The sequence below is a fragment of the Rhinopithecus roxellana genome, chromosome 6 (assembly GCF_007565055.1).
Source record: "Rhinopithecus roxellana isolate Shanxi Qingling chromosome 6, ASM756505v1, whole genome shotgun sequence".
NCBI lineage: Eukaryota > Metazoa > Chordata > Mammalia > Primates > Cercopithecidae > Rhinopithecus > Rhinopithecus roxellana.
This window is the reverse complement of record NC_044554.1, coordinates 77,391,426-77,527,942: the sequence shown is the minus strand read 5'-3', so window position 1 is coordinate 77,527,942 and position 136,517 is coordinate 77,391,426. Positions and strand designations below refer to the sequence as shown.

Sequence of the window (136,517 nt, the reverse complement as noted above, 5' to 3'; positions counted from 1 at the left end):
TCCTCCAACCAGCCCACAGGACAGCCGAGTTACCATGACGACCGGGCTCCTAGAAGCTGCAGTCAAGGACTTGGTTGCCATGGTTTCCGCTTCTCCGCCTCCAGCCCCGCCCGCGCTCCCCGCGGCGTCGGAGCCTGCGCAGTGTGTGGCGCGCCGGGAGTCAGAGCCTGGGCGGGATGGGGCGGGGCTTCGGCCGAGAGGGAGGGAAGCCGGAGAAAGGATAAGAAAGGGAGTGGGACTGGCGCCTACGGTGGCCGAAGTGGGACGCGCCGAGCCGGAGGCTGCAGGATGGTAGGCTGTGCGAAGAGGGAGGGGAGGGGGAAGCGAGGGGCGTGGGCTGCACCTGCGGGGGTCCTCGGGGGCCGCCCTCGGGGTGAGCCGCTCTGTCTTCCCTCTGGTCCTCAGAGGCCTCCCTTGCCTCGGCTGGTGGGCGAGCCGGGCTCGGGAGGAAGAGTGGGAGGTGGCATTCGGGAGAGGGGCGGGGAGGGGGTGCATTTGCAGGGCGAGGGGGCGCTGACGAAGGGGCGGCGGGGCCGTCCCGAGCTGGGAGGGGCGCTCGGGTCTTGGCTCCCGGGGGTCCCTCGATCCCCGCCGCAGGGAAGCAGCCTAAAGCAGAGGGTTGCGGGGGTCTCTTTGCGGAGGGAGGGAGTGGGGGTCACCGGTCACCGAGAACCCCTTCCCGGGCGGCACAGGCGAGAGCGGGGACCCGGGTGGGGAGAGGGGTGTAGGAGGGGAGTTTCCGGGTCGGAAAAGGGAGCGCCCTATTGGGTTCGTGGCGGTGCTTGCCTAGAGGTTGGGCCCAGGTAAGGAAGCGAGGTGGACTCGTGGTTTTGCTCCGGGGGACCCAGGCTTTGGGATCCCGGGCTCCAGGGCTCTCTGCCCCTAATCCCACTCTCTTTCCGGAACCCAGGCCTTCCATCTTCCTGCTCGCTCCCCACCCCCCTATCTGAGCGGCGCACGAGGCTCCCTGGCGCCCCTCTTTTCCCCTCCACCAAAAAAATCAATTCTCCTGAATTCTGATTTTTCACCTACTAAGCTATACAGTGCCAACCCTGGGCATGTCCATGAATAGGAGAGCTGCTGGGGGAAGGAGAAGACTCCAGGATGTGGCCCAGACCCCCTGGAACTGGGAAGCTGGGGTGCACTGGGCAGTGAGGGTTCTTTCTGTCTTCCATCCCACTTGACCCAGCTTGCTGTCTGTTCTGCAGACATTCTTTAGGGGAACCCCCTGGGTGGCGGGGCCCTGAGGGAGATTGGTCACCTGGTGTCTGGGGAGGAGTGGGCGCTTAGCAGGAGGCACCCTAAAAGGGAGAAAAGTTAAAGACAAATGTCAAAGACATCTGGGTGCCTGCAGAGAGGAAGGTGGGATTTGGGCATCTCCATACCCTGTGTGGTGTTGGAAATACATACTGCAAAGGAGAATACCCCTGGGCTTAGGCCTGGCACTGGAGAGTGGTGTGTTTGGGAGATCATTAAGATCTTATGGCTATGATGGGGTGGAAAATTGAGGTAGCTTCTCCAGGGACAAAATACCAGATTTCAGCATGGTGGTGGGTAGAGAGAGGGTGGAAGAGAACAGGCATTTATTTGGCATTGGTTACTGGTTTCTTGTCACTGTGCTAGGCATTCTACTTACCTTTAGAAAGCAGAACCAGTAAGCAAGAAGTCAGAGAATCATGGTAATAATAATAATAACTAACAGCCGGGCGCAGTGGCTCACACCTGTAATGCCAGCACTTTGGGAGGCCGAGGTGGACGGATCACCTGAGGTCAGGAGTTTGAGACCAGGGCCTGGCCAACATGGTGAAACCCTGCCTCTACTAAAAATACAAAAATTAGCCGGGTGTGGTGGCACATGACTGTAATCCCAGCTACTCAGGAGGCTGAGGCAGGAGAATCGCTGGAACTCAGAAGGTGGAGATTGCACTGAGCAGTGATTGTGCCACTGCACTCCAGCCTGGGTGACAGAGATGACAGAGAGAGACTGTTTCTCAAAAATATTAATAGTAATAGCTAACATGTTATACTGCCTGCCTGTGCTAGGGACTTACATATATCAACTCATTTAGTCTCAACAACTGTGCAAGGCAAGTACGATGTCCATTTTACAGATAAGGAAACTGAGGCCCAGAGACTTACAGTAGTAATTGGCCCAAGGCCCTGTGTAACTAGTAGAGCCAGGATTTGAACCCAAATGATGGACTCAGAAGCTCTACTTCCCCCTGCTGGTGGAAACTACCCAGTGTTGAGAGCAAGGGGCTGGATGTTGGAAGAAAGTAGAGAAGAATTAGCCAGAATGAGTTTGGGGAATGTGTGTTTACCCTTGGTTCTGCCCTCCCATCCCCCGCAGATGCGGTTCATGCTGCTATTCAGCCGGCAGGGAAAACTGCGGCTGCAAAAATGGTACCTGGCCACTTCGGACAAGGAACGGAAGAAGATGGTGCGGGAGCTTATGCAGGTTGTCCTGGCTCGCAAGCCCAAGATGTGCAGCTTCTTGGAGTGGAGGGACCTCAAAGTTGTCTATAAGAGGTGACTCTCCATCTACTTTCAGATCTGCCTAGATTCGAGTTGGGCAGTGGGTTAAAATGGCTGAGAAATGGTGGTCCCTTAGGTCAGGGAGACCTGGGAGCTGAGGACCTCTGGAGGACAGTGATGAATGTCAGCTTCCTTTTTTTTCCCCCCCAAACTCTTCTTAAAGAAGTTTTTGTTTACCACTTGGTTTTGCTCATGCGCAACACCTGCCTCACTCACGTGTCCCTTTGGGCCCTATCTTGCCCCACCATACATGTCCCTTGCAGTCAAAGTCCTGCCCTACTTTTCCTAACACACACGCGCACACACCCTTTCCAGTTCCTTCTCCTCTGAGCAGGTAAATTACTTGGCTCAGGTTTTTGCTGAGTCAGACTTAGGAGGTCAGAGGGCAGGAAGGAAAAAGCGTGCATTCTTTGCATGTTTTTAGGACAGCACAAAGAGGCAAGTGAGTTACTCTTTACATGCCCTGGGGCCACTCCACCTGTGGCCAGCCAGGGCACAGACCACCCCCAGGCTGGTGGGAGGTTTGAGCCCAGAATGCCTGGGTCCTGAAGCAAGCTTGTAGCATGTCTCATGCATTCCTCTCCGCAGATATGCCAGCCTCTACTTCTGCTGCGCCATCGAGGGCCAAGACAATGAGCTCATCACACTGGAGCTGATCCACCGATACGTGGAGCTCTTAGACAAATACTTTGGCAGTGTAAGTCTCCTCTGCCCACCAGTTTCCATTCCCAGCAATCCCCTTTGGTAATCTACCAAACTTTGAGGCCCCTCCAGTCTCTGCTCTGGAAGTCTCAGGGGAGAGGTGAAGTTGGAGCAGTAAGAACAGTAATTAATTTCCCTTTTTAAGCTTTAAGCCTATTAACCATGTCCTATAATCGTCCCTGAGTGGGGAGAGTGGGGGCAGGATCAGGCAGTTAATCTCCACTTAGAGCTTAGCTTGGACTTTTCACACAGAGACCAAGTTCAGATTTTTTGTTTAGTTTAAATTTTTATTTTTTTTAGAAACAGAGCCTCACCTGTCACCTGGAGGAATGCCTCCTATGGCTGGAGTGCAGTGGCACAATCATAGCTCACTGCAGCCTTAACCTCTGGGCTCAAGCCATCCTTCTGCCCCAGTACCCTGAGGAGCTGGGACTGCAAGTGCACACCACTACGCCCAGCTAATTTTTGTATTTTTTTTTTGTTTGTTTTTAGATATGGGGTCTCGCCATGTTGCCCAGGCTCGTCTCTGGGGCTCAAGTGATCCTCCCACCTCAGCCTCCCGAAGTCTGGGATTACAGGCGTGAGCCACTGTACCTGGCCCCATATTCAGATTTTTATCACCGGTTCCTTATCTTGGATTTGCATTGGAATTTTCTGGAGAATTTATTTGAATAGCAGTGTCCAGGTTCTACTATCAGAGATTCTGAATTAACTTATCTGAGGGACAGCTCAGATCTTAGATGGGGCGTAGTAATAACTCCATAATTTGTGTCCGACTTAACAATTTATAAAGTGCTTTTGGGTCCTCTTGTTTGCTCCTTATCCCATCCTAGCAGTAGGTGTTGGTATCTCCATTTTTGAGGCCAGAAAACTGAGACTTAGATGTTTAAGGACATGTTTAGCTAGATGGTTAGTGGCAGAGCCCTGCTTGGAACTCAAGTCTTCCACCCCATGGTCCAGAATTCTCTCCTTCCCTGCCCCATGGTGTCGAGGAAGCGGGGCTACCGCAACCTTTGGTGGGAACAACATCACAGATTTTGTGGGGAAGGCAAGGGGAACCACAGGCAAGGGTAGATAAAGCAACTAATGTTTCATGATCAGGAGGAAAGAGGCAAGAGGAAGAGGGAAAAAACTGATCCAAGGCAAGGTGCAGTGGCTCATGCCTGTGATCCCAGCACTTTGGGAAGCCGAGGCAGGTGGGTCACTTGAGGCCAGAAGTTTGAGACCAGCCTGGCCAACATGGCAAGACATTGTCTTTACAAAATATTTTAAAAATTAGCTGGGCATGATAGCGTGCACCTGTAGTCCCAGCTACTCAGGAAGCTGAGGCAGGAGGATCACTTGAGCCGAGGAGTTCGAGGCTGCAGTGAGCTATGATCATGCCACTGCACTCCAGCCTGGAAAACAGAGCAAGAGACCCTGTCTCTAACAAAATAACGAAACAAAACAAAAAAAGTGAAAAAGCTGAACCAACTACTAAGGCTTGGGGGTTGAGGGCAGAACCCAAGGTGGGAGGCATGGTCTAGAAAAGGAAGTGGCTCCAGTTGCCCCTCCATGCTCAACTCAGCCTCTCCTCGCCCTCCCAGGTGTGCGAGCTGGACATCATCTTCAACTTTGAGAAGGCCTACTTCATCCTGGATGAGTTTTTGATGGGGGGGGATGTCCAGGACACCTCCAAGAAGAGTGTGCTGAAAGCCATCGAGCAGGCTGACCTACTGCAGGAGGTACGGGCCAGGGACAGTGAGGAGAAGGAGGAATCTCACAGTGGTGGACAGGGCCTTCCCTCCCCTGGACGCCCTGCCTGCCCTGCCCATCATCGCCAAGGGCCCCCCCTCCCTGTGGTATCTGACCCCCACTACGCCCAGCTCTCCAGCTTACCCTCAAGCCCTGACCCCATGGGGTGGGAGGTAGGTAGGGTGGCAGATAGCCCACCGGTGCACCCCTCATTCCAAGCTCTGTCCTTCCCCCAAGCCCCCAGATGTCTCATGGCCACCCAGTCTCCTTTGTCCAATTCTCTGAGCAAGGCTTAACGCCAAGGGGTTAACGGTTTGCTTTGGAGTTAAGGGTTGCTTGGAGAATTGAAGAAGGGGAACCTGGTAGGTCATTCTTTTCTTCCCTGGTTTCTTCTCCCAGCCCTCTTTTTTTTTTTTCAACACACACATACTCCAAAGCCTCTGCGTCTCAGGAGGAAAAGGCTATGGGGATTTGGGGGCTGGGGCAGAGGGCACCTGGATGTTGGTTCTCCCTGCTCCCCGGCGCCCCCGCTCTCACCCCATTACTGCCTGCCCCCTCTCTGCTGTGCCATCACCGAGCCCTGGTGCAGGGAGATGAGTCACCGGAATCTGCAGTGATGAGCGAGCCCGGCCAGAGCTGGCTCTGAGGAGGGGGAGAGATGGGGGGCGAGGGGGGGGGGCTCATCTCTGCAGTGGGAGAGAGGGCAGAGCTGAACTTGCCACCTCACTGGTTGAGCTTCACCTTCCCACACACTCGCATATATGCACCCTGGCACACACACATATGGCCTGGCACACACACCCACCGTGTCACCAGTGTTGCACTCAGACCCTAATGACGCATCTCCCTGCAGCCTGGTTCACCTTCCCTCAGGGACCTGGCACTCACCTCCCACTGCCTCACCTGACTCTGAAAAACAGGACCCAGCCATCTGTACCCCCCAGGGCCCCAGAAAGATCCCCCACCTCCTTGTCCCGGTTTCACTCCCTTTACTCCCAGGTGTCAAGGCGGGGCCCCTGCTCACCAAGCTCCCAGCTTTGGGCTCTCTGGGTGGTGACGGACTCAACCTGGACCCCACCTGCTACCGTTGGCTGGCTCTGGGGCTGGCCCTGGGAGGCTGGTGGGTGCCCCCTGAAGGGCTCGCTGGTCCAGCCTGGAGCTCACATAGGCTTCTCTCCCCCTCCCCCGTGTCTGTGCCTCCCCCGTCTGACTCTTCCTCGTGACTGCTGTCTTGCCCACCCTGTCGGCCTCTCCTGGTGTCTCTGCGTCACCCTCTGTCTGTCTCTGCCTTAGGAGGATGAGTCGCCGCGGAGTGTGCTGGAGGAGATGGGTCTGGCATAGCCCCCGCTGGGCTGGGGCATGGCGATGGGGTCCTGGCAGCATGGCGGGAACGGCTGCTTCTCCTCTGCCGAGGGCCCTATTCTTGGTGGGACTCGGCTGCCCCTCCTCTGCTGCCTCACCTTCTTTCAGAGTGAGCTGTGGGCTCAGGCCCTTCAAACATTCCCTCCCTCCACCCCCTACCTCCACTTTCCCCTTTACCCACCGAAGGTTTTAGGAGCTAGGAGGCAGGAAAATGTGACCCAGATGGGGGTGCTATTTGGCTTTTATTCCCTGCCTTTGCAGAACTGATATCACCCCAGACGTCCTCCCCTCCCTAATAACTGTAAATATATAAATATGTCAGGTTAAAGGGAAAAGGTTTTCAGGGCACTTCTCTTCCTCTCTGCCCCATAACCTACCTCCACCCTCCCCCTAGCCAGCCAGGGCGGCTTCTCTGCCTGGGAGGGGAGCCTGGCCCCCCTCTTTCTCCTTGGCTGCAGTGGGGCCTCTATCCAGTGCCAGGGAGGAACAACATAGTTAATTTTTTTCTAACCTTGCCACTTTGAGGGAAGGAATGGTTGGGGGAAGGGCGAGCTTTATGGGACCCTGGTCCTGGCCCTGTCCCTCTTTCACTCCAGTTCTGGGTGAGGCAGGAGCTGGGAGGGGCGGGGAGGGGGAAGTGTCTGCCTTTATTTCCTTTCTTCTGAAATAAAAGGAAAAGCATTTCTGGACTTTGCTGGCCTCGGGCTCTATGAAGGAAGGCAGGGCTGCTGGCATCATCGGGAGGCCAAGGGGATCCTGCCAGCCTTGGGAAGAAAGGGAGAGCACGCAGTTAAATGAGAATTTCAGATACACAAATCATTTTGGGGATAAATGTGTCCCAGCAATGTTTGGGACACACTTAACTCTAAAACTTCATCCGTTGTCTATATGGAATTTCAAATTTCCATTTCCTGTGTTTTATCTGGCCACCCTACCTTAAACGGATTTTTATGCCCAATGAGTCTCCAAATAGGCTGCCCCCAACTCCCTGAGCTGCCTTTACGGAAGGAGGAACAACTCTTCAGGATGCGGGTCTGTTAAGGGCGATATCATTTGCCCAGTTTAGTTTTATTTGAATCAGTTCACAAGTACCTGTGATTAGAAAAGGCTTAAGATGGGAGGCCAAGGTGGGCAGGTCGCTTGAACCCAGGAGTTCCAGACCAGCTGAGCAACATGGCAAAACCCCACCCCTACAAAAAAATGCAAAAATTAGCTGGGCATGATGGTGCACACCTGTAGCCTCAGCTACTCAGGAGGCTGAGGTAGGAGGATTACCTGAGCCCAGGAAGTCGAGGTTGCAGTGAGCTGTGATTGCACCACTGCACTCCAGCCTGGGTGACAGAGTGAGCCCTGCCTCAAAAAAAAAAAAAAGTTAAGAAGTGGCTTTAGCCAGGGTGTCTCTGTGGCTGCCACCCCCTCCTCCCCGCATTTCTTGCAAAGTACCTAGGACCAGGCATTTAGGGAGCAGTGGAAGGAGGTGGGTGGGTGAAAACAGGAAACTCTGGCATTACTCGTGTGGCCCCAGGATCTTGGGAAGAAGGAGCCGAGTGGCGCCCAGAGCTGTGACACCTTGTGCGGGTCGCCTTTTTCTTTTGAATCAGAGGTGGCTGGACTCATCGCAGACAATTGGCTCTTTTATTGCATTCCGCTGGGCCTCTCTCTGTCAAGCCCTGGGGAAAGATGATTTTCCCACCATCCCCCAAGCTGGAAGTGGAATTTCGGGTTTTTTAATGGGTGCAAGCCATATCCTCCTCTAAAAACAGTTTCAGACTTTCCCCTCTTACCCCTCGCCTTAGTTTGGGGGCAGGAAGCAGGAGGACATGGGGACTGTGGCTGGCGCTTCCCTCACCGCCCCTTGGGAAGGACCACACAGGCCCAAGGGGACGGGTGAATAACCGAGAACAAAGTCCTAATAAAATAGTCACTTTTATTTCTTAGCAAAACTATTTCCTCCGTGAGGGGTATTTACAACAGAGAAAGGAAAGAAGGGGTCAATTCACAGCGACTTGGAGAGGTTGGAGGGGCCGTGGGAGGCCCGAAGGGCTGGAGACAGACACACTTCACACGATTAACTGGAACTGCTTTTTCCGGTTTCGGACGGGGACGTCCCCGAAGGGACTTGATGGGGCCGGGGCCCCGCGTGGGGAGGGAACTCGCACAAACCACCCGCCCTCCTGGGCTGGCCCCGGGTCACCCGCGGGTGAGCTCTGGGAGTTCGGGCTCTGGACCCGGGAAGTGGGTCTGGCAGGTCCCGGCGCAGCCCGGGGACGGGGGCGGGGCCGAGGGGCGGGGCCGGGTCGCATGCAAACACCGAGGGGGAGCGGGTGACACGGAGGGGGGCGGCGCGCGCGCGCGCGCGGCGGGGGCGCGCGGGGGCGGGGCCGGGGGAGCGGTCACGGGCGCCGGAGCAGCACGTGCTCGATGTAATTCTCCAGCTCTTCCTGCTCCTGCAGCCGGCGCTCCTCCGCCTCCGCCTCCTCCTGTGCGCGCCGCGCCTGGGCCTCCCGGCCGGGATAGTGGCGCGAAGGCGGCAAGGCGTGGTGGTAGTGGCGGCGGCGCAAGGCCGAGGGCGGCTGCAGTGTCCGCGGCCGGATGTAGTTGGGGAAAGGGTGATACGGCCCTGGCGGGTACACCTCGTCCTCCTCCCGATCCCAGGGCGGGAGCACCTCGTTCCAGTCCGGCAGCTCGTCTCTAGCGGGGGCGGGGGCCGGGGGCGGGGGCTGCGGGGAGCGGACGTGGGTGGGGACGGGGGCGGCACGGGGGGGCGGCACGGGCTCAGGAGGGGCGTTCTTCTTCCGCTTCCGCTTCTCCTCCACTTCCTCGATGATGCTGACCACGTCGTCCGCTGGCAGGTGGAGTTTGGTGGACAGCTCAATGAGGCTGTCGATCGTCTGCGGGTCCATCTCCTCGTCGTCGTCCTCCTCCCCGCCCTCCTCTGCCCCCTCGGCCTCCTTCCGCCGGTGGCCCGGCGTCTCCTCTTGGGAGCGCTTGTCCTCGGCGCCGGCTTCCCCGTCCTCCTCCTCCGCGAACAGGAGCGCGTTCTGCCGCGCCCTCTCCGCCTCCTCCGCCTCTGCCTCCGCCTCCGCCGCCTCCTCATCCTCTTCCCCCACCCTCTCCTCCCCGCCGCGTCTCTCCTGCTCCGCCTCCTCCTCCCTTGCACTCTCTCGCTCCTCTGCCGCCTCCTGCAGCCCCCGACCCCCGAGGCCGCGCTGCCGGGCCCCGCCCTGCAGCAAATACTGAAGCAGCAGGTCCGAGGCGAGGTCGGCCAGCCGCTCTTCTTGCGCCGCGGCTTGCCGCGTGGCCTCCGCCTGCCGCCGCCCGGCCTCCACCTGCGCCAGCCCTTGCTGGAGAAGGCGCTCGCCCGCCTCGGAGCCGCCAAGGAGTGCGCTCTCCGGCCGGCGCGCCTTGGGGAACGGGGCGGCCAGACCTTGGTACGCCTTGGACAAGGGTGCCAGTGCCTCGCCTAGGTGTGTTTTGGGGGAGGACACTCCTTCCCCGAACTTGTGGGTTTCGGGAAGGGGCCCGCTCTCGGGCATACGCGCCTGGAATTGCGAGGGGGCCGGGGGCGGCAGGGGCGCGCGCTCCGGGACACGCGCCTGGAACTCTCCCCAGGAAGCACGCCACACGCGCTCTGGCCCCGGGCTCTCCAGATTCACTCGGGTCAGCGTGTGCGTGCGGGTTTCCGTCTCTGCTGCCGCTGTCTCCTGCTGGCGCTTGGCGCTACTTGGACTGAAATCTCGCAGTTCCTGGAGCAGGGACGCTAGCGCCTCGAGCTCTTCGGAGGGATCGCTCGCCTCGGGCCCATTCTCCGGAGTCTGAGGGCGAGGCGGAGCCGCGGGCTCCGGGCTCTCCGGCGCCGGGAGGCTGTGGGTCTGGCTGCGCACGGTCTCGGTCAGCAGAGCTTCAGCTGCTTCTTCCGCCGGCCCCTGCTGGGAGCCGCTTGGTGCGGGGGGCGAGGCAGGGCGGTCGAGTGCCTGCAGCAGCACCGCGGCCAGCGCCCGGGGATCCACGCCCTGGAAAAGCTCTCCCTCGTCCTGCGGCTCGGAATTCCGAGCGGCTCGGACCTCTGGGGCGCTGCCATCCTTTGGCCCGGGCACTGCGTCCCCGGCTACCGGCTCTTTATGCTCAGAGCTGAGGGGAGGAGGCTGCGCCTCAGGGCGACCCGGGGGTGCTGCCCCTAACCCCTTGATCAGCAGAAGGCAGAAGAGGGCCGAAGCCGACAATCTGAGGGCTTTCATGACCAAGGGGCTGCCGGAGACTGAAAAATAGAAGGGACCAAAAAAAGAGGATTTCTGTAAGAATTCCCCTCTCTAGGTCAACGTTCCCTTCCCCCACCTTTCAGCAGGAAACCCGGGGCTTCCCTGATCCCCCAAACCTTACCCAGAAGAGTAACGTTTAGGAGCAAAGGAGGAAGATGTTGTGCCGATCTCTGGAGCCGTGTAAATGGGAAAATAACCCCCGAAGTCCTCGCTTACCCAGGGCCTCCTCGCCCCCTTCCCTGAGCCATCTCACTGCCATCGCCCACGTACTAAGCAGCAGCAATATGGGGGAAAAAAATCTCTGCTCCCTCCCCGTAGGACTCCCCGGATGGTGCGTGGGCGACTTCAGCAGCGAGAGAAAAAGCTGCGACTCCCCCGTTTACCGGGGACCCTTACCAGGGGGCTCCCTACTGTGTTTGCAACACCCGCATCGAGAGGAGAGAGAACCCTCCCTCACGCCCACGGCTGCCGAGGGTTGAGGGACGGACAGCGGAGTATTTACCAGCTGGTGTCACGACGCGAGAGGTGGAGAGGAGGGTCGGGGCGGGGTGGGGACAGGGGAAGATCGGGACACGTCCGCCTCGGCTTGGAGCGGTGGCCGGGATACGAGCGACGGTCGAGGTCTGGCGTCCCGTGGGCTGGGCTCAGCTGGGTCGGCGCGGCTTCGGGCGGCTTGTTCGCTCCGGCTTCAGCACGCTGGACAGCGCCCGCGCCTCCACCGCCTTATAAAGGGGAGCGCGCGGGGTCACGTGGGCGCGCCCCGCCCCATTGACGTCAATGTTCATTCATGGGGAAGCGGGCGGGCGCCCGGAGGAGGGAGGACGCCCTATGATTGGAGGGTGCCTGCCTCTCCCGGCCTGCGCCTGCGCGCTGGGGCCTTCGGCTGAAGGGGTGTGCGCTAGCGGAGCTCCGGGAAATGAATGAATGAATGAATGAATGAAATGCTGAAGCGGGCAGGGCGGGGGGCTATGAATGAATGAAGGAGGGACGAGGAGAAAAGGATGAATGAATGAATGGGAGAATGAATGGAAGGGTGGATGCAGAGGCGCTGGAAGGCGGGAGGGTGGGTTGCAGAGCAACTTGGAGCTGCTGGATGGAGCCCGCGTTGCTGAGTGGAATAGAAAAAGGGCAGCCCCAGCGTCTGACTGGGCACCAGTGGGAGATCAATACTGGGGAGGGGAAGGATAAAGATTCAAGAGCCGAAGAGGGGGCCGGGCTCCCTACCCCAAGACCACGCGCCCAAGGACGGCATGAACCTGAGCGCGGAGGGACAGATCTGCGCGCCTGCGGGCGCTGTCCGCGGATCAGCGGTGCGGGTGGCAGCCCCCTGGCAGGGTCAGATGGGTGGATCTTGCGGTTTTGGTAATCCCATCGGGAAGGGTCCGAGTTGGAAGAGAAGGGGGAAAGAATGAGCATGTGTGTGCCTCTGGGTCGTGTCTGTTTCACGACCCGTGCTGTGTCTGGAGAAAAAGGTGTGTCTGTCCTTCTGTCCCCTGACTGCCGCTTGTGTCAAGGCCCCCTTGGCCCATCTCTTCCCACCCTCCCCCGTCGCTTTCCCTCCTGCCGCTCCCCTCCCCCAAGGACGTTTGGAGGGCGAGACCAGACCAGGTGGGGAGGGGGTTGCGCAGGTGGGGGGGTGACTCAACTCTAGCTCTCTCCACCGCTTAAAGGGAAGGTTTGAACGCGATGGGAGGGGGGCCTGCAACGTCAGAGATAGCCCCTCTCTGCCACCAGCCCCTTCGACCGTATCTCCTGCCAGAGAGGTTGGGGCTGGGGGCTTGGACAGCTAGAGGTTCCGGGGGTGGGGGGCGATGACGCACAGATTTGCGCAAAGAGAATCCATCAGCGAGCTGGGTCCGGTGAAGGGAGACCAGCCGTGGGCGGGGGTGGGGGGGAGGACGGAAATGGGGAGGGGGCAGGGGAGAGGAGAGGGTGGCAAGGGGGGCAGCCACTGCAGGAATGAAGGGGAGGGAGGGAGGAAGCCTGGAGGGGGCTGCGGTGCTGGCAGAGAGCGGTGCGGGGGCGTGGGCAGGGAAGGGGGGAATGACAATGACACACGCCAGACACACACGAACTGCGGACACAGGGGTGCTCGTGGGCACACGCAGGGCACCCGCACCCTGAGACTCTGGAAACCGAGGTCAGGGCTGTCTGTCAGGGGCTTAGAGACTCTTTCAGAAACGGTCCTCGCCCCCCTCCTCACCTCTTCCTGGCACTGACCCTCCTTCTAACCTCCCCCTCCCTACACACACACTCACGTGCTTTCTCTCTATAACCAGCAGTGGCTTCTCGCTTCCATCAGTGGCTCGACTTTCCCAGAAGAAAGCCCATCAGCTCTGCGGGGAAAGAAATGGGGAGGAGTGGAGAGGGAGAAAAGAAAGAAGAGATGGCAGGGGAGGAGGAAGGAATGAAGGGATCTGGAACAGGTAGAAGGAGCAAGCTAAAGGAGAAAAAAAAAACTGAGAACCAAGGTGACAGTGGAAATTCCAAAGAAAGGAGGGAAAAGAGGGGATAGGAGACCCTGAGGCAATGCCTCCCATCCCCACACACAACTAGCCACAGCCTCCCCTCCTTCCTCTCCCCGCCCCCCATCTCCCCTTCATCTTCCCAGCCTGGATACGGAGAGCAGTGGGATGGGGAGGGGGTCACGTTACCTTCCTGAGGAGGATGAATCAGAGAGAGATGGCTCAGACATCTGGAGAGGGGGAGGGGAAGCCATCCAAGAGAGAAGGGAGAGGGGAGGGAGCCAGCCAAGGGGGCTGACTGAGTAGCTGATGGGGATTAGAGACCAAGTTGCAAGAGAAGAGGAGACAGGCACCTAGAGAAACTGTATTTGCCTGTGGGCTTGTGTGTGCACACACACCTGCGTGTACATGTACATGGCTTGTGCATGTGTGTTTATGTGTGTATGGAGATGAATGAGATACATGGCCAGGAGCGGGGAGAAAAATAAAGGGAATGGGGGGAAGCAATTGTGCATTTAATCAGATCAAGAGTGGATGGGCATGTTAGTGTTTCCAATTTAACTGTGATGTTCTATTCCGGTCTGTGTGGCTGTGTTTGTGTTTGCTTCCAGGTGTGTGTGCATGTGTGTGTGTGTTGGGGGGTTCTTATCTCTTCTGCATGCCTGTATGCCTGTGCAGTTTGGAGTCTTTGAGCACACCCAGTTCTGGGCATCCGCTGGTGTCCAAAAAGTGTACCTGGCTTGGTGGCACACAACAATGTGTGTGTAGCACACACATGCCCCCACTCCCCATCCCTCCCTTCCTCCACTTAAGTTCAAAAGCCCAGGAGAACTTCTCAGAAATCATCATCCTCAAGGCTTCAGTCATCCTGTGGTGAGGGACAGGGTGGATGTGAATGCCTGGGGCACCAAAGGCTTGGAGATTCCACAATCTGGGTCTTGACTCTGTCTGCATGGTCTCTGGACTCATTCTGTTTCTGCTTCTCTCCATCCCAGTTCCCTACTGGGTCAGCTCATTCACACATTCCCCCCTTCTACTGGGGGTGAGCTGTGCCCTTCATACCCTGCTGCCTCTAGGGGCTTCTGGACTGGGCACAGGTTCTTGGGATGGGGAAAGGAGGGAGACAGTAGAAAAAGAAAGAGAACTGAAGAGAGTGGGAGAGACAGAGTGCTGGAAAAGGCAGAGCCGATATGGGGACCTGGTTGGGGATGCCTGGTATTGGCTCTGACTTGTTTGTGTGAATCCATCATCTCTCTTTGTATTTGTTTCTGAATATCCCTCCAAGAGGGTAGCTGGAGAAGATGGGATCCAGCATCGTAGGAATCCAAGCTGAAGATTTGGAAAACCAGGAGAGTGAGGAAGAGCACTGGGTCTTTTCTCTGAGAAGGTCTGGGAGAGAAAGAGAGAGCAGGGGCTTGTGGACCCCGAAGCTCACCATTCCCCTCTTCTCCTCCCCCTCCCCCCAACCGGTGACTCACCTCTGCAGCCTTTAACTGCGTCAGCCATGGTGGAGGGGCAGGCAGGAAGGGGGCACTTTATGAGAGGGGAAGGGGTCTCCACTTTGAACTTACAGAAGATGTGAAGGCCCCCTGAAAATTGCCCCATTTAAAATCTTGCCCTATCCCCTCCCCATCCCAGAGCTGGGGAGTCCTGGGGAAGGGACTGAGGGGTGGGCTGGGGGCTATGGGAGGGTCTGGAATGATGAGTGATGGGAAGGGGGTGCCCACCCTGATTTTTAGTCCCGAGGTCCCACTCGCCCTCAGACCCCCACCCACTCCTGAGTGGGGGAGGGGAGACCCAGCAAGCGGGGGAGGGCAACGCCGCAGAGATGAGTCACCAAGAAAGAGAGAGAGAGAGAGACAGAGATGGGGAGAGACACGAGGAGAGAGCCACTGGAGAGAGAGACACACACACACTCAAATACACACAGAGACACACACACACCATCAAGGTGGTACCCACCAAGAGAAAGAAAACCACTTCAGTCATCCTGAACCAGCCTCTTGCAACTTCCACCTGTCACACACACAACACACTGTCCTACAGAATCACACTGAGATTCGGAGACACACCCACTTACACAAACACAATGTCACACCTAGCCTAGCAGTTACCCAGACCTAGGCTGGAGATGTGTGCAGGGCAATGGAGATGTGCTCTAAGTGTTCTCATTCATTCCTTTTACCAGGTGGAGGGAGGGGCGCCAAAACCCTCAAGGAATGCGACTTCAGAAATCCAAGACGCGGTTGCAGGGACTCACAGGCTGCGCTGTGCACACTCGACAAGACACACAAGTCGCCTGCCTCCCCGTCCACACGTACATAGTAACATATCAAGCATCGTCCTCATCAAAAAAACAAACAACAGCAAAAAACCACTTGAGGTACCTGATTCTGGGGTACACCAGGCACGTTGTCCCGAATCCATCCCACCCAGACACCCCCTGACTCGTGCACACATGTACAGAAACGCAGGCACACAAAGACGCCCACGAACACACTCACACGGACGAAAACCACCTTGTGCTGCCTCGCCCGCGTCCGCGCACGTCCTGGCGCCCCCGCGTGTTACTTTGGGGGATCGCAGTCTCCGCAGATCCAGAGCAGGCTCGCGGGGGCGGTGCCCAGGCTCTCTCCACCTCCTCCACCCACCACGGGTTGCCCACCTAGAAAAGGGGAAAGCAAGCCCGGCTGGCCACGGGCGAGTCTGGAACTGGGGGTTAGAGGCCTGGATCCTGGCTGATGGAAGCTGGTCTTGGATGCCAAGAGGGACTTGGATGCCACAGAATTTGGGTAGCAGCCGACTCCCAGGTCCAGGGAAAAGCCAGGCCCAGGGCAAGTCAGGATGCCGCGCCGCTGCCCACCTCAGTCCTGAGCAGCGGCTTCTTTCCCCGGCTTGGCAGGGGTAGGGTAGGGGCGCACAGCCCGCAGCCCTCCCCAGAACCCCTCCCCAGCTCCCCCCTCTCCCTGGGGAGTCATTAGCCCCATTGCCACAGGGCTTAGAGATCCTCTCTGATACAGGCTGCTGGGGAAAAGGGAAGATAATGTGTCTCATTCCTCTTCACTGGGAAGTGAAACAGACACAGAGGGTGGCCAAAAGGTCCATTTTATTGTCATACAGTCATGGTCACCTTGACAAGGAGGGTGGCAGCGTGGCCAGGCACAGGAGGCAGCCAAGCAGAGCAGCACAGTAGCAAAACCAGAGCTGGGGCAAGTGGCGAAGCAGCGGTTGCCCCTCCTCCCCCACCTTGTCTACATTCTTCCACCTGCTGGTGTCCACCTCTGCCCACATCTCGGATCCCATCCCCAGCGAACCCCGAACTCACTGCCAACATTCTCCTAGCACCTATGCATTGCTCAAGCTAACATCAGCACACAGAGTGAAGTTCTAGGTCATGCTCTAGGCTTGGGACACCTGGGTTCTTTTCGCTGGGAGGCTCCTAGCTACGACGAATGACTTAGAAGTCACTTTGATCTTTCCCAGCCTTCTGTTTTCTCCCTCTGCCTTTGATGTGGGGAACCAGTATTGGAGACAGCGCTGTGCAGATGCAGCTGTTACTACTTGCAATTAAATAGAAGACTCTCAAAGTTCTAAAAGCATAAATGATCCAGAGGAAGGGAGTGGTGTCCAGAAATACCAGGAGGTGGGGATTCCAGTTGCACTAGAAGGTGGCCTGGTTGGAACCAGGAGACAGCCCCTATGCCAGGCTGAGGGACCTGCCCTCCACTGTACCAAACTCTCCAGCCAGAACCACACCACCCCCGCGCCCGGGTGAGCTGGAGCACGGGGGAGCCTGCGAAATAGCAACGTTGTGCAAAGCTGGAGGGAACCCCAGTGAGAGAGAGGGAGGCTCAGAAAGTGCATCACCAGATGAACAAGGACTCAAATGGGGGAGCAATCTAAATACATTCCATTTTACAGGATCTCTCTCTCTCTCTCTCTCTCTCTCTCTCTCTCTCTCTCTCTCTCTCTCTCTCTCTCTCTCTCTCTCTCTGTCTCTCGATTGCACACTGGGCTGGTGATAGGAAGAGAAACAGGGACAGAAAAATGGGCACTGTGGTGTTAAGCGTCGTAGAGATCCAGAGAGGATGAGGATGGGAGGCTAGAGAGAAGTGGGGAGAGGGCACTGAGCTCTGGCACCAGAGCAGATCTCTGGCACTTGAGCAGGGGGAGGGGCTTGAGGTAGAGAGGGCAGTGCGGGGCCAGTTTTTAGGGCTTTAGAAAGGGCAGGAGGAAGAAAAGAAACGTGGATTGGCAACCCACACACTCCTGAGCACTTCCACCCAGGAGGGGGCAGAAGGGAGAAGCCAGGAAAGGGGGAATTCACGCCCGGGCTGAGGTGATGGAGAAGGAAGGAAGGACTCTGAAGTCTGTGCAGGAACCAGTGCTTTGGGAAAAGGGTGGATAATAGAAACTCAAGGCCCCCACCTCCACCCCACACCCAATAGTCCACAAGTTCAGGTCAGGGAATGGGCAATGGTGTTTGGGGGAGCTAGAGGCAAGATAGTAAGGGGAAAAGGGACAGAGTGGGGGGACCTGCGCCGGTAAGGGCAAGAGAGCAGGACTCAGAGGGGACTTCCCAGGGGACGCAGCGTCGGAAATGGCAGGGAAGAGGCTGGCGGGGGAAACTGTGGAAGGGGGCGGGTCCAAAGTACTTCTCTTTCCTATTCCCCGCCAGAGGAGAGGCCTCAGATGTCGGCCTCCAGCAGGTACTGTTCAGTATAACCCTTCACCAGCCTCCAGCCCCAGCCCGGCCTGGCAGAAGTCAGCCAGCTGCGACCACAGCTGGGGCTCCAGGAAGAGCTGGCACATGACATTAAGGCCGGCGAGGCGCGGGGCCTGGCGCTGCAGGTGCCACAGCAGCTGGCTCTGCACCTGCGCGCCATCGCTGCCGAAGGCATCGATGTTGAGATAGCGCCAAGTGCCGTCCCCTCCGTGCGGGATGGGGAAGGGGCGCGTGCACAGCGTGAGCACGCGCGGGCGCGCGCGGCTGTCCACGCGCCACTCCAGGCCCTTGGCCGCCAGCAGGCGCAGGTTGCTCTCGCTAGGCCGGTAGGGCTGCCAGTCCTGGATGATGGTCCCGCCCGGAAGCACGTCGCGCTGCACGGAGGGCGACAGCAGGAGGCGTGCCACGTCGCCGCCTGCCTCGGACACGGCCTCGGTGGGCAGCGGCGAGAAGGTGCCGGAGGTCCGCAGAGCCGCCAGCCGCGTGCCCAGCCCGGCCAGCAGCGCGGACGCGTTGAATCGGACCAAAAGGATGCCCTGCGGGGGGCATGAGTGAGCGCGGAGCGGGCGCGGGAGGGCTAGCGAGCCCGGCGCCTCTCGGCAGGCATCTTCACTCCCAAGTTCACGCCCACGGGCTCCCACCTGCGTCCCTCCGGAGGAGCGACGTGAGGGCTCCGGGCCGCGTGGGGTATGGGAAAGCCTGGGTTTCAAGGGTACCAGACAGGGACCAGGGGCACGGGCTCCCAATACGTGGATCCCCAAGAAGAGGTGGGATCAGTATGGAGTAGCCAGGGAACGGAGGGTGCGGGTCCCCGAGTCTCCAGGGACATGAAAGCCAGGGAGGCCGATCAGTCAGTAGGACTGGAGAGGCGCAGAGGGAGGACAAAGGCTGAGAGGAGGATGCTTGGGTCCCTGAACAGAGGCAGGATCCTAGGGGAGGCAGGGTGCCCGAAGTTGAGAAGCGAGGACTAGGGTTTCAGGCTGGGAGTCGGGAGTTTGGCTTCCGCTGGGTCAAAAGGTCTGGTGAGGACTGGGAGTCCCAGGGCAAGGCTCAGGGGCCGCGCCACTCGGTAGAGCCCAGAGAGAAAGCAAGCCCGTGTTCTGCTGGGGGCGGGGAGGGTCTCCTGGTGTGCCCCAGCAGAGAGGCCCAGCCATCCGAGCTCCCGGTCCTTCTCACCTGCTTGGTGATTAGGCGGTATTTCTTCAGCTCCCGGGGGCCCAGCTGGTCGTCCCGGGTGAGCCGTGCCACCTTGACCCCCGGGTGCTGTCGCTTGACCAGCTGCGAGCAGAAGCGCTGCAGCAGCCCGGCCACGCCCTTCCCGCGCTCCCAGGGCGCCACGCGCAGGCCCTCCACCAGCGCCGTCTCCCCGGCGTCGATCACGTTCACCGACTCCAGCGCGATCTGCGGACCGAGGCCGTTAGCAGGGGGCCCTCCCCGCCTCCGCCCCTGCCAGGGCTGTCGGCTCACTGGGCTCTCCACTTCCCACACGCTGAGCACTCCGTCGTCACCACTCGGGCACCAGGCCAGGCCTGGGTTGGCACGGCCCTTGGGCTTCAGATTACAGAGCCGGCAGAACAGTCATTCGCCGGGGCCTCGTCCACCATTTTTTTTTTTTTTTTTTTTTTAATTTAGGACAGGGTCTCCTCACCCAGGCTGGAGCGCAGTGGTGCGATCACAGGTCACTACAGCCTCAAACTCCTGGGCTCAAGCGATGCCCCCCACCCCCAAGCCTTTCTAGTAGCTGGGACCACAGACAGGCACCCCTACTCCCGGCTTTTTCTTTATTTTTATTTTTTAGAGCGGAGGTCTCCCATGTTGCCCAGGCTGGTTTGGAACTCCTAGCCTCAAGTGATCCTCCAGCCTCGGCCTCCCAAAGAGCTGGGGTTACAGGCATGAGCCGACGCGTCCGGCCCCTTCTACCTCGTGAGATGCTCCAGCTCCTAGTGTGTCAAGTCCTGGACCGCTAGCCACGCCCCTTCTCTGGCTCCTTCCCCGGGAGTTTGCCACGCCCCACTTCCTCTTAGCTTCTCCCCAAGCCCAACTCTAAGCTCTTCCTGCTCCCACCCCTAGCCTACCCTGTCTCTCCTGCTCCCCACCTCTTTTGCTTTTACCCCCAGAAAAATCCTCCAGTGGATCCTCAAACTTTCAAGCGCTCACCTGTCCCTCTGGTTCCTCTGCTTTAGGAGTCCTCCACCCCACCCTCACTGACATAGCCCCTGGATCCGCGCTGCAAGCCCTGCGCTTCCTCAGCATCCGGACGAAGGCTGGGGAGAAGCTCTCATCCTCCTCTTCCTAAGGTCCACGCACCCGCAGGTGGCTTCACCCCATGTCACCTGGGCCCTGCCCCCGGGCTCACCACGCCTCCGTTGCGCTTGGCCAGCACCACCGTGCGGTCGGGGTCCCGGAGCCAGCTGTGGTAGCGGCTGGGAAGGTAGTCCAGGCCGCCGTAGATGCCCCCCGAGATGGCCAGCACTTCCTCAAACTCCCGTTCCGTGGCTACCACGAAGTCCAATGGCTCGGCCTCAGCCTCAGGCCCCGATCCGGACCCAAGCTCGGCCCCTGACAACTCGGCCTTGGCCTCAGGCCCTGACTCGGCCCCCCGGGGCTCAGCCTCAGCCTCAGGCCCCGATCCGGACCTGGGCTCGGCCTCCACCTCCTGTGGCCGGGTTTCAGAGCTTGGCTCTGCATCTCGGGCAGCCTCCTTTTCCGGCTTAGTGACCTCTGAGGTGGCTGTGCCACAGCTGGCTTCCAGCTTCATGACCCTGCAGAAAAAAGATAATGCAGCACCTGGATCAGAGCCCTTCATTTCCACATCTGGGCCCCTGCACACAAACGATCCTAATGCCCCTTCCTACACAAATACCCTTTCTTTTTCTTTTATTTTCTTTCTTTCTTTTATTTTTATTTATTTATTTATTTTTTTGAGACGGAGTCTCTTTCTGTTGCTCAGGCTGGAGTGCAGTGTCGCGATCTCGGCTAACTGCAATCTCTGCCTGCCAGTTTCAGTAGGTGCCTTCACCTCCTGAGTTTCTGGGACTACAGGCACCGTGCCGCCATGCCTGGCTAATTTTTGTATTTTTAGTAGAGATGGAGTTTCACCATGTTGGCCAGGCTGGTCTTGAACCCCTGATTTCAGGTGATCCTCCCACCTCAGCTTCCCAAAGTGCTGGGATTACAGGCGTGAGCCACCGCACCGGCCCCTTTCTTCACTTCTTCTTATTTTTAAATATAGGTAGGGATCTCACTATGTTGCCCAGACTGGTCTCGAACTCCTGGGTTCAAGATCCTCCCACTTTGTCCTCCCACAGTGCTGGGATTACAGGTGTGAGCCACTGTACCTGGCCCACAAACACCCTTTCTTTTCTGCTGTCCACATAGACCCTGGGAGTGGAGGGCTCCCAGCTCCCTCCCTCTTCCCATCAGCTTCCAGAAATCTCAGCTCTACCCACTCCACTCTTACGGGATGGTCCCTAACAGTCAGAAACTTAGAACCCTGTGAGCTCCCCATAGACCAGCCCCAGATCTCCTCCAGGCCCAGCCAGCAACCAGGGACCCAGGCAAAAGAAAAAAGGCATTTGGGGGTAGTTAAAAAAAAACAAAAAACAAAACAGGAAGGCCGGGCCTGAAGACTCATACCTGTACTCCCAGCACTTTGGGAGGCCAAGGCAGGTGGATTGGTTGAGTCATGGAGTTTAAGAACAGCCTGGGCAATATAGTGAGACTCTGTCTCTACAAAAAATACAAAAAAATTAGCCGGGCATGGTGGTGCGGTGGGCCTGTAGTCCCAGCTGCTCTGGAGGCTGAAGTGGGAGGATCATTTGAGCCAAGGAGGCAAAGGTTGCAGTGAGCCATGATCATACCACTGCACTCCCGCCTGTGTGACAGAGACAAACCCGGTCTAAAAAAAAGAAAAAAAAAAAAAAAAAAAGAAAAAGAAGAAAAAAAAAAAAAGAGGCACACTCCTTCAAGGATCCCATAACCTCTCTAAGACCTCTGCAAGGACAACATGAGAAAGAAACTCCCCTCTGTACACAAGAAAGTTCCCAGAGAACAGTGGAGGATTCACCCCCACCCCCATTTCCTGCCACTGCCAGTTACAATCCCAGCCAGGGCAAAGGGAGGAGGGTGTAGATCCCAAATATCCTCCATATTGCTGCCCCAGTTCCCCGTCCCCCCACCTCCACCTCTTGACATACACATTCAAATATAAGCAAGATAGACAGCTCCACTAGAAAATGTCAAGGCAGCCTAGCACGGTGGCTCAGCCAAGGTGGGTAGAACTCCTGAGGTCAGAGTTCGAGACCAGCCTGGCCAGCATGATGAAACCCCATCTATTGAGGACCGCGCTGGGGGTGGTGAAAATGAACAGACACAAGAGACAAAGACAAACAGAGAACATGGCGGCCGTGCCTAGAGCCTCCGCCTCACTTTATTTATACTCCATAAACCCCACGTCAGCAAAAATAACACAATGCAAAACAAACTTTTTGCACCCAGATGTAACCTTCTGCTTAGTTCCTTGTCTCTAAGCTCTTTCTTATTTGTCTGCCTTCTTGGTGCCTACTAGAGTTTATTAAAAGTTCAACTAGAGATACTGTCCTTGACTACTGGAGTTCATTAAAAATGCAACTAGCTAGAGATACTGTTCTTGAGCCTTATCTATTCTTAGCATATTGTTTTCAATGGCCCCTGCACCCATCTCTACCAAAAATACAAAGATTAGCCGAGCATAGTGGTGGACGCCTGTAAGCCCAGCTACTAGGGAGGCTGAGGAACAAGAGTCACTTGAAGCCGGGAGGTGGAGATTGTAGTGAGCCCTAGCCGAGGTTGAGCCACTGCACTCCAGCCTGGACAATGGAGTGAGACTCTGTGTGGAAAGAAAGGAAGGAAGGAAGGGAGGGAGGGAGGGAGGGAGGGAGGGAGGGAGGAAGGAAGGAAACAAAGGTTGAGCCATTCCTTCTAAGCCAATCAACCCCCACCCCCCACCCTCCTTTCCTTCCTTCTGCCCCTCTTCCCCATAGGGAGACTTGGGCTCTGTCCACTCCAGGACTAGGAACCATTTGAAAAGGGTTCTGTCCGAGTTCCATCAAAATGAAAGAGAAAGCCCCCTATCCAAGTCCCAGCGACTTCTATTTCTGGGCCTGTCTCTTCCAGATCAGCCAAATCGACCAATCAAATCCCCCCTCTCTCTTTCAGCCAATGATAATGCTCACCTCAGATAACCTACATTAAGCCTCATTAACCAACATCCCAAGGGCAAACAGACCAGCTACTCTGTGGAGGTGATATTGACTTAACTGGAGTTTTTTTTTTTTTTTTTTTTTTTTTTTTTTTACAAAAGCCTGACCTAGGTTCCTAGGTTTGGGGAAGGTTGACCAGCAGTGGGACCAAGGAGTGGTTTGCACTTCCAAGTCATAAACAGAGCTTGCCTAAACGCGATATGCTTGCTATACAAACCAAGCTTCAAGAAAAGAGTTCCATCTCCCTCTTTGTTTTCTGATTCTTTCTCATCTGATTCCAATACCTGGAGGTCACCTGGATATGGAGCCAGAATTATCAGAGGAGAGGAGGAAGCCAAGCTCAGAGGATTTAGATCCCCTGCTGGGGCCATTAGAGACCATCAAGTTTCAACCCATTGTTTTCACAATCAAGGAGATTACCCTTGATTTCACAATCAAGGAGATTAGTCTTGCCTGAGGTGACTCAGTCTGGGTAAAGCCAGGCTAAAAGTTAAGTTTCCTTGGCTTCCAGGCCAGGGGAGAAGACCTCTTATTATTATTGTTGTTGCTTGTTTGTTTATTTTATTTTATTCTTTGAGTCAGAGCCTCGCTCTGTCGCCCAGGCTGGAATGCAATGGCATCATCATAGCTCACTGCAGCCTCAACCTCCTGGGCTCAAGTGATCCTCCCACCTTAGCCTCCCGAGTAGCTGAGACTACAGGCATGTGCCACTACACTTGGCTACTTTTTTAAATGTTTAATTCTTTTAGAGATGGGGTCCCACTATGTTGCCCAGGCTGGTCTTGAACTCCTGGGCTCAAGCAATCCTCCCACCTCCACTTCCCAAAGTGCTGGGATATTAGGTGTGAGCCACCATGCCCGGCCAAGATCTCTTTGTAGTGTATCTGGATCTCTGAACTCAGCCTGAAGAGCAAGGAGGGTAACTACTGGGTCCTTGAACAGGAGTTGAAGGGCCCAGGTGGGATAAGATGATGAAGAACCAGAGATGGGGTTGCTGGGAACTCCCTCACTGTCTGGCCCACACGGTCAGCAATCCCTATGCCAACACACAAGCCTCCATGCCTGAGACCAACCCAAGCCCCAGACCTCTTGCACCGCACTCTGGGGACGATGCGACCCAAAGAAGAGCAAGTTAGCTTCTGACTCCATCTGCAGCTCCAGGCAACATGAACCAGCTGTCCATGGCTCACAGGAAAATGCAAGCTGGTGGTTCAGTGGTGCCTCCAGCAATACCCTCGCTGCCTCCAAAGGTGATGAGGTGTGAGCAACGGGTAGACTGGAACCCACCTGACTCATTCAAGACATTCGGCTCCAGTCTCCTTCCCTTGCTTACAGTGGGGAGACCTTTTTCAAATGGTATGTCTACATCTCAGATAAGGTTGTTTGTGGCGGGAGGAAAGGGTAGGGGTGGATGTGGGGAGTTCCCAGAGTCACGGGGAAGGAAGAACTTTCCAACGCATCCCCCATCTTTCAACCTAGGCACCACCTCTACCCTGTTGCCTTTTTGGGGACATGAACAAAGCTTCCCAGGTCCTTAAACCTTGGAGGAAGTGGGTAATAAAACAGGTCAGGGATTCCAGACCAAGCCAAACCCGTGGGCTGGCCTGTAACCCTTGCTTCACACGCTGACCGCTTTCTACCCTCCAGTCCAGCACCCTCCAGCCTGGCTCCATGGAACTCTTAACTCTCATCAGATGTCTAGGCAGAGGTGGAGGCAGCTGGTGAGTCTAGGGCACTGTGGGGAATGTAGTCCAGGTATCTCCTGGACCAAGTGCCCTCCTAAAAGAGGAACAGCATTTCTTGGCCCAGCAAGGTGGCTCATGCCTTTAATCCCTGCACTTTGGGAGGCCGAGGGAGGCGGATCATCTGAGGTCAGGAGCTGGAGACCAGCCTGATCAATATGAAGAAATCCTGTCTCTACTAAAAAAAAAAAAAAAAAAAAAAAAAGTACAAAATTAGCCCAGCGGGCTGGCGCATTCCTGTAATCCCAGCCACTCAGGAGGCTGAGGCAGGAGAATCACTTGAACCCAGGAGGCAGAGATTGTGGTGACCCGAGATCGCGCCATTGCTCTCCAGCCTGAGCAACAAGAGTGAGATGCCCTCAAAAAAAAAAAAAAAAAAAAAAAAAAAAAAAGAGGGACAGCATTTCTTTCTTCATCCCTATCCCCACATCCTTGGGGGCATTCTTTAAATCTGATAAATATGAATGATTGCTTTGGGGAGGGGGTGATCCGAGTCATAGCTGGGCATCATCGGAGTCAGAGCTGGGAATGCCAGGAGCCCACCCACCCACACCCCACTCCCACCGCATCCCCACACACCTGAAATATCGATGCCCTTGAGGCCGATGGCTTCTTGACACTGGGGGAGGGAGGAGAGAGAGGGAAGGGAGAGCCCAGTCGCCGGGGAGGCGGAGACAAAGAAGGCGACTGCACAAAGCGCCCAAAGATGAGAGCGAAAAGAACGGGAATGGAGGCAGAGAGCAGACAAAAGCAGACAGGAGATGCGGCCGCAGGGGACAGACCGGGAAGCGGGAGGAGGCTTCGACACTGAATCAGACATGACACCTCGTGACTCCGGGCCCAGCAGATTAAAAAAAAAAAAAAAAATCCTAGCACGCACCCCCTCCCCTGGGGCACTGTAAATAGAAAGGAGCGTGACACACCCCCTTCGCCCTGGGGTGTGGAGGGCGGAGATCCGGGGGCGGAAGGGGTCAAGGGGAAAAGAAAGTCAGAAAAAAGGCTGGAAGAGAACAACCTTGGAAACAGAGACAAGGAAGAGGCGATGAAGTGGGGGCGGGAGGGAAGGCCTAGGGAGTGGACAGAGGCAGGGGCTGAGGAAGATGGCCCAGCGAATGGGGGTGGGGGCCCCAGAGGGCCACAGTCGTGGAGGACGGAGGCTGTCCTGGAGGGTCTTCCCGAGTGAGGGTCAGCCCTCTGCCTCTATCCCGGAGTGGGGGCTTGGGCCTGGGCGAGAGGAAGACTGCGAAGGGAGCGGTCTGTTTGGCGGGGGTTCCCCTGGGCACCGGACCCTGGGGACCGGTGGGAGCGACATGGCAACAGAGGGAGGCGGGGGAGCACTTCTGGACACCTGAAGCGCAGCCTCTGACTCAGTTTTCTGGGTCACCGGACTGGGAGGGGTGGGCAGAAGGAGGCGCAGCCCGTTGGTCCCCCTGGGGGGCGGTGGCCTTCCGCTGCCCCATTCCGCGGTGAAGGAGCACGCTAGCCCCCTCCCCACTCCCCAGGCCCGGCCGCCCCCCTACCTCACCGGAGCCGGAGCTGGAGCCAGGGCGGAGATGCCGCAAAGCCAATCGGGGCCGGCGGCGGGCGCAGACACCCCAGGTGCCAAGCGAGAGGTCCCTTTGGAGCCCCCAAGAGTCAAAGGAGGATGACGCTTGGGGACTCCGCCGCGCTGTCGGAGCCCGACTCGAACGTCGAAGGTCAGCGCCGGGGCTGTGCCGCAGCTCCGTTGGCGACGCGGGCCGGGGCGCCCAGCGGTTCAGGGGTTCGGGTGGCACGCGTGGCTCCCGCGGCGACGCTTCGGCGGCAGCTTAGAGGGGCGGAGACCCCGGCGACACGGGAGAAACCCGGGACGGATTCGGAGCGGACTCGTGCCCTGCTGGCGGGGCCGGGGGTCGGGGTGCGCCCTGGGCAGCTGGGTGGCCTCAAGCCCTACTGGCGAGACTCTGCCCCGTGTCCCGGCTGGGGAGTGGGACTGGGGATCGGGATGTCTCGGGTTTTGGTGGTGGTGATGCTGAAGTTGCTGGCTTAGTTATCTCCCCACCCCACGCCCAGCACCTCTGTTCTCTGTCCGGGGGTCCCCCATTGCCCCGAAGTCCCCCTCCTCCAGGAGCCACGCCTCAATGAAATCTCCTGTCTCCATTGTAAGAGCGGCTGGGAAGGGGACTCCGAGCCTTCGTCCCCGGAAACTGATCGAGGGAATCAGAAACCTTAGAACACCGGGAAGGCGAAGAGACATCAAGAGACAGAAGTTGAGAGGCTAAAAAGGGCAGAGCGAGGCCAAGACCTCTCCATCTTCTCACCACTGTGTGGGTGCCCGAGCACCCTGGTCCCCCAGGTGCACAAGGCCCCTCAGTCCACAAAGTACCCCGCGGGGCAGCAGGCAGAAAGTCCTCCAGGTACCCAGCGCACACCCAGGCACATTCACACAGACCTCTGCACGCAGGAGGCTCTACACCCCATGCTGATCCTGGTAGCTGGGGAGGAAGATGGAAGTGTGGAGTTGGTACCCGGGTGGGTGCCCCTCGCTCTAATAAGCTGGTGGCCCAGGCTCTTAACTCCTACAAGGTTCTCCATCCCACCTATAAAGTGAACTTAAGGCTGGGTGCGGTGGCTCACGCCTGTGATCCCAGCACTTTGGGAGGCCAAGGTGGGCGAATCACTTGAGGTCAGGAGTTCGAGACGAGCCTGGCCAACATGGTGGAACCCCGTCTCTACTAAAAATACAAAAATTAGCCTGGCCTGGCCGGGCGCAGGGGCTCACCCCTGTAATTCCAGCACTCTGACAGGCTGAGGTGGGCGGATCACCTAAGGTCAGGAGTTCAAGACCAGCATGGCCAACATGGCGAAACCCCGTTTCTACTAAAAATACAAAAATCAGCCTGGCACAGTGGCGTGCGCCTGTAATCCCAGCTAGGCGGGAGGCTGACGCAGGAGAATCGCTTGAACCCAGGAGGCAGAAGTTGCAGTGCGCCGCGATCGTGCCATTGTGCTCCAGCCTGGGCGGCAGAGCGAGAATCCAACTCAAAATAAAATAAAATAATAAGTAAATAAAGTGAGATCAGAACACCTTCAGTTCTACCCTGTAAGGAACCAAGAAAGTGATAGACAAAGTAACTGTAAACTGGATGATGGACATAGCAACTGATGGAAAGATGATGGAAAGTGATGGACGTAGTAACTGTAAACTGCTTTGGAGATGCAGGGAAAAATGTTAAGGACTTTCAGGGTCTGCTGGAGTCCTCTCTCCAGGGGCTGCCCAGCTCTCATGCTCCCCCTACCCTCTCCCCAACCCTGAAATTCATTGTTCACCCATCTTATTCCATTTTTTATTTTTATTTTTTTACTTTCCGAGGTGATAACTTCATAGCCAGGCAAACTGATCCCATTGGATGTGCCAATGTGATAAGAAGGAAGGTCATGTTCCTGGAATCCCACATACAGGAATTCCAACAGAGGGTTAAAGGGCTAAACAGGAATAACACCAAGGGTTAAAGGGATGAGAATCAGGACTTCTAGGCTGAGGCAGGGCGAAAGGCAACTGACAAGTTATTCAACCTTTTTATAATAGGACTTCCCCCATTTCTGATTTCTGAAAGGGCTAACACACTGCGTCTCACCAAACTGCAGATTGCAGTTAAGGTGCCATATGCTTCACAATGGGAAAGAACTTCAAAAAGTTACAGATTTCAAGGAAAAAATCACTAGTGGCCAAAGGGAGAGACCATCATGTGCTAATCCCGCCCCTTTCGCTAGAAGCCACACCTTCCACCAATAGAAACTCTTGGATTGGTCCAACACTCACACACTTCCAATTCCATCAGCCAATCAGAATCAAACGTTTCCCAACTTTCGGCCCCTCCCCTTAATCCTAGCCACTCAGAAGCAACTTGTCACTGTAAGTCCCGCCTCCAAACCGCTCACTGGGCCAATGGAAAGCCATCTTGTTCCAGGCTTCATTCTCAGACATCTAGGAGAGCCGGTTTCCCTCTCAGCAAGAGAACAAGTGGCTTTCGGCTTCTTAAGTGCTCAGAGGATGCAGGGAGGCGGCCTACTCTGGGATGGAGGAGAGATCTGGCTGAGAGGAGAGAGCCCTGGAGTGGCTGGCCTCGGTTCCAGGACTACCCTGTACCCAGTACTGGTGGTGATGTGGTGAATGTTTACTAAGCACTGTAGCTTAATCTTCATAACGCTGTAGGGGAGGGGGGACTGTTTAGCCATTTTACAGAAGGGCAAAGTAGCTTCTGAGAAAGCTGTGGACTAGATCCCATAGGATTTATTTTATTTTATTATATTTATTTATTTATTTATTTATTTATTTATTTTTTGAGACGGAGTCTCCCTCTGTCGCCCAGGCTGGAGTGCAGTGGCGCGATCTCGGCTCATTGCAGCCTCCGCCTCCCGGGTTCAAGCGATTTTCTGGCCTCAGCTTCCTGAGTAGCTGCACCACCACGCCCAGCTAATTTTTTTTTTTTTTTTTTTTTTTTTTTTTTTTTTTTTTTTTTGAGACGGAGTTTCACTCTTGTTGCCCAGGCTGGAGTGCAGTCTCTTGATCTTGGTTCACCGCAGCCTCCGCCTCCCGGGATCAAGAGATTCTCCTGCCTCAGCCTACCGAGTAGCTGAGATTACAGGTATGCGCCACCACGCCCGGCTAATTTTTGTATTTTTAGTAGAGACTGGGTTTCTCCATGTTGGTCAGGCTGGTCTCAAACTACTGACCACAAGTGATCCTCCTGGCTCAGGCCTGTAATGCCAACACTTTGGGAGGCCGAGGCAGGAGGATCTCTTGAGGCCAGGAGTTTGAGACCAGTCTGGGCAACATAGTGAGACCTTGTCTCTACCAAAAATAAAAAAATTAGCCGGGCACGGTGGCATGCACCTGTGGTCCCTGCTACTCAGGAGGCTGAGGCGGGAGGATCGCTAGAGCCCTGGAGTCTGGAGTTACAATGAGCTCTGAAGGTGCCACTATGCTCCAGCCTGGGTGACAGAGGGAGACCCGTCTCTCTCTCTCTCTCTCTTCCCCCCCCACACACACGTATATATGTATATACACGTGTATCTATATGTATATGTGTATATATATGTGTATCTACGTGTGTGTGTGTATATACATACATATATACATATATACACATACATATATACATATATATACATACATATATATATAGAGAGAGAGAGAGAATAAAGCACCAATCAAGTATTAGTGCCATTAATACTGGAGATAGGCTGCGTGCCGTGGCTCACGCCTGTAATCCCAACACTTTGAGAGGCCAAGGCGTGTGGATCACTTGAGGTCAGGAGATCAAGACCAGCCTGGGCAACATAGCAAAACTCCTTCTCTACTAAAAATACAAAAATTAGCTGGGTATGGTGGCATGTGCCTGTAATCCCAGCTACTCTGGAGGCTGAGGCAGGATAATCACTTGAACCCAGGACGTGGAGGTTGGAGTGAGCCGAAATGGTGCCACTGCACTCCAGCCTGGGCAACAGAGCGAGACCCAGTCTCAAAAAAAAAATTTTTTTTTTTTAAGAGACAGGATCTTGCTCTTTCGCCTGAAGTGGAGTGCAGTGGCACAATCATAGCTCGCTGCAACCTCAAACTCCTGGGCTCAAGAGATCTCCCACCTCAGCCCCCTGAGTAACTGAGACTACAGGCACATGTCACCATACCCAGCTAATTATTGTATTTTTTCTAGAGGCAGAGTCTTGCTATGTTGCCCAGGCTGGTCTTGAACTCCTGGCCTCAAGCCATCCTCCTGCCTTGGTCTCCCAAAGTGCTGGAATTACAGACATGAGCCATCTCTCCAGGCCATAATAAGCCACCTTGAATCTTCATACTCAGCAAGCTGAAAGCCTTGGCATCTCAGGATTCTGGTGAAGACTTCTTCCTCTGGATTTTTGCTTTTGAGTGTTTTCCTCTTAGACCCCGCTTCTCCCTGTCCCACTGTGAAATCAATGCTAAGTCTTCTGCCATCCCCCTTATCACACCCTATCCAGTGACCTCTCTCTCTTGACAATTCCCTAATCTACAAAACAAGTCTTGACCTCCCAGGCTGTCTCCAGCTATCTATGGAACATCTGTGCTGTGATGAGAGCAGTGAAATAAAAGATGTGAATGATTTACAGGAAATGACCTGAACCTGGATCCCTCATATGCTTTTTTCACTTTTTAGTTTATTTTTTAAATTTTTTGTAGACACGGGGTCTTGCTACATTGCCCAGGTTCGTCTCACACTCCTGGCTTCAAGTGATCCTCCCACCTTGGCCTCCCAAAGTTCTGGGATTACAGGCATGAGCCACCACCTCTGGCCAATACCTTGTATGCTTTACAACCCTCACAATCAGCTCCTCTTGCAGACAAAGGAAGGAGACCAGAGATGAAAGGGTTAAGTAATTGCCCCCCCCCCCCCCCCCCGCCCCAAGTCACAGAGCCAGTGAGCGCCTAAAAGGCTTACTCAGAATGATAGACTAAAAGGAATAATCTAGATCATCCCACAAGGCAAATATCAGAGATGCCACACTCTCCTGGTGAGTCATAAAGTCACGGCTTTCTCAGTCTCAAAGAGGACATAGCACCCAACTTCCAGTAAGGATTAAATAAAGTAATGTGTGTAAAGTGCCTGGCAGAGCATTCCTGGCACAACATTTCAATTGACGGTAGGTATTATTATCCAGCCAACTGGAGCAGCGATTCTCACATGGGGTGTATAACAGCCTGTACTTTGGAATTCAGGCATAACTGAAGCCTCTTGTTTATTCTGCAGGCAGGACTGTCAGGGCTCGAGGAACACCCACAGGAGCTTCAGGAATCAGACAAGAAGAGAAAGAGGGAAAATCACTACACGTGATTATGAACTGTTTGATTTTTGGAGACAAGGTCTTACTCTTTTGCCCACGTTGTAATGCAGTGGCACAAACACAGCTCACTGCAACCTCAAACTTCCGGGCTCAAGCGATCCTCCCATCTTAGCCTCCCGAGTAGTTGGCAGCACAGATGCACACCACCACGCCCGGCTAATTAAAAAAAAAAAAAAAATTTTGTAGGGCCGGGCGCGGTGGTGGCTCAAGCCTGTAATCCCAGCACTTTGGGAGGCCGAGACGGGCGGATCACGAGGTCAGGAGATCGAGACCATCCTGGCCAACACGGTGAAACCCCGTCTCTACTAAAAAATACAAAAAACTAGCCGGGCGAGGTGGCGGGCGCCTGTAGTCCCAGCTACTCGGGAGGCTGAGGCAGGAGAATGGCGTAAACCCGGGAGGCGGAGCTTGTAGTGAGCCGAGATGAGGCTACTGCACTTCAGCCTGGGCGACAGAGCGAGACTCTGTCTCAAAAAAAAAAAAATTTTGTAGAGGCAGAGTCACACCATGTTGCCCAGACTGGTCTTGAACTCCTGGCCTCAAGTGATCCTCTCGCCTCGGCCCAAAGTGCTGGGACTACAGATGTGAGCCACCACACCCAGCTATAAACTATTTATTTATTTATTTATTTATTTATTTATTTATTGAACAGAGTTTCGCTCTTGTTGCCCAGGCTGGAGTGCAATGGTGCTATCTTGACTCACTGCAACCTCTGCCTCCTGGGTTCAAGCAATTCTCCTGCCTCACCCTCCCAAGTAGCTTAAATTACAGGCATACACCACCACATCTGGCTAATTTTGTATTTTTAGTAGAGAAGGGGTTTTACCATGTTGGTCAGTCTGGTCTCGAACTCCTGACCTCAGGTCATCCATCCACCTGGACCTCCCAAAGTACTGGGATTGCAGGTGTGAGCCATCACGCCAGGCTATAAACATCTTTTAGAACAGGGATGATGTCATAGTTATTTTTATGCCGCTGGTACTTAGGTACTTAGTTCAGTTCTTGGCACATAGTAGATGCTTAATTCGTATTTATGAATGCATGAATGCCTCCAGCCTATGTCTGCAGTTGGGGACAGTGAGACCAGACAGATTACTTATGTCAGGTCACCCAGTTGACCTGAGGTAAAGACAAAACCTGACTCTGGTGTCCCTGTTTTTTGTTTGTTTTGGTTTTTGAGACGGAATCTCACTCTGTTGCCCAGACTGGAGTGCAGTGGTGACATCTTGGCTCACTGCAACCTTTGCCTCCTGGGTTCAAGCCATCCTCCTGCCTCAGCCTCCCGAGTAGCTGAGACCACACCCAGCTATTTTTTTTCTGTATTTTCAGTAGAGATGGGGTTTCACCATGTTGGCCAGGCTGGTCTCGAACTCCTGACCTAAAGTGATCTGCCCACCTTGGATTCCCGGCCTGTTTTTTTTTTCTTTCTTTCTTTTTGAGAATCTTCCTCTGTCCCTCTGTCCCTCTGTCGCCCAGGCTGGAGTGCCATGGTGGCAGGATCTCAGTTCATGGCAACCTTTGCCTCCCGGGTTCTCCTGCCTTAGCCTCTCAAGTAGCTGGGATTACAGGCACCTGCCACACACCGAGCTATTTTTTTTTTTAAGTAGGGACAGAGTTTCATTATATTGATCTCACATGTTTCATCACATTTAGTAAAGATAGAGTTTCATCATGTTAATCATCACCCGATCTCAAGTGATCCGCCTACCTGGGCCTCCCAAAATGCTGGTATTATAAGCATGAGCCACTGTGCACCCTGATTCTCAGTATCCTAATCCCAAACCAGTCCACAGCCCAGCCTCACACTACACTTCTGAAGGTTAGAAGTGTGACTATTGTGCTTGGATGTACGTGAAGTTTCACATCTGTGCTCCCCCAGTCGTCAGCTTCCTCTTTCCCATGCACATAAACCAATACTGGCTACAATGTCTGCTCATTTATTCAGCAAGCATTATTGTCATCTTCTAAGGGCCTGGTTAATTCCACTTCTTCTTACAAGTAGCTCACTTTAGCTGGCTATTAAACATACACTGTTTTGGGCCAGGTGCGGTGGCTCACGCCTATAATCCCAGCACTTTGGGAGCCCGAGGCAGGCGGATCACGACGTCAGGAGATCGAGACCATCCTGGCTAACATGGTGAAAACATGTCTAACTACAAAAAAATTATCCGGGTGTGGTGGTGGGCGCCTGTAGTCCCAGCTACTCAGGAGGCTGAGGCAGGAGAATGGCGAGAGCCCAGGAGGCGGAACTTGCAGTGAGCCAAACTCGTACCACGGCACTCCAGCCTGGATGACAGAGTAAGACTCTGTCTCAAAAAAAAAAAAAAAAAAAAAAAATACAGTTTGATTTTTTATTATTTAATTTAATTAAATTAATTATTATTATTTTTTTTTTGAGATAGAGTTTCACTCTTGTTGCCCGGGCTGGAGTGCAATGGCACCATCTTGGCTCACCGCAACCTCCGCATCCCGGATTCAAGTGATTCTCCTGCCTCAGCCTCCTGAGTAGCTAGGATTATAGGCATGCACCACCATGCCCGACTAATTTTGTATTTTTAGTAGAGACGGGGTTGTCTATGTTGGTAAGGCTGGTCTCAAACTCCAGACCTCAGGTGATCCACCCGCCTCAGCCTCCCAAAGTGCTGGGATTACAGGTGTGAGCCACCATGCCTGGCCTAGGCTAGACCAGCCTGGGCAACACAGCAAGACTCTGTCACTGCAAAAAATTTTTAAAATTAGCCGGGCGTGGTGGTGCACACCTGCAGTCCCAGTTACTCAGGAGGATGTTGTAGGAGGATCTCTTGAGCCCAAAAAGTCAAGGCTGCAGTGAGCCCTGGTCATGCCACTGCACACTGCAGCCTGGGTGACAGAGCAACATCCTATCTAAAAAAAAACAAAACAAAAACAAACAAACAAAAACACTTTTTTATCTAGAGAATATTTAACATACACAAAATCAGAGAGAATACATATTTCAAAGCATCACTTGGTATATGATAAATATATATAATTTTAGCCGGGTGTGGTGGCTCATGTCTGTAATCCCAGCACTTTGGGAGGCTGAGGCGGGTGGATCACTCGAGACTAGCCTGGCCAACACGGTGAAACCCTGGCTCTACTAAAAATACAAAAATCAGCTGGGCATGGTGAGGCACACCTGTAATCCCAGCTACTTGGGAAGCTGAGGCAGGAGAATACCTTGAACCTGGGAGGTAGAGGTTGCAGTGAAAATTTACAGGACAATCTCATTTCTTCCACAAATAAGTTGGAAGAACAGACAGAGAGAGATGGAGAGGAAACCTATGGATTAAAAGAAAATTAAGGCTGGGCACGGTGGCTTACACCTGTAATCCCAGTACTTTGGGAGGCCGAGGCAGGTGGATTGCTTGAGATCAGGAGTTCGAGACCAGCCTGGCCAACATGGTAAAAACCCATCTCTACTAAAATTTTAAAAATTAGCTGGGCCGGGAGCGGTGGCTCATGCCTGTAATCCCACCACTTTGGGAGGCCAAGGCGGGCAGATCATGAGGTCAGGAGTTCGAAACCATCCTGGCCAACATGGTGAAACCCCGTCTCTACTAAAAATACAAAAATTAGCCAGGCGTGGTGGTGCATGCCTGTAATCCCAGCTACTCAGGAGGCTGAGGCAGGAGAATGGCTTGAACCTGGGAGGCGGAGATTGCAGTGAGCCAAGATCAGGCCATTGCACTCCAGCCTGGGTAACAGAGTTAGATTCCATCTAAAAAAAAAAAAAAATTAGCCAGCCGTGGTGGCATACACCTGTAATCCCAGGTACTTGAGAAATTGAGACAGGAGAATTGCTTGAACTCGGCAGGTGGAGGTTGCAGTGAGCCGAGATCCCACCATTGCACTCCAAACTGGGTGACAGATCGAGATTCAGTGAAGAGAGAAAGGAAAAAAGAAAAGAAAGAAGGAGAGAAAGAGAGGGAGGGGAAGGCAGGGGTGGGGAAGAAGGGAAGGAAGGAAAAAGGAGGGAAAGGAAAATTTAAAAAAGAGACTCCTGTGGCCAAATGTGTGGGATTTTTTTCCCCACACACCAAGTAAGCAATCAATTCTGCAGCCTGATGTCTCAACCCAGTCCAATCTGGACACTACCTGGAGGTAGTGACAGATCCCACAGGTGGAGGCTCAGTCCTACAAGACTGTCCCTCACTACCAATGCCACTCACAAGCCTCAGGTCATTCTACCTGCACTTTTGACTGACTGGCTATATACTGGGGGTCCCATGACCCCCTGTTGGGTTCGATTAATTTGCTAGAGTGGCTCACAGAACTCAAGGAATCACTCACTTATATCACCTGTTTATTATAAAGGATATTACAAAGGATACAGATGTCCCAGGTGTGGTGACTCATGTTTGTAATCTCAGCACTTTGGGAGGCTGAGGTGGGAGGACTGCTTGAGGCCAGGAATTCGAGACCAGCCTGGGCAACATAGCAAGACCCCATCTCTAAAAATAAAACAAACAAACAAACAAACAAACAAAAACAAAGGATACAGATTGCCTGGAGGCAGTGGCTCAAGTCTGTAAGCCTAGCACTTTGAGAGGCCAAAGAGAAAGGATTACTTGGGCTCAGGAGTTCGAGACCAGCTTATGCAACATGATGAAACCCTGTCTGTACAAAAATTACAAAAAAAATTAGCCGGGCATGGTGGTGCAAGCCTACAGTCCCAGCTACTTGAGAGGCTGAAGCAGGGGGATCGTTTGGGCCAGGGAGGCGGAGGTTGCAGTGAGCTGTGATGGTGCCACTGCACTCCAGCCTGAGCGACAGAGTGAGAGCCTGTCTCAAAAACAAAAACAAACGAAAACAGAGCTGGGCTCATGCCTGTAATCCCAGCCCTTTGGGAGACCAAGACAGGAAGATCACTTGAGGCCAGGAGTTCAAGACCAGCCTGGCCAACATGGCCAAACCCCATCTCTATTAAAAATATAAAAATTGCCGGGCGCGGTGGCTCAAGCCTGTAATCCCAGCACTTTGGGAGGCCGAGACGGGCAGATCACGAGGTCAGAAGATCGAGACCATCCTGGCTAACACGGTGAAACCCCGTCTCTACTAAAAAATACAAAAAACTAGCCGGGCGAGGTGGCAGGCGCCTGTAGTCCCAGCTACTCCGGAAGCTGAGGCAGGAGAATGGCGTAAACCCGGGAGGCGGAGCTTACAGTGAGCTGAGATCTCGCCACTGCACTCCAGCCTGGGCGACAGAGCGAGACTCCGTCTCAAAAAAAAAAAAAAAAAAAAAAAAAAAAAAAAAAATATATATATATATATATATATATATATATATATATAAATTAACCAGGCGTGGTGGCACATGCCTGTAATCCCAGCTACTTGGGAGGCTGAGGCACGAGGATTACTTGAACCCGGGAAGCGGAGGCTGCATTTCAGCCTGGGTGATAGAGTGAGACCCTGTCTCAGAAAAAAGAAAACAAAACTATACAGTTGAAAATGTGCCTAAGGTGAGGAACGGGGAGTGGGGTTTGGAACTCCATGTCCTCCCAGAGTGCACCACCCTCCAAGAACCTCCACATTTTCACCTATCCAGAAGTTCACCAAACCCAGTCCTCTTGGGCCTTTTATGGGGCTTCCTTGAATAGGCATGATTGACACCTGTGTGGAAATGTGACTGAAAGCCGGGTGCGGTGGCTCACACCTGTAATCCCAGCACTTTGGGAGGCCGAGGTGGGCGGATCACTAGAGGTCGGGAGTTCAAGACCAGCCTGACCAACATGGCGAAACCCTGTCTCTACTAAAAATACAAAATTAGCCGGGTGTGGTGGCACATGCCTGTAATCCCAGCTACTCGGGAGGCTGGGGCAGAAGAATTGCTTGAACCTGGGAGGCGGAGGTAGCGGTGAGCTGAGATAACGCCATTGCACTCCAGCCTGGGCAACACAAGAGCAAAACTCTGTCTCAAAAAAAAAAAAGAAAGAAAGAAATGTGATTGGACAAAAGGGGTACGACCTAATACTAACAGACTGAGTGGGAAAACCCAGCCAGGCCTGTCTGTTCAGATTCTCCTCGGCCTCTCTCTGTGTAGTGCTCCTTCCTCCAGGGAATGGGGCAGGACCCCTTCTGAAATGAGGGTCTCATAACCCACAAGCGGACAAGGTAGGTCAGAGCATCTCTTAATAACCAGCTTCAGACAGAACGGCGGGGGAAGATTCCAGTATATTTTTAGTTTCTATGGCCTGCCTAGGTGAGAAAAAGGAGCAGGAGAGAGGAGGCCAGGAGGAGGTCAGAGACAGAGAGATTGTGTTTTCTGAAGCCTGCTTCTGAGGTCAAAAGTGCCCCCACGTTCTAACAAAAGACCGTCTTTCACTTTTATTGCTCTGAGGCTGTTCCGAAGTTGCTTCGGGAATTGAGGACATAGGCCAACTACTCTAACAAGAGAAGGGCTGATTGTTTTAGTTACTTAGGAAATAACAAGCGCTTTGGGAGTTATGAGCCAAGAACCTCAGACCCATATATAGGATCTATAAATGGATATATAGATAATAGCACAGTGCCCTTAAAAAAGAGACCTGAGAGAGACCCTCCTCCCTTCTCCGTGTGAGGTTAGGGCGAGAAGATGGCACCTGTGATGAAGTGAACCCTCTCCAGACGCCATTTCAGCTGGTGCTTTGATCTTGGACGTCCCAGATTCCAAAACTTTGAGAGAGAGAGAGAGATTTTTTGAGACGGAGTTTCGCTCTTGCCCAGGCTGGAGTGCAATGGCGCGATCTCGGCTCACCTGCAACTTCCGCCTCTCGGGTTCAAGTGATTCTCCTGCCTCAGCCTCCCAAGTAGCTGGCATTCCAGGCATGAGCCACCACACCCAGCTAATTTTGTATTTTTAGTAGAGATGGGGTTTTGCCATGTTGGTCAGCCTCTTCGCTCTTGTTGGCTGGGCACAGTAGCTCACTCTTGTAATCCCAGCACTTTGGGAGGCCAAGGCAGGTGGATCACTTGAGGCCAGGAATTCGAGACCAGCCTGGCCAACATGGTGAAACCCCGTCTCCACAAAAAACAACAACAAAAAAACAAAATTATCTGGGTGTGGTGGCACATCCCTGTAGTCCCAGCTACTCGGGAGGCTGAGGCAGGAGAATTGCTTGAACCCAGGAGGTGGAGGTTGCAGTGAGCCGACATTGTGCCACTGCACTCCAGCCTGGGCAACAGAGCCAGACTCCGTCTCAAAAAAAGAGAACCCATGGATTGAAGCATGTTTAATGTGTTTCAATCCAATGCAGTTGCCTTTCTTTCTTTCTTTTTTTTTTTTCAGATGGAGTCTTGTTCTGTCGCCAGGCTGGAGTGCAATGGCGCAATCTCGGCTCACTGCAACCTCCGCCTCCTAGGTTCAAGTGATTCTCCTGCCTCAGCCTTCTGAGTAGCTGAGACTACAGGCACACACCACCACACCCAGCTAATTTTTGTATTTTCAGTAGAGACGGGGTTTCACCATGTTGGCCAGGATGGTCTCGATCTCTTGACCTCATGATCCGCCCGCCTTGGCCTCACAAAGTGCTGGGATTACAAGCGTGAGCCACCGCGCCCAGCCTGAAATTGCCTTTCTTATTGATGCTCAAGTTATTTAATTTTTGGATAAATTGCTGCTTTAAAGCAACACAGAGGGCCAGGTGCGGTGGCTCACACCTGTAATCCCAGCACTTTGGGAGGCCAAGGCGGGAGGATTGCTCCAGCCCAGGAATTGAAGACCAGCCTGGGCAAAATGGTGGAACCACTGCACTCCAGCCTGGGTGACAGAGCTAGACTCTGTGTCAAAAAAACAAAATAGCAAAACAAACAACCAAAAAGCACAGAAAGTCGTGATAGATTTTTTTTTTTTTTTTTAAATGGAGTCTCACTCTGTCATCCAGGCTGGAGTGCAGTGGCACAATCTCTACTCACTGCAACCTTCGCCTCCTGGGTTCAAGTGGTTCTCCTGCCTCAGCCTTCCAAGTCGCTGGGATCACCGGCACCTGTTACCATGCCCAGCTAATTTTTGTATTTTTAGTATAGATGGGTTTTCGCCATGTTGGCCAGGCTGGAGAAGGTCGTGATAGATCTTTTTTTTTTTTTTTTTTGAGACGGAGTCTCGCTCTGTCGCCCAGGCTGGAGGGCAGTGGCGAGATCTCAGCTCACTGCAAGCTCTGCCTCCCGGGTTTATGCCATTCTCCTGCCTCAGCCTCCCGAGTAGCTGGGACTACAAGCGCCCGCTACCTCGCCCGGCTAGTTTTTTATATTTTTTAGTAGAGACGGGATTTCACCGTATTAGCCAGGATGGTCTCGATCTCCTGACCTCGTGATCTGCCCGTCTCGGCCTCCCAAAGTGCTGGGATTACAGGCTTGAGCCACAGCGCCCGGCCTGTGATAGATCTTTAAGCAGAGCTATGCGGATGGCGAGGAGGGCCCTGGACCAGCCCGGCAGGTTGGCAGGTTGGGGAAGGTGTCTTGGAAATGGAACCTAAACTGAGTCTTGAAAGTTCCCTTCCAGATAAGAGGGGCTGGGTCCCTCAGGTGGGAGGGGACAGCCTGAGTAACGCCCAGGGCTGAAACACAGCCAGCTTTGCAAGAACAAGCAGCTCCGGGTCGCCTGCTCTGGGTGGGGCCGCACCTTGGACCCAGCCTGTAGGCAGAGTCTGGCTAGCCCCTCCCAAGGACTTCAAGGAAGAGGGACAGATTTGCCTTCTGTGTAAAGACCGCCCTCTGGTGGCCACATGGAGGATGGCAGGAGAGAATAGCCCCGAAAGAAAGCGACAGGCTGAGCTCATAACACTGCGAACGCTGCTGCTTCTTCCTCTTTTTTAAAAGACAGGATTGTGCTCTGTTGTCCAGGCTGGAGTGCTGTGGTGCAGTCTTGACTCAGCCTGTAACTCCTGGCCTCAAGCGATCCTCCCACCTTGGCCTCTCAAACTCTGGGATGACAGATGAGTACTACCACACCCAGCCCATCCTCAGTGTCTGGAAAATGTGCCCACTAGAGAAATCTATTGGCCGGATTGTGACTGGTTGAATGCTCCCACAGCAGGAAAGAGGGAAGGACAAGTGGCCACGTCAAGGCCTGCCTGTACTCCAAGGGTATCCAGGCTGAGGTTACTCAAACCCAGAGCTGATTTATTTTTATTTTTTGACAGAGTCTCACTCTGTCACCCAGGCTGGAGTGCAATGGTGCTATCTTGGCTCACTGCAACCTCCGCCTCTGGGTTGAAGCGATTCTCCTGCCCCAGCCTCCAGAGTAACTGGGATTAGAGACACCCACCACTATGCCCAGCTAATTTTTGTATTTTTGGTAGAGACTGGGTTTCACTATGTTGTTGGCCAGGCTGGTCTTGAACTCCTGGTCTCAGGTGATCCTCCTGCCTCGGCCTCCTAAAGTGCTGGGCTTACAGGCATGAGCCACCGTGCCTGGCCTGAACGAAACATTTCTATGCTCCAACTTAAAATGAATGTAGAACTTATTATCTGAGAATGACCCAGGGAAGTCATGGGACTGCCCAGATTTTCATCCAATAAAGGGAAAATTCTTCCCACAAATAAATTTTATAGGATGGTAGAAGCAAATACAGGACATTCCAATTACATTCCAATGAGTTATTCTTGATGAAGTCCTGAATACACAAAGCCAGCCAGCAAATAGGATCGACCAAAGTCGGAGGATACTGTGACCACCCCAGGGCTCTTTTTGTTTGTTTGAGATGGGTCTCGCTTTGTTACCCAGGCTGGAGTACAGCGGCACGATCTCGGCTCACTGCAGCCTTGACCTCCTAGGCTCAAGAGAGTCTCCCATCTCTGCCTCCCAAGTAGCTGGGATGACAATCATAAGCCACCACACCTGGCTAATTTCTAGTGTTTTTCTTTTTTCTTTTCTTTCTTTCTTCGTTTTTTTTTTTTTTTTTTTAGCTGGAGTTTCGCTCTTGTTGCCCAGGCTGGAGTGCAATGGCGTGATCTCAGCTCATCACAACCTCCGCCTCCTGGGTTCAAGCAATTCTCCCGCCTTAGCATCGTGAGTAGCTGGGTCTACAGGCGTGTGCCACCATGCCCAGTTAATTTTGTATTTTTAGTAGAGACTGGGTTTCTCCATGTTAGTCAGGCTGGTGTGGAACTCCCGACCTCAGTTGATCCTCCCGCCTTGGCCTCCCAAAGTGCTGGGATTACAGGCATAAGCCACCGCACCTGGCCCTAATTTCTAGTATTTTTCATAGACACGGGGTTTCACTGTGTTGCTGAAGCTGATCTCAAACTCCTGAGCTCAAGTGATTCTCCCACCTCAGCCTCCCAACATGCTGGAATTACAGGCATGAGCCACCATGTCTGGCCATACCAGGGCTCTTAGACCATTTAGTCTCACCCCCTCACTTTACCAGTACCATGCCTATAAGGATGATAGTGGTGAGGATGATGATACAAATGCTGACTGGCTCCTATTTTGTGCCAGTCTTTGTTCTAAATCTTTAGATCTTAATTAAGATTTAATCTTCATTTAATCTTCAAAACCATCTGTAATTTTGAGCCAAATGCTAAACTCAAATACTGAGCAAAAAAGAAAGAAAAAAAAATGCTGTCTTTTTTTTTTTTTTTTTAGAGTCTCACTCTATTGGCTAGGCTAGAATGCAGTGATATGATCTTGGCTCACTGCAACTTCTGCCACCAGGGTTCAAGCGATTCTCCTGCCTCAGCCTCCTGAGTAGCTGAGACTACAGGAGAGCACCACCATGCCCAGCTAATTTTTGTATTTTTAGTAGAGACGGGGTGTCACCATGTTGTCCAGGATGATCTTGATCTCTTGACCTCATGATCCACCTGCCTCGGCCTCCCAAAGTGCTGGGATTATAGGCATGAGCCACAGCGCCTGGCCGTGAGCTGTGTTCTTAACTCTATCTTTCCTTCACTGGCGATGGTACCATTTCCCCATCCTGTTAAGTGTCCTTGACTGCTCTTACCTTTAGCTCTTGGAATTCCGCCATCTACCCTAACTTCACCTCCACCTAAATCCTGCCCACTCTTCAAAGCCTGCCCCTCCACAGATCCTCCCTCCTAACTCCACCTCAATGCCCAACAGCTCTTTGCTAAGCAGATGCCTTTATTTACAGACAAAGAAGTAAACAGGCAAAAGGAAGAGGCTTGTCCAAGGTCATGCTGCAGACTGAACTCTCACTGGGAGGACAGTTCAGCGTCCTGATACCCGATCTAAGGCAGCAGCTTTGCAGCACATCAGGATGGGGGCGAGTCATGCCTGGCCATGTTCACTTCCAGAACGATTATAGATTTAACAACTTTTTTTTTTTTTTTTTTTAGACGGAGTCTTGCTCTGTCGCCTGGGCTGGAGTGCAGTGGCCGGATCTCAGCTCACTGCAAGCTCCGCCCCCGGGTTTATGCCATTCTCCTGCCTCAGCCTTCCGAGTAGCTGGGACAACAGGCGCCCGCCACCTCGCCCGGCTAGTTTTTTGTATTTTTAGTAGAGACAGGGTTTCACCGTGTTAGCCAGGATGGTCTCGATCTCCCGACCTCATGATCCGCCCATCTCGGCCTCCCAAAGTGCTGGGATTACAGGCTTGAGCCACCGCGGCCGGCCTTTTTTTTTTTTTTTTTTGAGATGGAATCTCGCTCTGTTGCCCAGACTGGAGTGCAGTGGTGCGATCTCAGCTCACTGCAACCTCTGCTTCTTGGGTTCAAGCGATTCTCCTGCCTCAGCCTCCTGAGTAGCTGGGATTATAGGCATGAGCCACTATGCCCGGCTACTTTTTCGTATTTTTAGTAAAGAGGGGGTTTTGCCATGTTGGCCAGGATGGTCTTGCACTCCTGACCTCAGGTGATCCACCTGCCTCGGCTTCCCAAAGTGTTGGGATTACGGGCATGAGCCACCACACCCAGCCTACTATAGCTTTAACAACTCTTTTTTTTTTTCTTTCTTTCTTTTCTTTTTCTTTTTTTTTTTTTTTTTTTTGAGACAGAGTCTCGCTCTGCCGCCCAGGCTGGAGTGCTGTGGCCGGATCTCAGCTCACTGCAAGCTCCGCCTCCCGGGTTCACGCCATTCTCCCGGCTCAGCCTCCCGAGTAGCTGGGACTACAGGCGCCCGCCACCTCGCCCGGCTAATTTTTTTGTATTTTTTAGTAGAGACGGGGTTTCACCGTGTTAGCCAGGATGGTCTCAATCTCCTGACCTCGTGATCCGCCCATCTCAGCCTCCCAAAGTGCTGGGATTACAGGCTTGAGCCACCGCGCCCGGCCTTTTTTTTTTTCAAGATTGAGTCTTGCTGTGTTGCCCAGGCTGGAGTACAGTGGTGCGATCTCAGCTCACTGCAACCTCCACCTCCCGGGTTCAAGCAAGTCCGCCTCAGCCTCCCGAGTAGCTGGGATCACAGGCACATGCCACCATGGCTGGCTAATTAGCAATATTATTTTTTAATTTTTGTAGAAATGAAGTCTCACTATGTTGCCCAGGCTGATCTTCAACTCCTGGGCTCAAGCGATCCTCCCGCCTCGGCCTCCCAAAGTGCTGGGATTACAGGCGTGAGGCACTGCGCTGGGCCCAGAACTACCTTTTATTGGAGGCATGGAGTCCACAGTGGATGGAGATCTCAGTGCCTTAGGCTCAGGGGCTCAGCATAAGGCTGCGGCCAGGCCTAGATGAAGGTGAGGCAGGTGGAAGCGGGGACCCCACAGCTTTCCTTGTGCTCCTCAAGGAGCTGCTCCAGGGCCTTCATGTAGAGGGCATGATAGTGATTGACTTCCTCCTCGGTGGGGCGGAGGTGCTGGGGGACTGGGATGGGGCGGCCCACTGCAGGGAGAGGGAGACATAGGTGGGCGAGGGGTCCCTGATACCCACTCAGCGGCTGGTGGCTATCCCCCCGGAGGTGGGCACTCACCCACAGTGGTGATGGGCACAGCAAAGGGCAGCAGGCCCCAGGAGGTAGCTGAGAAGAGACCACGACCCCAGAAGATGCAAGGAGAGAAGCCCATGAGCTTCTTGAAGGTGAGCTGGCACCAATGCTGCCAGGAGCCTGTGGCAAAAGCCTTAAGTCTAAAGATGTCATTCTCCCCAAAGGAGTACACGGGCACCAGGGACGCCCTGGGAAGGAGCAAGAGAGAAGAGGGGGCTCAGGCTGCTGGACTGCTCCGAGATGGGCACCCCCAGGGGCTGCAAGTCCCTCCCACTACGTCCAGATGCTACCTTCCAGGGCCATTCAAAGCATATGACTATGGCTACAAAGAAAGATCTAGAAGATAGGACTCACATTTCTTTCTTGTTCTTTTTCTTTGTTTTAGAGAGAGGGTTTTGTGACTAACCACAACTGTTAATCCCAGCACTTTGGGAAGCCGAGGGGAGGATCATTTGAGGTCAGGAGTTGGAGACCAGCCTGGCCAACATAGTGAAACCCCTGTCTCTGCAAAAATATAAAACTTAGCCAGGTGTGGAGGGGCGTACCTGTAATTCCAGCTACTCCAGAGGCTGAGGTACAAGAATCGCTTGAACCTGGGAGGCAGAGGTTGCAGTGAGCCAAGATTGCACCACTGCACTTCAGTCTGGGTGACAGAGTGAGACTCTTTCTCAAAAAATAAATAGCTATAATCCCAGCACTTTGGGAGGCCGAGACAGGCGGATCACGAGGTCAGGAGATCGAGACCATCCTGGCTAACATGGTGAAACCCAGTCTCTACTAAAAAATACAAAACACTAGCCGGGCGAGGTGGTGGGCGCCTGTAGTCCCAGCTACTCAGGAGGCTGAGGCAGGAGAATAGCGTAAACCCGGGAGGCGGAGCTTGCAGTGAGCTGAGATCCGGCCACTGCACTTCAGCCCGGGCGACAGAGTGAGACTCCGTCTCAAAAAATAAAAAATAAATAAATAAATAAATAGCTAGACGCGGTGGCTCATGCCTGTAATCCCAACACTTTGGGAGACCCAGGTGGGTGTATCACCTGAGGTCAGGAGTTCAAGACCACCCTGACCAATATGGTGAAACCCCATCTCTACTCAAAATACAAAAATTAACCGACGTGGTGATGTGCACCTGTAGTCCCAGGTACTTGGGAGGCTGAGACAGAACTGCTTGAACTCAGGAGGTAGAGGTTGCAGTGAGCCAAGATCACATCATTGCACTCAAGCCTGGATAACAGAGTGAGACTCCATCTCCAAAAATTAAAAAAATTAAAAATTAGAAAATTTAAAATAAATACATAAATTAAATTTTTTAAAAAAGAGACAAGGCCTTGCTCTCTTGCCCAGGCTGGAGGGCAGTGGTACAATCATAGCTCGATGCAGCCTCAACCTGCTTGGCTTAAGTCATCTTCCCACCTCAGCCTCCCAAGTAGCTGAAACTTCAGGCGTGCACACCTGGCTAATTTTTTTTTTTTTTTTTTTTTTTTTTTTTTTTTTTTTTTTTAGAGAATGAGGTCTCCCTACATTGCCCAGGCTGGTCTTGAACTCCTGGCTTCAAGAGATCTTCCTGCCTTGGCCTCCCAAAGCACTGGGATTGCAGGTGTGAACCACCACACCCAGCCAGGACTCACTCTTCTTGAATTGTGTAGTGGGCCTTCTCATAGTCATTTTCTCTTTCAGTCTTTGCAATAACAACATTGTGGCAAGGTAGGTATCAGCCCTCTTCACAAGTAAAGAAACAAGTCTGGCCGGGCATGGTGGCTCATGCCTATAATCCCAGCACTTTGGGAGGCTGAGGTGGGCGGATCACTTGGGGTCAGGAGTTCGAGACCAGCCTGGCCAAAATGGTGAAACCCCATCTCTACTAAAAATATAAAAATTAGCTCGGTGTGGTGGTGGGCGCCTGTAGTCCCAGCTACTCTGGAGGCTGAGGCAGGAGAATCACTTGAACCCGGCAGGCGGAGGTTGAAGTGAGCCGAGACCAGCCATTGCACTCCAGCCTGGGCGACAGAGCCAGACTCCCTCTCAACAACAATAACAAAAAAAGAAACAAGCACAAGGTTTTGCTTTTGAGATGGGGTCACAGAGGGAAGACAGGGCTTCTGAGCCAGAGGACCCTGCTATTTGCATTATGGTTTTGTCTCCACGGAGGTGGAAGGGAGGCTGGGGTAAGCAGACCCCATGTTTGGCATTGAGTCATGCCCTGGAGAGCCCACGTGGGCCTCGGTGCAGGGCACGGCGCTGGTCTCTGGGCACCCAGATGTCCCCTGCAGGGACCTAGATGTCTGGGGACTGAGAGAGGGCATAAACCAGCAGAGAACTGACAGGTGGGGCCTGCCTGCGCACTCACCCGTGTCTCAGCGCCAGGCGCACGAAGCCTTTGCGCTTCTGGAGCGTGAGGCAGTGCTCCCCGGGGACTGAATACAGGGCCTCGTGCGCACCCCCCACCATGATGACCACGGCCTGCCCGAGCTGGGGCTGGGACAGGATGAAGTCCAGGCTCTGGCGGCTTACGGGACAGAGTCCTGTGGGCAGGAGGAGGTGGAAAGTAGTCCTCATCTGCCTCCAGGGCACCCCCGCCCCTCACCCAGCCTTTAGTTTAAAGCCCCCTATCCCCATCTCCAAGGCAGGGAACCTACCCAAATTCTCACTGCAAGTCTGGCCAATGCTCAGGCTGGCCCCTGTCCTGCGTGGGGAACTTATTATGGTGGCGGGGGGGGGGGGGGGGGGCGGGGGTGTTCCAGAGGGGCTGGGGAACATCTGGTTAGGAGTCGCCTCCTCCCATTTGGCTCACCAAAAGACATGATGTAGTCGCGATAGACCGGGAGGTAGAAGAGGCCAGCCAGCACGGCCAACCAGGGCCGGAGCCCTGGGAAGAGCTGGGAGAAGCCATTGCTCTCGGTGGAGAAATTACAGAGGAAGCCTGTACACATGATCCCATGAGGGTGGGCGCCTAGCACGTAGTTCTGATCCGGGGGCAGCTCTGCCGTTTTCACCAGCTTCGGGGTGTTGAGCAGGATGAAGGGAGGACGGAAGGCAAGACACCGGTTGAAAAGAGGGGCCCTCCACCCCAACAGAGTTCCGAGTTAAAGTTTCTTCGGATAGGGTCAAGGGCCCAGGTTTTTTGTTTTTGTTTTTGTTTTTCTTGAGACAGAGTCTCACTCTGTAGCCTAGGTTGGGGTGCAGTGGCGCGATTTCGGCTCACTGCAACCTCTGCCTCTGGGTCCCAGTTCAAGCTATTCTCCTGCCTCAGCCTCCTGAGGAGCTGCGATTGCAGGCACGTGTCACCATGCCCAGCTAATTTTTGTATTTTTAGTAGAGACGCGGTTTCACCATGTTGGCCAGGTTGGTCTTGAACTCCTGACCTTGTGATCTGCCCACCTTGGCCTCCCAAAGTGCTGGGATTATAGGCTTGAGCCACCGCACCCAGTCTCTTTTTATTTTTATTTTTTATTTTTAGAGACAGGGTCTCACTCTGTTGCTCAGGCTGGAGTACAGTGGTGCAGTCATGGCTCACTGCAGCCTCTAACTCCTGGGCTCAAGCCATCCTCCCACCTCAGCCTCCTAAAGTGCTGGGATTATAGGTATGAGCCATGGTGCCCCACCAAGGGCCCACTCTTGAACATCATCCACTCCCAGGCCAGGCGCGGTGGCTCATGGCTGTAATCCCAGCACTTTGGGAGGCCAAGGCAGCTGGATCACTTGAGGCCAGGAGTTTGGGACCAGCCTGGCCAACATGTTGAAACCCTGTCTCTACTAAAACTACAAAAATTAGCCAGGCATGGTGGCGGGCGCCTATAATCCCAGCTACTAGGGAGGCTGAGGCATGAGAATAGCTTGAACCCAGGAGGTGGAGGTTGGAATAAGCTGAGATTGCACCACTACTCTCCAGCCTCGGCAACAGAAGGAGACTCGGTCTTAAAACAAGGCTGGGTGTGGTGGCTTATGCCTGTAATCCCAGCACTTTGGGAGGCCAAGGCAGGCGGATCACGAGGTCAGGAGATCGAGACCATCCTGGCTACCATGGTGAAACCCCGTCTCTACTAAAAATGCAAAAAAATTAGCAGGGCATGGTGGCGGGCGCCTGTAGTCCCAGCTACTCGGGAGGCTGAGGCAGGAGAATGGCATGAACCCGGGAGGTGGAGCTTGCAGTGAGTCGCGATCACGCCACTGGACTCCAGCCTGGGTGACAGAGCGAGACTTCCTCTCAAAAACAAAACAAAACAAACAAACAAACAAAAAACCACCATCCATTCCCTGTCCCCTGCCTGAGCTTAGGCAGTGGGGAGCTTAGGCCCCAGCACAGGGAAGGGCTCCTAGGTGTGGGAAATGGGGAGAGGGAGGAAGCAGTGTTTCTTCAGGGTGACCCATCACCTTGACAGGATAATAATCCCTTAGTTGTCTCCAAATTGCCTGGTTCCTTATCCACTCCGAACGCCTTCCACCTGCAGACAATGAGATACTGGTGGAAGAACCCCTGGAGCCACTTCCCCTTACCCTCCATGTCCCCACCATCTCTGGCTACCTGGGCCCCTGTCCGGAGCTCACCTTGGTTGGGTGTGTCCCAGTCCATGTAGAGCCACACCAAGTAAACAACAGAGAAGGTCCAGAGTGATGTGAAGAGGAGGACGAAGACAAGAAGGAAGAAGAAAGGGCCTGGGTGAAGGGTGAGGAAGAAAAGAGTTCACTTCTGAAACTCCATCATTCTCTCCAGCTGCTCCCTTCCCTTCCTCCCCTTCAGAACAACAAGCTATCTCCTCTGGCCCTCTCCCAGACCAGTCACCTGGTCATTGTTCTTAGGCATGCAAGCCAGCAGCCCAGCCACTCTCCCTCCAAGGCCTACTCCCCTGGCAGACCCCAGGCACCTGTGCCTCCCCTGCTCTCACCCATGAAGAGGAAAGTGAGCACATATTGGTAGGCGCCCACTGCTTCTAGATGCTGCTTCTGTAGGGTTTTGGAGGTGGTGGGGGGCGATGGGGCTGTGGCAACTCCCATTGCAGAAGCTCCCCTCTTCCAGCAGGACCCCAGAACCCGGAGGACAAACGATGAAGGCTCGGATGTGGACCTGGGCAGACTTTCTCCATACAGTAGCCCAACCTTGGGGTCCTGGCTAAGTCGCAAATCACCTCCCGGAGTAGCGTGTGTCCCCAGGTATGTGAGTGGGGAGACCTTTGGATTCAGAGCCCCAGATGTCTCTGGGTTTTTTCTCAGCCTGATCTTTGAACTTCCTGTCAGTCACCAGCCTGGGCTGGCTGCTGGGTGGGGCTGGGAGGCGTAAAGGGTGTGCAAGGGAGAGGTGACACCTGAGTGTCCCAGGAATTGCTGTTGGAGTGGACAAGAGTGATCTGGCTAGCCCACCCATTGGGTCCCAGGCGCTGGCAGGGGCCAGGAGCCCTGCTGAGACTATTTGACCTCTAGTTGGGGGGCAGGGCCTGGTCCCCATCTCCAGGAATTTCAAGGTCACCACCCCTGCCTGGACCTCCCCCGCTGTGCAAATACACACACATAGGCTGTAGGTCTGTTTCCCACCTTTAATTTTTTTCTTTTTTCTTCTTTTTTTTCTTTTTTTGAGATGGAGTCTCACTCTGTCATCCAGGCTGGAGTGCAGTGGCTCGATCTCGGCTCACTGCAACCTCTGTCTCCTGGGTTCAAACGATTCTCCTGCCTCAGCCTCCCGAGTAGCTGGGATTACAGGCGCCCCACCACGTCTGGCTACTTTTTTTTTTTTTTTTTTTGTATTTTTAATAGAGACGGGGTTTCACCATGATGGCCAGGCAAGTCTCGAACTCCTGACCTCGTGATCCACCCGCCTCGGCCTCCCAAAGTGCTGGGATTACAGGGGTGAGCCACCGCGCCCCGCGGCCAGTCTTTAATTTCACTCCCCCACCCGCAGTCACCCAGGGTACAGGCGAGGCCAGGCGGTGGGGCGCGCCTAGGTGAGGACCAGGTGCCTGTCGGCGGGGACACCATAGCGCGCCTTGTGCGCCTCGAAGAGCTGCGTGAGTCGCTCCACGTAGCGAGCTTGCAGCGAGTCCACCTGGGCCGGGCTGGGCTGGGGGCTCTGCTGCACCGGAATCGCCGCCCTCACAGCGGGCGGGACCGGAGACGATCGGGGCTGGGATCCCCGGTCCGCCCCCTCCCCTCCCTTCCTCCTCTCCCTTCCGCCCGCGGGGATCGGCGGGGACAGAGTTCAGGGCTGGCGCGGTGGCCAAAGGCCAGTGTGGGTGGCGAGGCACCAACGCGGGACGGGGTGGGAGCGGGCACAGGGTAGGAATCGCGGGACCGAGGCTGGGGCTCACCGACAGTGCGGGTGGGCGCGCGGAAGGACAGCTGGAGGCCCCGGCGGCCGGGGAACAGCGGCAGGGCCACGCTTAGCAGCAGATGCAGCGCCTCCTACGCCCTCCGCACCCACCAGTCCGGAGGGTTCGGGAACTGCTGGAAGAGCTCGTTCTCCCTGGAGAAGACAGGCACCAGGGAGGCCGCGGGGGAGCAGGGCGCGGCTGACTCCTGGCCCCGGGGTCCGCGGGTGGCACCCCTCTCCTCCTCCCCGGCCCGGCATCCCTGGCGTCCCCACCGGGCCACGCTCGGGTCCTCACCCGAGTTCCAGAACTGACGTAACGAAGCCCTTCTGATTCCGAATCGGAAAGCTCAGTGCTCCGAGTTTTGCCACCAGCGCCTCCAGGGGCCCTGGACGGACACCTGGCGACCCCTGAGGCAGTACTGTCCTTGTCAGAGGAGACCAGACCTGGGGGGAGGGCAGAAGCTGGGGGACTCAACGCCTGGGTCTTATTTATTTATTTATTTATTTGGGGATGGAGTCTTGCTCTGTTGCTCAAGCTGCAGTGCAGTGGCCTGATCTTGGTTCTCTGCACCCTTGACCTTCAGGGCTCAAGTGATCCTCCCACCTCAAGCCTCCCAGTAGCTGGGACCACAGGTGTGTACCACCACACCTGGCTAAATTTTTGTTTTTGTTTTTTGTTGTGTAGAGATAGGGTTTCCCTGTGTTGCCCAGGCTGGTCTTGAACTCCTGGCCTTAAGTGATCCTCTCACCTGGGCCTCCCAAAGTGCTGGGATTACAGGTGTGAACCACCACACCCAGCCAAAGCCTGGGACTTGGAAAGAAGAGCGGAGAGGACATGGGGAAGAGAGAACTGGGCCCCAGAGCCCCCCAGGAGGAGGATGGTGGGGCGGGAGACAGCAGCAAGGTCCCCCTCTTCTCACATGATGTAGTCCCAGAAGAAGGGGAGATGGAACCAACAAGGCAGCATGAGCGGGTGTGGCCGGAGCTCCGGGAAGAGGCAGGAGAAGCCCGTGGGCTCTGTGCAGAAGTTGGCGAAGGCTCTCACGACCAGGACCCCGTGAGGGTAGAAGCCAAAGAGGTAGTTCCAGGAGGGGTCCAACTCTGCAGTTCTAACCAGCTGGGGAGCAGAGGGGAGCACCCCACCCCAACAGTGAGATTGCAGTTTGGGAGATGGTGGTCCCAAGAGTCTATTCTGAAGCTCCAACTGCACCCAGTACCCCACTGCCCGAGGTCCTCACCAAAAGGGGAAGTAGTTACAGAAATGTCTTCAAACTGCCCAGTTGCAAACCCAGGCAGATCTTCGGCCTCCAGCCCTGGGTGTGTTTCTATCCCGATAGAGCCAGACCAGGTAGAGGACCACCAGCATCCAAGCCCGGCCGAGGAATGCAAGGAGCCAGGCTGCCGGGCGCACCTGGGCTGGAAGACGGGGCAGGGGGAGCTCACAGTACAGGTGTGTAAACCTAGGTCTTCCCTCTGCCCCCTTCCATCCCACCTGCTCCCCAAACTCCCTCCCTACACCTCCTCCCTCGGGGTAAACGAAAACAGACCACCAGCTGCTGGGGCCCTGCCCAGATTCCCAGGCCTTGGGGACTCACGCAGCCCTAAGAAGGAGAAGACCCATTGCAGGACAGCAAACACTTGGAGACCCCTTTGGAGAAGGCTGGAGGAGGCCGCCATATTCTGGAGGAATGTCACACAGGGGCCACCCCCATCTCTTAAGCACACCTCCTTTTGGCCCAACACACTGGCCCTGACCCTTGACCTTGGTCCCGCCCCCATTTTCCGCCCCCTTTCCTGCTCTGCACACTGGAGCCCATGCTCCCAGGGAAGGAAGGGCTAATCATTACCTGGGCTCACAAGGCTATGATCAATGGGACCAACAGAGATGACCAGGGGTGTGGCCCGGAGCCTGGGGGAGGTGTTTGAACTCTGCAGAGGTCAGGGGGCTGGTCAGTTTCGGTGGCTCAGACCTATTGTTTTTTGTTGTGTAGAGATGGGGTTTCACTGTGTTGCCCAGGCTGGTCTTGAACTCCTGGCCTTAAGTGATCCTCTTGCCTGGGCCTCCCAAAGTGCTGGGATTACAGGTGTGAATCACTACACCCAGCCAAAGCCTGGGACTTGGAAAGAAGAGCGGAGAGGACATGGGGAAGAGAGAACTGGGCCCCAGAGCCCCTCAGGAGGAGGATGGTGGGGCGGGAGACAGCAGCAAGGTCCCCCTCTTCTCACATGATGTAGTCCCAGAAGAAGGGGAGATGGAACCAACAAGGCACACTTTGAGAAGCCAAGGATAACTTGAGCCCGGGAGTTCAACCAGCTGGGGCAACAAAGCAAGACCCCATCTCTACCAAAAAAAAAAACAAACAAACTCAAAAAACATTAGCCAAGTGTGGTGGCACATGCCTGTAGTCTCAGCTACTTGGGAGGCTGAGACAGGAGGATTGCTTGAGCCCAGAAGGTTGAGACTGCAGGAAGTAAGCCATGATTGTACCACTGCACTCCAGCCTGGGCAATAGAGGCTGTCTCAAAAAACAAAAACAAAACAAAATAAAACCAAAACACACACACACACACACACACACACACACACACACACACACACACACACACACACCAGGACCCTCTGGGAAGGAGAGAGGTGGTCTGAATGGGGTGTCCTACAAAAGGCAGGGCTCCTGCATGAATCGAAACAGCCTGAAAACCTGCTAATCACCAAGGCTGGTCCCTGAGGCCCAGGACATGCAAGAGCAGCATAGGCGTCTGTGGGAAAACACTTGCCAAGAGGTGTTTTCTCCTGTCCCTACTCGGCTCACCGCCATCCACAGGACATGGGACAAGGGTAGTGGGGCCCAGGGTGAGATGGGTTCCAAACTCTGGCCAGAACGATGCTCAATCCCATGGAAAGGTAACCAACCAGATAATCAGCTCCACCTAGCAGGAAGGAAGGCTCCTTAAAGGAGGTTTTCCCTGAAGACTAGAGAGGAGGAAGAAAAGGGATTCCAAGTCAGCCATGGAGGCTCACATCTGTAATTCCAGCACTTTGGGAGGCCTAGATGGGAGGATCACTTGAGGCCAGGTGTTCGACACCAGCCTGGTCAACATAGTGAGAACCTCCCATCTCAAAAAAGTCAAGGTAAGGCCAGGCGCGGTGGCTCACACTGGTAATCCCACCACTTTGGGAAGCTGAGGCGGGCAGATCACTTGAGGTCAGGAGTTCAAGACCAGCTTGACCAACATGGTGAAACCCTGTCTCTACTAAAAATACTACAATTAGCTGGGTATGGTGGCAGGCGCCTGTAGTCTCAGCTACTCGGGAGGCTGAGGCAGGAGAATGGCATAAACCCGGGAGGCGGAGCTTGCAGTGAGCTGAGATCCGGCCACTGCACTCCAGCCTGGGTGACAGAGCGAGACTCCCTCTCAAAAAAAAAAAAAAAAGAAACTGATGTTTGGCCGGGCGCGGTGGCTCAAGCCTGTAATCCCAGCACTTTGGGAGGCCGAGACGGGTGGATCACGAAGTCAGGAGATTGAGACCATCCTGGCTAACACAGTGAAACCCCGTCTCTACTAAAAAATACAAAAAAACTACCCAGGCGAGGTGGTCGGCACCTGTAGTCCCAGCTACTCGGGAGGCTGAGGCAGGAGAATGGCGTAAACCCGGGAGGCGGAGCTTGCAGTGAGCTGAGATCCGGCCACTGCACTCCAGCCTGGGTGACAGAGCGAGACTCCCTCTCAAAAAAAAAAAAAAAAAAAGAAAGTGATGTTTATTTTCCACCAACTTTATTTCCATGTTGCTTAAGAACCCATGCAAGGGCCGGGCACAGTGGCTCACGCCTGTAATCCCAGCACTTTGGGAGGCCAAGGTGGGTGGATCACCTGAGGTCAGGAGTTCCAGACCAGCCTGGCCAACATGGTGAAACCCCATCTCTACTAAAAATACAAAAATCAGTCAGGTGTGCTGGCACACGCCTGTAATCCCAGCTACTCAGGAGGCTGAGGCAGGAGAATCGGCTTGAACCTGGTAGGCGGAGGTTACGGTGAGCCAAGATTGCGGCACTGCACTCCAGCCTGGGCGACAGAGGGAGACTCCATCACACACAAAAAAAGAGCTCTTGCAAGAACAGCTTAAGACCATTCAGTGGTTGCTCCTACCCATCCAGTGGCCTTAGCAGTAGGAGCTGTAGACCAGTCTTCCGTGGCAGGCTGAGTGCTCCAGTCTTCAGTAGGGAACTGCTGGATAGTCACAGAGGGCACGTGCACATCTTCAGACCAGTCTGCAACCTCAGGATGAGTAGCAGTGAACTCAGGAGCTGGAGCAGTCCATTCACCCTGAAATTCCTCCTTGTCACAGCCTTTTCAGCAGCAGCCTGCTCTTCTTTTTCAATCTCTTCAGGATCTCTGTAGAAGTAGAGATCCGGCATGACCTCCCATGGGTGTTCACGGGAAATGGTGCCACGCATGCACAGAACTTCCTGAGCCAGCATCCACCACGTCAAACCCACCGAGTGAGCTCCCTTGTTGTTGCTTGGGATGGCAATGTCCACATGGCGCAGAGGAGCATCCGTGTGACACAGAGCAAGGTAGGTAGGTTAACATAAGATGCCTCTGTGAGAGGCTGCCGATCAGCCCTGGGGTGAATAAACATAAGCCGTGGTTCCCGGAAGGCTGCCTGGATCTGGTTAGTGAAGGTTCCAGGAGAGAAGCGGCCAGCAATTGGAGTGGCTCCAGTGGCAGCAGCAAACTTCAGCACGGCCCTCTGGCCACTATTCCTGGAGGACGTGACACTGACATCAGCGGGGTTTTCAGTGGCAACAATGCCACAAGCTGCCAGAAGCAGCTTCTCCCAGGTCCTCTTCAGAGTTAGGATGTAGGTGCCATCACTTTCCCTTTTATACATGTACTGTTCCATCTGTAAGTCAAGATTGGTGCCACCTAAGTGGGTTCCTGCTGCAAGGAAATTAAGGACATCTTCCTCCTTCATTTGCAGGAGGGACATCAAGGGCTCCAGATGCTGTGAAACTTTAAGTTACAACAGGAATCCAGAACAACGCCAGATGGACCCCTCTGTGGGTAGCGTGGAAAGCTTTTTTTTGTTTGTTTTGAGACGAAGTCTTGCTCTGTCGTCCAGGCTGGAGTACCGTGGCACAATCTCGGCTCACTGCAGCCTCCACCTCCTGGGTTCAAGCAATTCTCCTGCCTCAGCTTCCCAAGTAGCTGGGATTACAGGCATGTGCCACCATGCCCGGCTAATTTTTGCATTTTTTTTTTTTTTTTGAGGCAGAGTCTCGCTCTGTCGCCCGGACTGGAGTGCAGTGGCCAGATCTCAGCTCACTGCAAGCTCCGCCTCCCGGGTTTACGCCATTCTCCTGCCTCAGCCTCCCGAGTAGCTGGGACTACAGGCGCCCGCCACCTCGCCCAGCTAGTTTTTGTATTTTTAGTAGAGACGGGGTTTCACCGTGTTAGCCAGGATGGTCTCCATCTCCTGACCTCGTAATCCGCCCGTCTCGGCCTCCCAAAGTGCTGGGATTACAGGCTTGAGCCACCGCGCCCGGCCTAATTTTTGCATTTTTAATAGAGATGGGGTTTCATCATATTGGCCAGGCTGGTCTCAAACTCCTGACCTCAAGTGATCTGCCTGCCTTGGCCTCCCAAAGTGCTGGGATTACACGCATGAGCCACCATGCCTGGTGTATTTTTTTGAAATGGAGTTTCGTTCTTGCTGCCCAGGCTGGAGTGCAATGGCACGATCTCAGCTCACTGCAACCTCCGCCTCCCAAGTTCAAACGATTCTCCTGCCTCAGCCTCCCAAGTAGCTAGGATTACAGGCATATGCCACACCTGGTTTTTTTTTTTTTTTTTTTTTTTTTTTTTTTTTTTTGAGACAAGAGTCTTGCCTTGTCACCCAGGCTGGAGTGCAATGGTGCGATCTCAGCTCACTGCAACCTCTGCCTCCTGGGTTCAAATGATTCTCCTGCCTCAGCCTCCCAAGTAGCTGGGATTACAGGTGCCCGCCACCATGCCCAACTAATTTTTGTATTTTTTAGTAGAGATGCGGTTTCACCATGTTGGCCAGGCTGGTCTTGAACTCCTGACCTTGTGATTCACCCGCCTTGGCCTCCCAAAGTGCTGGGATTACAGGCATGAGCCACTGTGCCCAGCTTAATTATGTACTTTTTTTAGTAGAGAAAGGGTTTCACCATGTTGGCCAGGGTGGTCTCAAACTCCCAACTTCAGGTGATCCATCCACCTCAGCCTCCCAAAGTGCTGGGATTACAGGTGTGAGTCACCGCGCCCAGCTAATTTATTTTTTGTAGAGATGGAGGTCTTGCTATGCTGTCCAGGCTGGTCTTGAACTCCTGGCCTCCAGTGATCCCCCGCCTGCCTCGACCTCCGAAAGTACTGGGATTACAGGTGTGAGCCACTGTGCCCAGCCTGGGAAGTCCTTCTTTTGGTCTGTGCCCTCTCACACTCTCTCCAGCTCAGGCAATACAGGGGAAGGGGAAAGTGGGAGCCAGGGAAGCTTCCAGGTTCCCACGAGGGTCTAACATTCTGCCTCTCCCTTTTCCTCTCATCTTCCCTTTTCAGGGTCTCTCCCCTCTATGCTGGTGGCAGGAGGGGAGATGGGGTTAATGGGCAGACAAATGGACTCAAGACTTACAAACTGTCCTTTAATGACAGTGAGGCTGAGGAACATTAATAATTTATCACGCGGGGAGTCCCCAGAAGCCCTGTTCCCATGAACCCCTGTGGGCGGAGGAGAGAGGCGGGGACTCTGGGTGCTTCCTGAGAAGGCCGTGTTGGGAGCAAGATGACATATTCAGTCCAGGCACATAGAACGTGCACTCAGGAAGCAGGGAGTGAGAGAGACCCATCCCCCGACTCCCAGGATGGGGGCCAACCCCCCTAAAAAGGCACAGTGGCAGGGCAGGTTTGGCAGAGTGGTTGAGTGTCAGGGGTCGACAAAGGACACCATGATGTAGCGTGTGCCCCGGGTCGTGGGCAGCCCCTCGTGGTAGTGGGTGAGGCGGCCGGGGTGCAGGAGTGCCCAGCCCTTCCTCGGGGACGAGATCACGCAGTCGTAGCGCAGGAAGCGGCAGCCGCCTCCCTGAAAAGAGGAGAAGGGAAAGGAAACATGGAGTGAGCAGACATGGGGCCTGGGGAGCAGGCAGATACAGGGGGCAGGGCAGCCAGGCGAGGGGGCACGGTGCGGTGACAGACCAGTGTGACAAGGGAGATGGCAGATATGGGGGGCTGGGGTGCCCGTAGACAGGAAGATCCAGGGGAAGGCTGAGGCCGCCTGCCCAGAAGAGATCTAGGAGCTGACACCCACAAAATCACTGGGAAATGGGCAGGGCGGGGAGCTGGGGGTGCACGCAAGGGCTCTAGGTGGGGACCCGAGGGTCCTGAGGTGAAGCATGGGTGGGTGGTGTGGCTGGGGCGCACCTCATAGTCCAGGCCCTTGTGGTTGAGGGCCACGTTGAGGGTGAAGGTGGATGAGTCATGGTGTGGCCGCAGAGATGGCTGCTCATCTGGTCGGTAGCGAACCACAAAGTTCATCACCGCCCGCGCCTGGGAGAGAGGAGGGAAGACGCTGCGGGGACGGCTGCAAGTGCAGGATTTTTTTTTTCTTTTGTATTATTATTACTATTATTTTTGAGACAGTCTCGCTCTGTCACTCAGGCTGGAATGCAGTGGTGTGACCTCGGCTCACTGCAACCTCTGCCTCCTGGTTTCAAGCAATTCTCATGCCTCAGCCTCCCGAGTAGCTGGGATTAGAGGCATCTGCCACCACACCCAGCTAATTTTTGTATTCTTACTAGAGACGAGGTTTCACTATCTTGGCCACGCTGGTCTTGAACTCCTGACCTTAGGTTATCCGCCCACCTCGGCCTCCCAAAGTGCTGGGATTACAGGCGTGAGCCACCAACACCTGGCCATTGCAGGGGGTCTTCAGGGAGATGATGGTCCCTGTCCAGGGAGGGGAGGGGCGGCAGGATTCCTGCGTGGGAGGGTCTTGCTGCTCACTGGCATTAGATTAGGGCCAAGCCTTGCCCCGGGTCTCAGCCTGGCTCCCTCCCTCCCCTGGGCTGCCTCCTGCAGCATCTCATTCCCCTGGGAAGTAAAGTGCACGGAGCCCAAATGCTGTGGGGGCCAAAAGGGGTCTCTGTGGAGACTTCCAGCCTGGCACTGGGGTGGGAAAGGTGGGGAGGCAGCAGGCAGATGGGCGGCGCACCTTGGTGTGGTAGCCGGGAAACAGGCTCTCGGTCATGGGGCCCACATACGTCCGCAGCAGCTGCAGCCATTGGTCCTCGTACCCCACCTGCTTCATGTGGATGTCCACAGTGGGCACATTCTCGTAGCCTCCAGCCAGCCTCGAATCCTGGGGGTGGCGGGCACTGAGCCACCCGCCCCTCCAGCCATGGTGCCCGCCAAGGGCAGTCCAGCCTCCTTCCTCCTGTGCCCCAGCCTTTACACCTGTGTTCCTCTGTGTGGAGCAGTCTTCTTTGCTACTTCTCACCCTGACTCACTGCTCCTGGCCCTTCAAGTCTCAGCTAAGATGTTACCTGTCCTGTGAAGCCCCTTAGTCCTCCCAAGTCTGGGTCAAGGCTTCCCCGTGGCTTCCACTGCACCCAGGCTGCTCATCGCAGCCTTAGAAGCTGTGTGGCGGCTGCTGCTCACAGCAGGGGAGAGCTTGGCTGGCACGAGGCATTCCTGCAGTGCAAGCTAGGGCAGTGACCCAGAAACTATTTCCTCTTTTCTTTTTTTAGAGACAGAGTCTTGCTCTGTCACCCAGGCTGGAGTGCTGCAGCATGATCATAGCTCACTGCAGCCTCTAACTCTGAGGCTCAAGTGATCCTTCTGCCTCAGCCTCCTGAATAGCTGGGACCACAGGCACACGCCACCATGCCTGGCTAATTTTGTGTTTTTAGTAGAGATGGGGGTTTCTCCATGTTGATGAGGCTGGTCTCGAACTCTCGACCTCAGGAGATCCACCTGCCTCAGCGGCCTCCCAAAATGCTGGGATTACAGGCGTGAGCCACCATGCCTGGCCCAAACCCAGCTAATTTTTAAATTTCTTATAGAGACAGGTACTTGCTATGTTGCCCAGGCTGGCCTCAAACTCCCTGGCTCGAGCAATCCTCCTGCCTCAGCCTCCCAAAGTGCTAAGATTACAAGCATGAGCCACTGCGCCCAGCAGTAAATATTTCTTGAATACATGAATGAATGCAGTTGTGACCCCAGGGTCTGTCTCCCCCTTGGGGTTTTAGTAGAGAAAAAGAGGGAGTTCCCCCTCTTTGCTCCCATTTTCCTGATTCCATTGTTCCTTTACCAGATCCCGCACCTCCTCCTCTGGGGAGCCCTCTGCCTTCCTCACCCAGGCCCTTACCTCATGCCGGCCGCCTGACCACTGGCCATAGTGCTCCATCTCTGCCACCAGCTCATCACACATTTGTTCTGACAGCAGTGGGAACCAGTACACGTCCGGGCATGGCTGAGGACAGGGTGGGGGAGAACAGGACTAGCTGACAGCACAGAACGGGGAAGGGGACAGGCAGTGGACAGAATGGGAAGGTTCAGGAAGGAGGAGGGAAGGCTCTGTGAGAGCAGCCAGGGACCTGCCAGGTAGGGCCTGGGGGAGTGGCAAGGCTGAGAGCCGGTATCTGGCACAGCAGAGGTGGCAGAGGGTCCTGGAGCCCCTTGTGCTGGGACAGGGGTTTCCAAACTTCCATAACAGTGCATCCCTCTTTTTTTTTTTTTTTTTTTTTTGAGATAGGGTATTACTCTGTCACCCAGGCTAGAGTGCAGTGGCACAATCATAGCTCACTGCAGCCTCAACCTTCTGGGCTCAAGCGATCCTCCTGCCTCAGCCTCCCAAGTAGCTGGAACTACAGGCACATGTCACCATGCCAAGCTAATTTTTTCTTTTCTTTTTTTTTGAGACAGGGTCTCGCTGTGTCACCCAGGATGGAGTGCAGTGGCATGATCTTTGCTCACTGCAACCTCCGCCTCCCAGGTTCAAGCAATTCTCCCACCTCAGCCTCCAGAGTAGCTGGGACTACAGGTGCGTGCCATCACATCTGGCTAATTTTTGTATTTTTTTTTTTTTTTAGTAGAGACAGGGTTTTGCTATGTTCGCCGGGCTGGTCTCAAACTCCTGACCTCAAGTGATCCGCTTGCCTCGGTCTCTTGAAGTACTGGGATTACAGGCATAAGCACCACTCCTGGCCTAATTTTTTATTAAAAAATTTTTTTTTTGTAGAGACAGATTCTCGCTATGTTGCCCAGGCTGGTCTTGGACTCTTGGCCTCAACCGATCTACCCACCTCGGCCTCCCAAAGTGCTGAGATTACAGGCACGAGCCACCACGCCCGGCCCCATTCTTCTTTAAAGACGTGATTTCAGCCAGGCGCGGTGGCTCACGCCTGTAATCCCAGCACTTTGGGAGGCTGAGGTGGGCGGATCACCTGAGGTCAGGAGTTGGAGACCAGCCTGACCAACATGGTGAAACCCCATCTCTACTAAAATACAAAAATTAGCTGGGCATAGTGGCAGGCGCCTGTAATCTCAGCTACTTGGGAGGCTGAGGCTGGAGAGTCGCTTGAACCTGGGAGGCGGAGGTTGCAGTGAGCCGAGATCATGCCATTGCACTCCAGCCTGGCAACAGAGCGAGACTGTCTCAAAAAAAAAAAAAAGAAAAGAAAAAAAAGATGTGATTACATTCGTAACACCAATATACCCAATACACAGGAGAGGAGAGGCCATCTGATCAATGCCAGGTTTGGGATCAAGAGTCCTATCTGCTCGGCCTTTGCCTTCATCTTGGCTGAACAGAAAACCCTCAGACCCCTGGGGAACTCAGTGTGAAAACTTTGAATCCAGGTGGGGGCCCCCAAGAGGCAATGGCCATGAGGGCGGTGGGGGCTGCACGGGCTCACCTGCTCCACGATTCCCTCCCCTTCCAGGGCCCGGCTGTAGTTCTCATGGATGTACTGCTCCTTCCAGTCCTGCGGGAGGGTGGAGGGTACATCAGATCTGTGACCCCCTTGCTCCCAGCCCTCAGGGGACTGCCCCCTCCTGCTCAGCGTCCTGCGCTGGCAGCAGCCACCATGTTTGGCGTCTTCCTTAGCACAGGGTGGGGAACCTGTGTGCTCTGGGTGAGGGGGTCCCACTCACAACAGGGTTGTCAAAGATCTGCCAGAGGTCGGGGTGCAGGTGCTCCGTGTCATATCGGGAAGTGGCCAGGAGCCGGCCAAATTCATGCTGATTGCTCAGATGGAGGAAGATGCCCTGTAGTGGGGTGGGGGTGTCCATGATGCAGGCCATGCCCGGAGTCCGGGGGGCTGCCCCCAGGCCACGCCGCGCACCCGCGCTCACCTTGTCTCGAAAGCTCTTACAGAAGGCCATGTCCGGGTCCGTGTCACTGCCCGAGAACACGTCCCTCTGGGGCAGCTCCGTCCGCAGGGTATCCCCCCTGATCACATAGGCCTGCGAGATGTATGGCACGTTCCACACGCCCCTGGAGGCACCGACACCGTGGTCAGCTGGGAGGGCGGCCCCCAAATTCTGCCCAGCTCATCCTGGGAAGTCCTTCTTCCCTTAGAGTATTGCAGTCCCTGAATATAAGGCTCCTGCAAGTCCCTTGTCACGCATTGCTTGTCACAACCGCCCCATCTCCCAAAACGCAATCAGTCCCTACCCCACTTCTTTTTTGTTTCTTGTTTTTGGTTTTTGAGATGGAGTCTTGCTCTGTCACCCAGGCTGCAGTGTAGTGGTGTGATCTTGGCTCACTGCAACCTCCGCCTCCCAGGTTCAAGCAATTCTCCCACCTTAGCCTCCCAAATAGCTGGGATTGCAGGTGCCCGCCACCATGCCCAGCTAATTTTTGTATTTTTGGTAGAGATGGGGTTTCACCATGTTGGCCAGACTGGTCTTGAACTCCTGACCTCAAGTGATCCGCCTGCCTTGGCCTCCCAAAGTGCTGGGATTACAGGCGTTGAGCCACCATGGCCAGCCCTTGTTTTTTATTTTCTTGAGACAGGGTCTCCCTCTGTTTCTAGGCTGGAGTGCAGTGGTGCAAACATGGCTCACTGCAGCCTCAACCTCCCAAGTTCAAGTGATCCTCCCACCTCAGCCTCTGTAGTAGCTGGGACTACAGGCACGCACCACCGTGCCCATCTAATATTTTAAGTTTTTTGTAGAGACAGGATCTTGCTATGTTGCTCAGGCTGATGTTAAACTCCCAGGCTCAAGCAGTCCTCCTACCTCGGACTCCCAAAGTGGTGGCATCAAAGGTGTGAGCCACTGCACCCGGCCTCGTGGCACCTCTGACTGGTGACCACTCCCAACCCCTGAGAGTGGGGGCCTTGGGTCTATCCGGGCCCTGGGTCGGAGGAGGTGGGGGGCTGTAGGCTGGCGGGACTCACACTCGCTTTCGCTGCACCAGCTCCACGTAGTCCTCGGAGCGGGCATAGTACTCATCGGGGCTCAGGGCGCCCCAGAAGTTGGACCACAGCTTGCCATGGCGGGACAGCATGGGGGCGATCACCTTCCTACAGACAGGCAGGGGTGAGGGCTGGGCAGACGGGAGCAGGCCTGGGGAGCCCGGTGCCCAAGGCAGAAGTGGGGTTCCCGGGGCCTGTTGGGGTGCCCTCCGGCTGCGGGGAGAGGAGGTAAGCCACCTGTTCTCCTCAATGAGGATGCGCAGGGTCTGTAGGTTGGTGAGGACAGCATCAGCGTCCAGGCTGAAGTAGAACTCACACTCGGGGTCCTGCCGACACATGTCCCTGGAAGTGAGAGGTGAGCTGAGACAGTGGCGGGTGGGGAGGCAGTGTGGATGGGGGAACTGGTCCACGCCCCCAGGAGAAAAGGAGGGAGGCAGTGTCTATCCTTCCTTCCCCAGGCTCTCTGCTGTCTGGGTGAGCTGGCAAGGGCAGGGGTGACAGCGTGGGGGCTGCAAGGACGCGAATGGGGAGGCCCAGGAGGGGTTGGACGGGTGACAGGTGAGGTGAGGGCCAGGCATCAGGTGGCAGCAACCCCCACCCTGCACCCTCATCCCACCCCCTCCTTCCCCCAAGCACCCGCTCACATGGCCATGTCCCTGGCCTCGCCTGGGCTCAGAGCCTCCTCCGGCCCTACCAGCTTCACGGCTGCGAAGTGGTCCTGGAGCTGTGGCCAGGAGTCAGCGATGTGGGGCTCATGGAAGACCTCCTGGGAGGGGATGACATAGGGGGATGGGCTCAGAGGGCAGGGAGGCGGCACCTGAGGTATGGGGGGTGCAGGAAGGAGATGGGGGTAGGGGCACGGGAGTTCTGATCAGGACAGGGGAAGGGTCCCTCGGGAGAGGCTCCAAGATGGGGGCAGCCGGTCTCACGTTGTTGTGCAGAAAAAGGGTGACCCTGTCAGGGGGATAGTCCAGGAGCAGCAGCCGCTGCAGGAAGCGGGGCAGAAACGGAGTAGGCTGTTCCACAAACACGGCCAGAAACACCCGGGGGGGAGGCTGGAAGATGCAACAAACATGGGCTCAGAGGGAAGCCTGGACTTCTCCGTTGCCCCCACCCACCCTCCACCCTGACAGGTGCGGGGACCCAGAAGCGATGGCCCCACCACCACCCAGCCCACTCCTTGCACCTCCTGCTCAGCACGCTGCCCTCTCGTGCCCCTCCCCGGCACCCCCACCTCACCTGCCCCCCCGGGAGTGTCCTCCGGTCCCGGTTGCAGAAACCACAGCCTCCCTCAGGAGTCCAGCCGTTGGGGACGTAGTTTCCCAGGTAGTTGAGCTGCAGCTGTTGGGGAGAGACTGAGGCTGAGTGGCTGAGGCCTCCAGGGGTGGAGGTGGGGATCAGGCACCTCTGGTATGGGGGCTGGGAAGGGCTGGCTTCTCAGAAAGGTTGGAGGTGCCCAGGGGTTGGGGCAGGGCAGGGCGGCGGTTGAGACCACTGGTGGCACCTTAGTGGGACCGTTTCCATGGACGACAACGGGGAGCGTGTCATAGGCCACATTCCGGATACGCACACGGTTCCGATCAAACTTTAAAACCACTTCATCTGGGGAAGAAAAAGGCCAGGCTTCAGACTCCCTTTCTCTGGGAGCTGCCAAGCAACATATTTTTCTAAATATGGGGTCCCACATTCTCCAGGGAATAAAGGGACACCAGGGCCATCCTAGAGTGTCCCTCGTTGTGGGGCAGGAACCTTTGGGTTCTGACCAGGCTGCTGGCCCAGAGAGCTCCACTGCCTACTACCTGCGTGATCACATCGCAGCTGGGTGAGGGAGGATGAGCTGAGCTGGGGTCCACTAGGAGCCTCAGCATCCCTACCCCTCCTCATATTCTCCCTCTCTCCCCCACTTTTTTTTTTTTTTTTTTTTTTTTTGCACATTAATTTTGTATCCTGAGACTTTGCTGAACACTTTTTTTTTTTTTTTTTTTTTTTTGAGATGGAGTCTCACTCTGTCACCCAGGCTGGAGTGCAATGGTGCGGTCTTTGGCTCACTGCAACCTCCGCCTCCTGGGTTCAAATGATTCTCTTGCCTCAGCATCCTGGCTAGCTGAGACTATAGGCACATACCACCATACTTGGCTAATTTTTGTATTTGTATTTTTTGTTTTTTATTCTGAGATGGAGTCTCACTCCTATCACGCAGGCTGGAGTGCAGTGGCGCGATCTTGGCTCATTGCAACCTCCACCTCCTGGGTTCAAGCGATTCTCCCTCCTTAGCCTCCCAGGTAGCTGGGATTACAGGCACACACCACCACGCCCGGCTAATTTTTATATTTTTAGTAGAGACAGGGTTTCGCCATGTCGACCAGGCTGGCCTCGAACTCCTGACCTCAGGTGATCCACCTGTCCTGACCTCAGGTGATCAGTCCTGCCAAAGTGCTAGGATTACAGGCATGAGCCACCACACCCGGCCTAATTTTTGTATTTTTAGTAGAGATGGGGTTTCACTATGTTGGCCAGACTGGTCTCAAACTTCTGACGTCATGATCTGCCCGCCTCAGCCTTCCAAAGTGCTGGGATTACAGACATGAGCCACCACACCTAGCCTCCTTTTTCTTGTTTTTTTTTTGAGGGAGTCTCACTCTGTCGCCCAGGCAGGAGTGCAGTGGCGCAATCTTGGCTCACTGCAACTTCCGCCTCCTGGGTTCCAGTGATTCTCCGGCCTCAGCCTTCTGAATAGCTGGGATTACAGGTGCCCGCCACCACGCCCGGCTCATTTTTGTACTTTTTTGTAGTAGAGACGGGTTTCTGCTATGTTGGCTAGGCTGGTCTCGAACTCCTGACCTCAAGTGATCCTCCTGCCTTGGCTTCCCAAAATGCTGGGATTATAGGCATGAGGTACCGTGCCTGGCCTCTCTCTCTCCATTCTCCCCATCCCGAGGCAAGTCACCAACCCCTCCACAAGCTGCTTTCCTCACCTGTACAAGAAGGATAACCAGGGACCTTCCCTTTGTTAAACGAAATCACAGAAGTAGGCCAGGCACAGTGGCTCACGCCTGTAATCCCAGCACTTTGGGAGGCCGAGGCAGGAGGATCACCTGAGGTTGGGAGTTCGAGACTAGCCTGGCCAACATGGTTGGAACCCTGTCTCTACTAAAAATACAAAATTAGCTGGGCGTGGTGGTGCATGCCTGTAATCCCAGCTACTCGGGAGGCTGAGGCAGGAGAATCACTTGAACCCGGGAGGCGGAGATTGCGGTGAGCTGAGATTGGACTATTGCACTCCAGCGCAGGCAACAAAGCGAAACTCCATTTAAAAAAAAAAAAAAAAAAGCCCCTGGCCTGGTGCCTAGGCGCAGCATGTATGCAACAGATGCCAGACACATTTTTGCCTCCCTTGCTTCTAGTACCATCGGCACAGTGCAACTCACACAACCCGCCACTCAGACACCCAATAAAACCACATAGAGGTGGACTTAGATCAGCCCAGCTCCTCCAGAAGCCTCTCCCAGCTCAAGACCCCTAGCTGCAGAGGCTGCGCACTGCCCACCTGCAGCTGTCTTCCTCCTCACCTAAAGCCCCGTTGAGGTTCTGAAAGATCCGAGATTTATGATCCAGATTAAGGCTGAGTTTCTCCTAAATGAAATGGGATGCGATAAAGTGGTTAAAACGGAAGGAGCGGGAAGGACATCATTTCTCTTTTCTCTCTCTCTCTCTTTTTTTCTCTCGCTTTTGTTGCTTAGGCTGGAGTGCAATGGCATGATCTCAGCTCACTGCAATCTCTGCCTCCCAGTTCAAGCGATTCTCCTGCTTCAGCCTCCCAAGTAACTGGGACTACAGAAGAGTGCCACCATGCCTGGCTACTTTTTATATTTTTAGTAGAGACAGGGTTTCACCATGTTGGCCAGGCTGGTCTCAAACTCCCGACCTCAGGTGACCCACGAGCCTCGGCCTCCCAAAGTGCTGGCATTACAGGCGTGAGCCACTGTGCTTTTTCTTTTTTGTGAGAGACAGAGTCTCATTCTGTCACTGACGCTGGAGTGCAGTGGTGCAAAACATCCTCAAACTCCTGGGCTCAAGTGATCGTCCCACCTCAGCCTCCCAAGTAGCTGGGATTACAGGCGTACACCATGAAGTCTGGCTAATTTTTTTTTTTTTTTTTTTTTTGTAGAGATGAGGTCTCAACTATGTTGTCCAGGCTGGTCTTGAATTCCTGGGCTCAAGCAATCCTCCTGCCTAAGCCTCCCAAAGCACTTAGACGTGGGATGTGGGATGCGCCCACTCCTCTGTCTTCCCTACCCTCAGTCCTGGGTCCAGGTAGAGCCGCGTGTAGAACAGCTGGTCATCGTCATCATCCTTGTACTTCCACTGGCGCACGATCTGGTGGATGGTGGTGGCAAAGCCGATGAATCCTGGTGGGGAGGGGAAGTGTTGACCCCGAGACTCCCAGGGTCCCAGGGCCTGTCCCCCAGGCCCTCTCCAGCCCTCAGGCACCTTTAACACTCTGTCCCACCGCTCTTGGCCCCTCTGCCTTGGGCACCTTGCCACTCACCACCAGAGTTGAGGAAGCGCTTCCCCGTGCCCACCTCAGGGTACTGCTCCGCCAGCCCCCACTCGGGCCAGCAGAAGCTCTCCGCAGAGAAGAGCAGGCGGCTGCCACTCTGGACGAACTTCTTCAGCAGCTCTGAGGGGCTGCCGGCCAGAATCACATCATAGCTGGGTGAGGAAGGGGAGGATGAGCAGGGGTCCACTGGGAACCTCAGCATCCTTACCTTGCTCCCTATCTCCAGCCCTGTTACCTGTCCACAAACATGATGATCATATCCTCCCGGTCAGCGTATTTCTCCATTTCCTTCTTGAGCCACCGGACCTTCTGTCCTCCACCGACTGTTCGGGCCACATCACCCCCTCGCCACTCCTCTCCCAGGCCCAGGGTCTGTGGAGAAGACGCCTCATGCCAGGCAAGGGGTGGGGAGTTGTTGGGGGGGAGCTCCTGACCAGGCTCACCGTGGGGACCTGGGCATCCAGACTTCAGCCCACCCCTCCCGCTGGGACCCCCTCCCAGGGGCGTTTCCCTCTCCTCACCCGCACGGTGTAGTTGAAGAATTCTGCAGAGCGCAGGAAACGCAGGTAACCCTCGGTTTCAGCTGTGGCCACAGTCATCACCAGCAGCTTCTCTGTTACCAGAGGGAATTGGCACTTGGGATCCACCGCCCAGCTCCGGGCCCCACGTGCTTTGCTGTCCTCCCTCTCACTCGACTTCCCTCCCTTTCTTCCTTCCCATTCTTAAACTCTTCTCACCCAGGAACACTCTGACCCCAGGGAGGACAGGGTGGGAGTGGCGCCCAGGAATTCCGAGTCCGTTCGCACAGGGAGGCTGGAAACCTCAGTTCAGGGTGGTAATGGGCAAGGAGCTTGGCGCGACTCAGCCCCAAGAGCACGCTGGGCGGCGGACGGGCCAGACACCTCCTCGAGCCCCCGACCCTCTCCGGGCCAGGCTGGCAGGCACGTCAGCCTCTGCCCCCTCGGCCGCGCGGGGCCTCCCCGGGCTCTCACCTGGGTTGACCGGGTCTCGGCCCCGGGGCCGGTCGGAGGCTGAGGCCGCAGGGGGCAGCAGCAGCAGCAGCAGGAGCCGGAGTCCTGGCCCCGAGGAGGTCATGGTGGGGAGCGGGCCCAGACAGCACCCAGGATCCTGGGACCTCAGCTACGCGCCTGAATCCCAGCTCCGGAGGGGAGCTCCTGGAAGGGGGCGCTCGGGCTGCTGTGCAGCCGCCGCGGGGAGCAGCTGGGCTGGGGCCACGCCCTGGAAAAAAGGCGTATCCGGAGGCTGCAGAAAGCTCCAGATGCCGGCGCCGCAGACAAGGCGAGGATTGTCCCGGGCGCACGGGAGGAGGGGGAGGGGCGGCAGCTCGGGCCGGCGGGCGGGAGACAGGGACTCTGGGCCGAGCCCCCTGCTTTACACATGTGGAAGCTGAAACCTGGACAGGGGAAGTGACCCCTGGCGGTGGGTCCGGAGGGACGCGGGGGCGGGTCCTGGCAGCAGCCCTGCCGGGAGAGTGCGGGCGGAAGACAGGGAGAGCGAGGGGGTGGCGGCGATAGGGAGGGAGGAAGCCCAGGAGTCCGCCGCGGGACGGAGGCCTCGGGGAACTGGGAGCTGAGCTTTCTGCAGAGGGCCACTAGGAACCTCGGATTGCCCACGGAAGCCAGTCCGCTGGGATCAAAGCCACTTTCTTTGACAGTCCAGCCCACTTCCTTTTCTGCCCGGGGAGAAGCTCCAGGGTCTGCCTTTGTGATCAGAGCATCTTCACAAGGACCAAAGGAAAATAAGGTTTCTCGTAAGAACACCGTGAGCACATCTTTAAAATGACCCATTCCGTGGCTCCTACAAGATTTTACACCGCCACACTGAGGCCGGAAGTAGTTTTGCCCCTATAAAACATGGCGAAAAGCTTTCTTGTCTCCAAGGAAACGCCACGTAATGAGTCAAAGCGGTGGCGCACGCGCAGAAGTACAAGCCACCGGAAGTGATGGTGCCCCTACCAAAGTCGTGGGTTTAGTACGCGTGCGCAGCAGTCTCTTCCGAGAGTTGTGTCGTGCAAATGGTGGAGAAGAAAACTTCGGGTATGTGAGCCCCCGCGGTTCGCCCCCTTCCCCATCCCAAGTCCAAATCAGTCCTAGAATTTTCTTACCTAGTCATTCCTCTTTTTTTTTTTCTTTTGAGACGTGATCTCGCTCTTTCACCTAGGCTGGAGTGCAGTGGCGTAGTCATAACTCACTATAGCCTCGAACTACTGGGATCAAACCATCCTCCCATCTCAGCCTCCCGAGTGGCTGGAGCTGAAGGCATGAGGCACCACGCCTGGCTAATTTTTAATTTGTTATGTGGTAACGGGCTCTCTTTATGTTGCCCAGGTTGGTCTCCAACTGTTGGCCTCAAAGCGATCCTGCCGCGTGGGCCTTCCAAAGTGCTGGGATTACAGGCGTGAGCTGTCGCGCCCGGCCCCAGCTATTCCTCTTAAATCCGTTCCTTAGCCCTCGGGTCCTGGCGTTGACCCTTCATTCACGTTTTATTGATGCCTGCTCCAAACCGGGCGCTGGGGATGAAGAGGAGAAAGATCCCTGTTATCCAAGCATTGGCTTTTTCTGGAAGGGGGACAGAAACGCAGACCTACCACTGTATTTCACTGTGATTTGTGCTATGGCAGAGGGAGGCACAGCGCCTGCGAACAGGGAGGCGTGGCATCTAGCCCAGGGAGGCAGGGGACTGTGAAAGCTTGAAGGAAAAACGAAAAAGCTTGAATTGAGTCTTGAAAGTCTAGTTAGGATTTCTCTCAGTGGGAACCTCACGTGCAAAGGCAGTAAAACAAGAAAAAACCTAGTCCCTTAGGAAACCAAGTCCACAGTTTGGATCTTACAGAGTGATAAGAAAGGATGGAAAACTGAGGAAAGGTTACATTTTGAAAGGCGTTATACACACTGCCCAGGAGTTTGAACTCTGTGGGGAAGCATTGGAGAGCTAGCAAAGGCTTTTTTTTTTTTTTTTTTGAGACGGAGTCTTGCTCTGTCGCCCAGGCTGGAATGCAGTGGCCGGATCTCAGCTCACTGCAAGCTCCGCCTCCCGGGTTTACGCCATTCTCCTGCCTCAGCCTCCCGAGTAGCTGGGACTACAGGCGCCCGCCACCTCGCCCGGCTAGTTTTTTGTATATTTTTTAGTAGAGACGGGGTTTCACGGTGTTAGCCAGGATGGTATCGATCTCCTGACCTCGTGATCCGCCCGTCTCGGCCTCCCAAAGTGCTGGGATTACAGGCTTGAGCCACCGCGCCCGGCCAATGCTGGGCTAGTTTTTACATTTTTTGTTGAGATGGGTGTCTCACTATGTTGCCTAGGCTGGTCTTGAACTCCTGAGCTCAGATGATCCTTCTGCCTCGGCCTTCCAAAATGCTAGGATTACAGGCATGAGCCACTGCGCTTGGCCCTTTCGGTTTTTCTTTTTTTTTTTTTTTTGAGATGGAGTCTCGTTCTGTCCCCCAGACTGGAGTGCAGTGGTGCAACCTGGGTTCACTGCAAGCTCCGCCTCCTGGGTTCACAGCATTCTCCGGCCTCAGCCTCACAAGTAACTGGGACTACAGGCGCCCGCCACCACACCCAGCTTATTTTTTGTATTTTTAGTAAGGACGGGTTTTCACCGTGTTAGCCAGGATGGTCTTGATCTCCTGACCTCGTGATCCGCCTGCCTCGGCCCCCCAAAATGCCAGGATTACAGGCATGAGCCACTGCACTTGGCCCTCAGTTTTTCAAAGGCATCACAGTCTCCCAGCCATTACTTTTTTCATGTTGGCCTCAAGGCCTGAAACACCCTGCTGTCTCCCCTAGCCAGGCCATTCACCAGTTAGGCCTTAACCTAGACTTACCTTCTTCTGGGAGGTCTTCCCTGACTACTCCAAGGCCAGATTGGGTGTTTCTGTCCTGGGCTCCGCAGCACTTTATACTTCCGTATTCTAGCCTACCCCATGGTGTACTTTCTTTGTTTGTTTGATTAATCATTTGTGTTGGCCACTGGACTGTAAGCTTTTGCATCCCTAGAACGTAGAGCACTGCCTGGCATTTGGAAGGGAGATTAGTACGGTGATCACAATCATGGTTTTTTTGTTTGTTTGGTTTTGGGTTTTTTGTTTTTTTTTTTTTTTTTTTGAAACAGGGTCTTGCTCTGTCGCCCAGGCTGGAGTGCAGTGGCACAAACACAGCTCACTGCAGCCTTGAGCTCCTGGGCTCAGTCAATCCTCCCGCCTCAGCCTCCTGAATAGCTGGGACTACAAGTGTGTGCCACCACGCCCGGCTAATTTTTGTATTTTTTTGTAGAAACAGGATTTTGCCATGTTGCCCAGGCTGGCCTCAAACTCCTGGGCTCAAGCCATCTACCCACCTTGGCCTCCCAAAGTGCTGAGATAACAGGCATGAGCCGCTGCACCTGGCAAGGTCATGCTTTTTGATGCTGGGCAGTTCTTTGACTTCTGACCTGGCCACTTGCTAGCTGTGTGAACTTTGGACACATTTCTTAATCTTTGAATGTTGGTAAGTTGGGGATGGAATGATACTGTCCCATACAGCTGTTATAAGGGTTAAACGGTTCAAGCGATGCAAAGAGCTGAGCACGGTGCCTGGCTCATAGTAAGTGTCCAACAAGTGATAGCTACTGGGGCTGCTGCTGTTATTATTATGGTTAACATGTGGTTAACGAATAAAGAGATATATTATGTAAAATTATCAGAATCTGGCAAACAGCTGATAAGGCAATGAGGAAGAGGTTTTTTTTTGTTTTTTTTTTTTTTTTTTTTTTTTTTGAGACGAAGTCTCACTCTGTCGCCCAGGCTGGAGTGCAGTGGCCGGATCTCAGCTCACTGCAAGCTCCGCCTCCCGGGTTTACGCCATTCTCCTGCCTCAGCCTCCTGAGTAGCTGGGACTACAGGCGCCCGCCACCTCGCCCGGCTAGTTTTTTGTATTTTTACTAGAAACGGGGTTTCACCATGTTAGCCAGGATGTTCTCGAACTCCTGACCTCGTGATCCGCCCGTCTCGGCCTCCCAAAGTGCTGGGATTACAGGCTTGAGCCACCGCGCCCGGCCTTGTTTTTTGTTTTTGAGCCAGGGTCTCGCTCTGTCACCCAGGCTGGAGTGCAGTGGCGCGATCTCAGCTCACTGCAACCTCCACCTCCCAGGTTCAAGCGATTCTTGTGCCTCAGCCTCCTGAGTAGCTGGGGTTACAGGCATGTGCCACCACGCGCCGCTAATTTTTGTATTTTTAGTAGAGACCAGGTTTCACCACACCGGCCAGGTTGGTCTCGAACTCCTGACCTGAAGTGATCTGCCTACTTCAGCCTCCGAAAGTGCTGGGATTGCATGGGTGAGCCACTATGTCCAGCCGAGGAAAGAGGTTTAAAATAACTTCTAGGTTTCTAGTTTGGATGTCTGCATAGACGGTTCTATTCGCTTAGAGAGAATCTGCAGGAGAAGCAGATTTGGATGGGAAATTTTTTTTTTATTTTGAGTTGCAGTGTCCACAGGGCCAGTCGGTGACTTTTTTCTTTTTTTACCTTTTTTTGTTTTGTTTTGTTTTGGGGACAGTCTTGCTCTGCGACTCAGGCTGGAGTGCAGCGGTGTGATTACGGCTTGCTGCACACTGCAGCCTCAACCTCCCGGACCCATGCAATCCTCCCACCACAGCCGCCCAAGTAGCTGGGACTGTAGGCGTGTGCAGCCATGCCCAGCTTATTTTTCAATTTTTTGTAGAGATGGGGTTTGTCTATGCTGCCCAGGCTGGTTTCTAACTCTTGGCATCAAGTGATCCTTTAGCCTCCCAAAGTGCTGAGATTACAGGCGTGTGCCATCATGCCTGGCCTCACCAGGCACTGGCTGCATGGCCAGTTCTGGAGCCCGGGAGCAGGTTCTGGGTTGAGGGAGTCACCCTGGGAGTTATTTGCTTGTGGGTGATCATCAGAGCCCTTTGTTTGGGTTCGAAATCCCAGGAAGAGTGCGTAGACTGAGCAGAGAAGAGGGCCAGCCACCTCCATAGAGGCAGGGAGAGCAGCCGAGCTGGAGCCGGAGGATTGCTAGACATGGAGAAGGCCTGCAGTCTTGTCAAGGAAGCAAGCAAAGGGTCTCTTTCTACTCGATGAAGGTAGTCAGCACCGCCACAGGGTGGACAGGGCTCAGGTCCTAGGAGGAGGAGGAGGAGGAGGAGGAGGAGGAGGAAGGCAAGCTGGAGCCCCGAGTGTGGGTGGTCCCCCCATGGATGGCCAGGCAGGTGTCAGATTTTGGGGGTTGAGGAGAGGATGGGAGGTGAAGAAGCAACATTGTCACATGAGTTATTCTGAAGGAGAAGGAGCTGTGAAGCCGAGTAGACATACGAGTGTTACCAGCTTTTTGATGGAAAGGAAAGTGCCGGTTGAGGAGGAGGGGTTGAAGATGGAAGAGGGAAGGGATGGGCTACAGGTGAAGGCTCAGGTTCAGTGGTGGGACTTAGGGGGCCCCGGGGTAGGGGTGTGCCCACTTGGCATCATGTTTGCGGGTGGGTGGCCTGGAAGAGGAGCGTGTCCAAGTGTGGGTGGCCCCTGGTTCCTTTGAGGTAGGAGGTGAGATGCTGAGCGTGAGAGCCATGTGCATTGAGGGCTCAGGACAACCTGGAAGCCCCAGGGTGCCGTGACCTCCCCAGTCTGCAGTGAGCTGTCTCCAGGAGGGGGCTCCTGGAGAAAAGAGGCGGGAGAGACTGAAAGGGTCTCAGCTGGCGGGACAGGAAGCATGGGCCCGGGGGCTGGCCTGGAAGAAGACGAGAGCTGCAGCTTCCACCCTGGGTGCCTTCCTTGCCCTGCCCAGAGCGGCAGCCACACTGCTGTTTCTCAGAAGCCCTGTAACTTTGTGTGCCCTGCCCCATCCAGTTCGCTCCCAGGATCCCGGGCAGCGGCGGGTGCTGGACCGGGCAGCCCGGCAGCGGCGCATCAACCGGCAGCTGGAGGCCCTGGAGAATGACAACTTCCAGGATGACCCCCACGCAGGACTCCCTCAGCTCGGCAAGAGGCTGCCTCAGTTTGATGATGACGCGGACACTGGTGAGGCGGATGGAGGAGGAAGCGGGGGATGGGACTGAGAGGAGGGCAGGAGAGTCCACCCAGCTCAGGCTGCAGGAGGACCCAAGAGCTCCTGGTGCCTCTGCCGGTGACTGGCTCCCATGGCTGTGGGCAACCACACCCCCTTTCTGTGCCTCAGTTTCCTCTCGTGTATGTGAAATAAACAAGAGAGACTGGATGAGCTCTGACATGAAGCCTTAGGCTTGGGGGCATGGAGGTGACGGTCGGCTGGGATTGGAGAATTGGGGTGGAGGGCAGAGGCTGGTAGTGAGGGACTGACTTAGAGCCGGGAGGGCAGGGCCAGGTGTGGTGGCTCATGCCTCTAATCCCAGCACTTTGGGAGGCTAAGGTAGGCAGATCACTTGAGGTCAGGAGTTCAAGACCAGCCTGGCCAACATGGTGAAACCACATCTCTACTGAAAATACAAAAACAAAATTAGCCAGGCATGGTGGTGGACACCTGTAATCCCAGCTACTCAGGAGGCCAAGGCAAGAGAATCACTTGAACCCGGGAGATGGAGGTTGCAGTGAGCCAAGATTGCACCACTGCACTCCAGCCTGGGTGACAGAGTGAGACTGTCTAAAAAAAAGAACCAGGAGGGCACATGGGCACGGGGAGTGATGAACCAGAGAAAGCTGCTGTCTTTCTGGGCAAGTGCCAAGCAACTGATCGCCTTTGACCCCTAGGAAAGAAAAAGAAGAAAACCCGAGGTGATCATTTTAAACTTCGCTTCCGAAAAAACTTTCAGGCCCTGCTGGAGGAGCAGGTGAGAGGAGGGTCGGCCTGGGAGGACCTCACAGGGAAGGGGTGAGCCTGGCCCCAGCAGGTATTTGCTGCGCGGGTGGGTGGAGGAGTCTTAGAGCCAGCCCCTTGTCTCTGCAGAACTTGAGTGTGGCTGAGGGCCCCAATTACCTGACGGCCTGTGCGGGACCCCCATCGCGGCCCCAGCGCCCCTTCTGTGCTGTCTGCGGCTTCCCTTCCCCCTACACCTGTGTCAGCTGCGGTGCCCGGTACTGCACTGTGCGCTGTCTGGGGACCCACCAGGAGACCAGGTGAGCATGAGACCTGCTGTCCACATCCACTCCCTCCTTCCCACAGCCTCCCCAGACCTCTCTCCCCTCATCCTGGCTTCCTCTCTGTCTGCAGGTGTCTGAAGTGGACTGTGTGAGTCTGGGCATTCCCAGAGAGGAAGCGCCGCTGTACACTGCCCAGCCTTCAGAAAGACAGTTTCATCACCCAATGGAGGGGGAGCTCTTCCTGGACCAAGGGAGGAGCCGCTCATTCACCCAACGAAACTGTGTCTTACCTGTCAGGAAAGACGAACCTCACTCCTGGGAACTGTCTGGCAGGTAGGCTGGGCCCCCAGTGCTGTTAGAATAAAGAGCCTCATGCTGGAATCCTGCCTGTGTGGTCGTGGTGTGTTTGAGGTGATGGCAATGGGTCACCTGTCTCTCCTGCTCACGGCTCCATCTCTCTTCTTCCTGCCTCCCACTCACCCCTGCCACTGTCCACCCCTCTGTGTCCCTGATCATGAGAGATTCTGTCCCATTCTCCTGCCACCCCCGAGCCCCTGCCCTCCTTGGCTACTTCTCTAAGTCTTTTTGGTTATTGATTTAGTTGTTAAAACTATTTTATTTATTTATTAGAGACAGGGTCTCACGCTGTAACCCAGGCTGGAGTGCAGTGGTGCGGTCTCGGCTCACTGCAACCTTCGCCTCCCAGGTTCAAGGGATTCTCCTGCCTCAGCCTCCCAAGTAACTGGGATTACAGGTGCACACCACCATGCCCAACTAATGTTTTTGTATTTTTAGTAGAGTTGGGGTTTTGACGTGTTGGCCAGGCTGGTCTCAAACTCCCAACCTCAGGTGATCCACCCGCCTCAGCCTCCCAAAGTGCTGAGATTATAGGCGTGGGCCACCTCGCCCGGCCATGATTTTCCTTTGTATTTCTCCAATTGCTATATTTTCAAAGTACAGCTAGGTTTCAGGGATGGGTGACAGGGAGGTGGTGGGAGGACTGTGGAACAGGTGCAGAATGGTACCCCGGAGGGAGCTGGGCCTGTTTTTGTCTTAAGGTACTTAAGCAAAGGGGAGTGGTCGGGTCCTTATCCTTGGTGCTGCCAGACCGAGGGAGCAGTTGTCCTTAGGAAGCCCCTGTTACCAGGAGCTGCAGTGTGTGAAGTTATTAGCAGTACGGAGAACCCAGAAGTTTCTGGGAAACATGGCAAAATTCATGGTGTAGATCTAATGTGTCCAACCTGCAGCCCACATGTGGCCCAGGATGATTTTAGTGCAGCCCAACACAAATTCGTAAACTTTCTTAAAATATTATGAGATTCTTTTGCGATTTTTTTTTATCTTTTAGCTCATCAGCTATTGTTAATGTTAGTATATTTTATGTGTCTCCCAAGACAATTCTTCTTTTTCCAGTGTGACCCAGGGAAGCCAAAAGAGGGGACAGCCCTGGATTAGAGGCCCCTGGTCTTGGTGGCCCTGGGTGCTGTGACACATGTGAACTTCTTATACCCATACCTTGTCTAAATGAATTGCAAGCTGTAATCTTGTAAGGTCCTTTTGGTTGCTGTACCCTGTTAACCTCATAGCAAAGCAAGTGCTTAGTAAGTATCCGTCGAACAGATGGCCTCATTAAGATATTAGAGAGATCCAGCAAAGTCAACGTTAGGCACCATCTTTCTTTTTTTCTTTTTTCTTTTTTTTGTCTGAGATGGAGTCTCGCTGTGTCGCCCAGGCTGGAGTGTAGTGGCACCAGTCTCAGCTCACTGCAACCTCCACCTCCCAGGTTCAAGTGACCTCATGCCTCAGCTTTCTGAGTAGCTGGGATTACAGGCGCCCACCACTATGCCCAGCTAATTTTTGTATTTTTTTGTAGAGATGAGGTTTCACCTTGTTGGCCAGACTGGTTTTGAACTTTTGACCTCAGATGATCCACCCGCCTCAGCCTCCAAAGTGGTGGGATTACAGGTGAGAGCCACCGTGCCTGGCCAGTCACCATCTTAGGCCTTCACTTTTGGGTTCTTTCCTGGGGGTCGGCTCAAGTATTTGCCAGGGTTTTTCTGAGGAACTGCCTCCCTTGCAGCTGGGCACACAGTACTGGTTTTGGTGTCAGCTTCATGTTGCGGGGCTGATGTCAGGATTCAGAGACAATCCAGGTGAGGTGGTTTTTCAAGATGGCTCAAAATTCTTTGTCCTCCCATTAAAAAGTGGAGTGTTATGGCTGGGCGCGGTGGCTCACGCCTATAATCCCAGCACTTTGGGAGGCTGAGGTAGGCAGATCACTTGAGGTCAGGAGTTTGAGACCAGCCTGGCCAATATGGTGAAACTCTGTCTGTACTAAAAATACAAAAATTAGCTGGGCATGGTGGCGTGTGCGTGTAGTCCGAACTACTCTAGAGGCTGAGGCAGCAGAATCGCTTGAACCTGGGAGGTGGAGGTTGCAGTGAGCCGAGATCGCACCACTGCACTCCAGCCTGGGCAACAGAATGAGAACCTGGCTAAGAAAAAAAAAAGACCAGGTGCAGTGGCTCATGCCTGTAATCCTAACACTTTGGGAGGCCAAGGCAGCTGGATCACCTGAGGTCAGGAGTTTGAGACCAGCCTGGCCAACATGGCGAAACCCCATGTATACTAAAAGTACAAAAATTAGCTGGGCGTGGTGGTGGGCGCCTGTAATCCCAGTTACTTGGGAGGCCGAGGCAGGAGAATCGCTTGAACCTGGGAGGTGGAGGTTGAGCTGATATCTCGCCATTGTACTCCAGCCTGGGCGACAGAGTAAGACTCTGTCTCAAACAAAAAGAAAAAAAAAGTAGCCAGGCATGATGGCATGTGCCTATAATCCTAGCTACTCAGGAGGCTGAGGCAGGAGAATAGCTTGAACCCGGGAGGCGGAGGTTGCAGTGAGCTGAGATCGCACCATTGCATTCCAGCCTGGGCAACAGAGTGAGACTCCGTCTCCAAAAAGAAAAGAAAAGACTATTTCAGGGCTGAACAACACCATCTGTGCTTCTCCGTGGCGTCCTAGGCCGGGATTCCCGTCCAGCTTGCACTGTCAGCACAATCTCTTTGGATTCTTTCCTAACTTAGCTGACTGTTTCATATTTTGTGGTTATAAAAAGAGGCACACTGGTTCTGCTCAATGTAAGATTTCTCTTCCCAGTGACGTACTCCGCCTTCTAAAATGACCTTGAGAGGACAGGGCTGGACCCTGAGGGCCTCTGGTTGCTCTCTGATGCCGTCCATGACATTCTCTAGGAAGCTGAGTCCAGGGTCTTTGTACCCCCATTGAAAAATCATTATTTGGTCAGGCATGGTGGCTCACGCCTGTAATCCCAATACTTTGGGAGCCTGAAGCAGGTGGATCACTTGAGGTCAGGAGTTCGAGACTAACCTGGTCAACATGATGAAACTCAGTCTATACTAAAATTACAAAAATTAGCCAGGTGTGGTGGCTCACGCCTGTAATCCCAGCTATTCGGGAGGCTGAGGCAGGAGAATTGCTGGAATCCAGAAGGCAGAGGTTGCAGTGAGCTGAGATCGTGCCACTGCACTCCAGCCTGGGCGACAGAGCAAGACTCCGTCTCAAAAAAAAAGAAAAGAAAAAAGAAAGAAAACCATAATTCCCCAAGGAAAGCCTGAAACAATTTTGCCAGCTTCCTTCGTGAAGGAAGATTTTTTCCCACCTTGGGAGACACTTGGTCTTTGGGAAATCTGTACTATGCTAGAAGGTTCTAGAAGGTAAACCTTGTGTCATGAGATAGGGGCAGCACCACCCTTTTCTGGGAGCACAGAGGAGGAAGAGGTTGGTGCCAGGATTTGGAAGTCTGGACACGGGGGCGGTTACTCCTAAGAACCTCAATGAGGCTGGGTGCTGTGGCTCAGGCCTGTAATCCCAACACTTTGGGAGGCTGAGCCAGGAGGGTCTCTTGATCCCAGTAGTTCGAGATCAGCTTTGGGCAACATACAGTGAACCCCGTCTCTACAAAAAATTTAAAAATTAGCCAGGTATGGTGGTGTATGCCTATAGTCCCAGCTACTCAGGGGAGGATGGCTTGGGCCTGGGAGGTTGAGGCTGCGGTGGGCAGTGATCACTTTACTGCAGTCCAACCTGGGCAACAGAGCAAGACCCTGTCTCAAAAAAAAAAAAAAAAAAGATTGTAATTGTTGTGAGTTAGGAGAGCCAAGAATTCTGGGAAGCAGGGTAGTTTTGTCTTCAGTCTTGGAGAAATCCTGGTTTGAGTACTTACTAGTGGTATAGCTTGGACAGGTCACTTCACCTCTCTGATTCTGTTGGAGCCATGCTGAAGCTATTGCAAGGATTCAATACACCTAGTCCGAGGCCTGGCTTCCAGTGAGTACGCAGCAAATGAGAGCTCTTGATGATACTGCCAAGACCTAAAGCATATTGTTGAGTTTTTCACAGCCAGCTCCCTGGGTACTAACCCCAGCACCTGGCCCAATTGTCAGGTAGTCAGCAGCTTACATTTCTTTTTTTGAGACAGTGTCACTCTGTCGCTCAGGCTGGAGTGCAGTGGCGTGATCTCGGCTCCCTGCAACCTTCACCTCCCAGGTTCGAGTGATTTCTCGTGCCTCAGCCTCCTGAGTAGCTAGAATTACAGGTGCCTGCCCCATGCCCCACTAGTTTTCGGATGTTTTTTATTTATTTTTTGTTTGTTTTTTTGAGACGGAGTCTCGCTGTCTCCCAGGCTGGAGTGCAGTGGCGCGATCTCCGCTCACTGCAAGCTCTGCCTTCTGGGTTCACGCCATTCTCCTGCCTCAACCTCCCGAGTAGCTGGGACTACAGGCGCCCGCCAGCATGCCCGGCTAATTTTTGTGTGTGTGTGTGTGTGTGTTTTTAGTAGAGACGGGGTTTCACTGTGTTAGCCAGGATGGTCTCAATCTCCTGACCTCGTGATCTCTGCCTGCCTCGGCCTCCCAAAGTGCTGGGATTACAGGTGTGAGCCATGGCGCCTGGCCAGTTTATTTATTTATTTATTTTTGAGACAGAGTCTCACTCTGTCACCCAAGCTGGAGTGTAGTGGTGCAATATCAGCTCACTGCAACCTCTGCCTCCCTGGTTCAAGTGATTCTCCTGCCCCAGCCTCCTGAGTAGCTGGGATTAAAGGCACCCGCCACCACACCCGGCTAATTTTGTATTTTAGGTAGAGATGGGGTTTCATTATGTTGGCCAGGCTGGTCTTGAACTCCTGACCTCTGGTGATCCACCTGCCCCGGCCTCCCAAAGTGCTGGGATTACAGGTGTGAGCCACTGCGCCCGGCCAGTGGTTTACATTTGTGTTTGCTCCTAGGCTGTGGGTTCTTTGAGGGCACAGGCCCACTCTTGCTTCTAGCAGGGAAGCAGCTCAGTATGTGTTCTGAAAAAGGGCAAATGTCTCCATAACCCTTTGTAGTCACGTGACCACCCAGGAAGAAATCAAAACTCAACCTAGTGACCATATTAAGGCACACACTTAAATGCTCAGTTGTAAAATTGGGCACAGGTTGCTTTTCCTGAAGGGGGAAGGAGTGAGAAGAGGCAGGCTGATGTTGGGAAAAGGAGGTAGATGTTGGGGTGGCACACTGGAGACTTTTGGAAGCGCCTGGATGCGTCAGCAGTTGTAATTGACTTTTGTCTTCCTTCACTGTAGGGAGCACTCTCATGGCCTTTCAGGATTGTAAGACACTTTTTTTTTTTATTGTTTTTTGAGACGGAGTCTCGCTCTGTCGCCCAGGCTGGAGTACAGTGGTGTGATCTCAGCTCACTGCAATCTCCATTTCCCAAGTTTGAGCCATTCTCCTGCCTCAGCCTCCCCAGTAGCTGGGATTATAGGTGTGTGCCACCACTCCTGGCTAATTTTTGTATTTTTAGCAGAATTGGGATTTTGCCATGTTGGCCAGGCTACTCTTGAACTCCTGACCTCAGGTGATCCGCCCACCTTAGCCTCCCAAAGTGCTGGGATTACAGGTGTGAGCCACCGTGCCTGGCCCTAATTTTTATTTTTTTAGTAGAGATAGGGATCTCACTATGTTGCCCAGGTTGGTCTTGAATTCCTGGGCTTAAGGGATTCTCCCACCTTGGCCTCCCAAAGTGCTGGGATTATAGGCATGAGTCACTGAGCCTGTCCTGTAGAAGACACTTTTAAAGGCACCTGTCAATGTGCTAATAAAGCAAGTCACATGGCCCCTGACTTCTCCGTGGTGAGTTATTGCACTAGAGACCCCCATGAGACAGGTTTCCCAGTACTGAGCACATGTACAGTCCCTTCCACGTTGACTCTGGCCTTGGCCAGTGGGACATCCGCACACTTTTTTTTTTTTTTGAGACGGAGTCTCGCTCTGTCACCCAGGCTGGAGTGCAGTGGCCAGATCTCAGCTCACTGCAAGCTCTGCCTCCTGGGTTTATGCCATTCTCCTGCCTCAACCTCCCGAGTAGCTGGGACTACAGGTGCCCGCCACCTCGCCTGGCTAGTTTTTTGTATTTTTTGGTAGAGACGGGGTTTCACCGTGTTAGCCAGGATGGTCTCGATCTCCTGACCTCGTGATCCGCCCGTCTCGGCCTCCCAAAGTGCTGGGATTACAGGCTTGAGCCACCGCGCCCGGCCGACATCCACACACTTTCTGAAGACGGTGTGGAGGGAGAGGATTGCAGATGGTCACGGACTTGTTGTCCACAGGACCCTTTATGTAGGGAGCAGCTCAAAAGGTACCAGGGCTTCTGGCCAGGTGCGGTGGCTCATGCCTATAAAGCCCAGCATTTTGGGAGGCTGAGGCAGGCAGATTACCTGAGGTCAGGAGTTCAAGACCAGCCTGGCCAACTTGGTGAAACCCTGTCTCTACTAAAAATACAAAAAAACTTAGCAGAATTGGGATTCTGCTAAGAATCCCTGCTATGCCTGTAGTCCCAGCTACTCGGGAGGATGAGGCAGGAGAATCGCTTGAACCCAGGAGGCAGAGGTTGCAGTGAGCCAACATTGCGCCACTGCACCACTCCAGCCTGGGTGACAGAGCGAGACTCTGTCTCAAAAAAGAAAAAAAAGCACCAGTGTATCTGGCTGGAGCCCAGCCAAATGGATCCCAGCCCCAATGTGAAGGTGTGTCCAGGGCCCAGGAAGCAGCCTGGTGTGATGGTGGAGCACGGTTTATCCAGAGGAAAGGGAGCAATGGGGATGGAAAGGTGGGCTAGGGCCAGGCGGCATGTCAAGTTCATAACTGGGGCTTTCTTCTAGCGGGGCCAGGACCTGCCAAGGCAGGGTGGTCAGTGGTTCTCCAGGAGTGCATTAGGAAAACCGTGCTTGAGATGCCCAGTTGGGGGAACCCTGTAGTGGGTAGGCAGGAGGGGATGAGGGCCTGCCCCAGGACCAGGCAGTGGAGAAGGGAGAGAAGTAGATGGGTGTGAAAAACACCATAGAGGGAGAGTCAGGAGGATTTGGCAATGAACAGAGGAGAGGAGCAGAGGGGAGGGAGAGGTTGTCCATCTGCAGACAGAGATCTGGGCCATGCTGGTGACAGGGATGATGGGGACTGCAGCTCTGTGGAAAGTGATGAATTCGATGTGTCTGCAGCCCACGTAGTAGGAACATACATGTACCTCCAAAGCTCAGGGGAGAGGCACAGGTGGAATGCCGATGCAGATTTCTCCATTCCAGGGGAGAGTTGGTGAGGGCGAATGAATGAGATGAAGGAGAAAGGGGAGGGGGCTGCGGTCAGAATCCAAGGCTCCTCAAGGGACTGGCCACTTGTTCACATGGCAGAGGATAGTGCTGGGATAGGGCTCCATTCCCCACTTCACTGGATACCAGACTTCTTCCTAGCGGCCTCATTGTCCTTTTGTTTTCTCTTTTTCTTTTTTATGAAACAGGATCTCCCTCTGTCGCCCAGGCTGGAGTGCAGTGGTTCAATCACAGCTCACTGCAGCCTCCAACTCCTGGGGTCAAGCGACCCTCCCGCCTTGGCCTCCTGAGTAGCTGGGACTATAGGCATGCACCAACATGCCCGGCTAATTTTTTTTTTTTTTTTTTTTTTTTTCAGTAGAGAAGGAGTTTCACCATGTTGGCCAGGGTGGTCTCGAACTCCTGACCTTAAGTGATCCTCCCCTGCCACCCCCTGCCTCAGCCTCCCAAAGTGCTGGGATTACAGGCATGAGCCACCACACCTGGTCTCACTGTCCTGTCTTAAGTGGGTGCTGCTCTGTGCTCAGCACCCAGTGGGCCTGCAGCAAACCCACCCACAACCCAGAACTGTGTCTGAGGTGGACACCACCGAGGTGCCCACACACCCCTGCTGACAGACCTCCAGAGGCTCTTCTAGAAGGTACTGTACCTTCCCCAGAGTCTCTGCACCAGTCCCAAGTTAATGTTAAACAGAATTTCAAAAGGCTTATCACTCCTGATAACCATCCACGCTCAGGCCCAGGGCACGCAGCTCTGCACTAGACCGGCGAGGAGAGTGAAAGGAGCAGCTTGGCATCTCAGGCTGGCCAGGGGTCATCTCTGCTATTTCCAGTTTCCTGGAGCGGGGGCTTCCGGGATCTGCTCCTTGGTGACTCTTACCAGCAATTATGTGCCACTCGCGAAGTCACTTGCAACCCCTCTTCTGTTTTGATGTACGACACAGCCCCAAAGTGGTGGACAGGGTGACAGTCTGGGGTCCGAGACCTGAACCTACTCCTGGCACCACCCCCCACCCCTTGCTTGGCCGGCCGCTTCTGACACCTTCAAGCCCTGAACGATCACAATATACATTTATTAATGCATGTATTTATACAGAATACAAACGTGCGGGGACACCTCCATCCCCTTCACAGCCCAGAACCCAGGGTCAGAAGATGAGGGATCCAGCCTCAGGGGGGGATATGCGACTTCCCAAGAGCAGTTCTTGACCTGCAGGGGCCGCGGGAGTGCAAGACACGGGGGCGTGGCCCAGGCGGGGCTCCGGGAGCAGGGCGTGGCCGGCCCCTGAGGTTACTACAGGGGAATGGGTCCAGGCCAGGACCCCTCTCCTTGGGGCACTGGGAAGGACAGTGGGCCCTACGGGCCAGAGCTGCTACACATAGGCGTTCCTGCCATATTTGCCAAAGCTGCTGTCGCCTTCTTGGTCCGAGGTGGCGACGGGCATCACGGACACCGGAGCCTGGTAGGGCAGCCGGGCGCTGCGGCGAGAGGCCCGGGTCAGAGCCGGGGCGCGGCCCTCATCTCCCCAATCCTGCCCGGCCCCAGCCTGCGCCTCTCCCCGCTCACCTGGCGGCGGCGTCCTCGTGAGAGCCGCAGCAGCAGGCGGAGCAGAGGCAGAGGCCACCCAGGATGGAGATCAGGGAGGCGCTCCAGCCCAGGTAGAGTGCGGGGCCTAGCTCGTACCTGCGCACAAAAGCGACGCGTGGGCGTGGGACCAGTGAGGCACCAGCCAGGGGGCAGGGCTGAGTCCCATCCGCTGCCCCGAGGCGGGGGTGGGGTCCCCTCACTCACTTGGTTCCGGGGTACAAGGGGTCGAAGAAGTCCCGGGTGATGTTGAAGGCGTACCAGGAGATGGCCACCATCCCGCAGATACCTGGGGACCGGAGGAGGACCCCAGTCCAGGGGGAGGGATAGCGGGAAAGGGGGCTTAGGGGGAGAGGCAGGCAGGGGCTGCCCAGAGTAGGACGGGGGCATCAAGTCCAAAACCAGCAATTTCACTCAATTCGTTTCTCCCCAGCCCGGTTTATAAGCCTTCCTCCTTCCTGGGGTCAACTTCTCAGGGTAGCCCTTAGGCCCCCAACTCCAGCCCATCCAGCTCATCTCCCACTACCTCCACTTCCTCCTGCCTCTTCTCTCTTTGATCCCAGACCTGCCTCGTTCATGCCCACCTCTAGGGCCTTCATCCCATCATCTCCTCACCCAGATGGAGCCTCATCCAAATCCCGCCCACCCTTGAAAGCCCAACTGGGCCCTGGGAGCCCAGGGTCATGCTTTCCTGAAGCCAGGAAGACCCCCAGGCTAGCACTACCCTACTCACTAGGGGCTTGTCCTCCTGCAAGCCTCCTGACCTTTCTGGGCCTGTTTTACCTCTGGAAAACAGAAATACCCACCCTACCTCAAAGACTTATTGTGACGCTATGGATGCAGAAATGTTCTGCAAATTGAAAAGCGGTGGCCAGATGGCATTGTGTTTTTTTGCTGAGATGGGGTCTCACTATGCTGCCCAGGCTGGTCTGGAACTCCTGGGCTCAAGCCAGTTCTCCTGCCTTGGCCTTTTTTTTTTTTTTTTTTTTTTTTTTTTTTTTTTGGATAGTCTCGTTCTTTTACCCAGGCTGGAGTGCAGTGGCACAATCTTGGCTTACTGCAACCTCCACCTCCCAGGTTCAAGTGATTCTCCTGCCTCAGCCTCCAAGTCAGTGGGACTACAGGTGCCTGCCACCATGCCTGGCATTTTTTATTTTTGTTTTTTTGTTTTTTTTTTTTTTAGTATTTTTAGTGAAGACAGGGTTTCACCATGTTGGCCAAGCTGGTTTTGAACTCCTGACCTCAGGTGATCCACCCACCTCAGCCTCCCACAGTGCTGGGATTACAGGCATGAGCCACCATGCCCCATGGTATGGTACTGTGGTTGTGCACTGTGTGTGTGCCACAGTGTGCACTCTAACTCTGCTCCCCAGCCAGGATGTAAGCTCCCAGAGGCAGCCGCTCACTGTCATCTTTGAGGTCCCTCCCACACCTGGCCGTGGCTGGCCCCTACTGGGAGCTCAAGAAACACTGCCGTTGGGCTGATTTGCTGCCAGATTTGGGGAGTACGGATGAGGCAGGGGTAAGCAGGTGTCCATGCAGCAGGGTAGGGGAGGTGAGCATGAGGAGCGGGAATTGGAGATGAGGTGAGGACAAAGCAGCCTGAAGTCTGTGGCAGAGGGGGACCCCTGGCCCCCACCGCCATGCCCCGCCCCATCACCTTCCCCCAGTTACCAGCCAGAATGTGGAAGGCCCCTGCAGTGGCTGCCAGCTTGGCTTTCCTGGAGAGCTCCAGGCCCCCAATGTTGGTGCAGCGCAGGCCTGCTATGCCCAGCAAGAGGCCGAGGAAGCCCAGGAGGATGGCGGTGATCATGAGTGCCCGGCAGGCCTGAATATACCCTGGGGGCAGGCACAGTCGTCAGCCTTTCCCCCCTTCTCCTCCCCTCTGCAATCCCGGGTTCAAGTGATTCTCCTGCCTCAACCTCCCCAGTAGTTAGGATTACAGACATGCACCACCACGCCCAGCTAATTTTTGTATTTTTAGTAGAGACAGGGTTTCACCATGTTGTCCAGGCTGGTCTCGAACTCCTGACCCCAAGTGATCTGTTTGCCTCGGCTTCCCTAAGTGCTGGGATTACAGGAATGAGGCACTGCACCAGGCCCCCCTCACCTTCTTGCTCTCTTGTACCTAACAGTCCCCAAGTCCTCTCCTTTCCCTGGGCTCCTCCAGCCTACCCAGTTGCAGTCACCCCTCCCTCCTTCGGCATCTGGACCCTTCCCACCCCGCTCCCCACTCCTCCCATGCACCTGGCATGCTTTGCTTGTGCCTGGATTACAGGTTTCTCCTGGGCACTCTTGACACCTGAGCTGGGTAACTCTGTTCTGGGGGTTGTCCTGTGCACTGTGGGATGTTCAGAAGCCTCCCTGGCCTCTACCCACGGGGTGCAACCCCCTCCCCACAAGCCATGACAATCATTGTGTAAAGTCCCCTGACTGAGAACAGCTGCCCTATCAGGTTACTCTCGCGTTACTGGGTATTACAGAAACCACAGCTAAGCATCCCTGTCGCCTTCCCCACGTCTGATTCCACTCCAAGTCCTTCCCACTGTCCTAGCCCAGTGCTGCACATTTTGACCTGGTTTCTTCCTGGAATAACAGGTAGGGGGCAGCAGTGCTGTATAGCAGAGGGTCTAGGGCAGTTTTAGAGACAGGGTCTTGCTTTGTCGCCCAGGCCGGAGTGCAGTAGCACCACCACAGCTCACCACTGCAGCCTTGATTGAACTCCTGGGTGCAGGCGATCCTCCTGCTCAGCCTCCTGAGTAGCTCAGGACCACCACAAGTGGTCGAGTTTCGGATCTAGGTGGAATCCTGGGCCCAGGACCCATCCAAGTCAGTCTAGCTCAGTCTTTCAGTGCCTCAGTTTCCCTTTTCTCAGGCCTGAAGGAGACTGCTGGCTCCCTCTTGCTTCCCCCTTCTCCTCCCTTCTCCGTCTTTGATAGTTGCCAAGCATTCCAAGGACCTTGCACCCCTTTCCCGGGTGGGGCATAACCGTTGGTGCTGAAGGGGAAAGGCTGGGCCCCTGCCAGGAGATGCAGGGTGCAGAGTGGGGGGGTAGGCAGGAGGGGCAAAGTTCTCCAGGAGCACTTTCTTCCTCCCAGCCACTCCCTCTGGGGCCCACACGAGTCTGAGTCCCCAGGTGGCTCTAGCAGTCAATGGAGAGATTATCGAAGAGCCTGGGGCACACGGGCTGCATGGCCAGGGGTTGGGGAGCACGGTTGGGAGACACAAGTCAGGTCTCTCTCCCAGGACCACCCCAGCCGTGGAGTCTGAATCCCGGCTCCCCTCTCCTGCCTATGTGACTTGGGGTGGGGTGCTGCACCTTGCCAAGGCTTTTCAGCTTCTGTAAAAGATTCCCTCTACTTCCCCACCGTGGAAATAATGTAGGTGGAAGCACCTAGCCCAAGGCCCGGAACCCAGCCACCCTCTACCCCCGTGTCCTGGGGACTCTGGCACTGTCATTCATGCAGTTCCCAGGGGTGCCTCTCTCAGGTGTGCAGGCTTACAGCAGAGCCCCTTCCTCACAGTATGATCTGTCTGGGAAGTGGGTGTAGGGGCTGCCTCCAGTGTCCCTTCTGGCCACTCAGCACTCTGGGCTTCTGGCCCAGATTGTACTCAGCTTTTATAGAGTTTTTTTTGGGGGGGAGGGGCACCAGCCCTGAACACAGTCAGTCCTGGAGAGATGGATGAAAACACAAAGCCTCTGCCGCTGCCTCAGGAGGGGCTGGGAGTAGTGGGAGCACAGGAGACCCACCCAGGCCCCCTAACTGCTCAGAGCAGCTCTGACATCCCCAGGGATGAGCTCTCAAGCCCCGCTTCACACCCAGTGTCGCCTTTGGCTCCTTCCCTGCCACACGGTGCCTGGTGAGCGGACTGGCCCTGAGGGACCCAGGAGGGCGTGCAGCGGCACCACATGCAGTTCATAGTCACCCGCGCTTGGTCTCTGGCATGGGGCAGATGGAAAGGAGACTGCCCTGGAGAAACAGTGGGGTGGCCTCATCCTAGCGGGGAGCAGGGAGTGGGAAGCTGCCGCAGCCACAGAAAGAACTGCCCTGGGCCCAAAGAGCTGTCGGCTCCAGCCCTCTAAGACCCTGAAAAGACCCACACACCTGCACACACACCGCCTCCTTAAAGCGGACGCTCAACCTGCAAGTTGCAAGATGCCTCCCTTCACAGGGGCCCTTTAGACATTAGCTGGACAAGGAGACCAGTGCCCCCACAGTGAGGCTGGGGAGGCTGTGGAGCCTGGAAGTTGATCAACCTACAAGAATCCAAGATGGGGCCGCCTCCCCCTGCCCACCCCAGCAATCCCATCCCCAACACATGCTCAACTGTACTGAGTGCCTGTGTGTGTTAACATCCCATTAACATTCTGCACTTTCTCAGTCACCTGGGAACTGGGACTCTCACCCTGACCCTACAGGTGGGTGAGATGAGGCTGGTTTCATCATTTGCCCACGGCACAGGGCTGGGAAAGGGGGGTCTGATTCCGGTGCCTGCACCTGTAACAGCTAAAAGTGCCACACTAGCGCAGGGGGCCACGTGTGGCAAGGTCTTCAGTTCTAGGCAGGGGCCGTCCCCAGCCCTCCTGGCTGCAGGAACCCAGACCCCCAGAGCTTAATCCAGGGCTCCCTGCATCCTCATGGCAGTACCCGCCCTCCCCTGGGGTCTCTGCAGCTTTTCCCCGCCGCCCTCTCCCCCTGGAGCGCTCCCCACCCCATACCAGAGAGGGCCAGCATGGACGGGAACTCCCAGCAGTTGTAGACGCCCAGGGAGTCGGTGGCACAGCTAAACCAGAGGTTCTCGAAGATGGTGTTGGTGGTGATGACGTTCCCGTGCACGGTGGACACTCGCCAGTAGCTGTTTGGCAGAGTCACCCCCAGCATCAGCAGCCCCACAGCTGCCATGAAGAAGCCAAAGGTTTCCACAGCCATCGACATGGTGGGATGCAGGGCCCTGGGGGACTGGTGCCCCAGAGAGGGGGAGGGGCAGAACCCCTAGGGAACTGGAAGGGGCTGCGGCTAAGGAGAGTTGTCTGGACAGGCTGGGGTGGAATCAACCTCGGCCTCTGCCTGTGTCTTCCTCGGGCTCAGGTCCGTCTCCACTTTCTGCCTCCAGGTTTCTGCCTCCCTCCTTCTCTCTGGGTTTTCTCTGCTTCCTGGCAGGTCAGAGGAATGAGCTAAGCCTGCGCGCGGCAGCTGTTGACGAGATGGAGGGAATAACCGAAACGGGCCAAAAGTCCACCCCCTCCCCCCAGCCTCTGGGCTGCCCCGGCTCCCCGCCCCACGAGGGTGGGGGGGCAGACTTACCCTGGAGCCACTGACGATACAGCCAACGAGGGGCCCCCAGGGGAGGTACTGGGAACTGAGGGGAAGCATCTGTCTGACTCAGCTTTCTTTGGGGGCCAGAGAACGGAGTAAGAGGGACAAGGAGTGAAAAGATGATAGAGACAGACGTGAGAGCAGTAAGGGACAGAGACAGAGAAAGAATGAACAGCAGCCTTCAGTGGAGAAGGATGGAGGGACCGTGAGAACAATCTAAGATACTCGCAGACTGAGGGGTTGGGGCATGTGAGTCTCAAGGAAGACGAAGCTGGAATGAGGGGACGGGAGAATGGGAGACCCACAGCTCTGGGCTCCATCCAGCCTGGACTGGAACTCGGCCCCACAATCCATTCACCAGGGAACTCAGGCAGGGAGTGTTAGTCCCCTGAGCCTGCTTCTGCTCTGTCAATGACAGACCCGACTGCTTACTGCATGGGCTATCCTGAGAACTGGGACCAGGGGTCAGGCACAGTGGCTCTCGCCTGTAATCCTAGCACTTTGGGAGGCTGGGCTAAGAGGACTACTTGAACTCAAGGGTTCAAGACCAGCCTGGGCAACACACTAAGACCTCGTTGGGACCAGGGAGTCAAGCCCCCTGCACATAACCAGCGCTCAGCACCGGGGACTGTCCTGGATGTGAGTGCCTGCAGGGCTGAGTGAGGCCACCAGGGAGTCGCTCTCGCCCAAAACTCAAATTTCCTCCTAAGTTGATCTTTGATTCAGCATCGAGCTGGTCCTGCTGCCGAGCCTGGAGCGTGATCCTGTGGCTAAGTTCTGCAACCTGTTCCCAGTTATCGGGACTGTCACCCACTCTATTCGTTAATGATGATGGATTAGCAGCCTCTGGGTTCCCGTCCCGAGCCAGTGCAGAGCACCTGTCCCAGGGTGGACACTCTTATCTCCTGCTCCAGTTTCCTAGGCATCTGTCCCTGGGGGCCATCAGTGCTGGCTGCACACCTCCCTGGTCCTACGGCCCTGCTGGGCTTCTCCGGCCTCCCTGGGCTTCTCTGGTCTCCCCTCAGGTGTCTCCTCCCCACTCCTGGCTGAGTTGGCCTGGGCTGTGGAACGAGAGGTATGCAGTGAAGCAAAACAGGCCCATGCCGAGCCTGGCACGAGGGGGCGAAACTGGCCAGGTGGGGCGGAGTCCTGACCTTCCAGCCCACAGGTGAGAGCTGGGGCGCCCTGGGCTCTGACCCCTCCCAGGACCCCCGCCTACTCCATACCAGATGCAGGATTCCTTCCCGCACCGGGCCCCCCCATCCCCGGAGGAGGAGGAGGTAGGAGGAAGGGGAGGCCACAGGAAGAAAAAGGGAGGGGAGGGGAGGTCGGGGAGGAGGAAGCCACGGGGGCTTGCTGTGGAAAAGTCCACAGAGGCAGCTGAGTAGGTCAGAGGAGAACGCAGGCCTGAAGCCCGGCCTGACCCTGCAGTTCTGCCCACCCCTGCTCCAGTCACTGCCTCCTCTCACAACTCTGGGACCATAGAAAAGCCCTGTGTCTCCAAGCTGCCCGGCACTCTCAAGGATGTGGCTTCAGGAAAGGGAGGAAGGAGGGGTGTGGGCTCTGGGCTGTGCAGTGGACAAAGAACCCCGTGCCAACCTGAAGGGCAGGGGCCGGAGAAAACCAGGAGTGACACCTCCGCCCCTGTGCCCAGCGTTCGGAACCCTCCCCTCCCCTCAATGCAGACACGGGGGTTCCCAAGCCATAGCCCCGTTTTATTTACACTCATCCCAAAGCACATGATTTGGGGCTGAAGAACGGGTCTCAGGGGAGCAGAAGTTAGTTGAAGGCCACAGAGGACAGAGACAGGGGTGCAGGGGGAGAACAGGGAAGGGACAGCGAGGATGGATGGGCCCTCCTGGAGCGTTCTCCATGGGCTCCCACGCCTCCTTCAGGATTTGGACTTGGACACAGCAAGTCCGATGAGTCCGGCCAGACCCGCCACACCGAGGGCCATGCCTCCCACGATGGCCATGCCCACGAGTCCATCTGGGGAAGGAAAGGGACAGTGTCAGGAGCCCGTCCCCTTCCGCCAGCCCTGCTCCTCAACAGAGGCACACCCCTACCTGGAGTCGCAGGGCAAGGGGCTCTAAGGACTGGAAGGGGTGGGGCTGAGGGGCTGCCTGCAGGGGTTCATTTACAGAGAGAACAAAGTGCCCAGGCATGGGGAAGAGCAGGGCTGAACAAAGGGGCCGAGGCTGTCACCTTTCTTCATGGCCTTGTCAATAAGCCGCTCCAGTTCCTTGGCCTGGTTGTTCTGGGGCTCTGTCTGCAGCAACCCGCGGACATATTTTAAGGCCTTCTCGTATTCCTGCACTCGGGGAGACAGGCACGCGTCAAACACACCTCAGTGGTTTTTTTTTTTTTAAATAAGAGATGCGGAGGGCCGGGCACGGTGGCTCAAGCCTGTAATCCCAGCACTTTGGGAGGCTGAGACGGGCGGATCACGAGGTCAGGAGAGCGAGACCATCCTGGCTAACACAGTGAAACCCCGTCTCTACTAAAAAAAATACAAAAAACTAGCCAGGCGAGGTGGCGGGCGCCTGTAGTCCCAGCTACTCGGGAGACTGAGGCAGGAGAATGGCGTGAACCCGGGAGGCGGAGCTTGCAGTGAGCTGAGATCCAGCCACTGCACTCCAGCCTGGGGGACAGAGCGAGACTCCGTCTCAAAAAAAAAAGAAAAAAAAAAGAAAAAATAAGAGATGCAGTCTTGCTCTGTTGCCCAAGCTGGAGGGCAGCATTGCAATCACAGCTCACTGCAGCCTCAAACTCCCAGGCTCAAGCAGTCCTCTCGCCTCAGCCTCCTGAGTAGCTGGGATTACAGGTGTGAGCCACCGGGCCAGCTACACCTCAGTATCCACCACTCCTCCTGCCCACTTGAAGGGCCTTCCCTTCTTCAGCCCTGGGGGCTCCTCCCTCGACCTCCACCCCCTCCCTCCCTCCAGCCCCACCCCACAGAATAGAGTCCACAAACAACCCCAACTCTGCGGGAGATAACAGTGCAAGGCTGGGGCCTGCACCCAATCTCTTGACGTCACCTTCCTCCCCACACCCTCGCCACTCTGATCTTCCCTTGGAGTCCTCATCTGACACCGCTCTGCACATCTGCACCCCTTCAGCCTTCCTGCTGTCCAGGGATCCACCCTGGAGAACGCATTAAGGTCCTGTAGCCCCAGAGGAGGGTGAAGGGAACTGGGGCCCCATCTCACCTTGAGCCGGTAGTTCCCCACGGCCAGGTAGAAGACATAATCCCGCTGTTCCTCCTTGCTCCCTTTGGGCAGCAGCTCTGGGGTGGGGCAGAGAAGAGAGTGAGAAATGCTTCTTTCCTAATACTTTCCTAATACTCTGTCCCAGAGGCCCCTTGCACTCTCTGAATGCCTCTGTGATCCTGGGAGGGTCACGGTTCTAAGCCTCCCTTTCAGATCCAGTCACTCCCAGCACCCTAGCCAGAGCTCTGGAGCAGGATGAACCCCAGCTGCCCCAACACCAGTGACAGAACATCCCTTTAGCATCATTACAGTCAACTGGTCCATCCAACTGAAATGAGGAAATTGGGGCCCTGGAGAAGCCAAAGGCAGCACGACTCAGTTTTGGCATCTGCTGTGTTTTTTTTTTTTTTGGACGGAGTTTCACTCGTTGCCGAGGCGGGAGTGCAATGGCGTCATCTCAGCTCACTGCAACCTTCGCCTCCCAGGTTCAAGCGATTTTCCTGCCTCAGTTTCCCGAGCAGCTGGAGTTACAGGTGCCCGCCATCACGCCGGGCTAATTTTTGTATTTTCAGTAGAGATGGAGTTTCACCATGTTGGCCAGGCTGGTCTCAAACTCCTGACGTCAAGTGATCTGCCCGCCTCGGCCTCCCAAAGTGCTGCTGTTGTGGTTTTAATTAAACTGCCTGCTGTCCAATTATTGTTTAAAAAAATCCCCCTTGGCCGGGCGCGGTGGCTCAAGCCTGTAATCCCAGCACTTTGGGAGGCCGAGGCGGGCGGATCACGAGGTCAGGAGATCGAGACCATCCTGGCTAACACGGTGAAACCCCGTCTCTACTAAAAAAATACAAAAAACTAGCCGGGCGAGGTGGCGGGCGCCTGTAGTCCCAGCTACTCGGGAGGCTGAGGCAGGAGAATGGCGTAAACCCGGGAGGCGGAGTTTGCAGTGAGCTGAGATCTGGCCACTGCACTCCAGCCTGGGTGACAGAGCGAGACTCCTTCTCAAAAAAAAAAAAAAAAAAAAAAAAAATCCCCCTTTACAAAAATAGCTCAAAACTTGCCTTCAATCAGCCTTCCCCAAAGATCCCACCTGACTTTGTCTTCCTTCCTTTTTTTTTTTTCTTGGCTGTGAGCGGTGGCTCACGCCTGTAATCCCAGCACTTTGGGAAGCTGAGCCGGGTGGATCACCTGGGGTCAGGAGTTTGAGACCAGCCTGACCAACATGGAGAAACCCCGTATCTACTAAAAATACAAAATTAGCCAGGCGTGTTGGCACATGCCTGTAATCCCAGCTACTCAGGAGGGTGGGGCAGCAGAATTGCTTGAACCCAGTAAACGGAGGTTGTGGTGAGCCAAGATTGCGCCATTGCACACACCAGCCTGGTCAACAAGACTGAAACTCTGTTTTGCAAAAAAAAAAAAAAAAAAAAAAAAAAAAAAGGAGATGGTCTCACTCTGTCACTCAGTCTGGAGCACAGTAGCACGTCCATGGTTCACTGCAGCCTCGAACTCCTGGGGTCACTGATCCTCCTGCCTCAGCCTCCCAAGTGGCTGGGACTATAAGCACACACCACCACACCTGGCTAATTTAAAAATTTTTGTTATAGAGATAGGCCAGATGGTCTCGAATTCCTGTCTTCAAGCCATCCTCTGGACTTAGCCTCTCAAAGTGCTGAGATTACACGCGTGAGCCACAGTGCCTGGTCCCACCTGACTTTCTTAATTCAGAGACTTCCCAGAGGATAACTGTACTCTATGCACTAGAATTTGTTGATAATCACTTAGAGAGGCTGTTTCTTCTACAGCTACACCCTGCTGTAGAATAAACCTGAAAATTTGAATTGCCGAAGTAGACAAACATAGGGTAAAATTATTTGTATCTTTTAAGAAAGAGTCTTTTATAGATTTTTTTTTTTCCTTTGAGACAGAGTCTCGTTCTGTTGCCCAGGCTGGAGTGCAATGGCGTGATCTTGGCTCACTGCAACCTGTCTCCCGAGTTCAAGTGATTCTCCTGCCTCAGCCTCCTGAGTAGCTGGGATTACAGGTGCGCACCCAGCTAATTTTCATATTTTTAGTAGAGACAGGATTTCACCATGTTGATCAGGCTGGTCTTGAACTCCTGACCTTGTGATCGGCCTGCCTTGGCCTCCCAAAGTGCTGGGATTACAGGTGTGAGTCACTGTGCGCGGCCATTTTTATGGATTTTCTTTTTTTTTTTTTTTTGAGACGGAGTCTCGCTCTGTTGCCCAGGCTGGAGTGCAGTGGCCAGATCTCAGCTCACTGCAAGCTCCGCCTCCCGGGTTTACGCCATTCTCCTGCCTCAGCCTCCCGAGTAGCTGGGACTACAGGTGCCCGCCAACTCGCCCAGCTAGTTTTTTGTATTTTTTAGTAGAGACAGGGTTTCGCCGTGTTAGCCAGGATGGTCTCGATCTCCTGACCTCGCGATCCACCCATCTCGGCCTCCCAAAGTGCTGGGATTACAGGCTTGAGCCACTGCGCCCGGCCTCATTTTTATAGATTTTCTTTTTTTTTTTTTTTTTTTTTTTTTGAGACGGAGTCTTGCTCTGTCGCCCGGGCTGGAGTGCAGTGGCCGGATCTCAGCTCACTGCAAGCTCCGCCTCCGGGTTTACGCCATTCTCCTGCCTCAGCCTCCGGAGTAGCTGGGACTACAGACGCCCGCCACCTCGCCCGGCTAGTTTTTTGTATTTTTAGTAGAGACGGGGTTTCACCGTGTTAGCCAGGATGGTCTCGATCTCCTGACCTCGCGATCCACCCATCTCGGCCTCCCAAAGTGCTGGGATTACAGGCTTGAGCCACTGCGCCCGGCCTCATTTTTATAGATTTTCAATAGGCATCCTTTGCTAGCACAGTTGGCATTCTGTATTCATGGATTCAACAAACATGGATCAAAAATACTCAGGAAAAAAAAAAAAGATAGTTGCATATGTACTGAACATGAACACACCTTTTTTTCTTGCCATTATTCCCTAAACAATATAGTATACTATTTACACAGCATTTACATTGTATTTGGTATTATAAGTAATCTACAGATGAATGAAAGTATGTACGAGAAAGTGCACAGGTTACATGTAAATACCACAACATTTTATACAAGGGACTTTGATGGCTATTGGTATTTGTGGGGGCGGGGTTCCTAGAACCAATCCCCCATGGCTACAGAGGGATGGCTGTACACTGACTATGTGCTTATAAATGATTACTTGAACAAAAGAGGCCAGGCGCGGTGGCTCAAGCCTGTAATCCCAGCACTTTGGGAGGCCGAGACGGGCGGATCACGAGGTCAGGAGATCGAGACCATCCTGGCTAACACGGTGAAACCCCGTCTCTACTAAAAATACAAAAACTAGCAGGGCGAGGTGGCGGGCGCCTGTAGTCCCAGCTACTCCGGAGGCTGAGGCAGGAGAATGGCTTAAACCCGGGAGGCGGAGCTTGCAGTGAGCTGAGATCCGGCCACTGCACTCCAGTCCGGGCGACAGAGCGAGACTCTGCCTTAAAAAAAAAAAAAAAAAAAAAAAAAAAAAAAAAAAAAGGAACAAAAGAAAGGAGGTACAGAGAAATTAAGTGATTAAGTATTGTGGCCTCTGACAAATGATGACCCACACAAAACCAATGGGAAATAGGGTTCTAATCCAAAAAGCACATCTGGCTGGACGCGGTGGCTCACGCCTGTAATCCCAACACTTTGGGAGGCCGAGGTGGGCAGATCACCTGAGGTCAGGAGTTCGAGACCAGCCTGACCAACAAGGTGAAATCCTGTCCCTACTAAAAATACAAAAATTAGCCGGGCGTGGTAGTGGGCGCCTGTAATCCAGCTACTCAGGATGTTGAGGCAGGAGAATTGCTTGAACCGGGAGAGGACGGCTGCAGTGAGCTGAGACAGCGCCACTGTACTCCAGCCTGGGAGACAGAGCAGGACTCCCTCTCAAACAAAAACAAAAAACAAAAAGCACTATGTGCTCACAATTTTGTAGGACAGTCCTCTGGGCCTCTTCCATGCCACAGAAGATTCTCAGTAGCTGCTAACTAAGCAACATGGTGGTGGTGTTGGGGGAAGGGCACGGGCCTAGGTCTCACAAAACGGGACCTTCTAGTCCCAATTCAGCCATGAACTTACTAGTTGCGTGACCTCAAGTCACTTTCCCAGATCAAGACAGTCCTGGGGGAACTGACAAGCTATGACTCCGTCTGGCAAAACAATGGTGGGCGGTAAGTAGCCAAAAGTTCACTGGGAGACGTCAAGCTAAGTATAGCCCTTGGTGCTGTAAATCTACCGGAGACAACTGAGAGGTGCCTGGACTACGGGGACCCACATGGTACAGCAGCCCAGATGGCAGCGGGAAGGGGAGAGTACAGCGCCTCACCCTCGAGCAGCACGATGCCTTTACGGATGTCATCATTGTACTTGCTCCGCACCAGGCACCAGGCGTACTCAAACTGTGTGCTCTTGGACACCGAGCCTGCTGCCTTCTCAGACTGAAATTTCTTTTCAAATTTCTGCCACAGGGGAAGAAAGGAATCATTTAGAAATAAAGGGCGTCAACCATTCTCTATCTGGACATGGTGTCAGTCACACCCCATATCCCTGGCTCTGCCTCCTTTCCCACGTGGGTCTCGGTATCTGGCACCCCAGCGTCTGCTATCTCCATGCCCGGGACCCAGGCTTTCGGCTCCTCCTGGCCTGTGGGCCAGCTCTTGGGACAGATGCCCCTGGTCTCCCCTCCCCGCGGCGGTACCGAGCGGAGATGCCACCTGGTGGCAGCTCCAGGAACCGCTCCCAGAGCAGCTGACCCCGGCGGCCAAACAGTAAACACACTGTCAGAACTGCTCAACAACAGCCCACGCGGTCCTCATTTGAGGCTGCTGGCCCCATCCTGCCCCACCCTGCCGGGCCTGGACCTTTTACTGTCCAGGAATAGAAGTTGTGTCTACCTCCTAGGGCTACAAGGACTGAGATCTGGCATGCGATGCCTTAGCACCGTGCCGGACGCAGTAATAGGTGACGCCTTCTGATGGTCACTGTATTCCTCCACCGCTGAAGGAGCGCCCTGAGCTCACAGCTCCTGCATGATCCCAGAACCCGTCAGTCTAACCACGGTCGGGCAACAGGCCCGTACGTGGGGGATCAGGACACTACAACTCCCAGGAGCCTCTGCAGCATAGCGGGCCCTCCGGGCAGGAGCCAGACGCTGTGGAGGCTGCCGGGAGCCGTAGTTCAGCTTCCCTCGGCCAAGCCGATGCCGGGAGGAGGGTTCGGCCCATACCTGACTCTCCTCAGGACCCGCCCTCCGACCTTCCCTTTCCCTCTGTCCGGGCCAGGCCTCACCAGCAGGTCCTCCACAGACACCAGCTCGTTCAACACGGCCTCCATGGCCACTGCCCCCGCGAGCCTCACACTACAATCTACTGTGCCACAGTCTCCATGGCCCAGTGGCAGGGGCGGAGAGCCACTTCCGGCGTCCGGCGGATGCGGGCACGACCTGGCGACGCCCCGCCCCTTCCTCTCAGCGCAGCAAGACCGGCGGGACGCTAGTACGCAGGCCCGGCCGGCCCCTTCAGCACGCAGACTGCACGTAGGGAGACTTTCCCCAGGTGGGTCTTCCCGGGTGCTCCAGTCGGTGCCTTCCTCCGCGGAGGCTTCCCTAGGGAACCTGGAGGCTGTGTCTTAGCGGTTAGCCCCCAGGATGAAAACAGCAAAAAGCGGAGGGTGGGTAGCCAGTCGGAGATCACTTTACATTAGGCTGCCAAGCTGACGCCCCTCAGAAATCTAGGACCTTGGAGGCCACATGACTTTTCACCGCCTGCAACAAAATCGTAACTAGAACGCGGGACCGAGCGCGTGGCTCACGCCTGTAACCCCAACACCTTGGGAGGTAGTGGCGGGAAGATCGCTGGAGGCCAGGAGTTCAAGACCAGCCTGAGCAACACAGCGAGACCCTATCTCTACAAAATGTTTTAAAAAATTAACCGGCGTGGTGGCGTGCACCTGTACTCCCAGCTACTGGGGCGGCTGAGGCAGGAGGATCGCTTGAGCCCAGGAGTTTGAGGCTGCACTCCACTGCACTCCAGCTTGGGCGACAGAGACCTTGTCTCAAAAAACCCACCAACAGCAGGAAACTAGTATCGGGGTTTCTTGGGCCTCTGTTGACTCTCACAATGCAAGAGCAGAGACAACTGGATCTGTAAACCACACAGCCAGAAATTGGGGTAGTCATAGGAGACACTATTGAGTGGAAGAATTGATAGCTAGAATAATTAATGCAGAGAAGGTTAAAAAAAAAAAAAAAAAAAAAAAAAAAAAGGAGACACTATCAACAGGAAGTTTTTCAAAAAGCAACGGCCCCATTCTTTGCAGAGAAGGTCCAATCTTTTCAATATTATTTACATGAACCATTTTCTGAGTATACCCCAGGCAGGAAACCTGACACATGGGGTCACGGGCAATGGGGAGCTTAGCAGAGAGGAGCTATCAGAGCATGGGAAGGAGAAAGGTGTGGACACCTCTGGCTTCAGTTTCTGTGCAGTGAGGGGACTGGGTAGGTAGCAACTTTCAAATTCTTTTTCCCTTGAGTCACACTGGAGTGTAAGCTCCTTGAGGGCAGAGTCTTATCTTGCTTATCTAGCGTCTAGCACAGGGCTTGGCACAAAGTGAGTGCTCAATAAATATTTGTTGAATAAACACGGGAAAAGCAAATTAATTGTAAACAAGGCACTGCACATGCAGGGGATAATCATCCAGACACGTTCCGCTTTTGCAAAGCCTCTTTAATTTTTATTATTTTTTAGAGATGGTCACTCTGTGGCCCAGGCTGGAGGGCGCAATCATAGCTCACTGCAGCCTTGACCTCCTGCGCTCCTGCAATCCTCCTGCCTTAGTCTCCCAAGAAGCTAGGACTACAGGTGTGTACCACCACACCCAGGTAATTTTTTTTGTTTTGTTTTGTTTTGAGACAGTGTCTCCATCTGTCACCCAGGCTGGAGTGCACTGGCACAGTCTCAGCTCACTGCAACCTCCGCCTCCTGGGTTCAAGCGATTCTCTTGTTTCAGCCTCTCAAGTAGCTGGGATTACAGGTATCGGCCACCACACCCAGCTAATTTTTGTATTTTTAGCAGAGATGGGGTTTCACCATGTTAGCTAGGCTGGTCTGAAACTCTTGACCTCAGGTGATCAGCCTGCCTCAGCCTCCCAAACTGCTGGGGCTACAGGCATGAGCCACTGCACCCAGCCAAGCCTCTTATATTTTTTTCTCTTTATAGTCTCGTGAGTTAGAAAGGCAAGAGTTGTTCTTCCCTATTTGGCTTGGATGGTTGAAATGACTGATACAATGAGCTCTGTAAGCCTTGAGAGAATCCCCAGGTTGGGGAACTGGCTCCCTGATGCACACTAGCATAAGCCTCAAGGAGAAGACTTCACATTCATTCAGAGACATATAGAGCACCTGATTTTGCCTGGGCCTTGGGGTAGGCACAGAGGACACTAGGGCAGGGCGCAGTGGCTCACACCTGTAATCCCAGCACTCTGGGAGGCCAAAGCAGGTGCATCACCCGAGGTCAGGAGTTCAAGACCAGTCTGGCCAACGTGATGAAATTCCATCTCTACTAAAAATACAAAAAACTGCGCCCCTGACCCGCCACCGACCATCTGGGAAGTGAAGAGCGCCTCTGCTGTCTGGGAAGTGAGGAGCACCTTTGCCTGGCCCTTGCACCATCTGGGATGTGAGGAGCGCCTCTGTCTGGCCCCAGCACTGTCTGGGAAGTGAGCAGCGCCTCTGCCTACCTCTGGAAAGTGAGGAGCGCCTCTGCCCGGCCCCATCTGGGAAGTGAGGAGCGCCTCTGCCCTGCAGCCCCACCATCTGGGAAGTGAGGAGCGCCTCTGCCTGGCCCCTGCACGATCTGGGAAGTGAGTTACTCTGCCCGGCTGCCCCATCGTCTGTGAAATGAGGAGCGCCTCTGCCCGCTGCTGTGCAACTCTCCAAGTGTGAAGTGACAGCCTTGTATGTGATCTTTCTGCCCTCCCCAAGTTTGCATTTTGGACACTGAAGTTTACTTTTTAATTGAAAAATAGGCCGGGCGCGGTGGCTCAAGCCTGTAATCCCAGCACTTTGGGAGGCCGAGACGGGCGGATCACGAGGTCAGGAGATCGAGACCATCCTGGCTAACATGGTGAAACCCTGTCTCTACTAAAAAAATACAAAAAACTAGCCAGGCGAGGTGGCGGCGCCTGTAGTCCCAGCTACTCGGGAGGCTGAGGCAGGAGAATGGCGTAAACCCGGGAGGCGGAGCTTGCAGTGAGCTGAGATCTGGCCACTGCACTCCAGCCCGGGCGACAGAGCAAGACTCCGTCTCAAAAAAAAAAAAAAATAATAATAATACAAAACATTAGCCGGGTGTGGTAGCGGATGCCTGTAATCCCAGTTACTCGGGAGGCTGAAGCAGGAGAATCTCTTGAACCCGGGAGGTGGAGGTTGCAGTGATCTGAGATTGCACCACTGCACTCCAGCCTAGGCAACAAGGGCTAAACTCCGTCTCAAAAAAAAAAAAAAAAAAAGATGGACACAATATGAGGCAGATGACTGAAAACAGTATTGAAGACGGGAGGCAAACACTGGCAGGGCAGGGAACACAGGAAGACATAGGGGACACTACTTCTATTAGGAGGCTCCTTTTTGGGGAGCAGCCTGAACCACAGTCATGTTTGTATTTGCTGCAGCCCTTGGTAGAGGCCTGGTACATGGCAGAAGCACCATCAGGATTTGCTGAATGTCAACAAGGAATGAAGGGAGAGTGATTTACTCAGGTGGCTCAGTTATGTGCCAATGAAGAGATCCGAAGTCTGTGGCTTTTCCAATCTAGTTAGCATAGCCGTCCACCTTCGACATAGTGATAGGAAGTAGTCCCTGTTAATTTTACACCCAATGGCTGGGTGCAGTGGCTCATGCCTGTAATCCCAGCACTTTGGGAGGCCAAGGTAGGCAGATCACAAGGTCAGGAGATCAAGACCAGCCTGACCAACATGGTGAAATCCGTCTCTACTAAAAATACAAAAATCAGCTGGGCGTGGTGGCGTACACCTGTAATCCCAGCTACTCAGGAGGCTAGGCAGGAGAATCGCTCGAACCCGGGAGGCGGAGGTTGCAGTGAGCCAGTATCGCGCCATTGCACTCTAGCCTGGGCAACAGAGCAAGACTCCGTCTGAAAAAAAAAAAAAAAAAATTTACACCCAATTATGTCCAAACTGGTGTCACTTCTGCCTGGATGACTTCAACAGCTGCTTCACTGGTCTCCTGCCTCCATTTACCCCAATACCATCCATTTACGACCCAGTAGTCAGAAGGCTCTTATAAAGACACAATTCTCTGGCCAGACGCAGTGACTCACACCTGTAATCCCAGCACTTTGGGAGGCCAAGGTGGGCAGATCACCTGAGGTCAGGAGTTCGAGAGCAGCCTGGCCAACATGGTGAAACCCTGTCTCTACTAAAAATACAAAAATTAGCCAGGTGTGGTGGCAAGCGCCTGTAATCCCAGCTATTCGGGAGGCTGGGGCAGAAGAATTGCTTGAATCCAGGAAGGGAGGTTGCAGCGAGCCAAGATCGTGCCACTGCACTTCAGTCTGGGTGACAGAGATAAACTCCATCTCAAAAAAAAAAAAAAAAAAAGCAGTTCTTAATTTACATCAAACCCTTTCATGCCTTCTCATTCTTCTCATTGCCCTTAGAACAAACACAGCCTTCAAGGTCTGTTAGGGTCTAGCCATGCTTAATTCTCTTTCTCATCTATCACTACCTCTCTTGGTATATCTATGTACACCAGCCCTATAGGCCATCCTTCAGCTCTCAAACCCCTGGTGGCCACAGCTCTGCTACACAAGCAGTCCTTGCTGTTTGGAACATCTGTCCCCTCCTCCACTGCTTATCTGGCTCATTCATTCCCTCATGATTTAATTCATTCAAGAAATACTAATTGAGCACCTACTACGTAGTACTACTACGTACTACAAATAGTGGCCTGGCACAATGTAAGCTGTGTTATGGAGCTTCCATTTTCATCAGGAAAATAGAAAAACATAACAAATAAAAGCACCATGACATAATAAGAACTATATATCTGGGGCCGGGTCCAGTGGCTCATGCCTGTAATCCCAGCACTTTGGGAGGCCGAGGCAGGCAGATCACCTGAGGTTGGGAGTTCGAGATCCGTCTCTACTAAAAATATAAAAATTCGCAGGGCGTGGTGACAGGCACCTGTAATCCCAGCTATTCAGGGGGCTGAGGCAGGAGAATCGCTAGAACCCAGGGAAGCAGAGGTTGTGGTGAGCAGAGATCACCCCATTGTACTCCAGCCTAGGCAACGAGCAAAACACTGTCTCAAAAAAAGAAAAAATATATATATATGTGTGTGTGTATATGTGTGTGTGTATGTATATATATGTGTGTGTGTGTATATATATATATTTGGTCTCTGCCCCGGTTCCCAACAAAAAGGTCCTAAAATCCTTGTAATTTCCTGAGTGATGGAAGAAATAAGAGCATCTTTTTTTTTTTTTTTTTGAGACAGCGTCTCACTCTGACCCCGGGTTTGATTGCAGTGGTGTGATCTTGGCTCACTGCAGCCTCGACCTCCCAAGTTCAGGCGATTCTCCCCCCTTGGCCTCCCAAGTAGCTGCGACCATAGGCACGCACCACCACACCTGGCTAATTTTTGTATTTTTTTTTGTAGAGACGGGATTTTGCCATGTTGTTCAGGCTGTTTTGTTGCCCAGGCTGATCTAGAACTCCTGAGCTCAAGCAATCTGCCTGCCTTGGCTTCCCAAAGTGCTGGGATTACAGGTGTGAGCCACAGCGCCTGGCCAGTAAGAGCATCTTGTACAGAGCTCCAAAATCCCTTGCAACATCCTGAGTGACAGGAGTGCCTTTTGTTCTAAAGAAGTGACTCGCTGGGCTCCTGGACAGCATCAGGATGAGGGCTGGTCAACAGGAAGACCAAGCCAGGATTTGAAGCTTAGACTCTAAGCTTGAACTTTTAGCCTCCTCCCTCATCCTTGCAGGAAGAGAGAGGAGCTGGAGATTGAGTTAATAACTGATCATGTCTACGTGATCAAGCTTCCATAAAAATCCCTTAAACTCAGCTCGGCACGGTAGCTAACACGTAATCCAAGCACTTTAGGAGGCCAAGGTGGGTGGATCATTTGAAGTCAGGAGTTCGAGACCAGCCTGGTCAATATGGTGAAACCCTGTCTCTACTAAAAATACAAAAATTAGGCGAGGTGGAACGTGCCTGTACTCCCAGCTACTCGAGAGGCTGACGCAGGAAAACTGCATGAACCTGGGAAGTGGAGGCTGCAGTGAGCTGAGATTGCACCACTGCACTCCAGCCTGGGCGACAGAGCGAGACGCTGTCAAAACAAAACAAGGCCAGGCACAGTGGCTCATGCCTGTAATCCCAGCACTTTGGGAGGCTGAGGCGGGTGGATCATCTGAGGTTGGGAGTTGGAGACCAGTCTGACCAACATGGAGAAACCAAGTCTCTACTAAAGATATAAAATTAGCCGGGCATGGTGGTGCATGCCTGTAATCCCAGCTACTTGGAAGGCTGAGTGAGGCAGAAGAATCGCTTGAACCTGAGAGGCGGAGGTTGTGGTGAGCCGAGTTTGCGCCATTGCACTCCAGCCTGGGCAACAAGAGCGAAACTCCATCTCAAAAAAGGAAAGGAAAGAACACAAAACAAAACAGAACAAAAATTACTCCTTTGGGAAAACACTCAATGAAAGAAAAAAAAATGGAGGAAAAGGAAGACATGAAGATATTCATTCCTGCATTATCTGTGAAGGTAAACAAATAACAAAAATGCCAGGGAATGGTTTTATTTTATTTTATTTTTTTTTTTTTGAGATGGAGTCTCGCTGTGTCGCCCAGGCTGGAGTGCAGTGGCGCGATCTCCGCTCACTGCAAGCTCCACCTCCCGGGTTCACGCCATTCTCCCGCCTCAGCCTCCCAGTAGCTGGGACTACAGGCGCCCGCCACCTCGCCCGGCTAGTTTTTTGTATTTTTTTTTAGTAAAGACGGGGTTTCACCATGTTAGCCAGGATGGTCTTGATCTCCTGACCTCGTGATCCACCCGCCTCGGCCTCCCAAAGTGCTGGGATTACAGGCTTGAGCCACCACGCCCGGCCTGGAATGGTTTTATTAAATGATAATACATCAATATGATGAAATAATATAAAGGCTTAAAGTCACAGTCATATGGATTATATGCCTGTGGATGGTAATATTCAAAACAAAACAAAGAAGTAGCTACTTTTCGGCCGGGCGCGGTGGCTCAAGCCTGTAATCCCAGCACTTTGGGAGGCCGAGACGGGCGGATCACGAGGTCAGGAGTTCGAGACCATCCTGGTGAACACGGTGAAACCCCGTCTCTACTAAAAAATACAAAAAAAAACTAGCCGGGCAAGGTGGCGGGCACCTGTAGTCCCAGCTACTCGGGAGGCTGAGGCAAGAGAATGGCGTGAACCCGGGAGGCGGAGCTTGCAGTGAGCTGAGATCCGGCCACTGCACTCCAGCCTGGGCGACACAGCAAGACTCCGTTTCAAAAAAAAAAAAAAAAAAAAAAAAGAAGTAGCTACTTCTCAAATTCAGACAGGTGGGTGGGCAGAAAGGGGAAACTGACATCTTAGGTTGGTGAGACTAAGACCTAGAACTGGTGTATATTGGCAGATTCTGGGCTCTGGACCCCTCCCTGGAGTACACCAGCAGCTGGGGCCTATTTTGCACTTCCCGCTTCAGCCTTTTGCACCAGAAGGGCTCAGTAAAAACACCCACTGAACAGGATTCCATATTTGCGTTCTTCCAATTTCCAGTAATCTGTCTACTCTACTTCGCAGTTCCATCTGCTATTCAGTTAGAAAGTCCTGTCAACTATCAATTAATTCATTCACCCATCAAAAACTTAAGAACCAGCCGGGCGCGGTGGCTGAGGCCTGTAATCCCAGCACTTTGGGAGGCCAAGGCAGGCAGATCATGAGGTCATGAGATCAAGACAATCCTGGCTAACACAGTGAAACCCCGTCTCTACTAAAAATACAAAAAATTAGCCAGGCCTGATGGCGGTTGCCTGTATTCGTAGCTACTCTAGAGGCTGAGGCAGGAGAATGGCGTGAATCTGGGAGGCAGAGACTGCAGTGAGCTGAGATCGTGACACTAGCCTGGGTGAGAGAGCAGAGACTCCATCTCAAAAAAAAAAAAAAAAAAAAACTACTACTTTAGGAGGCTGAGGTGGGAGGATTGCTTGAACCCAGAAGTTCGAGACCAGCCTGGGCAACACCGCCAGACCCCGACACTAAGTTAAAAAATAAACACATAAAAATCTTACAAAAAGAACGTACCAGCCGGGCACGGTGGTTCACACCTGTAATCCCAGCACTTTGGGAGGCTGAGGTGGGCGGCTCACCTGAGGTTGGGAGTTCCAGACTAGCCTGGCCAACATGGTGAAACTCCATCTCTACTAAAAATACAAAAATTAGCCGAGTGTGGTGGCAGGCACGTGTAATCCCAGCTACCTGGGAAGCTGAGGCAGGAGAATTGCTTCAACCCCGGGCGGTGGAGGTTGCAGTGGGCCCCGAGATCGCGCCATTGCACTCCAGCCTGGGCAACGAGAGAGTCCATCTCAAAAAAAAAAAAAAAAAAGAACCTACCATTTGCCAGGCTAGTCACTCTTCTAAGTGCTGGGTAAGAGAAACGAACTAAAGAGGTAATAGTCCTTGCTCTCATGAGAGTTACACGTCAATGGAAGAGACACAAGACTACTCACCAATAAACACATGTCAGGCCATCCCCGCCTCGATTCTGTCACCATACCCAAACAGGCTGCAGACTCTTCCTCCTCAACCCAACCTGGTTACCTGGTGTATTTCGAAGTGCAAATCCAAGCTCATTATGTCCAGATTAAAATACCGCCTAGGCTGGCCGTGGTGGCTCACACCTGTAATCCCAGCACTTTGGGAAGCCGAGGCGGGAGGATCACTGGAGGTCAGGAGTTCGAGATCAGCCTGGCCAACATGGTGAAACCCCGTCTCTACTAAAAACACAAAAATTTGCCAGTCGTGGTGGCGCGTGCCTGTAATCCCAGCTACTCCGGAGGCTGAGGCAGGAGAATCGCTTGAACCCGGAAGGCGGAAGCTGCAGTGAGCCAAGATCTCGACACTGCACTCCAGCCTGGGTGACAAAGCTAGACTCCGTCTCACAAAAAAACAAAAACAAAAAACCTAAAATACCGCCTAGGTTACTCAGGATCCTGTTTAAATTTCTTATCACGCGCACGAAGCCCTCTAGGCTCGGCCCTGCTCACCTTTCCAGCTTCAGCTCCAGGCACCCACGCACCCTCCACACGCAGATGTCTTCACGACAGTCACTTTTGTTCTGCTCGGAGCGTTCCTTCTACCCACCATGCTCGGCCAAAAGAAGATCCTCAACCACTAGACACCAGGGGTGTCTACACCGCAGGCTCGGCGAGGCTCCGGGACCATCCCCTCCTCTACGCGGCCTCCCGCCCCTTCGGCTCCTTCGAGGCGCGGCATTCTGTACCTTGGAAAACAACCCTCATCCAGTCCTACCGTCCTTTAGGTGGACACAGACCGTGCCTCGTTCATCTCTCTGACAAAGGCCGGGAACTCAGAAATCATTTCTGGGGTGAATGAAAGAGTAAACGGTAGGAGATCCGAACAGGACGCTCACAACCTCCGGGCGTCGAGGCTTCCGGGTGGAGGTTTCGTTGGCTCCGAAGAGGGAAGAGGAAGCGTTTCTTCTGGGGCCGATCTAGGAGGAGGACTCGGTGGGCTGGAGGACTCGGAGCAACGCTCAAGGCATCCGCGCAGTAGCCGCCCTAGGCGGGGAGGCGGGGCCAAGCGAAGCCCGGTGCGGGGCACAGGGACCCCACTGGCCAATGAACGACTCAGTTCTGCAGGAGGGGCGCGGCGCGGCGCCGCGCCACCTGGAAGCGAAAGAGAGTGTCCATCGCTTTTACCAGATTATTTTATTTTCAGAAGTTGTCATCTCGGGTACTAGGCTTAGTACTTGGGTGACAGAACCATCTGTACAACAAACTCCCGTGGGATGAGTTTACCTATGTAACAAACTTGTACATGTACCCTGAACCTAAGAGTTTTTAAAAAGTACTGATCGGCCGGGCGTGGTGTTTTACGCCTGTTATCCCAGCATTTTGGGAAGCTGAGGCGGGCGGATCACCTGAGGTCAGGAGTTCGAGACCAGCCTGACCAATATGGCGAAACCCCGTCTCTACTAAAATACAAAATTAGCCGGACGTGGTGGCGTATGCCTGTAGTCCCAGCTACTCGGCAGGCTGAGGCAGAGAATTGCTTGAAGTCGCGAGGCGGAAGTTGCAGTGAGCCGAGATCACGCCACTGCACTCCAGCCTAGGCAACAGAGCAAGACTCTGTCATAATAAGAAGAAGAAGAAGAAGAAGAAGAAAGAAGAAGAAGAAGAAGAAGAGGAAGAGGAAGAGGAAGAGGAAGAGGAAGAGGAAGAGGAAGAAGAAGAAGAAGAAGAAGAAGAAGAAGGCATAAAAGAAAAGAATTAAGTATTCTAGGTTGGGCACGATGGCTCCTGCCTGTAATCCCAGCACTTTGGGAGGCCAAGGCGGGGGCCATCACTTGAGGCCAGGAGTTTGAGACCAGCCTGGGCAACATAGCGAAACCCCGTCTCTACAAAAATGTTACAAAAAGTAAGCCAGACACGGTGCTGAATGCCTGTAGTCCCAGCTACTCTAGAGGATGAGATGGGACCATTGCTTGAGCCCGGGAGTTCATGACTGGAGTGGACAGAGATTGTGCCACTGCACTCCAGCCTGGGCAACACAGTGAGACTGTCTCAAGAAAAAAAGAAAGAAAGGAAGGAGGGAAAGAAGGAAGGAAGAAAGGAGGAAGGAAGGGAGGGAGGGAAAGGAAAAGATCAAGTAGATATTAGCATGCTCCCTTTTTTTTTTTTTTTTTTTTTTTTTGAGACAGAGTCTCACTGTGTCTCCCAGGCTGGAGTGCAGTGGCATGACTTCGGCTCACTGCAACCTCTACCTCCCAGGTTCAAGCAATCTTCCTGCCTCAGCCTCCCAAGTAGCTGAGGTTACAGGTGTGCACCACCACGCCTGGTTAATTTTTGTATTTTGAGTAGAGACAGGGTTTCACCATATTGGCCAGGCTGGTCTCGAACTCCTGACCTCAAGTGATCCTCCCACCTCAGCCTCCCAAAGTGCTGGGATTACAGGCAAGAGCCACTGTGCCCAGCCAGCATGCTCCCCTTTTGCTAAACTACACAAGGGAGTCCAGATGTATTCATTCATTCATTCACCCATTCATTTAGCAAATACTTGTCCAATATGTGCAAATTATTGGTAGAAAAATGAGTCTAGAGTTGACTCAGGTCAGTTAAGGACAGCATTCCTACTCTAACCCCTACCTCCTGTTCTAAAAGGTAACAGTTACAATTGTTATTTTTGATGGTGTCCCCGGCATACTTAATGGCTTTATGCACAGTTTTGTTGTTTTTTGTGCTGTTGTTTTCTGTTTTTTTGGTTTTTTTGAGATGGAGTCTCGCTCTGTCACCCAGGCTGGAGTGCAGTGGCGTGATCTCATCTCACTGCAACCTCCGCCTCCCGGGTTCAAGCGATTCTCCTGCCTCAGCCTCCTGAGTAGCTCTGATTACAGGTGCACGCCACCACACCCGGCTAATTTTTGTATTTTTAGTAAAGATGGGGTTTCACTATGTTGGTCAGGCTGGTCTCAAACTCCTGACCTCATGATCCACCCACTTCAGCTTCCCAAAGTGTTGGGATTACAGGTGTGAGCCACCGCGACAGACCTCTTTTTTTTTTTTTTTTTTTTTTCCGAGACAGAGTCTTGCTCTGTCGCCCAGGCTGGAGTGCAGTGGCCCGATCACAGCCCACTGCAGATTCCACCTCCTAGTTTCAAGTTCAAGCAATCTTCCCTCCTTGGCCTCCTAAAGTGCTGGGATTCCAGGTGTGAGCCACTATGCCTGGCCCAGAATTTAATTTATCATTGCAATGATGTAGAGCTGTGGCTGCAGTAGAAACGGTTTAGGAGGATTTAGCTCCCTCTAATCCTCATTAGCTTTCCCTTCCCAAAACCACTGCAAGTAATTAGATTATAGTCTTACTGAAATCTGAATGCTTAGGGTGTAGATACAGCTTCAACCCCTTTCAAGTACACTACTACCCCCAAGTCCCTCCTCTATAGCTATTCTAGAACTTTCACTGGTTTGCTCCCCTTTTTCCTCCATATCCTAGCTCCAAGCTTGTAAGTATCTAAGACACCCCATATTAGTCAGTTGTTTCAAGGTGATCACAAGGGAAACCTTGACTAGTTATCACCAAGAAACAGATCTGCAGTCTGGGCAACATAGTGAGACTGTCTCTACAAAATGTTAAAGAACCAGCCAGGCATGGTGGCGTGTGCCTGTAGTCCCAGCTACTCAAAAGGCTGACGTGGGAGGATTGCATGAGCCCAGGAGTTTCAGGCTGCAGTAAGCTATGATTGCATCATTGCACTCAGTCTGGGTGACCAAGCAAGACCCTTTCTCAAGAAGGAGAAGTTGGCTGAGCGTGGTGGCTCATGCCTGTAATCCCAACACTTTGGGAGGCCGAGGTGGGCGGCTTACCTGAGGTCAGGAATTTAAAACCAGCCTGGCCAAGATGGTGAAATCTTGTCTCTACTAAAAATACAAAAATTAGCTGGGCGTGGTGGCACACACCTATAATCCCAGCTACTCTGGAGGCTGAGGCAGGAGAATTGCTTGAACCCGGGAGGCAGAGGTTGTAGTGAGCCGAGATCATCCCACTGCACTCCAGCCTGGGCAACAGGGTGAGGCTCTCTCTCTAAATAAATAAATAAATATACAAAAATTATATGGGCGTGGTGGTGGGCACCTGTAGTCCCAGCTACTCTGGAGGCTGAGGCAGAAGAAACACTTGAACCTGGGAGGCGGTGGTTGCAGTGAGCCGAGATCATGCCCTTGCACTCCAGCCTGGTGTGACAGAGTGAGACTCTGTCTCAAAAAACAAAGTGTAAAAAAAGTGTAAAACTTACTCAAAGCTGAGTGCATTGGTGTGCGTCTGTAGTCCCAGTTACTCCAGAGGCTGAGGAAGGAAGATCGTTTGAGCCTAGGATTTCAAGGCCAGCCCGGGCAAAAGAGCAAGACCTGTTCCCTTAAAACAAAACAAAGCCAGGTGCAGTGGTTCATGCCTGTAATCCCAACACTTTGGGAGGCTGAGGCAGGCAGATCACTTGAGGCCAGGAGTTAAAGACCAGCCTGGCCAACATGGTGAAACCCTGTTTCTACAAAAAATATGAAAATTAGGCCGGGCGCGGTGGCTCAAGCCCGTAATCCCAGCACTTTGGGAGGCCGAGACGGGTGGATCACGAGGTCAGGAGATCGAGACCATCCTGGCTAACACAGGCTCCAGGCACCCACGCACCCTCCACACGCAGATGTGGAGGTGAAACCCCATCTCTACTAAAAAATACAAAAAACTAGCCGGGCGAGATGGCGGGCGCCTGTAGTCCCAGCTACTCGGGAGGCTGAGGCAGGAGAATGGCGTAAACCCGGGAGGCGGAGCTTGCAGTGAGCCGAGATCGCGCCACTGCACTCCAGCCTGGGCGACAGAGCTAGACTCCGTCTCAAAAAAAAAAAAAAAAAGAAAGAAAATTAGCCAGGCGTGGTGATGCACACCTGTAATTCCAGCTACTCGGGAGGCTGAAGCATGAGAATCACGTGAACCTGGGAGGCGGAGCTTGCAGTGAGCCAAGACCGTGCCATTGCACTTCAGCCTGGGCAATAGAGTGAGATGCTGTCTGAAAACAAAACAAAAAAGAGAGGCTGGGCAAGGTGACTCAGCCTGGCCAACATGGTGAAACCCCGTCTCTACCTTTGGGAGGCTGAGGTGGGAGGATCAATTCAACGCAGGAACTCAAGACCAGCCTGGGCAACATAGTGAGATTCTGTCTCTACGGCGGAAAAAAAAGGCCAGGCGCAGTGGCTCACACCTGTAATCCCAGCGCTTTGGGAGGCTGAGGCAGGCAGATCACGAGGTCAGGAGTTCAAGACCAGCCAACATGGTGAAACTCCATCTCTACTAAAAATTCAAAAATTAGCTGAGCATGGTGTAGGGCGCCTGTAATCCCAGCCACTTGGGAGACTGAGGGAGGAAAATCGCTTGAACCCAGGAGGCAGAGGTTGCAGCGAGCCAAGATCACACCATTGCACTCTAGGCTGGACGACTGGGCGACAGGGCGAGACTCCATCTCAAAAAAAATAAAAAAGGCCAGGCACGGTGGCTCACGCCTGTAATCCCAGCAATTTGGGAGCCCGAGGCAGGCGGATCACCTGAGGTCAGGAGTTCGAGACCAGCCTGGCCAACATGGTGAAACCCCATCTCTACTAAAAACACAAAAATTAGCCGGGTGTGGTGGTGCACACCTGTAATTCCAACTACTCAGGAGACTGAGGCAGGAGAAGCTTGAACCCAGGAGGCGAAGGTTGCAGTGAGCTGAGATCACACCACTGCACTCCAGCCTGAGCAACAAGAGCGAGACTGCGTCTCAACAAACAAACAATAAAATAGCCGAGTGTGGTGGCATTTGCCTGTAGCCCCACCTACTCAGGAGGCTGAAGTGGGAGGATCACTTCAGCCCAGGATATTGAAGATGTGATGAGCTATGGTTGTGCCACTGCACTCCAGCTTGGATGACAGAGCCAGACCCTGTCTCAGTAAAACCAAACCAAAACAATAAACTTTTCAGCACCAAATAATTCACACGAGAGAGAAACTCTCTTTGTGCAGAGCATGCAGGAAATTGCTTGGAGGAAGTTCAATCCTTTCTCCTCATCAGAAAATTCCTACTGGAGAAAAAACCTTATAAGTGCAACAATGTGGGGAAGTTTTCAGTGGTGACTGAGCCTCATTCATCATTTGACACTTCATGTTGGAAAAAAGTCTTAGGGAATGTGAAGACGATGGAAGAGGTTTCAATCCAAGCTTACCTCTTTTTTTTTTTGAGATGAAGTCTCACTCTGTCACCCAGGCTGGGGTGCTGTGGTGCAATCTCAGCTCACTGCAACCTCCACCTCCCAGGTTCAAACGATTCTCCTGCCTCAGCCACCCAGGTAGCTGAGACCACAGGCACGCACCGCCACACCCAACTAAGTTTTGTATTTTTAGTAGAGACAGGGTTTCACCATGTTGGCCAGGCTAGTCTTGAACTCCTGGCCTCATGTGATCCTCCTGCCTCGGCCTCTTAAAGTGCTGGGATTACAGGCATGAGCCACTGCGCCTGACCACCAAGCTCACCTCTTATTGGCTATCAGCGAATTCATAGTAAAGAAATGAGCTGGGGAAGCTTTCCGAGGGCACTAAAAGTTTATTAAACATCAGAGCATTTATACCAAAGATAAGTTCTGCAGACATGATTTTCACCAGTCTGGGAGGTATGGTGAAACCCCATCTCCACAAAAGATACAAAAATGAGCCAGACATGGTGGTATTGCCCATATTCCCGGCAACTTGGGCGACAGAGGCAAGAGGATCGCTTGAGTCCAGGAGTTTGAGACTGCGGTGAGCTATGATCTCACCACTGCACTGCAAATTGGGCGACAGAGTGCAACTCTGTCTCAAAAAAAAAAAAAAAAAAAAAAGGAAGGAAAGGAGAAGAAAAAAAATAAATAACTATTGGGTACTAGGCTTAGTACCTGGATGATGAAATCATCTGTACAACAAACCCCTGTGACACGAGTTTGGCTAAATAATAAAACTGCACATGTACCTCTGAGCCTAAAATAAAAGTTTAGAAAAAAGATTTTTAATGTACACAGTTATAAATTATTCTGAAGTTTGTAATCCTCTCCTTTCCAAAACTCTCTTAGTACTTTATACTCCCATAATGCCATTTAGCACATGGTCTTGTATTTTGACTTGTATGAGGTTTTCTCTTATATCATGGGGGGTTTAACACATATTTATTAAACCTAAGAAGTAATAAATATAGGAAAAAAGAGACCTTTAGAAGAGTCCAGAACTCCATCAAATATGGAAGGAAATTCAAGGACAAGTTAGAGTGTTTTTTTTTTCTTTGTCTTTCTTTTTTTTTGAGATGGAGTTTCCTTCTATCACCCAGGCTGGAGTGCAGTGGCACGATCTCGGCTCACTGCAGCCTCCACCTCCTGAATTCAAGCAATTCTCCTGCCTCAGACTCCCAAGTAGCTGGGACTACAGGTGCCTGCCACCACGCCCAGCTAATTTTTGTATTAGTAGAGATGGGGTTTCACTATGTTGGCCAGTCAGGTTTTGAACTCCTGACTGCAGGTGATCCGCCTGCTTCTGCCTCCCCAAGTGTTGGAATTACAGGCGTGAGTCACCACATCTGGCCAATTCTGCATTATTAAGGATTGCTTCAGATGGATATGGTGGGGCAACTAGGCTTAAGTTCAAAATTTAATGGAATAATCTTCATTTGTAGGGTAAATTATGAAGATACCAGTGTGATGAAAGATGCTTGTTTGTTTTATATTAAAGTCTTAGAATTTTACAGTAGGAAATGATTGAAGACTTTTTTTTATCATTATTTAAAAATTTTAGGCTGGGCACGGTGGCTCATGCCTGTAATCCCAGCACTTTGGGAGGCCGAGGCGGGAGGATCACTTGAGTTGCTGGAACTCAGTAGTTTGAGACCAGCCTGGGCAACATGGCGAAACCCACATCTCTACAAAAATTTTAAAAATTAGCCCGGCATGGTGGCATGTGCCTGTAGTCCTAGCTACTTGGGAGGTTAAGGTGGGAGGATTGCTTGATCCTGGCAATTAGAGGTTGCAGTGAGCTGAGATTGCGTCACTACATTCCAGCCTAGGTGACAGAGTGAGACCCTGTCGCAGAAAAAATAAATAAATAAATAAATTTTAAAGATAGAGATGGAATCTCACTCTGTTGCCTAGGCTGGTCTCAAGCAATCCTTGTGCCTCGGCCTCACAAAGTGCTGGGATCACAGGCATGAGCCACCACACCTGGCCAATTCCACAATTCCACGCTGCTTTGTTTTTGAGGTCGCCCAGGCCGGAGTGCAGTGGTGCAAGCATGGCTCACTGCAGCCTCCACCTCCTGGGCTCAAGTGATCCTCCCGTCTCAGCCTCCCAAGTAAGTAGAACCTCCCAAGTAAATACAGGCACGTGCCACCACACCCAGCTAATTTCCTTGATTTTTTTGTAGAGAGGAGGTCTCACTATGTTGCCCAGGCTAGTGTCAAACTTCTGGGCTCAAGCGATCTGCCCACCTTGGCCTCCCAAAGTGCTGGGATTACAGGCATGAGCCACCACACCTGGCCAGTAATTGAAGATCTTTAATTCAGTTGCTCACTTTTTTTTTTTGAGATGAAGTCTCACTCTGTTGCCCAGGCTGGAGTGCAGTAGCACAATCTCGGCTCACTGCAACCTCCGTCTCCTGGGTTCAAGCGATTCTCCTGCCTCAGCCTCCCCAATAGCTAGAATTATAGGCACGCACCACTACACCCAGTCAATTTTGTGTATTTTGTGGAGGTAGGGTTTCTCCATGTTGGTCAGGCTGGTCTCAAATTCCTGACCTTAGGTGATGCGCCTGCCTCAGTCTCCCAAAGTGCTGGGATTACAGGCGTGAGCCACCACATTTGGCCAACTTTGCATTGTTTTTTTTTTTTTTTTTTTGCTACGTTTTGGTTTGTTTTTGAGGCAGGGTCTTATTCTGTCTACCAGGCTGGAGTGCAGTGGTGCGATCTTAGCTCCTGGATTCAAGTGATTCTCAGCCTCCCAAGTAGCTGGGATTACAGGCATGTTACATGCCCAGCTAATTTTTGTATTTTTAGTAGAGACAGGGTCTCACTATGTTGCCCAGGGTGGTCTCAAACTCCTGACGTCAAGAGATCCTCCCACTTCGACCTCCCAAAGTGCTGGGATTACAGGTGTGAGCCACCACACCTGGCCAGTAATTGAAGATCTTCAGTTGTTCACTTTTTTTTTTTTCTGAGACCGAGTCTCACTCTGTCACCCAGGCTGGAGTGTAGTGGGGTGATCTCGGCTCATCGCAACCTCTGCCTCCTGGGTTCAAGCAATTCTCCTACCTCAGTCTCCCGAGTAACTAGGATTATAGGCATGCGCCACCACGCCTGGCCAATTTTGTATTTTTTGTAGAGATGGGGTTTCTCCATGTTGGTCAGGCTGGTCTTGAACCTGACCTCAGGTGATCCTCCTGCCTCAGCCTCCCGAAGTGCTGGAATTACAGGCTTGAGCCATGGCACCGGATGAGTTGCCCATTTTTTAATTGGCAAAACATGATCAAAGAGGTTGGGTAATTTTCTCAAGGTGTAGTAGCAGGAATGGAAGCCTTTCTAGGTCTCTTGACTCTATAAATTGTCTGCAGTAATTTTTCTATTCACGATTATCTCTTTTTGATATGTGGTAGGTCAACTTTTTTAAAAAGTAATTTTGAGGTAAAATAATCTGTTTCTGGTCAAAAGTCAGGTAGCTAAGTCCTTCATGAAGAGGAATGCCTGCATGAGCTAGATTACTCAAAGCGTTCCATTATAAAAGACACCCCCTCCCACCTCTTGGAAGCCTTCAAATGCTCGAAAGAAAGTTCCAGAAGGCTGGCTGTGACTAGGAGCTGAATAGAGGCTGCTTCCTCTGAAAAATAAGATCACGTCAAGCTGGGCAAATCTGAGAGCTATGAACCTTCCTAAATGTCAAAATTGCTAAGATATTTTTAAAACTCGGAGGCTTTTATTGACTTAACGACTGAGAAGATGAAAGCGGTGGAAAACGTGAAGAAATCACGCTTTTGTTAGGTGTTGAATTGCCGGAGATGTATCTGTGTCATGAACTGAATTGCGTCTCCCAAATTTATATGTTGAAGTCCTAACCTCCAGGACCTTAGAATGTGACTATATTTGGAGATGGGGTCTGTAAAGAAGTTAAGTTAGAATGAGGTCATTGGGGTGGGCCGCAATCCAATCTGACTGGTGTCCTTATAAGAAGGGGAGATGGGGCCGGGCACAGTGGCTCACACCTGTAATCCCAGCACTTTGGGAGGCTGAGGCAGGCAGGTCACCTGAGGTCAGGAGTTCCAGACCAGCCTGGACAACATGGTGAAACCCCATCTCTACTAAAAATACAAAAATTAGCTGGCGTGATGGTGCGCACCTGTAGTCCCAGCTACTCGGGAGGCTGAGGCAGAAGAATTGCTTGAACCCAGGAAGTGGAGGTTGCAGTGAGCCAAGATTGTGCCATTGCACTCCAGCCTGGGCAACAAGAGCAAAACTCTGTCTCAAAAAAAAAAAAAAAAAAAAAAAAAAAAAAAAAAAAGGCAGCTAGCTCATGTCTTTTTTTTTTTTTATTTTTGAGACAAGGTCTTGTACTGTTGACCAGTTTGAAGTACGGTGGTACAATCGTAGCTCACTGCAGCCTTGACCTTCTGGGCTCAAGGGATCCTCCTGTCTCAGCCTCCAGACTAGCTGGGACCACAGACATGCACTACCATGCCTGGATAATTTTTGTATTTTTTGTAGAGATGGGGTCTCTTCATGTTTCCCAGGCTGGTCTCGAACTCTTGGCCTCAAACAATCCTCCTGCCTCGGCTTCCCGAAGTGCCGAGATTACACGCATAAGCCACCACGCCTGGCCTCTTGTTCTAATGGTACTGAAACACTCTACAAAGTACTGGTGAGTACACAATACAATTTTCCCTTAGGTTCAGTTTTTCTATCCCAGAACTTGCTGAATATGATTCCCAGGCAAGCCTTGTGCATTCCGCCATGCACTCTAAGTGTGGGATACAGAAACAGCTTTTCAGATAATGCTGCTTTATTAACTCCCAAAAGGCATGAAGAAAAAGGTCTTTGGTCTAGGCGCAGTGGCTCACACCTGTAATCCCAGCACTTTGGGAGTCCTAAGTGGGTGGATCACTTAGGTCAGAAGTTGGAGACCAGCCTGGCCAACAAGGAAAAAACCCATGTCTACTAAAAATATAAAAATTAGCCAGGCAACATAGCAGGCCCCTGTAATCCCAGCTATTTGGGAGGCTGAGGCAGGAGAATCGCTTGAATCCAGGAGGCAGAGGTTACAGTGAGCAGAAAGTGCACCAGTGGGAGGAAGGAAGGAAGGAAGGAAAAGAAAGAAAGAAAGGGAAGGGAAGGGAGAAAGAAAAGAAAGAAAGGAAGAAAGGAAGGAAGGAAGGGAGAGAAAAAGAAAGAGAAAGAGAAAGAAGGAAGGAGGGAGAAAGGGAGGGAGGGAAGGAAGGAAAGGAAGGAAGGAAGGAAAGAAGGAAGGAAGGAAGAAAGGAAGGAAGGAAGGAAAGAAGGAAGGAAGGAAGGAAAGAGAGAGAGAAAGAAAGAAAGAAAGAAAGAAAGAAAGAAGAAAGAAGAAAGAAAGAAAGAAAGAAAGAAAGAAAGAAGGAAGGAAAGAAAGAAAAAGGTATTTGCACATTTCTGATCACAGAGGCCCTGAAGATGGGTCTGCTAGCCTTTTACTATTCTCGGAAACCTGCTTGGTGTTTGGGAGAAGGGCTGGAGAAGGGGGCAAGAGCTGACCTTCCTCACCCTGCAGAAGCACGCTGAGGTGGCTGTTCTGTGTTCAGCGAGGCGCTAGACTCCAGACCTACGAGCCCTCACATGTCTTCCTCCCCTTCTCTGGCCAGGCACCAGTTGTCCCACGTGCCCTTAGCTCTCAGAACATCCAGCTCTGCCAACCTTGCAGGAAGATCTAGGGGTAGGGGGATTGGGGGAGAATCTTTTTTGGGGCCATACACTCTGCAGCCTCATAGGACTAGCAGGGCAGGAGCCAGGGTCCAGTTGACCCTGATGAAAAGTTTAATAGAGCCGGGCATGGTGGCTCATGCCTGTAATCCCAGCACTTTGGGAGGCCAAGCTGGGTGGATCACCTGAGATCAGGAGTTCAAGACCAGCCTGACCAACATGGTGAAATGCCGTCTCTACTAAAAATACAAAAATTAGCCAGGCGTGGTGGCACATGCCTGTAGTCCCAGCTACTCAGAGACTGAGGCAGGAGAATCACTTGAAACCAGTAGGTGGAGGTTGTGGTGAGCTGAGATCACGCCATTGCACTCCAGCTGGGGCAACAAAAGTGAAATTCCATCTCAGAAAAAAAAAAAAAGAGAAGTTTAACACAGATATGTAGCCCAGCTCTGGTCGGGCACAATGGCTCGCACGCCTGTAATCCCAGCGCTTTGGGAGGATGAGGTGGGTGGATTGCTTGAGCCCAGGAATACGAGACTAGTCTGGGCAACATGACGAGACGCCCCTCTTTATTTTATTTGATTATTCATTTATTTATTTATTATTATTATTATTTTGAGATGGAATTTTGCTCGTCACCCAGGCTGGAGTGCAATGGCTCGATCTCGGCTCACTGCAACCTCTGCCTGCCGGGTTCAAGCGATTCTCCTGCATCAGCCTCCCAAGTAGCTGGGATTACAGGCACATGGCACCATGTACAGCTAATTTTTATACTTTTAGTAGAAATGGCGTTTCACCGTGTTGACCAGGCTGGTCTGGAACTCCTGACCTCAGGTGATCTACCCGCCTTGGCCTCCCATAGTGCTGGGATTACAGGCTTAAGACACCGTGCCTGACCGATGCCCGTCTTTATAAAAAATACATAAAATTAGGCCGGGCGTGGTGGCTCACGCCTGTAATCCCAGCACTTTGGGAGGCCAAGGCAGGCGGATCACAAGGTCAGGAGATCGAGACCATCCTGGCTAACATCTGGGCTAAACCCCGTCTCTACTAAAAAATACAAAAACTTAGCCGGGCGCAGTGGCGGGAGCCTGTGGTCCAGCTACTCCGGAGGCTGAGGCAGGAGAATGGTGTGGGCCCGGGAGGCGGAGCTTGCAGTGAGCCGAGATCACACCACTGAACTCCAGCCTGGGTGACAGAGCGAGACTCCATCTCAAAAAAAAAAAAAACACGGCCGGGCGTGGTGGCTCAAGCCTGTAATCCCAGCACTTTGGGAGGCCGAGACGGGCGGATCACGAGGTCAGGAGTTTGAGACCATCCTGGCTAACACGGTGAAACCCCGTCTCTACTAAAAAATACAAAAAGCTAGCCAGGCGAGGTGGCTGGTGCCTGTAGTCCCAGCTGCTCGGGAGGCTGAGGCAGGAGAATGGCGTGAACCCGGGAGGCGGAGCTTGCAGTGAGCTGAGATCTGGCCACTGCACTCCACCCCAGGCGACAGAGCGAGACTCCGTCTCAAAAATAAATAAATAAATAAATAAATAAATAAATAAAGCAATTATTATAATATGACGGTCAAAGTGTTCTTATTCAGTTAGCCTCTCACCAGAGCTTAGTCTCCAGGGGTCTTGAACTCTAGACTGCAAGTTAAGAAAAAGTTTTGAAGAGGTAATGGCAGAACTGAGTTTTTTTCCGTTTTTTGTTTGTTTGTTTTTGAGACAGGATCTGGCTGTGTTCCCCCAGGCTGGAGGACAGTGTTGCAATCATAGCTCACTGCACCCTGAAGCTCCTGGACTCATGTGATCCTCCCATCTCAGCCTCCCAAGTAGCTGGGACTACAGGTGCACCACCATGCCCAGCTAAGTTTTTAAATTTTTTTTGTAGAGACAGGGTCTTGCTATGTCACCCAGGCTGGTCTCAACCTCCTGGGCTCAAGCAATCCTTTCTCATCGGCCTCCCCCAATGTTGAGATTAGAGGTGTGAGCCACCATGGCCACTTAGGGTGATATTCTTTTTTGTTTTTTTTTTGAGATGGAGTTTCACTCTTGTCACCCAGGCTGGAGTGCAGTGGTAGAGTGGTGCAATCTTGGCTCACTGCAACCTCCACCTCCTGGGTTCAAATGATTTTCGGGATTACAGGCGTGAGCCACCATGCCTGGCGTCCATATTTTGGAATATTTTTGATCTGTGGTTGGCTGAATCCATGGATGGGGAACCTGCATCTATTTTTATTTTTTAATTTTTATTTATTTATGTTTTTGAGATAGAGTCTCGCTCTGTCGCCCAGGCTGGAGTGCAGTGGCGTGATCTCGGTTCACTGCAAGCTCCGCCTCCCGGGTTCACGCCATTCTCCTGCCTCAGCCTCCCGAGTAGCTGGGACTACAGGCACCCGCCACCATGGCCGGCTAGTTTTTTGTATTTTTAGTAAGACGGGGTTTCACCGTGTTAGCCAGGATGGTCTTGATCTCCTGATCTCGTGATCTGCCCATCTCGGCCTCCTGAAGTGTTGGGATTACAGGCGTGAGCCACCGCGCCTGGCCAGGGAAACTGCATCTATAAGGCTCAATTGTACTGGCCTCGTCAGCCAGGAAGTGCTCCTTCTTCTGTTTTCTGGAGATTACACCTAATTGGTGTTGATATTTCTTTTTTTTTTTTTTTTTTTTTTTTTTTTTTTTTGAGACGGAGTCTCGCTCTGTCACCCAGGCTGGAGTGCAGTGGCCAGACCTCAGCTCACTGCAAGCTCCGCCTCCCGGGTTCACGCCATTCTCCTGCCTCAGCCTCCCGAGTAGCTGGGACTACAGGCGCCGCCACCTCGCCTGGCTAGTTTTTTGTATTTTTAGTAGAGACGGGGTTTCACTGTGTTAGCCAGGATGGTCTCGATCTCCTGACCTCGTGATCCGCCCGTCTCGGCCTCCCAAAGTGCTGGGATTACAGGCTTGAGCCACCACGCCCGGCCCGGTGTTGATATTTCTTTAACTATGAGTAGACTTCTCCAGTGAAACTATCTGGGTTTGGAGATACCTTTTTCAAGAATGGGAGAAAAGAGTTACACAACAGGTTTGTTTCACTCCTTTCTCACTTGTCTCTGCAGCCAAGGTGATGGCCGTTGATCAAACTCTGAAAACCAAACTTCTGGAATATTCACATAGCTACTGGGCCAGATGTTATTCTCCACACCCAAAACAGTGAGCCCAGGTGAACCAGGCTGTCAGCAGGTTTAAAGTAAACATAAAGATTCATGATACTTGGCCAGGCGCAGTGGCTCAGGTCTGTAATCCCAGAATTTTGGGAGGCCGAGGCGGGCCGGATCGCTTGAGGTCAGGAGTTCAAGACCAGCCTGGCCGGCATGGGAAAAACCTGTCTCTACTGAAAATACAAAAAAGTAGCTGGACGTAGTGGCGAGCACCTGTAATCTCAGCTACTTGGGAGGCTGGGGCAGGAGGATCACTTGAACCTGGGAGACAGAGGTCGAAGTGAGCTAAGATCACACCACGCCACTCCAGCTTGGGTGACAGAGCGAGACTCTGTCTCAAAAAAAAAAAAAGAAGAAACTACAGTAAGCTGTGATCATGCCACTGCACTCCAGCCTGGGTGACATAGTGAGATCCCATTTCTGAAAAAAAAAGAAAAAAAGATTCATGATGCCCAACCTGCGGTTTAGGGCTGTGATTGGTCACATGGCAAGAATGTCACCCAGGCTGGAGTGCAATGGCGCGATCTCAGCTCACTGCAACCTCCGCCTCCTGGGTACAAGCGATCCTCCTGCCTCAGTCTCCTGAGTAGCTGGGTTTGCAGACGTGTGCCACCACACCCGGCTAAGTTTTTTATATTTTTAGTAGAAACGGGGTTTCACCACGTTGACCAGGCTGCTCTCGACCTTGTGACCTCAAGTGATCTGCCCTCCTTAGTCTCCCAAAGTGCTAGGATTACAGGCACGAGCCATCATGCCCGGCCCACAAATTTTTTATTTTATTTCATTTTTTTCCAGACGGAGTCTCGCTGTTGTCGCCTAGGCTGGAGCACAGTGGTGCGACCTTGGCTCACTGCAACCTCTGCCTCCCAGGTTCATGCGATTCTCCTGTCTCAGCCTCCCAAGTAGCTGGGATTACAGGCATCTGCCACCATGCCTGGCTAATATTTGTGGATTTTTAGTAGAGACAGGGTTTCACCATGTTGGCCAGGCTGGTCTGGAACTCCTGACCTCAGGTGATCTGCCTGCCTTGGCCTCCCAAAGTGCTGGGATTACAGGCGTGAGCTACCACGCCTGGCCTAATTTTTTCTTTTTCTTTTTTTTTTAAATAAAGACGAGGTCTCATCATGTTGCCTAGGCTAGTCTAAAACTCCCGACTCAAGCAATCCTCCCACCTCAGCCTCCCAAGGTGCTGGGATTACAGAGGTGAGCCACTGCACCTGGCCTAACCACACAAATTTTGACACCAGAACTCAAGTGGGATTTCCTGGACAAGGACATCTCACACAAGTCCTTGCAGTTTGCTCCTGGAAAAGATGAGTCTGTGCATCCCTGCAGAGAGAGGATTAAAAAGTGTGCATTTGACCTCTCCAGCCTTCATCTATTAATACCCTTTTTCCTGCTGTTCTTGTATTGTGTTCTCCACTGTAATAAATCTTCACCTAGAGTAGAACTTGATCTGCAGTCACGTGGGTCCTTCCAGGAAATCACCAAACTAGTTGTATGTGACCACGAAGACAAAAAATTGTTTTATTAAAACTGTGAATTCAAGGCCAGGTGCAGTGGTTCATGCCTATAATCCTAACACTTAGGAAGGCCGAGGTGGGTGGATCACCTGAGGTCAGGAGTTTGAGACCAGCCTGGTCAACATGGTGAAACCCCGTCTCTATTAAAAATGCAAAAAATTAGCGAGGCGTGGTGGTGGACTCCTGTAAACCCAGCTACTCAGGAGACTGAGGTGGGAGAATCGCTTGAACCTGGAAGGCAGAGGTTGCAGTGAGCCAAGATCGCGCCACTGCACTCCAGCTTGGGTGACGGAGTGAGTCACCATCTCAAAAAAAAAAAAAAAAAATAGGGAATTTAGCTGGGCGTGGTGGCTCACACCTGTAATCTTAACACTTTGGGAGGCGAGGCAAGTGGATTGCTTGACCCCAGGAATTGGAGAGCAGCCTGGGCAACTTGGCAATACCCCATCTCTACAAAAAATTTAAAAATTAGCTGAGTATGGTGGTGGGCGCCTGTAGTCCCAGCTACTCAGGAGGCTGAGGTGGGAGGATCACCCAAGCCCAGGAAGTCAAGGCTGTGGAGAGCCGTGATCGTGCCACTGCACTCCAGTGTGGGTGACAAAGTGAGACGTAGTCTCAAAATGAAATGAAATAAAACAAAATAGCCGGGCGTGGTGGCTCAAGCCTGTAATCCCAGCACTTTGGGAGGCCGAGACGGGTGGATCACGAGGTCAGGAGATCGAGACCATCCTGGCTAACACGGTGAAACCCCGTCTCTACTAAAAAAATACAAAAAAACTAGCTGGGCTTTGTGGCGGGCGCCTGTAGTCCCAGCTACTCGGGAGGCTGAGGCAGGAGAATGGCGTAAACCCGGGAGGCGGAGCTTGCAGTGAGCTGAGATCGGGCCATCGCACTCCAGCCTGGGCGACAGAGCCAGACTCCATCTCAAAAAATAAAAAAAATAAAAAATAAAACAAAATAAAAAACCATGAATTCCATTTTTAAAATTGTTATAAGATTTTAAAAATGGTGTTCCATATTGAGTGTTTTTTGGTATTTTGTAGTTTTCAAGGAATTGGTCATTTCATCCAACTTGTTGGATTGATATGGGAAGAGTTGCTTGGTACCCCCTTACTATTCTTTTATTAGTTTTTTTGGTTTTTTGTTTTAGTTTTAGTTTTTGTTTTGAGACAGAGTCTCGCTCTGTCACCCAGGCTGGAGTACAATGGCGCAATCTTAGCTCACTGCAACCTCCGCCTTCCTGAAGCGATTCTAGTGCCTTGAGGCTGGGATTAGCTGGGATTACAGGCGTGAGCCACCACACCAGGCTAATTTTTGTATTTTTAGTAGAGACAGCGTTTCACCATATTGCGCAGGCTTGTCTTGAACTCCTGACCTCAGGTGATCCACCCACCTCAGCCTCCCAAAGTGCTGGGATTACAGGCGTGAGCCGCGGCACCTGGCCTTGTTTCTTTATTTTGTTTTGTTTTGAGGTTTTGAGACGGAGTTTCACTCTTGTTGCCCAAGCTAGAGTGCCGTGGCAAGATCTCAGCTCACTGCAACCTCTGCCTCCCAGGTTCAAGCGATTCTCCTGCCTCAGCCTCCCGAGTAGCTGGGATTACAGGCATTAGCCACTGCACCTGGCCCTCTTTTTTTAAAGACAGAGTCTCACTCTGTTGCCCAGGCTGGTGTGGAGTGACATGATCTCAGCTCACTGCAGCCTCTGCCTCCCGGATTCAAGTGATCCTCCCACCTCCAGCCTCCCTAGTAGCTGGGACTAAAGGCATGTACCACTATGCCTGGCTAATTTTTGTATTTTTATTTATTTATTGTTGCATGAGGCCTACAGCAGTAGGTGGCAAGGTGCCACGCCTGAGTGCGGATGACCACATTGTTACTCCAATCGCCAACCTCAGTGGTGCAACGGGAGACAGACATGGGAAGGCTATGACGTCACGGGCCTTGTGACGTTATGGCAGGATATGGGGAAGGGAAGCAAAGTGAGGTAACGGGTAGCGGACTATAGCAAGAATATGGAACACGACCTTGCATATCATCTTTGCGCAGGGGACATGCTAATCTCTGTATCATTCCAATTTTAGTATATGTGCGGCTGAAACGAGCACAATTTTTGATTTTTTGTAGAGACAGGGTCTTGCCATGTCACCGAGGCTGGTTGCAAACTCCTGAATTGAAGTGATTCGACCACCTCAGCCTCCCAGAGTGCCGGGATTACAGGCATGAGCCACAGCACCTACCCTCAAATGGAAATTTTAAAACAAAAATACAGTAACAACAGTTTAAAACTCACTAGATGGACTCAGTAACAATATGAAGGTAAGGAAGAGTCAGCAGACAAAGGTGGATTGATAGAAAGCACTTAAACTGGCCGGTCACTGTGGCTCACGCCTGCAATCCCAGCACTTTGGGAGGTTGAGGTGGGTGGATCACTTGAGGTCAGGAGTTCGAGACCAGCCTGGCCAACATGGAGAAACCCCGTCTCTAGTAAAAATGCAAAATTAGCTGGGCGTGGTGCGCGCTTGTAATCCCAGCTACTCAGGAGCCTGAGGCAGGAGAATTGCTTCAACCTGGGACGTGGAGGTTGTGGTGAGCCGAGATTGTGCCGTTGCACTCCAGCCTAGGCAACAAGAGCAAAAAGAAAAAAAGAACCGAAACTGAGGCTGGGCACAGTGGCTCACGTCTGTAATCCCAGAACTTTAGAAGGCAGAGGTGGGTGGATCACCTGAGGTCAGGAGGTTGAGACCAGCCTGGCCAACATGGTGAAACCCCGTCTCCACTAAAAATGCAAAATTAGCCAGGGTTGGTGGTGAGTGCCTGTATTCCAGCTACTCGGGAAGCTGAGGCAGAAGAATTGCTTGAACCTGGGAGGCGGAGGTTGCAGTGAGTGGAGATCATGCCACTGCACTCCAGATGAAATGACAGAACAAGAATGCATCTCAGAAAAAAAAAAAGATCAATGGGATTACTTGGCGTATTTCTGTTTCTTTCAGGGAAATTTATCCGAAGAAAGAGAAAGGATTATTTCAGTTTTCTCTGAAAAGCTTATTTTAAAAAGAGCCCTAGATCTTATACATAATTTCCTCATGAGTCTCTAGAATTCTAAAAAGGGAAGCACATTGTTAATGTTATATTTTTTTAACAGGGCTATTTTTAGACTGGACAAAATAGCAGAATAGTTTGTGTTTTGTGTGGACTTCAGAGTACACTGAAGCCTGTAAAATGACCAATCTTGTTAGACATCTATATCCGAAGTCATACGACTCCAAGCATAGTATAACCCTTGTATATTTCTAAAGACTGTCCTATTGTTATGTTTTTGGCTTTTTTTTTTTTTTTTTTTTTGAGATGGAGTTTCGCTTTTGTTGTCCAGGCTGGAGTGCAGTGGCATGATCTCGGCTCACTGCAACCTCTGCCTTCTGGTTTCAAGCGATTCTCCTGCCTCGGCCTCATGAGTAGCTGGGATTACAAGCACGTGGCACCACTCCTGGCTGATTTTTGGATTTTTTTTTTTTTTTTTTTTTTTTTTTTTTTTTTTTGAGACGGAGTCTTGCTCTGCCACCCAGGCTGGAGTGCAGTGGCCGGATCTCAGCTCACTGCAAACTCCGCCTCCCGGGTTTACGCCATTCTCCTGCCTCAGCCTCCCGAGTAGCTGGGACTACAGGCGCCCGCCTCGTCGCCCGGCTAGTTTTTTGTATTTTTAAGTAGAGACAGGGTTTCACCGTATTAGCCAGGATGGTCTCGATCTCCTGACCTCGTGATCCGCCCGTCTCGGCCTCCCAAAGTGCTGGGATTACAGGCTTGAGCCACCGCGCCCGGCTGATTTTTGGATTTTTAGTAGAGACGGAGTTTCACCATATTGGTCAGGCTAGTCTTCAACTTCTGACCTCAGGTGATCAGCCCGCTTCGACCTCCTAAAGTGCTGGGTGTGAGCCACTGCTCCTGGCCATGTTTTTGCTTTTATGATGTATTTATTATAATTAGAATTTGTTCGATGCTACTGCAGGATATGAGTAATTATTAAGAGAAAATATGACTTTTTAACAAAGCAGTTCCAGGAATACATTGTAGAGAAAAAAAGATGACTGCTTAAAATAGGTCTACTGTTAAAATGTTTTCTATATTAAGGAACCTTGGTGAGATCCCTGACACCATTGTGAACACAACCTTGTGTGATTATGTTACATGATTTTCCTTTCATCCTTTTTCATTGTATCTAAGTTCTTGGCCATGCAGACACAACTGACAACACTTAACCCCTCTTGAAGACATTTTTCAATCTCTAAGTGACTACTGACTCCAATATATAATATATAACAACAATCTTGTTTTTACCACAGCATTTTGAAAAATCAGCGTAGGCCGGGCGCAGTGGCTTACGCCTGTAATTCCAGCACTTTAGGGGGCCGAGGTGGGCAGATCTGCTGAGGTCAAGAGTTCGGGACCTGCCTAGCCAACATGGTGAAACCCCGTCTTTACTGAAAACACAAAAATTAGCCGGGCATGGTGGCGGGTGCCTATGATCCCAGCTACTCAGGAGGCTGAGGCAGGAGAATCGCTTGAACAACCCGGGAGGCGGAGTTAGCAGTGAGTTGACATCATGCCATTGTACTCCAGCCTGGGCGACAGAGCAAGACTGTCTCAAAATTAAAAAAATAAATAAAATAAAATAAAAATCTGATTAATAGGGAAAATCTATATGTATACGTAGAAAAAAATGCTTTTCAGGGCTGGGTGCGGTGGCTCATGCCTGTAATCCCAGCACTTTGGGAGGCTGAGGCGGGTGGATTACCTGAGACCAGGAGTTCGAGACCAACCTGACCAACATGGAGAAACCCCGTCTCTATTAAAAATACAAAATTAATCAGGTGTGGTGGTGCATGCCTGTAATCCCAACTACTTGGGAAGGCTGAGGAAGAATTGCTTGAACCCGGGAGGCGGACGCTGTGGTGAGCCGAGATCACGCCATTGCACTCCAGCCTGGGCAACAAGAGCGAAACTCCATCTCAAAGAAAAAGAAAAAATTGCTTTTCAAATTTTTGCATTTCTGACAGCTGGATGTCCCCACCTGCCAACCAGTCCTGTGGCCCCCACCCAGGATCTGACTCAGCCCAAGAGGACAGCTTTAATTCCCTATGATTTCATCTCCTCCACCCAAAGAATCAGCAGGCCCCCTACCCTGGCCCCTGCCCACCAAACTATCTTGGAAAAATCCCTAATCTCCAAGCCATTGGCAAGATTGATTTGAGTAATATCTCCATCTCCCACGTGGCATAGCTGGCTTTGCATCAGTGAAACTCTTTAATGCCACGGTCTTGAGTGGATTTTGTTTGTGTGGCGGTCAGGAAGAACCCCTCGAGCCATTACAAATACGGGGACGTTGTGGAGAACCATTTTAGGGACCCCATCCCATTGAGTGCCATGAATACAGAAAAAATCTGTGATCCCGTTTACATGTTTTAGAAGTGAGAGAAACTCCAAATAAGATATGGCCAAGTTGTGCAACAGAATTTAGAATTTATTCAATATTACAGTGTTTGTATCACAGAGAACATCTTTGTCGTTTATATAGGCAATTTTCCTTGGAGCTCCCATGCCATTGAACACTGTAATGTTGATTTTGGAGAGAATCCCTGGGGATGGGGGAGGCATCGTCAACATTCCAATGCAGCATCAGCTAATTCACATGCAACAAAGACTCTATCAATGCAGAAACGAGCAAGAGCTTTCGGGAAAGTACAGCTCATTCAACATCAGAGAATTCACAATGGAGGAAAATCGTATGTACGTAATGGATGTAAAAATGCTTTGAGATGGTGCCCAGAGCTAATCAGACATCTGGGATTTTGTAGCAGAGAGGGGCCTTATGAGTATAATGGATGAGGAAGAACCTTCAATCAGAGTTCCATTCTTAGACAATATCAGCTAATTCGGTTGGGACTTAAAATGGTCATACGTACTGAAGACGGAAAACTCGGGGAAGCGTGGAGAAAACAGAATGTGAGATCATTCACACTGGAGAGAAGCCTCCGGAGTATAATTAGTGTGGAAAATCACTTGGGGACAAGCTTAGCTTTCTCATCATTGGAGAACTCACACAAAAAAAGCAATGAGCTTGGACAGAACGTGGGAGAACTTTCAGGCACTAATCAGGCCAATTCATCCCCAAGAAAAACCTTGATGACGAAGAAGGGGAAAAAGTCTTCCAGTTTTTTTCCTTATTGGATTTCAGAGAATCCTCAGTGATACACAGCGAAACTTGCTGGAGGAATTCAGGGTTTACTAAGATTCACATTAAAGCATTCATCCCATTAAAGTACGGTTTAAACTTTTTTGCTTCTTTCACTGCAATCAAATCTTTCATTCCTTATATCTCTGTTGAGTGAATAAAGCAACAGGCAAACATCAATGGTGCACTGACTTTGCCCTTCAAAACATCACACAAGCCAGGTGTGGTGGCTCATGCCTGTAATCCCAGCACTTTGGGAGGCTGAAGTGGGCGGATCATGAGGTCAGAAGTTCGAGACCGGCCTGGCCAACATAGTGAAACCCCGTCTCTACTAAAAATAAAAAAATTAGCTGGGCGTGGTGGTGCTTGCCTGTAGGGTCAGCTACTCAGGAGGCTGAGGCAGGAGAATCGCTTGAACCTGGGAGGTGGAGGTTGTGGTGAGCCGAGATCGTGCCACTGCACTCCAGCCTGGGCAACAGAGTGAGACTCCATCTCAAAAAAAAAAACCCCAAAAATACAATATGTGGGGTGCAGAAGGACAGCATTGAGAGGTGCTGGGTTTGGTGCCAGAATCTGGCAGTTGCAAATTCTAATATCATGACAACACACCATGGGTGGGTCCCGTATATCTGATGAACTTCCAGGGGCCACATCTCTACAAATGCTGAAGATTATTTGGAGATAGGAAAATGGGGCTGGGGGTGCTTTTTCTCCAGGTCTGAGTAAAATGAAGTAATGTGTATTTTGAAGATACATTAGGAGGATGCCAGCTTCTCTTTGTTTTATGTTTTCAAAAACAGAGATTTAAAGAGGACGGGCTAGAGCTCTTGCATTCAGCTTCGCATTTCATAAGGGAAGAATCAGGCATATGTCTTGTGTTGAAGCAACACACACACACACACACACACACACACACACACACACACACACACACACACACAACCATGTTGTTTGGTGAAAGTCAGACCAGAAGAAAGCTTTCTCTAGTCCTCATCAACTGATAGCTTCTCTCCTACCAGCCTTGTTCGTGTCCTTGGACCGGCTAAGTCTTCCAAAATACATTCTTGCCTCTCCCTACAGCAACTCTCCCATTGGGTTCTTAATAGGAGTGAGTTAGGTTTTGTAGATTTCTGGCTGCTAGCTCTGCTTTGAGAAGCCAGAAAGAGGCTGGGCACAGTGGCTGACGCCTGTAATCCCAGCACTTTGGGAGGCTGAGGCGGGTGGATCACGAGGTTAGGAGTTCGAGACCAGCATGACTAACATGGTGAAACTCTGTCTCTACTAAAAATACAAAAATAAGCCGGGCATGATGGTGCATGCCTGCAATCCCAGCTGCTCAGGAGGCTGAGGCAGGAGAATCGATTGAACCCAGGAGGCGGATGTTGCAGTGAGCCAAGATCGTACCACAAATATCTCTTTCTTTCTTTGTCTGTGTCCCCTAGGCCTTGGGGTTAGGACTCAGAGCTGGGATTCCTCTGTAGGCTAGGACCAATCCTGATTCTTATTCCCTCCATATAAGCAATAATTTGATTTCTAGTGTCTAAACTTAGGTTGATTTTCCACTGGGAGTTATAGCAAGAGCCACGGGTTTCTGAGAAGGGGTAAGGAATGCTTTAGGCTGCAAGTAGCAGAAATCTGCCTAGAAAATAAAGACACGAGACTTACAGATCAATGAGACTGGAAGTGGGGGTTCCAGGATAGGTATGGCAGCTCAATGCTGTCATAGAGGACATAGGCTCTGCCATCCTCAGTATGTGGGCTTTTCCCCTTGGTCTTGTTGCCTCATGGTCTCAAGATGGTCCAGATCCCAGCCATCTCCCCATACTTTTGTTGTTGTTGTTGTTGTTGTTGTTGTTGTTGAGACAGAGTCTCACTCTATTGCCCAGGCTGGGGTGTAGTGGTGTGATCTCGGCTTACTGCAACCTCTGCCTCCCAAGTTCAAGTGATTCTCCTGCCTCAGTCTCCCAAGTAGCTGGGACTACAGGTGCCTGCCACTGCGCCAGGCTAAGTTTTGTTGTTTTTGTTTGTTTGTTTGTTTTTTGAAGACGGAATCTTACTCTGTCACTCAGGCTGGAGTGCAGTGGCACCATCCCGGCTCACTGCAACCTCCGCCTCCCAGGTTCAGGTGATTCTCCTGCCTCATCCTCCTGAGTAGCTGGGATTACAGTCGTGTGCCACCATGCCCAGCTAATTTTGTATATTTAGTAGAGACAGGGTTTCACCATGTTAGCCAGGCTGATCTCGAACTCCCGATCTCAGGTGATCCGCCTGCCTTGGCCTCCCAAAGTGCTGGAATTGCAGGGGTGAGCCACCTTGTCTGGCAAACAGGATGGTGGGCTGCATGCGCCGGAAATCCCCATACGTTTTACCAGCACAGCTCAGTCATCTGCCCACTTTTAAGCCAACTGACAGCAAAGGGAATGAGCAGCAAACTGGCTGCAGTGACAGCCACAGGCAAGAGGTAGCCCTGGGCTGGTTTCTCTCAGCCCTTTGTGGAGTCCCATCTCTGTTTTCACCCTCTCCTTTATCCTCTTGCCAAAACCAAGCTCATTTTCCCTCCACAATGAGGGGATTTTCTTCATGGCATAGCTGATTTTGGTTTTGCTTCAATGGCCAAGTTTCTTCTCCAGTGTAATTTTGGCCAGCACACTGGTCTGACCAGGCCCTACTTGCCCTCAGGACATCTTGTTGCTCACTGATTCCACCGTCTGCTTTTCCCGCTCCAGTTTCCAAAAGGGTCCATCTGACTGGCCTGGCTGCCTTTCCCTACATTTTTGAGACAGATTACTTCAAAAATCGTTGGCCAGCCTATATGGGATCCTGGTGCAGTGAACTGCATATTTGGGGGCTTGAGGGGTGGAAGAGAGGCAGGGTCATATGGTGTGACACAGGTGCCTGGGCAGTGGTTTCCATGGAGGGGCCAGGGGTAGCACAAGTGATGGCGCCATGCATGGCCTACAGCATCCATAGAGGGTTGCCATAGAGGTGATGGCGCCATGGCCTATAGCATCCATAGAGGGTTGCCATAGAGGTGATGGTGCCATGGCCTACAGCATCCATAGAGGGTTGCCATAGAGGTGATGGCGCCATGGCCTATAGCATCCATAGAGGGTTGCCATAGAGGTGATGGCGCCATGGCCTACAGCATCCATAGAGGGTTGCCATAGAGGTGATGGCGCCATGGCCTACAGCATCCATAGAGGGTTGCCATAGAGGTGATGGCGCCATGGCCTACAGCATCCATAGAGGGTTGCCATAGAGGTGATGGTGCCATGGCCTACAGCATCCATAGAGGGTTGCCATAGAGGTGATGGCGCCATGGCCTAGAGCATCCATAGAGGGTTGCCATAGAGGTGATGGCGCAATGGCCTAGAGCATCCATAGAGGGTTCTCAGAGGCCAACAAATGTACTAGACGACAAGACTGCTCTGTCAGGAAGAGAGACCGCGTGGAAGAACGTGAGGCACCAGTCACGTGACTGCAAAAGCCACTTTGGACATTTCAGCCCCAATAGCTGCTACAAGGAGAGGAGGCCTCAGATATAGTGGAGCAGGGATAAACCGGAATAGGAGACTCACGGAACTGAGGGCATCATGACAGATTATTCAGTCCCAGCGGCCTCAAGACTTCCATGGCTCAAGAATGTCCCCCAATTCCCACAGCAGAAATTCCAGTGGCTGCGGGTAGAAAGCTTGGGTTCCCTCATGAACAGGGCTTTAATAGGGATTGGAAGGGTTTCTTGCCTACTAGACTTAGGATCTTGGGAAAGTTTTTGGCTTTGACAGGCTGAAGAAGGCACTGTGGAGGCAGGACTATTTCTTTCTTTTTTTTTTTTTGAGATGGAGTCTCGCTCTATCACCCAGGCTGGAGTGCAGTGGCACGATCTCAGCTCACTGCAACCTCCACCTCCCAGGTTCAAGCGATTCGAGGCAGCACTATTTCAAGATGGCCATGTGACAGACAGAAAACGGGCTGGTTCTTCCGTCAAATGGAATTTAAAAATTCCTCAATGGGGCCGGGCGAGGTGGCTCACACCTGTAATCCCAGCACTTTGGGAGGCCAAGGTGGGTGGATCACGAGGTCAGGAGATCGAGACCATCCTGGCGAACACGGTGAAACCCCATCACTACTAAAACTACAAAAATTTAGCCGGGCATGGTGGTATGCACCTGTAGTCCCAGCTACTTGGGAGGCTGAGGCAGGAGGAGAATTGCTTGAACCCGGGAGGCGAAGGTTGTAGTGAGCCGAGTCCATGCCACTGCACTCCAGCCTGGGTGACAAAGCAAGACTCTGTCTCAAAAAGAAAAAAAAAATTAGCCACGTATGGTGGTGTGTGCCTGTAGTCCCAACTACTCAGAAAGCTGAGGTGGGAGGATCACTTGAGCCCAGGAGGTCAAGGCTGCAGTGAGCTATAATCATGCCACTGCATTCCAGCCCGGGCAACAGAGCAAGACCCCATCTCTTTAAAAAAAAAAAAAAAAAGGCCGGGCGCGGTGGCTCAAGCCTGTAATCCCAGCACTTTGGGAGGCCGAGACGGGCGGATCACGAGGTCAAGAGATCGAGACCATCCTGGCTAACACGGTGAAACCCCGTCTCTACTAAAAAATACAAAAATCTAGCCGGGCGAGGTGTTGGGCGCCTGTAGTCCCAGCTACTCGGGAAGCTGAGGCAGGAGAATGGCATAAACCCGGGAGGCGGAGCTTGCAGTGAGCTGAGATCCGGCCACTGCACTCCAGCCCGGGCGACAGAGTGAGACTCTGTCTCAAAAAAAAAAAAAAAAAAAAAAAGTTACCACTTTGGGGAAATTGCAGACTCTAAGCCTAAACTCTACTGGCCCGATACACATGGCAAAACATTTGGTCAGGATTCTGGGAGAATATCAAAGAATTCACAGGGCAGAGGAAAGCTATGAATATTATGAATGAGGGAAATTTTCCATTCATCTCATAATGCATACTAGAGAGACTCCCAATGAATGGTACCAGAGGAGGAAAATCCTCAGACAGAGGCGAGCAGTTATCAGAGATGCGAAAATCACAGGGGAGGACGTAGCACAGAAGAGCGTGGAACCCACGTCACAGCTTGCGCCCGAGATCATCACACGGGAGAGGACTTGCATCCTCAATGAACGGTGTTCCAAAAAAGCACAACTGCACCAAGCATCAGATAAGCCATTCTGAGCTCAGTCTTTGCAATGTAATGAATTGGGGGTGGTGATCATTTGAGAAGAAATCAGCCCTTATTCATCAGCTGATGGTTCCAACTGGAGAGAGGGTGAGGGCTCGTCACCGATGACGAAGCTCTGGGGGTGCTCCGATCAGATATAACACAAGAGGCTGCAGATTGGGCCCGAGGAGGGCTGTCAGGGGGGCCTCAGGGTATACGTGACATAAAACGTTTACAAGAGGAAAACAGGATGAATGGGGCAAATTTAGAAAGTGATTTCGGGCCGGGCACCGTGGCTTGCACCTGTAATCCCAGCACTTTGGGAGGCTGAGGTGGGGCGGGGGAGGGGAATCACTTGAGGCCAGGAGTTCAAGACAAGCCTGGGCAACACAGCAAGACCCCATCTCTACCAAAAATAAAGCATAAATCAATAAAACATTTTAAAAAGCTTTTCTTTTTTGGAACTTGTCCTCTTAGCACCAGCAATGGCTGTGGAGAATGCAGATGCCCTTTGGGGGAGTTTGCTCAGATGACACAGCTGTGCACGTGTGATCCTTGGGGTAACACACAGGGGTGCCCTAATGCCATCCACAAGAATCCAGGCCCAGGCCAGGCGCGGTGGCTCACACCTGTAATCCAGCACTTTGGGAGGCCGAGGCAGGCAGATCACCTGAGGCCAGGAGTTCCAGACCAGCCTGGCCAACATGGTGAAACCTCGTCTCTACTAAAAATACAAAAATTAGCCATGCGTGGTGGTGTGTGCTTGTAGTCCCAGCTACTTGGGAGGCTGAAGCAGGAGAATCACTTGAACCTAGGAGGCGGAGGTGGAGGTTGCTGTGAGCTGAGATCACACCACTGCACTCCAGCCTGGGTGAAAGAGTGAGAATCTGTCAAAAACAAAAAACAAAAAAAAAGAGCCTGTTGGCTACTGGGGAACGTGGCCCAAGG

General features: G+C 53.1%; 8 protein-coding genes and 2 pseudogenes across 11 annotated transcripts; 2 read left to right on the top strand and 8 right to left on the bottom strand.

Moving 5' to 3' along the window:
• Positions 1–179: 179 nt before the first annotated feature.
• Positions 180–7,022, top strand: AP1S1 (adaptor related protein complex 1 subunit sigma 1). Its single transcript, XM_010387393.1, has 5 exons — positions 180–291; positions 2,351–2,529; positions 3,124–3,232; positions 4,824–4,961; positions 6,265–7,022. Exons 1-5 carry the CDS (start codon positions 289–291, stop codon positions 6,310–6,312), a joined length of 477 nt encoding a protein of 158 aa, XP_010385695.1. The 5' UTR covers positions 180–288; the 3' UTR covers positions 6,313–7,022.
• A 1,218-nt stretch (positions 7,023–8,240) lies between these two features.
• VGF (VGF nerve growth factor inducible) lies at positions 8,241–11,314 on the bottom strand. Its single transcript, XM_010387699.2, has 2 exons — positions 11,095–11,314; positions 8,241–10,591 (listed from the first exon to the last, which is right to left on the bottom strand). The coding sequence occupies exon 2, from the start codon at positions 10,569–10,571 to the stop codon at positions 8,727–8,729; it is 1,845 nt and encodes a 614-aa protein (XP_010386001.2). The 5' UTR covers positions 10,572–10,591; positions 11,095–11,314; the 3' UTR covers positions 8,241–8,726.
• A 6,257-nt stretch (positions 11,315–17,571) lies between these two features.
• On the bottom strand, positions 17,572–26,459 carry NAT16 (N-acetyltransferase 16 (putative)). Its single transcript, XM_010387394.2, has 6 exons — positions 26,286–26,459; positions 25,345–25,384; positions 20,401–20,545; positions 20,140–20,310; positions 18,960–19,184; positions 17,572–18,319 (listed from the first exon to the last, which is right to left on the bottom strand). The coding sequence occupies exons 3-6, from the start codon at positions 20,539–20,541 to the stop codon at positions 17,774–17,776; spliced, it is 1,083 nt and encodes a 360-aa protein (XP_010385696.2). The 5' UTR covers positions 20,542–20,545; positions 25,345–25,384; positions 26,286–26,459; the 3' UTR covers positions 17,572–17,773.
• Positions 26,460–44,034: 17,575 nt separating this feature from the next.
• Positions 44,035–49,680, bottom strand: MOGAT3 (monoacylglycerol O-acyltransferase 3). Its single transcript, XM_010387395.1, has 7 exons — positions 49,393–49,680; positions 49,055–49,162; positions 48,881–48,951; positions 47,301–47,505; positions 46,857–47,031; positions 44,495–44,697; positions 44,035–44,406 (listed from the first exon to the last, which is right to left on the bottom strand). The coding sequence occupies exons 1-7, from the start codon at positions 49,499–49,501 to the stop codon at positions 44,252–44,254; spliced, it is 1,026 nt and encodes a 341-aa protein (XP_010385697.1). The 5' UTR covers positions 49,502–49,680; the 3' UTR covers positions 44,035–44,251.
• Positions 49,681–50,332: 652 nt separating this feature from the next.
• Positions 50,333–55,038, bottom strand: LOC104681361 (annotated as a pseudogene).
• A 2,410-nt stretch (positions 55,039–57,448) lies between these two features.
• PLOD3 (procollagen-lysine,2-oxoglutarate 5-dioxygenase 3) lies at positions 57,449–69,213 on the bottom strand. Of its 3 annotated transcripts, none has more exons than XM_010387398.2 (19): positions 68,798–69,213; positions 68,327–68,418; positions 68,041–68,177; positions 67,794–67,957; positions 67,541–67,653; positions 66,814–66,877; positions 64,749–64,846; positions 64,484–64,585; positions 64,174–64,299; positions 63,889–64,010; positions 63,482–63,586; positions 63,227–63,352; positions 62,178–62,319; positions 61,977–62,090; positions 61,739–61,807; positions 60,190–60,294; positions 59,035–59,181; positions 58,245–58,370; positions 57,449–57,906 (listed from the first exon to the last, which is right to left on the bottom strand). In XM_010387398.2, exons 1-19 carry the CDS (start codon positions 68,898–68,900, stop codon positions 57,751–57,753), a joined length of 2,211 nt encoding a protein of 736 aa, XP_010385700.1. In that variant the 5' UTR covers positions 68,901–69,213; the 3' UTR covers positions 57,449–57,750. The 3 variants fall into 3 exon arrangements, with proteins under 3 accessions (XP_010385700.1, XP_010385702.1, XP_010385701.1); XM_010387399.2 differs by having other exon boundaries at positions 57,456–57,906; positions 59,035–59,124; positions 68,798–69,208; XM_010387400.2 differs by lacking the exon at positions 59,035–59,181 and having other exon boundaries at positions 57,454–57,906; positions 68,798–69,208.
• Positions 69,214–69,329: 116 nt separating this feature from the next.
• ZNHIT1 (zinc finger HIT-type containing 1) lies at positions 69,330–76,259 on the top strand. Its single transcript, XM_010387397.1, has 5 exons — positions 69,330–69,862; positions 74,673–74,843; positions 75,549–75,628; positions 75,745–75,914; positions 76,009–76,259. Exons 1-5 carry the CDS (start codon positions 69,841–69,843, stop codon positions 76,028–76,030), a joined length of 465 nt encoding a protein of 154 aa, XP_010385699.1. The 5' UTR covers positions 69,330–69,840; the 3' UTR covers positions 76,031–76,259.
• Positions 76,260–84,596: 8,337 nt separating this feature from the next.
• Positions 84,597–91,997, bottom strand: CLDN15 (claudin 15). 2 transcript variants are annotated; one of them, XM_010387401.2, is made up of 6 exons: positions 90,436–91,997; positions 89,850–90,324; positions 86,804–86,968; positions 85,337–85,418; positions 85,112–85,228; positions 84,597–85,023 (listed from the first exon to the last, which is right to left on the bottom strand). In XM_010387401.2, exons 2-6 carry the CDS (start codon positions 90,064–90,066, stop codon positions 84,918–84,920), a joined length of 687 nt encoding a protein of 228 aa, XP_010385703.1. In that variant the 5' UTR covers positions 90,067–90,324; positions 90,436–91,997; the 3' UTR covers positions 84,597–84,917. The 2 variants fall into 2 exon arrangements, with proteins under 2 accessions (XP_010385703.1, XP_030788601.1); XM_030932741.1 differs by having other exon boundaries at positions 89,850–90,284.
• Positions 91,998–92,141: 144 nt separating this feature from the next.
• FIS1 (fission, mitochondrial 1) lies at positions 92,142–99,158 on the bottom strand. Its single transcript, XM_010387402.2, has 5 exons — positions 99,001–99,158; positions 98,039–98,171; positions 93,657–93,733; positions 92,653–92,758; positions 92,142–92,436 (listed from the first exon to the last, which is right to left on the bottom strand). Exons 1-5 carry the CDS (start codon positions 99,043–99,045, stop codon positions 92,339–92,341), a joined length of 459 nt encoding a protein of 152 aa, XP_010385704.1. The 5' UTR covers positions 99,046–99,158; the 3' UTR covers positions 92,142–92,338.
• A 27,025-nt stretch (positions 99,159–126,183) lies between these two features.
• LOC115898426 lies at positions 126,184–126,282 on the bottom strand (annotated as a pseudogene).
• Positions 126,283–136,517: the final 10,235 nt, after the last annotated feature.

What these genes read in the sequence shown, in the direction of transcription:
- NAT16 (XM_010387394.2), bottom strand. Translation starts at nt 20,541, where the DNA reads ATGAAGCTGGAAGCCAGCTGTGGCACAGCCACCTCAGAGGTCACTAAG. An exon ending in CCAAGCGCAACGGAGGCGTG is followed by an intron (nt 19,185 to 20,139) that starts GTGAGCCCGGGG and finishes CTCGGTCCGCAG; the next exon opens with ATCGCGCTGGAGTCGGTGAA. An exon ending in ACCGCCTAATCACCAAGCAG is followed by an intron (nt 18,320 to 18,959) that starts GTGAGAAGGACC and finishes TGCCCCCCGCAG; the next exon opens with GGCATCCTTTTGGTCCGATT.
- MOGAT3 (XM_010387395.1), bottom strand. Translation starts at nt 49,501, where the DNA reads ATGGGAGTTGCCACAGCCCCATCGCCCCCCACCACCTCCAAAACCCTA. An exon ending in GCTCACTTTCCTCTTCATGG is followed by an intron (nt 49,163 to 49,392) that starts GTGAGAGCAGGG and finishes CCCTTCACCCAG; the next exon opens with GCCCTTTCTTCTTCCTTCTT. An exon ending in CGCCTGGCGCTGAGACACGG is followed by an intron (nt 44,698 to 46,856) that starts GTGAGTGCGCAG and finishes GCTCCTTCCCAG; the next exon opens with GGCGTCCCTGGTGCCCGTGT.
- FIS1 (XM_010387402.2), bottom strand. Translation starts at nt 99,045, where the DNA reads ATGGAGGCCGTGTTGAACGAGCTGGTGTCTGTGGAGGACCTGCTG. An exon ending in TGGGGAACTACCGGCTCAAG is followed by an intron (nt 92,759 to 93,656) that starts GTGAGATGGGGC and finishes CCCCGAGTGCAG; the next exon opens with GAATACGAGAAGGCCTTAAA. An exon ending in TGACAAGGCCATGAAGAAAG is followed by an intron (nt 92,437 to 92,652) that starts GTGACAGCCTCG and finishes TTCCTTCCCCAG; the next exon opens with ATGGACTCGTGGGCATGGCC.
- CLDN15 (XM_010387401.2), bottom strand. Translation starts at nt 90,066, where the DNA reads ATGTCGATGGCTGTGGAAACCTTTGGCTTCTTCATGGCAGCTGTGGGG. An exon ending in GTCCATGCTGGCCCTCTCTG is followed by an intron (nt 86,969 to 89,849) that starts GTATGGGGTGGG and finishes GCCTGCCCCCAG; the next exon opens with GGTATATTCAGGCCTGCCGG. An exon ending in CACGAGGACGCCGCCGCCAG is followed by an intron (nt 85,024 to 85,111) that starts GTGAGCGGGGAG and finishes CTCTCGCCGCAG; the next exon opens with CGCCCGGCTGCCCTACCAGG.
- PLOD3 (XM_010387398.2), bottom strand. Translation starts at nt 68,900, where the DNA reads ATGACCTCCTCGGGGCCAGGACTCCGGCTCCTGCTGCTGCTGCTGCTG. An exon ending in ATCATCATGTTTGTGGACAG is followed by an intron (nt 67,958 to 68,040) that starts GTAACAGGGCTG and finishes TTCCTCACCCAG; the next exon opens with CTATGATGTGATTCTGGCCG. An exon ending in GGACACTCCCGGGGGGGCAG is followed by an intron (nt 64,300 to 64,483) that starts GTGAGGTGGGGG and finishes TGCATCTTCCAG; the next exon opens with CCTCCCCCCCGGGTGTTTCT.
- VGF (XM_010387699.2), bottom strand. Translation starts at nt 10,571, where the DNA reads ATGAAAGCCCTCAGATTGTCGGCTTCGGCCCTCTTCTGCCTTCTGCTG.
- ZNHIT1 (XM_010387397.1), top strand. Translation starts at nt 69,841, where the DNA reads ATGGTGGAGAAGAAAACTTCGG. An exon ending in TGATGATGACGCGGACACTG is followed by an intron (nt 74,844 to 75,548) that starts GTGAGGCGGATG and finishes TTTGACCCCTAG; the next exon opens with GAAAGAAAAAGAAGAAAACC. An exon ending in GGGACCCACCAGGAGACCAG is followed by an intron (nt 75,915 to 76,008) that starts GTGAGCATGAGA and finishes CTCTGTCTGCAG; the next exon opens with GTGTCTGAAGTGGACTGTGT.
- AP1S1 (XM_010387393.1), top strand. An exon ending in CTCAAAGTTGTCTATAAGAG is followed by an intron (nt 2,530 to 3,123) that starts GTGACTCTCCAT and finishes TCCTCTCCGCAG; the next exon opens with ATATGCCAGCCTCTACTTCT. An exon ending in TAGACAAATACTTTGGCAGT is followed by an intron (nt 3,233 to 4,823) that starts GTAAGTCTCCTC and finishes TCGCCCTCCCAG; the next exon opens with GTGTGCGAGCTGGACATCAT.